This window comes from Bufo gargarizans, chromosome 10 (assembly GCF_014858855.1).
Source record: "Bufo gargarizans isolate SCDJY-AF-19 chromosome 10, ASM1485885v1, whole genome shotgun sequence".
Taxonomy (NCBI): domain Eukaryota; kingdom Metazoa; phylum Chordata; class Amphibia; order Anura; family Bufonidae; genus Bufo; species Bufo gargarizans.
The window spans coordinates 117,218,095-117,348,510 of NC_058089.1; the positions used below are offsets into that span (position 1 = coordinate 117,218,095).

The window sequence follows — 130,416 nt, forward strand, 5'->3', positions numbered from 1 at the left end:
GGAGAAGGAAGCTGTTCTCTCCACCCTGGCGCACAAGGCGAAGCTGACGGAGGAATTGTTTAACCAGGTTCCTGGCATTCGGTGCAACCCTCTGCAGGGCGCCATGTACGCCTTTCCCCAGATCGTCATCCCTCCCCGCGCTGTAGAAAAGGCTGAGGTTAGTGTGGCGCCATATACTGTGATGTATAATCCTCAGATCCAGGTAGATGAGTGGCTGCAGTAGGTTCTGTGATCCACAAATTGCAGGCTCTAAAGCGCAACCTGGTGGTTATAGCAAGGCATTGCACTGAAGGAAATCACATCTCCGTTTTTTATTTTTATTTTTGTCTACTGCAGACCCTGACTGGTAAAGTCACAGTATTGGGCTACATGCACACGAACGTTGTTTGTTTCCGTGTCTGTTCCGTTTTTGTTTTTTTTGCGGATAGGCTGTGGACCCATTCATTTCAATGGGTCCGCAAAAAATGCGGCCAGCACACGGTGTGCTGTCCGCAGCAGTATGTCCGTTCTGTAGCCCTGCAAAAAAAAAATAGAACATGTTCTATTCTTGTCCGTTTTAGGCATTGTTACAATGGATCCGCAAAAAAATAAAACGGATGGCATACGGATGTGCATGTAGCCTTAGCGACATGGCCAGAGTCACCCAGGGATTGTACTTAGGGGGTTAAATATAAAACGAAACTGCCTTGTATATGTCCGTAGGAGCTGCAGATGGCCCCGGATATGTTTTACTGCATGCGCTTGCTGGAGGAGACCGGGATCTGCGTTGTTCCTGGAAGCGGGTTCGGACAGAGAGAGGGGACTTATCACTTTAGGTAAGTGTTTTTTATTTTTGTTTTTTTTTCCTAATATATTGTGGGTATTCGCTCTGGTAGACCGGGTGTGCGGATGCAGTACAGAGGGAAATTACCAGTTCTTAAATCAAACTTCCGTGTTTTTTCACACATAAAACAAAACGTCACTTTGCAGTCTTGGTGTTAGTTCACACACAATGGAAAGTCCACATAGCAAAAATCACCTTCTTCTGCCTCCAGCAGTCCATAGCAGGCTTTTTAGGGGGCCTGTTTCCCTTACAGATGGGTCTCGGCCCTCCAGCACACACACACCTCCTGAGCTTCACTGTCAGACTGAGGTAATCCTCTCCACCTGGCAGTGCTGGGTGGTTTTAAGGCCTGGCAAAACCCAGCCTGGAACATGGGGAGTAGTTACCTACCCCGCACTTTGACTACTCCCAGTAAGAGCCATCCCAGATCAGTTGTACAGCCATAGGCCTCTTGCACACGACCGTATGGCTGACTGTAATGTTCTTCAGTGATATGAGCGAGAGGATGACTGTATCGGCCAGGTACGGCTAAAGGCTCACCGCGTGGAATGAGCGAAAGTCACCATCTCCCCGGCCGACTGATACCAGAGAGCAGTAGATTGTGTTCATTAGCCCTACAGTCGGATTCTCATCATCCCATAGTCACCCTGTCCCCGGCCGGCTGATACCAGAGAGCAGTAGATTGTATTGTCCACTCTGACATGAGCTCTGGAAAAGCTCTCAGCACATATGTCAAATGTGTCCATAGACCTCCATTGACCCTGCAGAGACCAAAAGAGATATGCAGTGCGCAGTGTGAATTGCCCCTGACGGGCGTCTCCTTTCTTTTCCAGAATGACCATTCTTCCGCCGGTGGAGAAGCTGAGACTCCTGTTGCAGAGCGTGAAGGATTTTCACGTTCGTTTCCTGGATGAATTCTCCTGAGCTTGACGCCGAATGTAAACCACCACATTCACCTTAACTGAACATGACGGCAGGGAAGGGGTTAAAGGGGTAGTCCAGCGAAATAAAAATGGCTTCCAGTGACCTCCTATTGCTGTAGAAAAGTAAACCAGCCTCCCCGATCCTCCGCTGCTGCGCTCCTCTTCCTGCTCCTGTCCCGATGCGGCAGGGAATGCTGCTCAGCCAATCCCCAGCTGAGGCAGGTCATCATGGCAGCCTGTGATTGGCTGAGCATTCACAACCATTCCCTGCCGCATCGGGGCTGCAGCGGAGGATCGGGGAGGCTGGTTTATTTTTCTACAGCAATAGGAGGTCACTGGAAGCCATTTTTATTTTGTCGGAATACCCCTTTAAATCGTGTTCAGGGGGCAGCCCAGGGTCACATGTCTCCTGAAAGCAAAAAGTGAACTAACCTGTGACCCCCGACCTCTGCTGCGTTACTGACTCTCACTGTCTGGTGCTCGCCTGCGCTGTTACAATGTGTCAGTGCAGCAGCAGCTCCTGGCTGTTTTTTTATATTTTTTTTTATACGATTTGTGTTAAATTATCTTACAAAATGTTCAGGGGCCATATTTTATATGGAAAAAAAAAATCATTTGACTGTTACAGGGTGAGAAAAAAGTCAAGAACTGCCCTCAAAAACATTTCACCCGCCATTTGCGCAGCCTGACCTGTGGCAGATTATCAAATATTCTGGATTATCGGATGGTTGTAACAAATTAGGACGGAAGATCTGAACACGACATGCGTTACGGTTTCCGCTGCTCGGTTTATACATCCCGCGTTATGCTGCATCCCACACCGGATTAACCCCTCGCTGAGTCGTTCACTGCACTTATATCATGAAAACAATGTTTTAAAGGGGTTCTCCGGGCATTTAATATTGATGACCTATCCTCGGGATAGATCATCCGCCACCCCCGCCGATCAGCTGCATGAAGGGGCGGTGCGCGCACATGCGGTCTCCATTCCTGCGCGCTGCTGCCTTGCCATAGACATAGCAGCAGGAAGGGAGACGGCCTATGCACACTGCGCACCGTCTCTTCATACAGCTGACCGGCGGGGTTATATTATTATATTTAATAGCAGAAAATGTTTTTTATTTTTTTGCATTTTTAACCTTTTAGTGTTTTTGTTTATATTTTTACAAAATCTCTATTGAACCCATGTGTAAATTTTTAGTCCCCGTGGCCTCGCTCACCCTGCTGTAGTTTTCGTCTGTGTGCTAGGCGCATTTTTTATTTTTTTGCGGATAGCACACTTACCCTTGGTCCGTTCTGCTAGTGATGGAACAGGGCCTGTCCTTGCTATTTTTCCCAGCATGCAGTTTAGGCCTCATGCACACGACAGTATTTTTTTCACGGTCCGCAAAACGGTGTTCCGTGTCCGTTTTTTCTTCCGTGATTTTTGGAGGATCACCAGACATGAAGGAAAGGTTTGGTGTCCGCCTGGCCGTGCGGAGCCAAACGGATCCGTCCTGACTTACAATGCAAGTCAATGGGGACGGATCCGTTTGACGTTGACACGATATGGTGCAATTGCAAACGGATCCGTACTTATTGACTTTCAATGTAAAGTCAGGAGTCCCTATCGTAGTTTTCTCCAATCCGATGGTATATTTCAACTTGAAGCGTCCCCATTACCATGGGAACGCATCTGTTAGAATATAGCATCGGATTTGAGTTACATCGTGAAAACTCAGATCCGACAGTATATTCTAACACAGAGGCGTTCCCATGGTGATGGGGACGCTTCAAGTTAGAATATACTAAGAACTGTGTACATGACTGCCCCCTGCTGTCACTTACCAGCGTCCTGGTTGCCATGGCTACCGATCGGAGCCCCAGCAATTAAACTGGGACTCCGAACTAAACTCTCCGCTGCCACCAATGATGGGGGGAGGCCGTACTGGCCACCAATGAATTTAATACAGGGGAGGGAGGTCTGGCGTATCATAGCCCCCTGGCAGCACCTGAACTCTTACAGGGGGCTATGATACGCACAATTAACCCCTCAGGTGCAGATCACAGCCCCCTGTAAGAGATCGGGTGCTGCCAGGCAGCAGGGGGCAGTCATGTACACAGTTCTTAGTATATTCTAACTTGAAGCGTCCCCATCACCATGGGAATGCCTCTGTGTTAGAATATACTGTCGGATCTGAGGTTTCACAATGTGAAAACTCAGCTCTGAAAAAGCTGTATGCAGACAGATCTGCGGATCCGTCTGTATGAAAGTAACCTACGGAAACGGATGACAATCTTGTGTGCCTCTGTGTTTTTTCACTGACCCATTGACTTGAATGGGTCCTTCAACCTTTGTCCGTCAAAATAATAGGACATGTCATTGACGGACTGGAAACACTGAGCACGGACGACAAACGGTGCGCACAACGGTCGTCTGCATGAGGCCTTAATAGGAGGCGTACCAATAGCAGCAGGTCTAGGGGCCTTCAGAAGAGCCCCTTCCACCCCCTCCCCTGGCTGCAATAGGAAGTGTTGCAGAATTCCCGATCGGAGGAGAGAGAGAGAGAGAGAGCGAGCCCCCTCCTTCTTCATAACCTTGCAGATACCAAGGTTGCCATTGACTGCAGCATCTGAGGGGTTAAACGGCTGGGATCAGCATTATCTGGGTTAAAGGATTTTAACTGTTTTGTGTAAAGATCTTCCCCATCGCCAACCTGCTGCTCGGTCTAATGCCAGAGAGCGGCGGCCAAGGGCGGGTACTTGTGACACGCTGCTCTCCCTGCCACCATCTTGGATGGGGGGGGGGGGGGGGGCAGATTTTCCTGACTTTTTACTCGCCCCTCCGGTGTATGTCGGATGTTTACATTGTAAGATTAACGATACCTCGGCCTTAATTGTCTGTTACATCATCTGAGAATAAACCACAGACGTGTCTTATAATGGAGTCCACAGAGCCACTTCTGCACCCTCCTGATGGGTGAGACTACCTACCTGCACTGCCATCGAGGTACGCCACCGTGGTCTGTGTTCACACGTACAGTAAAGCGTATATCTCATCTATATAATACCTACAGACGGCGTTCACTCAGCAAGATCGGAACATACACGGACCGCAAAACAAGGTGCGGTCGTGCTCAGCCCATTGCTGCTCTGTGTATCGCTGGCTCACTGCTGCCACCTAGCTGTATGATGTAGTATTACCTGCAGGCTGCTGTATAGCAAAGCTCCAGTCATCCAGCACGTGGACAGTTACTGGGTCGTAGTTCTGGTTCCTGCCTATATAGGAATGCAGCAGCCGTGCAGTAACATGGAATATGTACAGGACGCTGTATGGATGCCCCCAGGATGGAGGATACATGTGATGCAGATTGAAATTCTACATCATCACTGTATATTTGATCCCAGGTATCCACGTTGATGTTCTACGGCCATCTTTAAAGGGCCAGGCTACAGCGTGAAATCTGATTGGTTGCTATTAGCCACTCCCCCTGCATTTAGTGATCGTCACCTCCCAAGAGGATTCCTGCAGAAATATTACATGTGCTGGATGACATCGCTGTAGGCGAAACTGATGCATCGTGAACGGATCGCTCTCCATCCAGAATGCATTAGGATAAAACTGATCAGTTTTTTTCTGGTATTGAGCCCCTAGGACGGAACTCAATACCGGAAAAGAAAATCGCGAGTGTGAAAGTGCCCTAACCCATACACGTCGGTGGGGCCACGGACACTAATTTTTGCAGACCCGTGTGGCCATTCTTCAGGTCCATATTGCGGAGGAGGATCGCCCTTTCTATCGATGGGAGTTAGGAAAACACAGAATGCACGTGGCAGGTATCCGGATCTGTGGTTTGTGGACTGAACTACGGGCACGACATCAGTAGGTCCATCCCGTTGCCCCGCACCAAAAATAGTGCATGTCCTATTTATTTCTAGTTTGCGGACAAGGATAGGCATTATTACAATGTATCCGCAAAAAAATAAACGTTTTGTTTTGCGGACCGCAAAATGCATACGATTGTGTGCATGTAGCCTTATGTGCAGAAATAAACCTGCCGTGCGGATTTTGAAATCTGCAGTACGCCAGGTGCGTTTTTCTTGTGTGGATTTCACCCTTTTCAGATCTGCAGAAAAACGGCATAAAACACACCCAAAACGTCAATAAATAGTGCAGATTTATATACTTTTTTTGTGCAGTTTTGTTGCAGATTTTCTATACATAAGGGCTCATTCACACGACCGTATGGTCGCCGTGTTTGTGGTCTGCAATGCATGGGCATTGGCTGTGTGAATGCTGTATTGCGGTGCAGACCCATTGACTCGAATGGGTCCACGGTCGGCAAAGTACAGCAAAAGAGAAGACGTGTCCTGTATTTTGCGGTGAGGAAGAACGGACCTGAAATCCCACAGAAGCGCTTCCGATCCGAAAAAGATAAGACATGTCATATTTTTTTCTGTATTTTGCGAATCGCAGAGCCATTCAAGTCAATGGGTCTGCAGCACGGAGTTCAGCATTACGGGCATCACAGCCATACGGTCGTGTAAATGGGCCCTAAAACTGCAGCCGCCCGAACCCGTTTGTGTTGAAACTACTGGAATTTAATATAGCAAATCATTTTTTTTTTTTATGTAAAGAAAGGTCCTTAAAAAAACCACAGGGACGTCCTCCGTGCCAACCCAGACCTGGCAAGGGTCCTGGAAGACCAACCGGCGACCACCTTCACTGTACAAGATCTGCTGGTAATTGGCCTGTAACTTGGCGTGAGCGTAAACCACAAGGGCCCCGGCGACCGCACAGCCAGCAATCCCAGTACAAACCAGCCGACTGTCCGAGAATTCATCAGTGGTAAATCTACGGGGGTCATTACCCGGGCACAATGTGACTGCCCCCTGCACAACGTTGGCAAGATAGAATGGGAATTCCAGCGCAGGATCGGGGGGGGGGGGGGGGGGGGCGGTCAATGATGTCCTCAGTGGGGCAGCAATACCACAGTGCAGCACAATATACCGCCCCAGCAGAACCAGATACCACAGTGCAGCACAATATACTGCCCCAGCAGAGACAAATACCATAGTGCAGCACAATATACTGCCCCAGCAGAACCAGATACCACAGTGCGGCACAATATACTGTCCCAGCAGAACCAGATACCACAGTGCAGCACAATATACTGCCCCTGCAGAACCAGATACCACAGTGCAGCACAATATACTGCCCCAGCAGAACCAGATACCACAGTCCGGCACAATATACTGCCCCAGCAGAACCAGATACCACAGTCCGGCACAATATACTGTCCCAGCAGAACCAGATACCACAGTGCAGCACAATATACTGCCCCAGCAGAACCAAATACCACAGTGCAGCACAATATACTGCCCCAGCAGAACCAGATACCACAGTGCAGCACAATATACCACCCCAGCAGAACCAAATACCACAGTGCGGCACAAAATACTGTCTCAGCAAACAAATTATCTGCAAAATAAGGATGTGGTTTCTGTGCATCTCGCACTTTTCTCAGGACCCGTTGATTAATTCTTATTCTTGTCCACAAAATAAAACAAGAACGGGATATGTTCTATAATTTGCGACCCGGCCGCATGGATGAACTGAATGGGTCTGTGTCCAGGTGTGTGACTGCTCCCTATTCTGGGGCCACAATCAGCGCTGATGAATCTGCAGCATCAGTGAGGCTTTACATATAACCGGCAGGGCCCCCTTAATTAGGCTCCGCCCTTGGCTAGCTTGACCCCGCCCCTGTGTTAGCAGCCCCAGGTGTCACAGTGCAGCCTCACCCCCTCATTATATAAAGGGCAGCTCTCTGGCAGGTTGTGTAGTTGTCAGTGCGGTCTCTGGAATAATGCCCCCAATGAGAACCAGGAAAAGATTGGGCTCCAGGGCGGAGGGGAGCGCGGACTCCGGGCTGGGGATGGTGGATCCTCTGCAGGAGCAGAAGAACGAGAAGATCCGACTCTTCATGGACGACTTCATACAGCAGAGTGAGTGCCACCCAGAAATTACTCTTAAAGGGCCCCTCCGACCCTTAGTATGAGACAGCAACTCTCTGATGGTTGTAGTTTCATGGCTATTGGGAAGCTACAACTGATGAGAGTAGTAGTCTGGAGTACAGTAGTCCATATTTTATGACTGGCTACAGCTCTGCACCCCAACATTACAAGGGTTAATAGTTGTGTTAGGATAAAACATGCACTAATATCCTCACTGATTTCAAGATCTGTGCTTGCTGTCAGTGGATAGTACCATGCAAAGGTGCTAAATCTATACAGAATACTTCTCACAGCTGAGGGTTTCTGCCAGTCCCATCTCCTCTACTCTGAGCTGACTCTTTCCTGTCCTGATACTTTGCTACAATGTATCAGCCTGAAGTCAGAGGATGGTCTAGACTGAATACATTGTAACAAGCTCCCAGCAGCGAGAGGTAGGAAAAGTTTAGGCTACTTTCACACTAGCGTTGTTTGAATCAGGCGTTCAATTCCGTCTCCGGAACTGCCCGCCGGATCCGGAAGAACGTGTGAAACCGGATTACATTTGAATCCTGATCAGGATTTTAACAGGGTTTAACATGCAAAAGCTGGATCCGGTTTGACGGAACACACGGCGGCGTTAATGCAAGTCAATGGGAAAAAGGCCGGATCCGGCGTTCAGTCAAAGTGTTCAGGATTTTTGGCTGGAGGTAAAAATACAACATGCTACGGTTTTCTGAAAAGCCTGATCAGTCAAAAAGACTGAACTGATGCATCCTGAATGGGTTTCTCTCCATTCAGAATGCATGGGGATAAAACTGATCAGTTCTTTTCCGGATTTGAGCCCCTAGGACGGAACTCGGCGCTGGGAAATAAAAACGCTAGTGTGAAAGTAGCCTAAGGGCTCTTTCACACTTGCGTTCTTTTCTTCCGGCATGGAGTTCCGTCCTAGGGGCTCTATGCCGGAAGAATCCTGATCAGTTTTATCCTAATGCATTCTGAATGGAGTGAAATCCGTTCAGGATGTCTTCAGTTCCAGAACGGAACGTTTTTTGGCCGGAGAAAATACCGCAGCATGCTGCGCTTTTTGCTCCGGCCAAAAATCCTGAAGACTTGCCGCAAGGCCGGATCCGGAATTAATGCCCATTGAAAGTCATTGATCTGGATCCGGCCTTAAGCTAAATGTCGTTTCGGCGCATTGCTGGATCCGACATTTAGCATCCCGGCAGCCATGGTAACCATTCAGAAAAAGCTAAAGTCCTGTTTGCCATGGTAAAGTGTAGTGGGGAGCAGTATACTTACCGTCGGTGCGGCTCCCGGGGCGCTCCAGAGTGACGTCGGGGCGCGCCACGCGCATGGATGACGTGATCGCATGGGGCGTTCTGACGTCATTCTGGAGCGCCCCGGGAGCCGCACGGATGTTAAGTATACCGCTCCCCCGCTCCCCGCTCCTACTATGGCAACCAGGACTTTAATAGCGTCCTGGCTGCCATAGTAACACGGAACGCATTTTGAAGACGGATCCGTCTTCAAATGCTTTCAGTACACTTGTGTTTTTCCGGATCCGGCATGTAATTCCGGCAGATGGAGTACACGCCGGATCCGGACAACGCAAGTGTGAAAGAGGCCCTTACACTCCATTCAGAATGCATGGGGATAAAACTGATCAGTTCTCTTCTGAATTTGAGCCCCCTAGGACGGAACTCGGTGCTGGAAAAAAAAAACGCTAGTGTGAAAGTACCCTTACGCGTGTAATCGGTCAATCCTAAAAGCCAAGCATTGCAACCAGCTGCCTCATATCTAGTAGGACCCTTCCCCTCACCTTGTGCTGCCCAGCAAGGCGTGGCCTCCACAAAACCTGTGAGGAGTCCTGCGGTATCCGGTAAGCTGCTCAGTGCGGCCTCCATGGATCGGACTTGCATTCCAGCACACGGTGATCTGGGAATCTGGAGAGGCCATCACTTGGGTCTTTGTCATGTTCCTCATTTCTGGACCGTGTGTGCACGTTCCGCCCTATTGTGCTCCATGCGTGTCCTGTCTTTCTCTTATTCCTGATCCTTCCAGAGAAAGAACGTATGAAGGAGGTGAAGAAGGAGCTGGAGGTCCTCAGCATGCTCCCAGACCAGATCCTGGAAGTGGAGCTTCTGAAGATGCCAATGTCCTTAAGACAGATGAAGGTTGGAGAATATAACAGTGAGTAGACCCAATGTATAGGAGGACACTAGAACCCCCTGTGTATGGCATGTATGTGCACGGTGACTGCACCAGCAGAATAGTGAGTGCAGCTCTGGAGTATGATACCGGATAATTGGTGGTTATTGGCTTGAACATCATCTTTCTGCTTTTTAGAGCTGATGGAGTTGAACAAGACAGACTTGGCTCCTGTAGTGAAGGTGAGGGTCTCCTCTGTATCCCTGTTGGTTCCTGTGCGTTGCGCTCTGTTATTTGCAGTTTCCTCGGTTGCAGGTGGACAGTCTGGATGAGGAGCTGCGAGAGGCCAAACTTGTAAGAAAAACCAGCAGGAAAGGTAAGTGTTCGCCAGTTGCTGGACGACCTGTGTATTATGATGAAGGTTCACCAGGTGACTCTGCTCTCAGTGAAGATGACCACGTCTGTGGAATATCATGAAGCTGTCGGCTCTAAAGCGATGACCACGATGCAGAAGAACAGGACCGTCCAAAAGGTGGGCATAGGCGTGACTTCAAGACCTGGACCGGAGACCCTTTACGCGTGACGGCTGACATGCCAATATCTATACTTTCCCTTATAGATTCCAAAAAGTAAATCTCTTGTTTCAATAACTAATGTGGCTGGGAAGAAAACAACATCTCTTACCAGGTAACACCAGTTCACAGGTCAGCACTGACCCTCTGGGGGTCCTGGGCTGGAATCGGACAGACTAACACCATGCAGATGTCGTCCCAGTCAATCACTCCTTGCATTGGCCTTAGTGGGTGTGTGAGATATTGGGGAGGTTAGCTTGAGCCTTTTGAGCAGGCATCCTGAAACTGCGGCCCTCCAGCTGTTGTAAAACTACAACTACAACAATGCCCTGCTGTAGGCTGTTTGGGCATGCTGGGAGTTGTAGTTTTGTAACAGCTGGAGAGCTGCAGTTTGAGGATGCCTGCTTTTGAGCATAGATAAAACCTGAAGCTCCCAACTGCCTTCTATGATGGTGGTGCTGGTGCAACTGCTATATCTGCTCCCTCCATTGTTATGTCCCTCACACTGAGAGGTGTAAGTAAAGCACTTTCTATATATTGCTTCTATATAACGAATGGGAAGCCTTTAAAGTGGGCTGTGAGGCTTGTTTTTTGGCCCATCATTCTGGGCAGATTAAATCCTTGGTTTCCATGGACCTGACCATAACCATAGTGTTAAATTATGTTCTTCACCACTAGGGGGTGCTGGTTGCAGATTATTTCAGTAGCTATAATGGTGAGCTCCCTCTAGTGGTGGCTGCAGGTAGGAATCTGTCATGGACCTCTATGGAGCCTTTAAACACAAAGCAGATAAAATCCCAAAAAAGACAATCTGTCATAATTGTTTTGGCCGCTGGAGGGGAATATCTGCCCTCAGTACCACACACGGCTTATGGACCAGAAGTAAGCATCCATGTATCTTAGTCACATATGTAATATTAACCCATTCTACCATCCAGCCCCTTTGTGTGACGACTGCCTAGTGATGTATTTCCTTACACAGGTCGGTATCTGCCACTCCACTAAATAAAGCTCCCATGAAGATGACATTGGGTTCGTCCATCAGAACTGCATCCTCAGCCTCCAGGTACATGTGTTACTGCCCCCAGCAGTGTGGGTGCCCTCTGGTGGCCGCCCCTTGTAAAATGGATGGTATTCCCATCTTATGAAGGAATGATCTAGGGGTCGGACCTCGGCAGGGAGCTGCAGCTTATTACAGAAGGATATTCCTTTATTTCAATTTCATCCACCGTGACGGCTGCACATGAGATTGTTCCTATGGGAGTTGAAGAGTTTTTGTTCATTTCTTAGGCCCCTTTTCAATTCTGCATCGGTGCAATGCGTGAGGTGACCGCATTGCACCCGGACCCATTCACTTCAGTGGGGCTTTTCAGATGAGCAGTGATTTTTCACACATCACTTGTGCGTTGCGTGAAAATCGCAGCATGTTCTATATTCTACTTTTATTTTTTTATTTTTTTTCACTCAACGCAGGCCCCATAGAAATGAATCAGGATGCATGAAAATCGCAAGCAAGTGCAGATGCAAAGCTATTTTCATGCATGGTTGCTAAGGAGATGAGGGATGAGTTACCCGGGACCCCATTTACTTTTCCATTATAACATGGTTATAAGGGAAAATGCATTCTTTAATTAAAAGGTCCATTGTGGGGTTAAAAAAAGTAACTCTCCTCATCCACTTAAAGGGATTCTGTCACCAAGTTTTGGGCTATAGAGATGTGGGCTTGCACGGCTAGATCGCCGCTAGCATGTCCGCAATATACCTGTCCTATAGGGCTGTGTGCTTTTTTTTTTCTTTAAAAAAGTATTTTAGAGATATGTAAGCCCAGCACCGCCTATGTCCTCCGAATCGCCTCCTTTCATCACTGATGGATTGCCTTAATATTGCGATGTGTGAGCATGCGCAGTGCCAGTATAGTGTTCCTTCCCTGTGCTGGCATCGGCCTCAGGGAAAGAACTGCGCATGCGTGAGCTCGTGCATCACGAGGTTACGGCAATCTAACGGTGATGAAAGGAGGAGATTCGGAGGACATAGGCGGTGCTGGGCTCCTTCACAGGCGGGCATGGCTGGGCACCAGGAAGGTTCGTACAGCCCCTTAGGCACCTACAAGACTAATTTACAAATCTCTAAAATCCTTTTTTAAAGAAAATAAAAGCACACAGCCCTATAGGACCGGTATATTGCGGACATGCTAGCGGCGATCTAGCCGTGCAAGCCCGCATCTCTATAGCCCAAAACTTGGTGACAGAATACCTTAAATCGCGCAGCTGGGCTAGTCTGTCTTCTTGCAGGACCTGGCTGGAAAAGGACCTTCGGTGATGTCATTGCGCTCACCACGTGATGAGTGCAGTGACATCAGCGCAGGTCCTGCGGAATGAAGATAGAACCTTATCTTTCAGCAGGAGCTGTGCTGAAGTCACCGCTCATCACGTGGTGAGCGCAATGACATCACCGAAGGTCCTTTTTCCAGCCAGGTCCTGCAAGAAGAAAGACGACGAGCCTGGCTGCGCGATTAAGTGGATGAGGTGAGTTTTTTTTGTTTGTTTTTACAACCCACAATAAACCTTTTACTTAGCATTCTGAATTAAAGAATGCTATTTTCCCTTATAACCCGCACAGGCGCGCGCTTGTGATGTCAGAGTAAAAGCAGGCGATTCAGTCCACTTCTGTCTCCACTGATTCCTGCTCCTGGAGAAGCTACAATGTCTTCTCCTGAAGCCACATGGAAAATGCAGACCCTACCTTTGGCTGCTCCTGCTGTGAGTTCCCCTGTGGGGAAAAATCTTTTTTAAAATAAAAAATTCTGATATGATCTATCCTTTATGGAGGTTAAATCTGATTCAAAGTGAAATTAAATCCTCCATTACGCCAGTTCCTCCTGCCAAAAGAGGTTGTCGGTTCCATCCTCTGAGGCAGAGGACATGGATGAGGAGGCTTCCACCTCTAGGTATATTGAAGATAATGTATTGTCAGAGGGGGGAACTTGTGACAGACTAAAATAAATATTACTTTTCATCTGAGGATATGGAGGAGTTGCTAAGGGTTACCATGGGTATTGAAGATATCCAGAAACCCCGGTCAGTACAGGATGAGATGTTTGGGACTACGTGTGGAAAAACATTAAGGACATGATCCTTGACAAATGGACTGAACCAGAAAGAAGGTTGGGAGTCTCCAAGGAGTTTAAAAATAGGCTGTTATTTAACCAGGCTGAAATTAAAATCTTTGAGACCCCAAAGATTGACTTTCAGGTGGCAAAAGTAGAAAAAACTCCCCTGCCATTTGAGGATTTGTCACAGCTAAGGGATCCCATGGAGCAGGAGGCAGATGCCCCCTGAGAAAATGTTGAAGTCACCATGTTTGGGGTAAAAACAAACATAGCGGCTACCTCTGTGGCTAGAGCCATGTGTTAGCTCAACAAATCAGAGAACCATATAAAAAAAAGAAAACTCCTAGAGAGGAAGTCTTAAACCCCCCTTCGGTCTGCCACAGCACTTCTGACAGATTCTGCGGAGGTGCCAGCCAGAAGTGCTGCTAAAAATGTGGCTCTGTGAAATTCAGTAAGAAGAGCACTTTGGATGAAATCCTAGGGAGGTGATAGGACCTCCAAGGCAAAATTGTATTTTATTGCCTTTTCAGGAGAAAATGTGTTTGGGCCTGTACTAGATGCAATCTTAAAAAAGGCAACCGACAAAAAGGGTTCCCAGAGGAGAACGAGGGTAAACCTTTTCGTCACTTTAGTTTCCAGTCCAAATCCAATCAAAAAGGGGGCAAAGGTAGAGGATTTCTCCTTAATCCCCAGAACAAACAAAATGAAAAACAATGATGCCTTAGCCCCTCCAAAAAAATAATTCAAATCGCGTCCCACAGTCACAGCGTGTTATCCAAAATTTGGCAGGGGGTAGTGATAGAAGTACCTGAATCGGAAAGGGCTCCTATTCAAAATTATTCCTAGTCTAGAAACCAGACGGCTCTTCCTGGACTATTATAAACTTAAAAGGTCTTAACAAATCAATAACTTGCAGGAAATTCAAATGGAGCATTTCATCAATCATCCCCCTAATCACAAAAGGAGCCTATATGACATCCATTGACATAAAAGATGTTTACTACCATGTTCCCATCCATGCAAAATCGCAAATATCTCAGATTTGTGCTAAAAAGCTAAGTGGGCATAACCATTTAATTCATCGCTCTACCATTCGGTATATCATCAGCCCCAAGGGTCTTCACAAAGTGGATAGTAGAAATAATATCTCCCATCAGGCTAGAAGGGCTACTTATTATTTTTTTTTTTTTTAGACGATTTCCTTATAGTAGGAAACTCAAAACCCGAAACTACCAGACAAACTGAACATGTGCTACAAAAAGTCTGGGAACTTGGGCTGGTTGATGTAAAAAAACTTGCCTAATACAATCGTCAAAAAGGAAGTTCCTAGGGGGTAATGCTAGATTTCCCAGCAATCCTTCCTCCCACAGGAAAAAGAGGGGAGTCTTTCAGGGAGAAAAGAACTTCCAATCTCAAACGGTGCTCCCAGAGGATCCATGAGCATTCTGGGACTGGTGACCTCATGCATTACAGCAGTAGCATGGAGTTAAGCTCACACCAGAGTAAAACAATCCTGGATTTTAGGGAAATGGGACAAAAAGCAGCCCTCCATAGACAAAATGATAAGCATCCCTTACCATGTAAAGTTAGCTTTAAACTGGAAGGAAAGGGTGGATCTATCAAAGGGTGTAGCCTGGCTAACAGTGCCAGAAATACAGATCATGACAGATGCAAGCAGTTCCTGATGGGGAGCAAAAGTGGCCTCCCCAAGCTGGCAGTCAAAGTGGTCATACAAAGTAAGAAAGATCTTCAAACTACAGAGAACTACGAGTGGTCTGGGAAACCCTAAAAGTATCTCTAAGCCAGGTTACACAAAAAACATCTAAATATTTTCGGACAATACCACGACTGTCTCCTATTTGAAACATCAAGGAGGCACAAGATCTCCAAGCTTGAGACTGCTAGTGGAAGAACCTTTTTTTGGGGTAGAAAGGAACGTCCTTTCCATTACAGCAGTCAATCTCAAAGGAACAAAGAACATAAAGGCAGAAGAACTTTAGACCCAGGGGAGTGGTCATTAAACCAAGACATTTTTCAGAAGACTTCTGAAAAAATGGGGTATGCCACAAATGGACTTTTCTGTTCCTTAAATCCCAGAGAAAAGTCGTGGGCGGAAGACTTGGTAAAATGGACATGGGACCTAGCATAAGCATTTCCTCCATGGACTCTAATTCCTAGAGTCCTGCAGTAAATATTAATGGCTCCCTACTGGCCCAAGAGAAGCTGGTTTTCTAGCCTAAAGGAAATGGCTCTGGAGGAACCTTTTGTAAATACAATTGCAAGAGGACATTCTGTCACAAGGCCCAATTCCTCATCAGAATCCCAGCCTATTCAAGCTGTCAGCCTGGATCCTGAGAGCAAGATCTTAAAGCAAGGGGCTCTTTGACAAAGTTAATACATTGAAGGCTAGTAGGAAAAAGGTTACCTCGGCTATACATCTTAAAATCTGGGAAAGACACTGTAATTAGTTGGGGGAAGTTCCCCTGGATATGTCAACGCCCGGCGGTGGAATCAAAGATGATGCCTCAAGCCGCACGCCCATCCACGTCTCATAGAACCTTTACTTCTGACTAGAGGCTTGTGCTGGATGGAGAGCTTGTATCTGATCCAGACTCTGCTTCTTATCCAAAGAATGAAGAGGTCCTGAAAAACTGACCAATTCCTTTAAAGGGAAATATCCCTTTGTGGACACCGAATCTAATCTGTGGGACAAAACGCCCACATTTCAAAAAATACCTCTTTGCCATTCAAGGACAGGGGTCTCTTGCAAGATCCCATGGAAAAGTCAGTTTATTGACGGCCTGGGAAACAAATACTGCTTTGCTGCGTCCCAGTATTTTTACCTGCACAGCTAGATCTCTATCTGTCTGGCTAGATCAGTTAGAAGAGCACTTAGAAGCTGGTACCCTGAGGGAGGAAATCTTATCTTCCCTGCCTGAAATAAAAAAATAAAGCGGCACATATTTTTTAGCAGATGCCTATGCAGACCTAGTTAGATTTTCCGCCAGGTCAGCTGCTCTATCCAATGCGGCTCATAGACCATGTATGAAGCCAGATTGCTCTGAGGCTGGGTCAAAAAAGTCCTTTGCTTGATCCCCTGTGAAGTAGATGGAATAGATCTTCTCGAAAGGGCCTCGGATAAGAAAAAAGATTTCCCCTTAAAATGTTACTTTCATCAGACAATCCTTTTTAGAACGAGAAAAAAATCGAGGCTGGATCAGAAGAAAAGGGTCAAGGAGGTGGCAGCCTTCTGGGGGCAGAGGAAAAGGATTCCTATTCAATCCTGAACTCTTCCGGTCCCACACAATGATGCCATGTTGGGGCAAGATTAACTTTCTTCACCTCGGCCTGGGAAAAAATAGGAGCCTCCCCGTGGGTAGTATCTACCCTAAAAGAGGGCTTAACACTAGCGTTTTCATCCCCCTCCCCCAGATCGATTATCATTAAACAAGAAGCTACCTCTAAAATGAAAAACCATCTCTTGTCTAGAGTTAGAAATCTCTTCTCTTGTAAACAAGATGGCACTCATACCGGTAGATCAGTACGGCGAAGGTTTCTATTCTCTAATAGTACAAAAGCCAAATGGAAACTTCCGTTTAATAATACATTTCAAATCCCTTCCTCTTATCCTCCTGGGACGGAACAAATTCAGCCCTAAAAAAAGCCTTCTCACCCCAAATTCCACAAAAAGATCCTTGATGTGGTGGAGAGTAGAAAAGAACTTGCAGACGGGTGTCTGATGGCGGCAGGGAAAAACGATGGTCGTAACCACAGACGCAAGTAGGATGGGATGGCCATTCAGAAGGGAGAATAGTTTGGGGGGGGGGGGGGAGATGTTAGTCTCTTCCTCTAATCTAAGAGCTCACGGCCATCTACAAAGTCATCTCTTCACACTCCCTCATCTCCCAAAAAACACCATCAGACAACACCACAGCAGTTGCCTACCTGGACAAGCAGGGAAGGACCAGAAGCTGTTCCCTAGGGGCAGTGTCTCAGAACTTTTATTTTTTATTTTTTTTCTGGGCAGAAAGAAATCCAATTTCTTTACCCGCTGTTCATGTGAAAGGAGAGAACCATGTTTTAGCCGACTTCCTCAGCCGCCGGACTTTGAAGGAGGGAGAGTGGTCCCTGAATTCTCAAATATTCCAACAAAGCTGCAAAAAATGGGTGGTCCCAGATCTAGATCTATTTGCCACAAGGGACAACAGGCAGATCAAAAGATTTTGCTCTCCCAGCAGGACCAACCGTTATGGGTAGACGTACTATCCCAACCATGGCCGAAAGCTCTTTATGCTTTCACTCCTTCCAAGAACTCTCTAATGAGGGTAGAGGAGGAAGAAGCCCAGGTAATATTCATTGCTCTACTGTGGCCAAGGAGGTCTTGGTTCCCCCTGCTGCTCAGGCTGTCTGCAGGAGTATTCTGGACCTTCTCTACCATGGACCAGTATTTCATCCCAGGATAAATCTGCTCGGCCTGGCGGCTGAACGCCTCGCCTTGATGAAAAAAGGGTTGACGTGGCAATGTCTACAATGATGAGCCAAAGGCCCATAACATCAAAAATGGATTTAAGAACCTGGATTTGTTTTTTGTCCTTCTCAAATCTCCTTTCTCCAGACATTCCTCAAATTATTTTTAAGTGTCTTGCAGTCAGAATTGGATAAGGGTCTCCAGCCTGCAACGCTCAAGGTGCAGGTGTCGGCTTTAAGTGCCTTTCTAGATAAAAGACTGGCACTTAATCAGGTGTTTCTTAAATGGGGTGACGAGAAGTTTATCTACCTGCCGTTCCATCATTCCCCCTTGGGACCTGAGCTTGGTCCTCAGTCCTAACTGAACCTTCATTTTGTACCAGTTGAACTGATTTCTTTAAGGATGCTTGCCTACAAAACGGGTTTTTCTTGTAGCAATAACTTCTAGGAGAATTGGAGAAATCCAAGTGTTCTCTCAAGCCTCCGTATCTTATGGTCCTGGACGACCGCATAATTCTCAGACCTTGCTCTGCTTTTCTTCCCAAGGTGGCTTCCAGGTTTCATTGTGAACAGGAAGTTTTGTTACCTTCCTTCTGTCCATTTCCAACTACGGAAAAAGATAGGAAATTCCACAACCTGGATGTGATGAGTTGCATGTAATCCTACCTACATGCCACCAGTAACTTAAGGTAGTCAGACCATCTCTTCCTCCAATACCAGGGTCCAAATAAGGGACAGGCAGCCAGCAAATAGTCTATTGCAAGATGAATCCGGTGTTATTGCCTTTTGCTTTTTGTCTAAAAGAATCTTCATTCATCTTCTGGGATAAAAGCCCATTCTACCAGAGCAGTGTCATCCTCCTGGGCCGTGTCTACTTCAGTCTCGTTAGACCAGGGCAGCCATGTGGGCAAGCCCTATGACTTTCTCAATCATTATAAATTAGACAGTCTTAAGAACAAGGACTTTGTCTTTTGACCACAGAATCCTTTCTGCCGTGGTCCCTCCCTAATAGTCATTACTGTTAATCCTCCTGTAAGTGCTGTTGTGGAGGCGCCGGGGAAAGGGTTAATTACTCTTACTGGTAATTGGTTTTTCCAATAGTCTCCACAACGGCACGGGACTTCCCTCCTTTTTTTTTTGTCTCTTTGAAAACGATGTAATTTGTTAGTTAATACATATTGTTTCTTGTATCCCTTCCGTGTCCTCTTATTGACTGAATAGGTAAGGGGAGGAGGCCATTTTAAATCATGTGCTTCTGTGTTTCCTGTCCTGGGAGCAGGGACACCCTCCTGTGAGTGCCATTGGGGAGGCTATTGGAAAAACCAATTACCGGTAAGAGTAATTAACCCTTTTTTTTTTTCCATTTGACAGAACGGGGACAGCCCCTTCCACCCGCTCCTCGAGAAAACGCTGCGTCTCATCACTGAGCGATAACTTCCCGCTGCATGAAGGCCTTCCTTTCGTACATATACCCTTGGTGGATGGGCAGGTAATGGTGTGGTGTCCAGATATGGTGCCAGGGTCACCACCTCGAGCACTGCAGCTGTGATGAAACTACAACTCCCAGCATGCACACTTGTCTGGCTGTTCTTAGAACCTCAAAGGTTAATGGAGCATGCTGGGAGTTGTAGCTTCACAACAGCTGGAGTGCCTGTTGTAATGAGACCTATGCCACATCTCCTAAGTCAGGATTTATTTATTTATTTTCTTGCCTTTGGTTACAATGGAGGTTCTTTGGGGAAGGGGGGGGGGGGGGGTGCCGCCATTATCAAAGAGGATGTGACCCACCAGAATGCCCTCTTCCCCATAGCTGCTTGCTTTGCCCCGTTTATAGGCTGGCATCCTGGTTTTCTTTCTCTGCAGACCTTGTCCTCGGCGTATGATGACCTGGAGTCCCTGGATGTGGAGCTGCTCAGAGAAGACACCGTGCAGCACATACAGACCCTCGTGGTAAGCCGTCATGTGCGGTGACCTGGAATCCAGTCATGTGACCCCTTCCCCATCATAAGACTGGATTTCTAAGCTATCTGCTTGCTGTGAGTGAATGGAAACTTAGACACTTGTTTCTGTCTCTTCAGGGTCAGCTCACTAACCTGTATGCCAAAGCTTCAACGCAGCACCTTGCCGGTGGCCATGTGTGACCATCAGGAGGTCGCCCCCAGAGTCCTTATATTTATTGTCTTATTTATCTAAATGTTTGTTTTTTATAACTAATAAAAACCATGTGAACATCAGTCCTGAGCATTGCCCGCTGTGTACCCCATGTCCTGCCCCTGCTCCAGCCTCCTGGAGACCTGCACCATCTTGAGGCAAAAAGTAATGTGTAAGGCTCCCTTCAGATGTCCGTATGAATGGTCCAGATCCGTTACGCAATTATGCGGAATAGGTGCGGACCCGCTCATTTTCAAAGGGGCCAGAAAGCGTGCTGTCCGCATCCACACTTCCGGTCCGCGGCTCAGCAAAAAAATGGAACATTTTCTAGTTTTGTCTGCCATGGCAGACAAGAATAGGCATTTTCTATTGAAGTGGCGGCCATGTGCACATGGCCAATGTTTTGCAGATCTGCAAAACACTTACGGAAGTGTGAATGGACCGTAAGGGACGGCGGCGGCTCTGGGTATCAGTTTCTCTTCGGTATTTCTTCCATTTAATAACTACTGCAGCTGCTGCCAAACCGTTAGGTGAAGCATCAGCCTGATAATCGCTAACGAGCATTCATAGGGACGCTCGTTACCGATTTTTATCTGACATGTGAAAGTTCCGCGATCACCTGATGAACAGGCAAAATGCACAATTATCGGGTATTGTTCGTCGGCAACAGATTGTGCCGTCTAAACAGCCTCTGCTCCTGGCAAATTATCCTGTAAGGGGATGAGCGATGGCCTTAGTGATCACTGCTCCCCATACTGTGGAGGAGATCGCTGCATGTAAATGCCTCCTCCACTAACGAGCAGGCGCTTGTCAGGAAGGATCGCTTCTTTCTAATCTGCTTAATCTAGAAGTTTAAAGGGGCCATAGGAATGACTAGTTTTACCAACCCATGTCACCCCCCCCCCCCCCCCCCTAATGTAAATGGCACGGAGCTGGACCAGTGCCCCTGTACGGCCGCCTGACTCTAGAGCAGGACATGGTCCAGTAGATTACTGCCAGTCAGGCCGGATCTTGCTGCTTCGCACTTAAGTAGAGATTTATCCCTCACAGTAAGAACAAGTGTAATGACCCGGAGTACCGTTACCACTTATTTTGGCGCCTTGCTACCATTTCCATGTGCTAATTTATATTGCTTAATGTATTTCCTATAATGTGCAGATTTATTCCTGAAACGGTTATGTTCAAGTGTAATAACCTGGTCCACCAGCAGATGGCGGCAGCAACCTTGGCAGTATTAGCTTCCCTGGAGAGGAGCCGTTTGGTTCCTTCCAGGGAGAAGTTAGTAGTGAGTGTCTAGTTAAGTAATGGCGGATGGTGACGCCATCTACATTACCTAAGAAACTAAGGCCGTGAACAAGGTCTATATGTAGGACCGAAACGTTGGCCAGTGATTATTTATGTGGATGGATTAAAACAATAATTATGGAATCCTAAAATTTGTGCTGTGGTTTTCTATCAATACTGTTGCCCCCCCCCCCCCATACCACTGAGCACCACCTATCTCCTAGAGGAGTGCAGTTGTTCCGTGAAATTTCCCTACCCTCGTCACTTCCTGTTGCGACGCTGCCGCACCGGACATGAAGTTCCCAGCTTTGGAAGGAGGTGTGCCACGCTGCGCAGGTGGACAACGACTGGGTAGGGAAATTTCACACCTCTCAGCTGGACACTGCGCATGCGTCGGGAGCCTCAGCAGCGGTTAGAGTGTAGGGGAAAAATGACAGACCAGTGCACTACTCCTGACCGGATGCACCAGCAGACAGGGAGGTCTTATACCGAACATCCATCCGATCACCGCGCCTGCGCAATGTGGGGGTAGGGAGATCTAATGGCCATTTGTTCTGTTAAATCTCCCTACTGCGCATGCGCGGTGTCTGATCATCTGGAGCCAGCTGAGAGGTAAGGCGCAAGCTCATTAGGTGGCCCCTTCTCCACAAGTCTGGTGTGAAATTTCCCTACTCCGTCGGTTTATGCCACTGTAACATCTACAGAGACTGTAGGCTACTCTACACCGCTCTGGCACTCCTACCTCTGGGTACCAACATTACCATCTACAAAGGGAGCCTAGAGCTTCCGCTGCTTAACCGCAGCTGGCGTCACGTTTACTTGCTCTATAAGAGGGACATATTTCGTAGAAGCCTCCTAAGGGGCGAGGGATACCCCAGATGCGGCCGTGTGGGTGCGTTGCACGAGGGCAGCGTCTAAACAACATTGCAGCCTCACATCAATCCCTCAGTGTCCCACTCGTGATCGTGGGCACCACAAACTAGTTTGGTTGTGTTTTATTGTCATATTATGCCTCTATGCTGTACTTCATCTCGTATTCTCCCGTGTCACTATGTGATTTTATGTGTAAGATCCTTGACACAGGCCTAGTTAGGGTGCATTACACTCGTTTCTCCACTAGATGGGGCAGTGTTAGTGTGTGTATATATAGCATAGCTTAGGCCTAGTTGGGGTGCACTACACTCGTTTCTCCACTAGATGGGGCAGTGTTACAGTGTGTATATAGCTTAGCTCAGGCCCAGTTAGACAGTCTTTCCCTGAAGTCTAGTCAGTGAGCAGCCATGATGTAGCTGCTGCTGGAGGGACTGAGGCCTCCTGCCTCTCTGCTCGCTCCCTGTTGGCTCCACAGTCCAGGGTTAAAGCCTAGAGGTGAGAAATCTACTTCTGTAGCTCGCTCCTCCGGGGTGACCAGTGATAAGCTGCAAACAGCAAGTATTCAAGGGGACTAGTATATTTTATTCAAGTCAAAGGATAGCAAACGGCCATGCTGAAAGGCTTCCCAGGCACCTTTGCGATCAGGTGTAGGACACGGCTTCCGGCATCCACACCTCCAGTGTAAACCCTGAGGGCAGATGGGCCGACTGTCAGAAAAGCGCTGGAAATAGAGGGTCAAGGATTCTGAAAACCACCTCTAATTCAGGTTAGAATAAGGCGAGGGTTAATACCAGCCTAGTCTGAAGGCAGTAGCTTTCATATATATATGACAAGGAGCCTGTTCTTACAATATCCTCCCCCCGTATGCATGAGAGACTGTGTTTCATGTCTGGATGTACTGGAGACGGTTTTATACTGGGATGTAACCGTTACCAGTAGCACCGTTCAGTAGAAGTGCTAAGCTGGATTGCACCATCCTCGTCTCCAATGCCTCAGTTAACACTGCAGTAAATGGTCGTACCTCCATAAAAGGTACTGGCGTCACGACTACAAGGGGCCTTGCCACTGGCACATTAATACAGACCACCAAGGGCACCTCGAATCGCCATCTGGCCCGTGTCCCTTACACCAGAGTGTGCCCCAGAGAGTCCTGTGCCGTTCTCATCACTTATGCGAGCCTGCCCGGGGACGACAAACCGTGAGTAACCAGAACTGTACTTACCTCGGCCCACCTACTGCTCACACATAATACCCCTGCAAGGCCTTCACTACAACCAGGACACAGTCCAGTAAAATCCCCAAATCTGAGCAGTGGCAGCCATTGTTCTGTCACTACCACACCCATCATCAGAACAGGCCAGGGTCAGGAATATACCGCCCCAGCAGAACCAGATACCACAGTGCAGCACAATATACTGCCCCAGCAGAGCCAGATACCACAGTGCAGCACAATATACTGCCCCAGCAGAACCAGATACCACAGTGCAGCACAATATACTGCCCCAGCAGAGCCAGATACCACAGTGCAGCACAATATACTGCCCCAGCAGAGCCAGATACCACAGTGCAGCACAATATACTGCCCCAGCAGAGCCAGATACCACAGTGCAGCACAATATACCGCCCCAGCAGAGCCAGATACCACAGTGCAGCACAATATACCGCCCCAGCAGAACCAGATACCACAGTGCAGCACAATATACTGCCCCAGCAGAACCAGATACCACAGTGCAGCCCAATATACTGCCCCAGCAGAACCAGATACCACAGTGCAGCACAATATACTGCCCCAGCAGAACCAAATACCACAGTGCAGCACAATATACCGCCCCAGCAGAACCAGATACCACAGTGCAGCACAATATACTGCCCCAGCAGAGCCAGATACCACAGTGCAGCACAATATACTGCCCCAGCAGAGCCAGATACCACAGTGCAGCACAATATACTGCCCCAGCAGAGCCAGATACCACAGTGCAGCACAATATACTGCCCCAGCAGAGCCAGATACCACAGTGCAGCACAATATACTGCCCCAGCAGAACCAGATACCACAGTGCAGCACAATATACTGCCCCAGCAGAACCAGATACCACAGTGCAGCACAATATACTGCCCCAGCAGAACCAGATACCACAGTGCAGCACAATATACTGCCCCAGCAGAACCAGATACCACAGTGCAGCACAATATACTGCCCCAGCAGAACCAATACCACAGTGCAGCACAATATACTGCCCCAGCAGAACCAATACCACAGTGCAGCACAATATACTGCCCCAGCAGAACCAATACCACAGTGCAGCACAATATACTGCCCCAGCAGAACCAGATACCACAGTGCAGCACAATATACTGCCCCAGCAGAACCAGATACCACAGTGCAGCACAATATACTGCCCCAGCAGAACCAGATACCACAGTGCAGCACAATATACTGCCCCAGCAGAACCAGATACCACAGTGCAGCACAATATACTGCCCCAGCAGAACCAATACCACAGTGCAGCACAATATACTGCCCCAGCAGAACCAATACCACAGTGCAGCACAATATACTGCCCCAGCAGAACCAGATACCACAGTGCAGCACAATATACTGCCCCAGCAGAACCAGATACCACAGTGCAGCACAATATACTGCCCCAGCAGAACCAGATACCACAGTGCAGCACAATATACTGCCCCAGCAGAACCAGATACCACAGTGCAGCACAATATACTGCCCCAGCAGAACCAGATACCACAGTGCAGCACAATATACTGCCCCAGCAGAACCAGATACCACAGTGCAGCACAATATACTGCCCCAGCAGAACCAGATACCACAGTGCAGCACAATATACTGCCCCAGCAGAACCAGATACCACAGTGCAGCACAATATACTGCCCCAGCAGAACCAGATACCACAGTGCAGCACAATATACTGCCCCAGCAGAACCAGATACCACAGTGCAGCACAATATACTGCCCCAGCAGAACCAGATACCACAGTGCAGCACAATATACTGCCCCAGCAGAACCAGATACCACAGTGCAGCACAATATACTGCCCCAGCAGAACCAGATACCACAGTGCAGCACAATATACTGCCCCAGCAGAACCAGATACCACAGTGCAGCACAATATACTGCCCCAGCAGAACCAGATACCACAGTGCAGCACAATATACTGCCCCAGCAGAACCAGATACCACAGTGCAGCACAATATACTGCCCCAGCAGAACCAGATACCACAGTGCAGCACAATATACTGCCCCAGCAGAACCAGATACCACAGTGCAGCACAATATACTGCCCCAGCAGAACCAGATACCACAGTGCAGCACAATATACTGCCCCAGCAGAACCAGATACCACAGTGCAGCACAATATACTGCCCCAGCAGAACCAGAACCACAGTGCAGCACAATATACTGCCCCAGCAGAACCAAATACCACAGTGCAGCACAATATACTGCCCCAGCAGAACCAAATACCACAGTGCAGCACAATATACTGCCCCAGCAGAACCAGATACCACAGCGCAGCACAATATACTGCCCCAGCAGAACCAGATACCACAGCGCAACACAATATACTGCCCCAGCAGAACCAAATACCACAGTGCAGCACAATATACTGCCCCAGCAGAACCAAATACCACAGTGCAGCACAATATACTGCCCCATCAGAACCAGATCCCACAGTGCAGCACAATATACTGCCCCAGCAGAACCAGATACCACAGTGCAGCACAATATACTGCCCCAGCAGAACCAAATACCACAGTGCAGCACAATATACTGCCCCAGCAGAACCAGATACCATAGTGCAGCACAATATACTGCCCCAGCAGAGCCAATACCACAGTGCAGCACAATATACCGCCCCAGCAGAGCCAGATACCACAGCGCAGCACAATATACTGCCCCAGCAGAACCAGATACCACAGTGCAGCAGAAAATACTGCCGCAGCAGAACCAGATACCACAGTGCAGCACAATATACTGCCCCAGCAGAGCCAAATACCACAGTGCAGCACATATACTGCCCCAGCAGAGCCAAATACCACAGTGCAGCACAATATACTGCCCCAGCAGAGCCAAATACCACAGTGCAGCACAATATACTGCCGCAGCAGAACCAGATACCACAGTGCAGCACAATATACTGCCCCAGCAGAACCAGATACCACAGTGCAGCACAATATACTGCCCCAGCAGAACCAGATACCACAGTGCAGCACAATATACTGCCCCAGCAGAGCCAAATACCACAGTGCAGCACAATATACTGCCCCAGCAGAACTAGATACCACAGTGCAGCACAATATACCGCCCCAGCAGAGCCAGATACCACAGTGCAGCACAATATACTGCCCCAGCAGAGCCAAATACCACAGTGCAGCACAATATACTGCCCCAGCAGAACTAGATACCACAGTGCAGCACAATATACCGCCCCAGCAGAGCCAGATACCACAGTGCAGCACAATATACTGCCCCAGCAGAGCCAAATACCAAAGCGCAGCAGAAAATACAGTCCCAGCAAACAAATTAATGGATCTGTGTGCAATCCCAAAAAACTGATACGGTCGTGTGCACGAGGCCTTAGGGTGCATTCACGTGACCATATCCGTTTTACGGTCCGCTAACCTCAGATCCGCAAAATAAGGATGTGGTTTCTGTGCATCTCGCACTTTTCTCAGGGCCCGTTGATTAATTCTTATTCTTGTCCGCAAAATGAACAAGAGCGGGATATGTTCTATAATTTGCGACCCGGCCGCATGGATGAACTGAATGGGTCTGTGTCCAGGTGTGTGACTGCTCCCTATTCTGGGGCCACAATCAGCGCTGATGAATCTGCAGCATCAGTGAGGCTTTACATATAAGGCTAGGTCTACACGACGACATTTGTTGCGCGACAGATAGGGCACAACTACAACAACATTTGTTGCACCAATAACGCGCAACAATTTTTATAATGGCAGTCTATGGTGTCGCACTGCAACATGCTGTGACTGCGACGCGACTGGATTTTTCTGCAACTGTTGCGTCGCAGTCGCGGCATGTTGCAGTGCGACACCATAGACTGCCATTATAAAAATTGTCGCGCGACAAATGTCGTGTAGACCTAGCCTAACCGGCAGGTCCCCCTTAATTAGGCTCCGCCCTTGGCTAGCTTGACCCCGCCCCGTGTTAGCAGCCCCAGGTGTCACAGTGCAGCCTCACCCCCTCATTATATAAAGGGCAGCTCTCTGGCAGGTTGTGTAGTTGTCAGTGCTGTCTCTGGAATAATGCCCCCAAAGAGAACCATGGAAAGATTGGGGTCCAGGGCGGAGGGGAGCGCGGACTCCGGGCTGGGGATGGTGGATCCTCTGCAGGAGCAGAAGAACGAGAAGATCCGACTCTTCATGGACGACTTCATACAGCAGAGTGAGTGCCACCCAGAAATTACTCTTAAAGGGCCCCTCCGACCCTTAGTATGAGACCGCAACTCTCTGCATGCCCTGACTGTCCTGTGTTATGATGAGGGTTGTAGTTTTATGGCTATTGGGAAGCTATAACTGATGAGAGTACTAGTCTGGAGTACAGTAGTCCATATTTCATGACTGGCTACAGCTCTGCACCCCAACATTACAAGGGTTAATAGTTGTGTTAGGAGAAAACATGCACTAATATCCTTACTGATTTCAAGATCTGTGCTTGCTGTCAGTGGATAGTACCATGCAAAGGTGCTAAATCTATACAGAATACTTATCACAGCTGAGGGTTTGTGCCAGTCCCATCTCGTCTACTCTGAGCTGACTCTATCAGCAGCACCTTTCCTGTCCTGATACTTTGCTACAATGTATCAGCCTGAAGTCAGAGGATGGTCTAGACTGAATACATTGTAACGAGCTCCCAGCAGCGAGAAGTAGGAAAAGTTTACAAGTGTAATGGGTCAATCCTAAAAGCCAAGCATTGCAACCAGCTGCCTCATATCTAGTAGGACCCTTCCCCTCACCTTGTGCTGCCCGGCAAGGCGTGGACTCCACAAAACCTGTGAGGAGTCCTGCGGTATCCGGTAGCGGATCCGGTAAGCTGCTCAGTGCGGCCTCCATGGATCGGACTTGTATTCCAGCACACGGTGATCTGGGAATCTGGAGAGGCCATCACTTGGGTCTGTCATGTTCCTCATTTCTGGACAGTGTGTGCAGCGTGGCTGGGGTGTTACCCATTAAGGGGCATCGCTGCATGAAGTACGTGGTGTGTACAATGTTTAAGTAGGTGGTACTCCTCACATCCACATGATGCCAGGACCCAAGGTGTCCAAGAGCATCGCACTGCCCCCTCCAGCTTTTCTTCCTCCCATAATGCACCTGGTGCCATCAATTTCCCAGGTAAGTGATGAGGTGGCCTTATAATGATAGAACCCATGTTGGTCACCTCAGTGGTCAGTGGCGTTTATGTTCTGGCTGATCGGTGCACGTTCCGCCCTGTTGTGCTCCCTGCGTGTCCTGTCTTTCTCCCTTAATTTTTATTTTTTTTGTCTTATTCTTCCAGAGCGAGAACGTATGAAGGAGGTGAAGAAGGAGCTGGAGGTCCTCAGCATGCTCCCAGACCAGATCCTGGAAGTGGAGCTTCTGAAGATGCCAATGTCCTTAAGACAGATGAAGGTTGGGGAATATTACAGTGAGTAGACCACACAGTGACTGCACCAGCAGAATAGTGAGTGCAGCTCTGGAGTATAATACAGGATGTAACTCAGGATCAGTACAGGATAAGTAATGTATGTACACAGTGACTGCACCAGCAGAATAGTGAGTGCAGCTCTGGAGGATAATACAGGATGTAACTCGGGATCAGTACAGGATAAGTAATGTATGTACACAGTGACTGCACCAGCAGAATAGTGAGTGCAGCTCTGGAGGATAATACAGGATGTAACTCGGGATCAGTACAGGATAAGTAATGTATGTAAACAGTGACTCCACCAGCAGAATAGGGAGTGCAGCTCTGGAGTATGATACCGGATAATTGGTGGTTATTGGCTTGAACTTCATCTTTCTGCTTTTTAGAGCTGATGGAGTTTAACAAGACAGACTTGGCTCCTGTAGTGAAGGTGAGGATCTCCTCTGTATCCCTGCTGGTGTTGGTTCCTGTGCGTTGCGCTCTGTTATTTGCAGTTTCCTCGGTTGCAGGTGGACAGTCTGGATGAGGAGCTGCGAGAGGCTAAACTTGTAAGAAAAACCAGCAGGAAAGGTAAGTGTTCGCCAGTTGCTGGACGACCTGTGTATTATGATGAAGGTTCACCAGGTGACTCTGCTCTCAGTGAAGATGACCACGTCTGTGGAATATCATGAAGCTGTCGGCTCTAAAGCGATGACCACGACACAGGAGAACAGGTCTGTCCAAAAGGTGGGCATAGGCGTTACTTCAAGACCTGGACCGGAGACCCTTGACGTGTGACGGCTGACATGCCAATATCTATACTTTCCCTTATAGGATCCAAAAAGTAAATCTCTTGTTTCTCTAACGAATGATGCTGAAAAGAAAACGTCTTTAACCAGGTAACACCAGTTCACAGGTCAGAACTGACCCTCTGGGGGTCCTGGGCTAGAATCTGGTCCATCATTTTGGGCAGATTAAATCCTTGGTTTCCATGCACATGACCATAGTGTTAAATTATGTTCTTCACCACTAGGGGGTGCTGGTTGCAGGTTATTTTCAGTAGCTATAATGGTGAGCTCCCTCTAGTGGTGGCTGCAGGCAGGAATCTTTCATGGACCTCTATGGAGCCTTTAAACACAAAGCAGATAAAATCCAAAAAAAGACAATCTGTCATAATTGTTGTGGCCGCTGGAGGGGAATACTGCCCTCAGTACCACACACGGCTTATGGACCAGAAGTAAGCATCCATGTATCTTAGTCCCTTTGTGTGACGACTGCCTAGTGATGTATTTCCTTACACAGGTCGGTATCTGCCACTCCACTAAATAAAGCTCCCATGAAGATGACGTTGGCTTCGTCCTTCAGACCTGTATCCTCAGCCTCCAGGTACCTGTGTTACTGCCCCCAGCAGTGTGGGTGCCCTCTGGTGGCCGCCCCTTGTAAAATGGATGGTATTCCCATCTTAGGAAGGAATGATATAGGGGTCGGACCTCGGCAGTGTGCAGGGAGCTGCAGCTTATTACAGAGGGATATTCCTTTATTTTTTTTCCATTTGACAGAACTGCGACAGCCTATTCCGCCCGCTCCTCGAGAAACTGCGGCGTCTCTTCACTGGGTGACTTGCCGCTGCATGACGGCCTTCCTCTCGTACATATACCCTCGGTGGATGGGCAGGTAATGGTGTGGTACCCAGATTTAGTGCCAGGGTCACCACCTCAGCTGTGATGAAACTACAATGCCCAGCATGCGCACTTGAAGGTTAATAGAGCATGCTGGGAGTTATAGTTTCACAACAGCTGGAGTGCCTGTTGTAATGGGACCTATGCCACATGTCCTAGGATTTTACATAGAGTTGTGTGGTGTGTGTTTGTCCTTCATTGGTTACAATGAAGGTCCATGGGGGGCGTCCTGCACAGGTTCTTGCCACCATTATCTAAGGGGATGTGACCCACCAGAATGCCCTCTTCCCCATAGCTGCTTTGCCCCGTTTATAGGCTGGCATCCTGGTTTTCTTTCCCTGCAGACCTTATCCTCGGCGTATGATGACCTGGAGTCCCTGCATGTGGAGCTGCTCATACAAGACATTGTGCAGAACATACACGCCCTTGTGGTAAGCCGTCATGTGCGGTGAATGTGACCACCCCCCCCCCCCCTCTCCCGAAATGGATTTCTAAGCTATCTGCTTGCTGTGAGTGAATGGAAACTTAGACACTTGTTCCTGTCTCTTCAGGGTCAGCTTACTAACCTGTATGCCAAAGCTCCAACGCAGCTCCTTGCAGGTGGCCATGTGTGAATATCAGGAGGTCGCCCCCAGAGTCCTTATTTATTGTCTTATTTATGTGAATGTCTTTATAACTAATAAAAACCACGTGAACATCAGTCCTGAGCATTGACCGCTGTGTACCCCATGTCCTCCAGCCTCCTGGAGACCTTCACCATCTTGGGGGGGGTCCTTACACCCAGTACTCCACCTGCCGCACAGATGTGAGAGTCGCCTGATTCTGTGCTGACGTCAGAGCTAGAACTTCCCAGCGAGATCTAGATCTCCACGTAGGATCAGATGTACTGTGACCAGAATAAGGGAAGAGGCGCATGTTCTATGAGGTCAGGTGACTGCAGCTGTAGATGACATCACTGCTGCTGACCAGGAGACTGCAACCCTGCGTAATGTGCAGCTCCAATGTCTCTGGTGGCATCTGTCCATAACCAGGAGTCTGAGAACTTTTCAACGTTACACTAGTTTGCATTTTATTTATATTGTACAAAGGAGTGATGTAAGGTGCCAAATGGCATTTTTGACTTTTTTTTTGTGTTTATCGGACAGGATGGATCATGTGATCTATTTATAGAGCCGGTCGTTACAGAGACGGCAATACCAAATATGTCTATTTTTTTTTTCTTCTATTTTTAACATTTTTATTTTTTTAAACACTTTTTACACTTTACGTCCCCCATAACGTCATACAAGACCTCTGGGGGACATTTATCTTCACTTTATTTATTCACTATTGATTTCTCCTGTAACTGGGGCTGACATAGTAGCCCCAGTTACAGTGGAGATACACCACCACCCCCCCCCCCCTCCCCCCCTAGAGAGGCTGTACAGCAGAATACAGCGCTGTACAGCCTCAGTGCAGGGCTGATCGAGGTCTGTAGAAGACCCGACAACTCCTGCCCTCTCCTGGCCCTGGAGGTCACATGACCAGCGGGCCGGGACAGGTGGCGGGCCGGTGAGTGCTGTGTATACAGCGATCTAGAAGGCAGGGACAGTTCCCAGGTGTCCCTGCCTTCTCTGGGGTGGCCTGTTGTCACTGACAGCGGGCCCCCCGCTCGGCAGCTGCACGATTAGCGTGAAGCTGCCATCTCTGAGTGGACGTCCATTCAGAGCTAAACATTCACCCATAGGACGTTTATATCTTATGGGCGGATGTGAAGTGGTTAAAGGCACAAACACATAGGGGGAGATTTATCAAACTGTTGTTAAGTAGAACTGGCTTAGTTGCCCATAGCAACCAATCAGATCCCACTTTTAATTTTCCAATTGAGCTGTCAAAAATGAAAGGTGGGATCTGATTGGTTGCTATGGGCAACTAAGCCAGTTCTACTTTACACCAGTATGATAGATGACCCCCCTACCCCCCCCCCCCCCCCCATATCATAGTTTGCAACTTTTATATTTTCCCTTGTTTCTGAAAAGTGGCGTTAAAATCCCCCCCCTCTAATTATTCTGTTCATGGCTTAAATCCAATGGTGCAACTAGGAAGGACTAGGCCTTACAGCAAGTTTATGAATGGGGCCCCCCCTCAGTAACTCTGTATGATACATCATATTCCCCAGTGCTGCCTATTGCTATGTCTGTACAGCAGTTAGTCACTGATGACTGATATTATCTGAGGGGCTCTTGTCTCTATGGAAACACAGGTGGGTGGGGATGTCATGTGACTGCTCCTCTGTACATGCTTGCTGCAATGCATGCTGGGATTTTTACTTTCACTTTACAGCTGCTCCTCCCACACATCCGCTCTATCACTGTCCCTAGCGCCTGCAGACGTCTGTCCCTGCACTAAGTACGCTGTAAAATGGCAGAATCCAAGATGGCTGAGGCTATTTATAGGGCTGTGACATCACAGGGCTGGCTGCATGCATTATGGGTGATCCCCTTGCTCCACGTCCTCACACATTCAGCAGCCATTTTAAGAAATTCGGCTTCGGTGCAAGTCAAACATTTTTTCAGAAATTCGGATTGAATTCTACTTAGTCAGCTTCGATTCGCTCATCTCTAAATATGATAATTCGTCGGCAGCAGATCGTGCCGTCTAAACAGCCTCTGCTCCTGGCAAATAATGATACTGTATGGGGATGAGCGATGGCCTTAGTGATCACTGCTCCCCATACTGTGGAGGAGATTGCTGTATGTAAATGTCTCCTCCACTAACGAGCAGGCGCTTGTCAGGAAGGATTGCTTCTTTCTAATCTGCTTAATCTAGAAGTGTGAAGGGGCCATAGGAATGACTAGTCTTACCAACCCATGCCACCCCCCCCCCCCCCCCTCTCTACTGGGGGAAGCATGTGCCGCTTCCATAATGTAAATGGCCAAACTGGAGCGGAGCTGGACCTAGTGCCCCTGTACGGCCGCCTGGCTCTAGTGCAGGACATGGTCCAGTAGATTACTGCCACTCAGGCCGGATCTTGCTGCTTCGCACTTAAGTAGAGATTTATATAAAATGACTTTTCTCAGATAATGAAATTGTCCCTCACAGGAAGAACAAGGGCAGCGTCTAAACTCCACTCAGGGATTGATGTGAGGCCTGCACTACAACCAGGACACAGCCCAGCAAAACCCCCAAATCTGAGCAGTGTCAGCCAGTGTTCTGTCACTACCACACCCATCATCAGAACAGGCCAGGGTCAGCGCTGACTAGACACAGTCCGCTGCACGGAAACACCACTTTAAGCAATAAAATGCACCACAAAAATGTTTCATACAACTGTTTAAATCTGCACAAATTAGGGTGGGTTCACACTAGCGTTATGGCTTTCTGTTATAACGGAATCCTTTAGGGGCATTCCGTTTTGCTCCGTCCTAATAGAAGTCTATGGGAAAACATAACGGAACCGTCTGGGTCCTGTTATGCAAGATGGAAAACAGTCCTGTCGAGAGTAAAAGGTTTTTATTTCATTATTTTTTTTTACACTGTACACTATGCTGTAAAATTTACCAGTTATCTTCATTCTCCAGGTCAGTACGGTTCCAACGATACCACATTTCTATAAATTTTATTTAATATTTTTTTAACCTTTTAGGATTTTTTTTTTTTTTTTTAAATAACCATATTCTGACCCCTCTAACTTTATTGTAGTTATGGGTACGGGGCTGTGTGAGGGCTCATTTTTTGCGGGACGATCTGTTCTTTTCAGTGATATCATCAATTTGAAGTGTGTGCAACTTTTTGATCACTTTTTATTTTAAAAAAATATTGGGTAGTTGAAGTGACAAAAAAAATTGGCCGTTTTTATTTTTTTCCCCATAACACTATTTGCCTTTAATAATGGTTTATTTTAATAGTATGGGCATTTTTGCACACAGCGATGCCCATTAAGTTTATTTTTTTATTGTTTAAGTATTTTAAGGAAAGGGGGAGGGTGATTTTAACTTTTTTTTAAGTCACCTTGGGTGACAGTAACTGGCAATCATTAGATTGCCTATTGTGTTCATTGATGTCTATATAGACACCATTGAACACTTCATTTGCACTATACCAAATTTGCACTATACCAATACAATGCTGCCACCTAGTGGCCTGTATTAGTACAGTCATCTAATAGGCACCAAAGCCTGCTTGAGGCTTCAGCCTATTAGATCAATGTAACAGGTTCCCCGATCTCAGCCAGGGAACGCTGTTACTGGAGTGGAAGTGCGCAACTTCTACTGTGCAGACGCCGTGGTCACATTTGACCACTGCATCTGAAAGGGAAAAATGTATGGCTGATCGCATACATGTGTCGCGGGTCTCTGCTATTTAAAATAGCAGAAACCCGGTGGCTATGGCGCCCGCTGCAGGTGCGAGCGGGCGCCATGTTTGGGGACCAGACTTCCGCCGTACATGTACGGCGGAGGTACTTAAAGGGAACCTGTCACCGGGATTTTGGTTATAGAGCTATGGACATGGGTTGCTAGATGGCCACTAGTACATCCGCAATATCCAGTCCCCATAGCTCTGTGTGCTTTTATTGTTAAAAAAAAACTATTTGATAGATATGACACTTTTATGTTAATTTGCATATCTTACTTGTGTGACCAGAGAAGAGCCATATTTTCAGGCTCCGACTCATCTCAGATTAATTTGCCTATGTATCAAATCGTTTTTTATACACAATAAAAGCACACAGAACTATGGGGACTGGGTATTGCGGATGTGCTAGCGGCCATCTAGTAACCCATATACTCAAAATCAGGCATCCTCAAACTGCGGCCCTCCAGCTGTTGCAAAACTACAACTCCCAGCATGCCCGAACAGCCTACAGGCATCAGCCTACAGCAGGGCATTGTGGGAGTTGTAGTTTTACAACAGCTGGAGGGCCACAGTTTGAGGATGCCTGCTCAAAATCCAGGTGACAGGTTCCCTTTAAAGGGTTAAGTACATGCAAAGCCTATTCAGTTATAATATTAATGCATTATGTTGGAGATATTCCAATGGACATGTCCGGACGCACTCAGACTGATGTCAGCAGTAAGTGTATAAGGCAAGCTGGACAGATTTTGATAAAGTGATCTGTTATAGTGCTATCAGTTTTGAAACTTAAGATGAATAAACGCAAATGTGTTAACGCTCCAGACAATTTCTGCTACATATGTGGCAAATACGCTTCTGATCAGCGCATGAATCTGACAAAGCGAAGGCGTCTTGCAGCTCGGGATGCATTTGTGCTCGTAGTGCAGAACCTCCTTGGGAACAGACGAGCTGCAAACTCTGCAGAATTAGTAGACAACGTGCTTACAGCGTATGAACAACTTGGCTGCCGGATGTCATTGAAAGTGCTTTTCTTACATTCACAACTTTTTTCCCACCCAATTTAAGAGACGTAAGTGACGAACATGGAGAGCGGTTCCAGAAAGATATTTCTACAATGGAGAACAGGTATCAAGGCCGCTGGTATCCCAACATGATGGCGGACTACTGCTGGGAAAATATGACCGTTCACAAAAGCGGATGCCTGAAGCACTTTTAACAGTACTGGGCCTCGCTCAAGTAAGACTTTTAAACTGGAAAAACGAGACTTTTTGAAATTTTGTTATTCCATTACATTTTCATACACTGTTTATTATGCAAACTTTGATGTAGATCAGGTAATTTTGGGAGTAAAACTGTTCAAAATTATGTAATGCTTTCCAAGTGCTTAATTCATTTAGGCATACTTTCGTGACGTGTTACAACAATTCTGACTTCGGACTTGTAATCCGCACACTCGATTTAGTATAGGACAAATTGTTTTTGCCCAGCAGCAGACGAAAAGTTTTATTTATTTTTTGTTGCATGGAGTTTTCGGTCACCTGGCAATGGGGTATTAAAAATGCCATCCACACGTAAAGGGCAGACAGGAGGCCTCTGACAATTTACTAATATGCAGCAGATGCATTCTTTTACATGCGAGTAGCCGATAAACTGCAGATTCGCGTGCAACAGGTCTGCAGCGATGTGGACGACGACACCCGAATCTGCACATATCGTGACGCGCAGAGTGGTAAGATTTCTGCCGTGGAATTTCACTGCTCACAAGGCAGAGGATGAAACCTGCACGATTTGGTGTTTCGGCAGAGGGACCGGCCCTGTGGGAACATACCTCTAGAGGACGTTCACACGGCGGTTTATGCTGCCAGAATCCTGGAACAGATTCCATGCCAAAATTCCAGATGTGGCATCTGCCTTCAGCGCTGCAGTTTGTGCGGCCAGCTGTTTAAAGCCGTGCCGAGAAAGCACATGACCCTTGTCACTGCGCTGCACAGACCCCGCTCGGAGCTGCGGCGGATGTCTGCTCGCGGTTTAGCTCTATTCAATGGAGTTAAGCTGTGAAGGGGTCCACCGCATCCAAAGTGAACAACGGTGGCAGAAACTGCAGTGTGAACATACCCTTAGTGTCTACTGACACAGGATGGAAAAGTCCCAGCAAAAACCACGTGTGACACATTTGCGCAGGACTGAACAGCGTTACACTGAGGGGGGTGAAAACCTACAATAAAAATTAATTATTTTGAATTTAAAAAAAAAACACTCCACATGTCAATTTCCATGCAGAAAAAAAAAACTGCATGAACTACAACTCCCCACAGTTAGGGATACATGTTTGGCTGGTGACTGGCACATTCCTATGAATCCGCTTATCCAGGAAAAGATAATATTAGGTGATCACACAGCAGGGGTCCAAGTCCTGGCACCCCTGCCGATCAGCGATGCACAGCGCCGTACATAGTATAGTGGCTGTGACTGGTATTGCAGCTCTGCCCCATTGACTTGAATGTGGCCGAGCTACAACTAGGCCATGTGACCGATGTACAGCGATGTCAGGAAGAGGCTGCGGTGCTCAAGGCATCGTCTAACAGCTGATCAGCGGGGGTCTATGGTGTCTCCCCCCTATAGATCTGATACTGATTACCTCAAATATCTTTTCCTGTATAACACTTCAAGCCACAACACAAGGGATTCGGATATACAGACTTTCCCTTGCTCCCTATAGGATGCAGTGATCCTTCAGTCCCCCTTTTTTTTCTAGTTTTGAAAGGGTAGCAGGAGCTCCCCCCACCAGACATACTGCAGGGTCATTCATCTATCAGATGTCACACTGCCGCAGAGTACAGACCACGAAATTGTTTATTCTATACGTAGCAGGTCATGTAAGTGCAGCCAAATACACAGCTCCAGAACAAAAAAAATAAAAAAATTACACATTTACAGGTCTGAACGTAAAACAGGAAACGTAAAACTACACAGACTGATAACAACTCAAGCGGTCGGTACAAAGAGCAGCAGATTCAGGCCTCGTCCCTCGCTTCCTTTTCGGGGAGGATTTTATTGTTTCGCTATAGAACAGTCAAATCTGCAGGTAAAGCCTTGTGGTTAGTTTTACGTCTTAAATGAATCACTCGGAAAATACTATAGAACCAATTTAAAAAGGAACATGTAGAGCGACAGCTGTCCGTCAGAACGATTGATTGGGCGTTGCGCTGGATCGCGAAAAAAAAAAAAGGAACAAAGAAAACAGCCAAAAAAAAACAATTATTCGAAAGAAAATCCTTTTGTGCAATTGTGTGTAGAAATGGTTACTGGTGCGCACACTGCACGCCGGGGCCGTGGTGGCTGCTCTCGTCATCTGAACTGTCGTTGTACGCCTCGCGCCTCTGTCCTCCTGCGGAGCCACGGGTGTTCTCAAATTCTTGAAGGTCGACCTCCTCTGTTTCTCCGGTGATGTTGGCGCTTTCTGGTCTGGCTGGCAACAAATCTTCAAGTTCCTGTGGATAAAAAGATATTTCTATGACCTGCTATGTAAGGGGGACACCCATATATACTGGTATCCACTGCACCCCAACTGGAAGTCACTGGGGACCAAATATGGCAGATGTAACCATTAGGGGTGGGTAACAGAATATAATGCAATGCGTGCGCCCCCCCCCCCCCCCCATGTCCAAACAGCCCATGGCACAGGCTTCAGCAGGTTGGGAACCACAGAGTACTGCAAGTCTACGGTCCACTTTTACCTCACCTACAATCCTATTAAATTGGGTTGTGCCAAGCGAGAAACATTTCCCATCCACAGGATTAGAGTTAAAGGGGTTGTCCAATTTTTTTAAAATATTGGTGGCCTATCCTCAGGATAGGTCATCAATATCAGATCGGTGGGGGTCCGACACTTGGCACCCCTGATGATCAGCTGTTTGAAGAGAAGGCAGGGCTCGTACTGGCGCTGCCTTCTCTGCTCTGTTTACCAATTGCATGGTGAGCAGGTGTCATTACAAGTATGGCGCCCCCATTCACTTCTATGGGACAACTCTGTGGTACTCACTTGAACAGACGGAGCCATCCCATTGCAGTGAATGGGGACGCCATACTTGTAATTACATCTGATCACCACTGCAATTGCTGCGGAGAGCAGGTAAACAGAGCAGAGAAAAGGCAGCGCCGGTACGAGCACTTCTTTCTCCACAGCTGATCGGCAGGGGTGTCGGGAGTCGGACCCACGCTGATCTGATATTGATGACCTACCCTGAGGATGGGTCATCAATAGTAAAAAGTAGACAACCCCTATAAGTATCTGGTCAGCAAGGGTTTGACCACTGGGACAACCACCAATCTACATGCCCCCATATAAATGGAGCAGAGGGTTATGCAACACTCCACTCACTCTCTATGGGACTGCCATAAATAACTGAGCGCAGCACTCTCGTATCCTGGGGATGGGGGATAACTGTCTAACCTGGAACAACCCTTTAAAAGTGGTTACCGAGGAACACAAAAACAGGACCGATTTATTTCACAGCGCCACACCTGTTGATAGGTTTTGCAACTTCACTCCATGGAAGTAAATGGGACTGAGCTGCAATTCCACACAAACAGAAAGCAGCCATGTTTGTCTAAACTTAAACAACCCCTTTAAGTTCCAGTTACTTCATTACCTTCTGATGTGACTGTTGTAACAATTAAAACTGTTACTTTTTTAATTTAATGAGGTCCAATTCAATTGCATAGACCTAGTGGTAATAAAATTCTTGTTGGCTGCAGCCACCAGTAGGGGGAGCTCACTGCATACAGTTTACACAATGAACTCAATGGGGAGTAATTGATCATAGGGTGGCGTTTTATGCCGGTCTATGATAGCCCTTGTGTTGCCAGTCAGTGCGCCTAACCTGAAATCTATGCCAACCCTTACCTGCCATAGATTTCAGTCTTTTTCACCAGAAAAATGGTGTAAAGAAAAAATATGGCAGGGCCCTTGGCCCCACCAGCATCCTCATCATGCCCCCTTTTCAGTAAAGTGGCGGTGGAGAAACGTGTGACAAAGTGTGTCACAAATGGCATTAAAAAAAGTCACAAACTGCAAATTGATGCCTTCCGGCATGGGGAAGAATGATAACTCCCCCCTCCCATAATTCCACACTATGCAGTAGGTGCCCTCTAGTGGCGGCTACAGGCAGAAGGAATTTCCAGACCAGCAGATCTGGAGCTTTGTCCTCTACTTTGAACCTAAAAACTGGGATTAAAAGCTGGACCTTCACAGGTGTCTGGCACCATAGTAAGCAGGCATGCCGCGGCGATCATGTGGCTAGACTCACCGTGAGTTTTTCTGGGTTAATCCAATTGTTTTCTGGGAACTGGACATCAAACTTGATGAAGAGGTCGCCTTTTTCAAAGGGATTGCGGTACTGAGGCATGCCTTCACCCCGAACCACACGAACTGAGCCTGGTCAATGAAGAACACAGGAGTCAAACCCCAAGTCATGTAGAAAGAGTGGGAGTAACCGACCAGGAGGGGGTGCCCTTATTACCTGGCTCAATGACTTTTCCTGGGGGATATTTGACAACAATCTGCCGTCCGTCGAGGTGCTTGAACGCGAACTGGAAGCCACACAGAGCCTCAACCAGGCCGATCTTGTGTGTCATGTGCAGGTCGTTGCCGTCTCTCTGAAAAGACTGCAGACAACATACATGGTTAATTGTGACGGAGAGCTCAAGGAAATGAAAGATCATAGGCTGATAATGGCAGGAGCAGTGAAGAGTATTTCACGAGTTAACCATAAATGATCAAGGAGAAGCCCCACCCTCGCTCCTCCTGAATGTGGCTGAACCCCGTCTCTTACCTCGTTGTCTTTCTCCTGCAGGACCAGGACGATATCCCCCGGCTCCACCCCAGGGGCCTGATCTGCTTCTCCGGCAAATGTGATTCTCTGCCCGTGCTTCATGCCTTTATCCACATGAACCTCCAAAATTTTCACCTCTTTCATAACTTTTTTGCCTTCACATTTTTTGCAGCGGTCTTTTTCATTAATTACTTCCCCTAAGGACAAAAACACATAAGAAAAGTGCAATTCCCATGCCGACAGCTGCAAACAGCATGCAGAATCCACAGCAACTGCCCCTACGGGTCCATTAAACCCAATTCTGCTTACTGCTGTATGCACATTAGCTGGTAGGTGCCCGCTGGGCATCGCCTTGTCAGGCAGGTGGCCTTGGCTTTTCATCAGTGATCCATCCCATTTTATCCTGACTGGTTTACCATGGACGCAGCAAACAGTGGCGCAGGCGCAGTACACCAAGGCGGCCATTGCTCTCTGCAGAGACCGTCACTGCGCATGTGCAACCTCTGGAACGCACAGGATTTTAATGATACCAATGCTGATGTACGGGAACGTTAGACCAGTCACTCAGGTTGAAAGGGGACGGATTACAGAAGTCAGGACAAGGAAACACCCAGCGGACGCTTCTCTACACAGAACCTAATTTTTCTTACCTTCCCCATTGCAGTCAGAACAGACGGACTGCATCTGCTGTACCATGCCTGGAGCCAGCTGTCTGATCATTATACGCACACCCCGGCCTCTGCAAGCTGTGCACTTCTGAACCGCTCCACTCTTACCGCCTTGTCTGAGGGAATAAATGGCCGTATTAGAGTCTGCTAATGTATATTGCTTGATGTACGTTAGTCCTAGGATTATGGGTAATACACGAGTTAAAGGGCTCATCAAGTCTTATCCCCTATCCACAAAATCCAAGACAAGCGTCTGATCTCTGGAAAGTGCCATCAATCTTAAGAATGAGGGTCCCGAGTCCTGTAGAAACGGTGGTCACACGTGTGCACTCCATTCACATCTAGGAGACTGAGAGCTGTAGTCCGCTTGTCTTTGGCAGTTCCATATACTTTGGAACGGAAGTGACTCCATTCATAGGACCCTTGTTCTCATGATTGATGGGGGCCCCCAGTGGTGGCTCCCCCAGAAAATCAGACTTATCGCCCTATACAGACCCATTACTTCTCCCAGCTGGATGTTTGTTCCAATTGTCTCCATCTAAAGCATCCCGTTAGGCAGAGATGCTCAACCTGCGGCCCTCCAGCTGTTGCAAAACTATAACTCCCAGTATGCCCGGACAGCCTACAGCTATCAGCCTACAGCAGGGTATGATGGGTGTTGTAGTTCTACAACAGTTGGAGGGCCGCAGGTTGAGCATCCCTGCCGTAAGGGAATCATTGTGAAGTGACGTTATACACCTGCACCGGAGGGGAGAAAAGGTGGACTACTGATGGCTTTAGCTCACAGAGACCGGACACATTGCACCAAACCCTCAGCCTTGAGCAGTAATAAACCTCTCAGTGTAAACAAGAACGTTTCTATTGACTGACAGCAAGCAGAGACCTTGAAAACGGTAAAGAAATGAAACAAAGACTGACCCGCTGCAGGATCCACACAGCACATTCTTGCTGAGCTGAAGTTTGGTGGTCTTTCCGTTGTATAAATCTTCCAATGAGACTCTAAGGGGGAGAACACAGCGGTTATAATCGGGGGTCCCGCGTTGTCATCGTCTAGCGTACACACACGCAGCGAGACTCACTTTAGAGGGTGCATCATGTCTTCTCCTCTTCGTCTGCCGTTGCGACTTCGGCTCTGTCCACCCATGAACCCAAAGAGGCCACCGCCAAAAATGTGTGAAAATATGTCATCCATGCCGCTGCCTCCGCTTCCTTCCCGCAGGCCCTGCTCCCCATACCGGTCGTACAGCTCGCGCTTCTCTGGGTTGGATAGGACTTCGTAGGCAAAGCTGATCTCCTTGAACTGGAAATAAAAGAAGCTGCGTGAGGCCAAGATCTAAACCTTCCCCGAAACCCGTGCAAAAACACTCTGGAGAGATGATCGGGGGACATCTACCCTTCGAGGGGGAGTCCACTTGTTATACATCTGTAGCTAGCAGATGATGATGGATCTGGGAGACATGGGGCGTGGAGGTGAGCTGGTCTACTCTGGGGTCAAAGAGGTTTTATGTAATGGTTGTATAATGACCCGGAGGCTTAAACAGTGCTAGTCCCTCTCACACAGCTGCATGACTTAGGATACACGGTCAATGTTAGGCTGGCCATACACAGGACAGCCGATCGCTCACTGGACCAAGCTCTCCGTGCTGCAGCTAATGGCACTCTGTATAATTCATAAGACCGGGGACCCTCGCTGACCCACCTTGTCTCCGGCATTGGGGTTCTTGTCCGGGTGATACTCCTTCGCCAGCTTGCGATACGCCTGTTTCAAGAGGAAGACATAGGGATTATTACACAATATATAGATAACTAGAGGGGGCAGCCCCGGTGAGGTGCGGGGTCACCACCTGAATCTCATTTATCAGAATCTGGGGACGCCTCTCACATTTCTGCAGGTGACACGTGGACTACGTAGTGGCGGATCTGACCTTTTCCATGGCAATGAGCGAAATCTGTGACACGACTACGACCCCGCTCACTTCCATTATGTTTACAGGCTGCGTCAGGCTCATTGGCACATCGCCCACCTTATAGTGTGCCAGCGGCCTTAAGCTGGCCGTATACATTAGAGCGCTGACTGCAGCACCCACTGATTTTACTCGATCATCCAACGTGTGCGCTCGGCTCGGGAGCATCAAGAAAAATTGCAAAAAAGGACAAAAAAAATATATATAATAAATCATGGCATATCCTAGCAACATGCCAGCGCTCTGCCAGAGAGGAATAATCCCTTTAAAAAAGGGTCGTCTCATCTCAGACCTTGCTGGCATGTCACTAGGATACGCCACAGCTCCATTCACTGATAATTGACAGCTGGAATATCGGAACTCTCATAGCGTTGGAGAGAGAGACGCGCTTGCGCAGGGTGCTCTCCTTCACTTTGAGGGGCCCGTTCTGGAGGTAGGGTCCACAGCTATCCGACGTTGGTGGCACATTCTAGAGATACGCCAACATGGTCTGAGACGGGAACCCTTTTGCAGAAATAGAACAATTTGGCCACAATACGAAAACTGGTGCACAAAACTAAAGACGTGAAATACACCCTAAGGCAGGGGGGCTCAACACACGGCCCCCTGAGGAAATTAGCTGCGGCCCGTGACCAGTAGGGACACATCTCGCCTCGGGTGGTGACCGACCTGTCTCTGGCAGTTTATGACAGGCCACAGGAGCCCCTGGCTCCCATGCCTGCTGCAGTTCACTAGGCCTGAAGCCTATGCGGAAGTAGAAGGACGGAGAAGGTTGCGATGACGTGGTCACGAACATCTGTGTCCTGAGGCAGGTGTCTGATCACCTGGTCGTGGCTCCCGAGCTCTGGAACCGGAGGTCGCGGGGATGTCACTGCGAGCACCATTGCCGGGAAGCGGCAACTCAGAATCGCAGAGAGCGGACTACATGTCGGCACCACCAGCATAACTACTGGGGCCCCCTGCGTTATAGCTATGGGAGCACAGCAGAGTGGCTTTATAATTATTGGGGTTACTGCGGGGGGCATAATAAATACTTGGGCCACTCTAGGGGGCTTTATTACCACTGGGGGCTCTAAAGGGGTGTCTTGTAGAGGGGCTTATTTATACTGGTGGCTCTTTGGTCGCACTATTACTACTGGGCACAGTGGGAGCATTATTATTGTGAATGTTACGGAGAACTACTAATGGCGGGCGGGGGGGGGGCACTCTTGGGGCGCCTTATCGCTATAGGGGGGCACTGAGGGAGTCTATTACTATTGAGCAGTCTGGGAGCACTATTACTATGGGGGGGCGAAACTATCTGTATGGCTGCTATGGCACCATTATTTTTGCAGTACACTGTATATGGGCATTGTGGAGTGCAGCGGGCACAGTATTGGAAGTCGTCATGGCGGTCTGGTCTGGATGGAGAAGATGAGGAAAGAGGTCTACATCAGAGGAGACGTCCCTGGATTCCATATAGTATTTTAAATGAACGTGAAAAGTGTCAACTGTAAAAAAAAAAAAATGATATGTGCTGCCCGTATATATCTGGCTGAGTGCCGGACCCCTGCCCTAAGGTGCCCTGTTGGCAGTAGCAGCAGTTCCCTAGCAATGATGCCAAGCCGTAGTAGACAAGTGGCATCCCAGACAAAGCACTGGCACGCAGCGCTCGGTGATGTCATCCTGCGTGTTTGCTGTGTGACTCAGGAGGTAACGTGCAGGACACGTGACTGAGCACAAACATCACCACTAATTACAGGTGTCATAGATGGCGGACCATCCTGAATAACCGGGCGGGTCACCCCCCGGACAGACGCCTCTCTTCACCAAGCTTCTGGGGTTTCATTTCTCACCCTTTATAAAAGGACATGACCGTTTCTGCGCCAATGTCTTTTGGTGCCATCGTGCCAGGCTTAGCCAGCGGAGTAAACTCACTACTCCCATACGAGAGGCACAGAACAGAGAAGGAGCGCCACAGGCCCGAGCTCCGGGCACAATGTTACTCCAAAGACAGAGTATAATTAGGATACGACAGATGCAGCTAAATCCCTGCAGAGCCGTGGCCAGCGATGACATCATGGGTTTTCCTTCCTGCTGTGACATCACTGTTTCATTCCCAGGTAAAGGCAGGGAGATGGCGGCTCCTCCTCCAGTCTTGTTTACCTCCACGCTTCATACCAATGGAGGCCCTCAGAGAAGGGGCAATCGCCCGCCCTGGGTGCCCTCATCACACAGTAAGCAGGGAGTGCCCCCGACTCTACCCCGGCAGCAGCAGATGCTGGATTTCAACATGCCATATCCCCACAGAGAATACATGCATGCTCGGCTGTGTCCAGAGTGCATGTGCCCCCAACTCCTGATAAGAGCATCTCAAATCCATGGCGGATACACTACAAGGGAGGCGGAGTTACAGTCGATTCCACGCGGATTATGCCCCAGAACAAATGGAAAATCTGCCGGATCCTAAGAGAGGAAGATCCCCAGACCAGACAACATGCATTGGGGTGCCTTGTAGGGAGTGTGGTGGCAGTATAGATTAAGGGGTGACATTGGGAGGGCTGGGGGAGGTCACGCTGCGGGGTACTGGGGGAGGGGTCACATCGGGGTACTGGGGAAGGGGTCACGCTGCGGGGGTCACATCGGGGTACTGGGGGAGGGGTCACGCTGCGGGGGTCACATCGGGGTACTGGCGGTGACATTAGTGTGATGGGCCCAATGAGGTGCAGTGAGCAGTTGTTACCCCGGGGCAGGCCTGGTGAGGGGCACTTGGTGGTTATTACCCCCCCCAGGCAGGCCTGGTGAGGGGCACTTGGTGGTTATTACCCCCCCCCCCCCAGGCAGGCCTGGTGAGGGGCACTTGGTGGTTATTACCCCCCCCCCCCAGGCAGGCCTGGTGAGGGGCACTTGGTGGTTATTACCCCCCCCCCCCCAGGCAGGCCTGGTGAGGGGCACTTGGTGGTTATTACCCCCCCCCCCAGGCAGCCTGGTGAGGGGGGTACCCCAGGCAGGCCTGGTGAGGGGCACTTGGTGGTTATTACCCCCCCCCAGGCAGGCCTGGTGAGGGGCACTTGGTGGTTATTACCCCCCCCAGGCAGGCCTGGTGAGGGGCACTTGGTGGTTATTACCCCCCCCAGGCAGGCCTGGTGAGGGGCACTTGGTGGTTATTACCCCCCCCCAGGCAGGCCTGGTGAGGGGCACTTGGTGGTTATTACCCCCCCCCCCCAGGCAGGCCTGGTGAGGGGCACTTGGTGGTTATTACCCCCCCCCCCCAGGCAGGCCTGGTGAGGGGCACTTGGTGGTTATTACCCCCCCCCCCCCCCAGGCAGGCCTGGTGAGGGGCACTTGGTGGTTATTACCCCCCGGGCAGGCTGGTGAGGGGCACTTGGTGGTTATTACCCCCCGGGCAGGGCCTGGTGAGGGGCACTTGGTGGTTATTACCCCCGGGCAGGGCTGGTGAGGGGCACTTGGTGGTTATTACCCCCCGGGCAGGCCTGGTGAGGGGCACTTGGTGGTTAATTACCCCCCGGGCAGGCCTGGTGAGGGGCACTTGGTGGTTAATACCCCCCGGGCAGGCCTGGTGAGGGGCACTTGGTGGTTAATACCCCCCGGGCAGGCCTGGTGAGGGGCACTTGGTGGTTATTACCCCCCGGGCAGGCCTGGTGAGGGGCACTTGGTGGTTATTACCCCCCGGGCAGGGCCTGGTGAGGGGCACTTGGTGGTTATTACCCCCCGGGCAGGGCTGGTGAGGGGCACTTGGTGGTTATTACCCCCCGGGCAGGGCTGGTGAGGGGCACTTGGTGGTTATTACCCCCGGGCAGGGCTGGTGAGGGGCACTTGGTGGTTATTACCCCCCGGGCAGGGCTGGTGAGGGGCACTTGGTGGTTATTACCCCCCGGGCAGGCCTGGTGAGGGGCACTTGGTGGTTAATACCCCCCGGGCAGGGCTGGTGAGGGGCACTTGGTGGTTATTACCCCCCGGGCAGGCCTGGTGAGGGGCACTTGGTGGTTAATACCCCCCGGGCAGGCCAGGCTGAAGCAGCTGAGTAATAACATCACACAGAGGAGGAGCCGCGGCCTGTGGTGATCCGGGCCCTCAGTCCTCCCCTCAGCACAGCCCCGGCTGACCCCCCCCCCCTAGGCCCCGCACCTCCCCCTCTCTCCCGGGGCCGGTACGTAGGCCTCGTCCGCCGCCGTCCCCTCACTCACCTTCTTTAGTTCGTTCTCGCTGGCGCCGGGCTGGACCCCCAGCAGGTCGTAGAGCTTAGTGTCGACGGCGTTGGACATGGCCGGTACCTGGGGAAGCTGCTGCGGGGACAGGAGGAGAGAGACCCGGGCAGCGAGGACAGAAAGAGGCCGGAAACCAGAGAGCGACGTCACGACCCCACGTGATGAGATAACGTCACCAAGCGCCGCCCACCTCCCTGCTTACCGGAGGGTGACATCTGTGTGCGGGGAGCAGTGACCCCTGATGTAGAGACCCACAGACCCCCAAAACAGTGTCACCCACAGACCCCCCCATAACAGTGTCACCCACAGACCCCCCCATAACAGTGTCACCCACTGATCCCCCCCCATAACAGTGTCACCCACAGACCCCCCCATAACAGTGTCACCCACTGATCCCCCCCATAACAGTGTCACCCACAGACCCCCCCATAACAGTGTCACCCACTGATCCCCTCCATAACAGTGTCACCCACAGACCCCCCATAACAGTGTCAACCACTGATCCCCTCCATAACAGTGTCACCCACTGATCCCCTCCATAACAGTGTCACCCACAGACCCCCCCATAACAGTGTCACTCACAGAGCCCCCATAACAGTGACATCCACAGAGCCCCCATAACAGTGTCATCCATAGACCCCCCATAACAGTGTCATCTACAGACCTCCCCATAACAGTGTCACCCACTGATCCCCCCCATAACTGTGTCACCTACAGACCCCCATAACAGTGTCACCCACAGGCCTCCCCATAACAGTGTCACCCACTGATCCCCCCCATAACAGTGTCACCCACTGATCCCCCCCATAACAGTGTCACCTACAGACCCCCCCCATAACAGTGTCATTCACAGATCCCCCCATAACAGTGTCACCCACTGATCCCCCCCATAACAGTGTCACCCACAGACCTCCCCATAACAGTGTCACCCACTGATCCCCTCCATAACAGTGTCACTCACAGACCCCCCCATAACAGTGTCACCCACAGACCCCCCCATAACAGTGTCACTCACAGACCCCCCCATAACAGTGTCACTCACAGATCCCCCCATAACAGTGTCACTCACAGAGCCCCCATAACAGTGACATCCACAGAGCCCCCATAACAGTGACATCCACAGAGCCCCCATAACAGTGTCACCCACAGACCCCCCATAACAGTGTCATCTACAGACCTCCCCATAACAGTGTCACCCACAGACCCCCCCCATAACAGTGTCACCCACAGACCCCCCGATAACAGTGTCACTCACAGACCCCCCCATAACAGTGTCACCCACTGATCCCCTCCATAACAGTGTCACCCACAGACCCCCCCATAACAGTGTCACTCACAGAGCCCCCATAACAGTGTCACCCACAGACCCCCCCATAACAGTGTGTCACCCACTGATCCCCCCATAACAGTGTCACTCACAGACCCCCCCATAACAGTGTCACCCACTGATCCCCTCCATAACAGTGTCACCCACAGATCCCCCCATAACAGTGTGTCACCCACAGACCCCCCCCCATAACAGTGTCACCCACAGACCCCCCCATAACAGTGTCACCCACAGACCCCCTATAACAATGTGCTGTTGTCACTGTTCTAGGACCACTTTTGCTGTTTCTGACTCGGCTGTGGGGGCACTGTGCCGGGCAGCTGTTATAGGGCAATATGGCTGTCATTGTAATGGAGGCACCTATGCTGGTTATGGGGCACTGTCTTATGAATCATAACAGTGACAGCCACAGTGCCCCATAACATTTGCTGTCATGTGTTGTAGTACTACAACCCCCATTATATATCATAACTGATGATATATATAATAATGGGGGTTGTAGTACTGCATCACATGACACATGGCATACAATCAGGTCACGTGTCCCATTTGATATTTTCTTGGTAGAACCCGTTACACTGCACATCTCTGCAGAAATACTCGTTTCTATGGAAACAGGCTGACAAATGAAACCCGATGCTGAGCCACAGGGAGTAGCCATAACCGATCCACTAGATCCGGTTGTGACTAAATCCCATGACTCAGAGGGACCTGGTCCTCCCCAGTCATGGGAAATAGCCGGTGTTCTGTCAGAAAACCTTAACTCGTCAAATTCCCTTACCCCACGTGACTTCCCTGGGGTGTGCGCCTCCGCGCAAGCGCGGTACCAGGGCATGGGTAAGGTAAGGCTACAGTGAGCGTTGACTCATGGACACGCGACGCGCCCAACCGCGCGTGCGCTCTCAGGGGTAAGGAGATCTGAGGGTCTTTTGTCTTGTTAAATCTCCTTACCCCCACACTGCGCACGCGAGCCAGCAATGAATCTGAAGTGCGCTGTGTAGTGAGGGTAAGGAGATTTAACAAGGCAAAAGACCCTCAGATCTCCTTACCCCTGAGAGCGCACGCGCAGTTGGGTGCACGCACGGTGTCCGTGCACACGTCCATGAGTCAACGCTCACTGTAATTTTAACTTACCCATGCCCTGGTACTGCGCTTGCACGGAGGCGCCGTGACGTGGTACTGCGCTTGCACGGAGGCGCACACCCCCCGGAAGTCACGTGGGGTAAGGGACTCTGACGAGTTAAGGTTTTCTGATAGAACACCGACTCTACAGCAGCTGGTGAGGACCTGTTTGCCCCCTAGTGGTGAGGTCCTGCACAGAGACAGTATTTAGCCATGTCACAGTGAGTCCGCTATTTCCCATGACTCAGACGGACCTGGTCCTCACTAATCATGGAGAATGGCCGGCTCTATAGCAGACGTCTATTTCCCATAATCTGCAGGGACCATTTATTCCCCTATTGTCCTGGACCTGATCTATCATTTAGCTTCGCAGTGAATCAGCTAAATCCCATTCTCTCCACAAGAACCGTTCTGGTAAAGCTTCGGTGACGTTATTATTTGTTTCACTTTGTAGCATTGACTGAAGTAACACAGGTGAACGGTGGATAATAAAGTCTTTAGAGTTACTTTCTATTTCCCGGACTCCAGAAGGACCTTCTCCAACTATCATATACTGAGAAGGTGTCATGTAGGAGAGGTCCCTGTAAGTGATGGGATATAGCCAGCTCACACATAAATGACTATTTCCCGGAATCCAGAAGGACCTTCTCCATCTATTATATACTGAGAAGGTGTCATGTAGGAGAGGTCCTTCTGAGTGATGGGATATAGCCAGCTCACACATAAATGACTATTTCCCGGACTCCAGAAGGACCTTCTCTATCTATTATATACTGAGAAGGTGTCATGTAGGAGAGGTCCTTCTGAGTGATGGGATATAGCCAGCTCACACATAAATGACTATTTCCCGGACTCCAGAAGGACCTTCTCCATCTATTATATACTGAGGAGGTGTCATGTAGGAGAGGTCCCTCTGAGTGATGGGATATAGCCGGCTCACATATAAATGACTATTTCCTGGACTCCAGAAGGACCTTCTCCATCTATTATATACTGAGAAGGTGTCATGTAGGAGAGGTCCTTCTGAGTGATGGGATATAGCCAGCTCACACATAAATGACTATTTCCCGGACTCCAGAAGGACCTTCTCCATCTATTATATACTGAGGAGGTGTCATGTAGGAGAGGTCCCTCTGAGTGATGGGATATAGCCGGCTCACATATAAATGACTATTTCCTGGACTCCAGAAGGACCTTCTCCATCTATTATATACTGAGAAGGTGTCATGTAGGAGAGGTCCCTCTGAGTGATGGGATATAGCCGGCTCACATATAAATGACTATTTCCTGGACTCCAGAAGGACCTTCTCCATCTATCATATACTGAGAAGGTGTCATGTAGGAGAGGTCCCTCTGAGTGATGGGATATAGCCGGCTCACATATAAATGACTATTTCCTGGACTCCAGAAGGACCTTCTCCATCTATCATATACTGAGAAGGTGTCATGTAGGAGAGGTCCCTCTGAGTGATGGGATATAGCCGGCTCACATATAAATGACTATTTCCCGGACTCCAGAAGGACTTTCTCCATCTATTATATACTGAGAAGGTGTCACCTAGGAGAGGTCCCTCTGAGTGATGGGATATAGCCAGCTCACATATAAATGACTATTTCCCGGACTCCAGAAGGACCTTCTCTATCTATTATATACTGAGAAGGTGTCATGTAGGAGAGGTCCCTCTGAGTGATGGGATATAGCCGGCTCACATATAAATGACTATTTCTCGGACTCTAGAAGGACCTTCTCCATCTATTATAAACTGAGAAGGTGTCATCTAGGAGAGGTCCCTCTGAGTGATGGGATATAGCCGGCTCACATATAAATGACTATTTCCTGGACTCCAGAAGGACCTTCTCCATCTATTATATACTGAGAAGGTGTCATGTAGGAGAGGTCCCTCTGAGTGATGGGATATAGCCGGCTCACATATAAATGACTATTTCCCGGACTCCAGAAGGACCTTCTCCAACTATCATATACTGAGAAGGTGTCATGTAGGAGAGGTCCCTCTGAGTGATGGGATATAGCCGGCTCACATAGAAGTGACTATCCCCGGACTCCAGAAGGACCTTCTCCAACTATCATATACTGAGAAGGTGTCATGTAGGAGAGGTCCCTCTGAGTGATGGGATATAGCCAGCTCACATATAAATGACTATTTCCTGGACTCCAGAAGGACCTTCTCCATCTATTATATACTGAGAAGGTGTCATGTAGGAGAGGTCCCTCTGAGTGATGGGATATAGCTGGCTCACATATAAATGACTATTTCCCGGACTCCAGAAGGACCTTCTCCAACTATCATATACTGAGAAGGTGTCATGTAGGAGAGGTCCCTGTAAGTGATGGGATATAGCCAGCTCACATATAAATGACTATTTCCTGGACTCCAGAAGGACCTTCTCCATCTATTATATACTGAGAAGGTGTCATCTAGGAGAGGTCCCTCTGAGTGATGGGATATAGCCAGCTCACATATAAATGACTATTTCCCGGACTCCAGAAGGACCTTCTCCAACTATCATATACTGAGAAGGTGTCATGTAGGAGAGGTCCCTCTGAGTGATGGGATATAGCTGGCTCACATATAAATGACTATTTCCCGGACTCCAGAAGGACCTTCTCCAACTATCATATACCGAGAAGGTGTCATGTAGGAGAGGTCCCTGTAAGTGATGGGATATAGCCGGCTCACATAGAAGTGACTATTCCCGGACTCCAGAAGGACCTTTTCCTTTTTCATTGTTTTACTGGTGGTTAGACCCGGATTCCTCTGACCACCATGTATATTCACCGATCATACACTTTCTGAACTCGGCCTTTGTTTCTTCTAAAAACATATTTAAAAACAACCCGAGCTTCTGCAGGACATACCATTGAAATGTGGTCAACCTTGTGCATCATTAAAGATGTTTTCCGGTTTTCACAAGCGAGTATCCTTAGGAGTATTCTTAGACTAGACCCCATCTACGATGCTGTGGCTGTGTACTGCAATAGACTTCTATGGGATAGATAGACTGCTCTCCCGGAGAAGTCTATGGCAGTGACTCCATAGTACGCCGCACACTGGTATAAACTGGAAAACCCCTTTTAAATTTACTATTTTCCGGCGTCCAATACAAACGAATTAGGCAGAGTGGGTATCCTTCTAAAAATGGATTTGCAAAATTAACTCATCATCTATTCAAAGACAGATATATTTATGTAGTGTCGGCAGTCTGTGCCAGCCGGCGTACTACTTCTCCCAGCAGGCACACTTAGGCTCCATTCACACGTCCGCAATTTCGTTCCGCATTTTGCGGAACGGAATTGTGGACCCATTCATTTCTATGGGGCAGCACGATGTGCTGCCCAGACACGGGATTGCGGACCCGCACTTCCGGGTCCGCAATTCCGTTCCCGAAAAAAATAGAACATGTCCTATTCTTGTCCGCAATTGCCTGTATTCAGACGCTGCTCCTGCCTGACCCCTTGAGACTTGTTCTATGGACTCTATTCTGCCTGGTCAGCCGTCACCTGCTCCAGGTTAGGTGCTACAACCCGCAGTATGTGAGTTTAGGCAGTTCATTACAATTTACCTAGTTGTCGTACTAAATTTCCATTGAATACCATTTATGCCACATACGGTCATGCTCTTACCAGTCCCACATCTAAGGATACTTTCACACTAGCGTTATTCTTTTCCGGCACTGAGTTCCCTCCTAGGGGCTCAAATCCGGAAAATAACTGATCAGTTTTATCCTAATGCATTCTGAATGGAGAGTAAGGCTACTTTCACACTAGCGTTGTCTGAATCCGGCGCTCAATTCCAACACCGGAACTGCCCGCCGGATCCGGAAAAACCTGTGAATACGGATTACAATTGAATCCTGATCAGGATTTTGATCACAATGAAAAAATGCATTGGAAAATACGGATCCGCCATTTATGGACTTTATCACATTTTTTTTTCACATTTTTCGGGTTTAACATGCAAAAGCCGGATCCGGTTTGACTGAACACACCGCGCCGGCGTTAATGCAAGTCAATGGGAAAAAGACCGGATCCGGCGTTCAGTCAAAGTGTTCAGGATTTTGGTCCGGAGGTAAAAATACAACATGCTACGGTTTTCTGAAAAGCCTGATCAGTCAGAAAGACTGAACTGAAGACGTCCTGATGCATCCTGAACAGATCGCTCTCCATTCAGAATGCATGGGGATAAAACTGATCAGTTCTTTTCCGGATTTGAGCCCCGAGGACGGAACTCAGTGCCGGAAAAGAAAAACGCTAGTGTGAAAGTAGCCTAATCCCTTCAGAATTCCATTGTAAAAAAAAAAAAAAAAAAAGATACATTAAGCTACATGTTTTTTTTTTTGCTAGACTTTGCAGGATGGTATACTGCACTTTCCCATCCTGCAGAGTCCTGGAAAAAAAAAAAAAAAAAAAAAAAAAAAGTACTCCCCCCCCCCCATGGAACTCCATGGTGATGATGTCACAGTACGGCATCTGTTGTGTATGTTGATCGTATGACAAAAACCCAGCCTTACGTGCCCGATCCAGCACTTCCGTTATTTTCGTTGTCCTTCTCCATTAGATGAGCAGAACAATAGAAATAAATAGTGGCGAATGTGAACGGGGCCTAAGAGGTTGGGATTTATGCTGGGGTCTAGAGATGGGCAAAGTTCATATTTTGAAATTCGTTTGGTGGTAAAAGCAGAATTGCGTTATGGATTCCGTTACCACGGACCATAACGCAGTTCTCTGACTGAATGCCTTTAGAGGCATTCCGTCATAATAGAAGTCTATGGCTGCAAAACGGATGCAGGGGAGTCCTCTACTGACCGAGTCCTCTCCTGCATAGCGGAAACGGGACGCATCCGTTTTGCAGCCCATAGACTTTTATTATGACGGAATGCCTCTAAAGGCATTCAGTCAGAGAACTGCGTTATGGTCCGTGGTAACGGAATCCATAGCGCAATTCTGCTTTTACCACCAAACCAAGCGCAAACGAATTTCATAATATGAAATTCGCTCATCTCTACAGAGGACCATTACTGGTCTAAAGAACATCAAGCTATTATAGCAAAGTTATAAAGTCCAGTCCAATATGGCGGATCTTCCCTGTACTTTACTACTCCGCTATAATAGCCTGTCTGCATTCACTACATACTGCACCACATACATGCATGTGATGTGTACATGTGTGATGCATGTAGTGCAGTGTGTGATGTATGTAGTGCAGTGTGTGATGTATGTAGTGCAGTGTGTGATGTATACATGTGTGATGTATGTAGTGCAGTGTGTGATGTATGTAGTGCAGTGTGGGATGTATGTAGTGCAGTGTGTGATGTATGTAGTGCAGTGTGGGATGTATGTAGTGCAGTGTGTGATGTATGTAGTGCAGTGTGTGATGTATACATGTGTGATGTATGTAGTGCAGTGTGTGATGTATGTAGTGCAGTGTGGGATGTATGTAGTGCAGTGTGTGATGTATACATGTGTGATGTATGTAGTGCAGTGTGTGATGTATGTAGTGCAGTGTGGGATGTATGTAGTGCAGTGTGTGATGTATGTAGTGCAGTGTGGGATGTATGTAGTGCAGTGTGTGATGTATGTAGTGCAGTGTGTGATGTATGTAGTGCAGTGTGTGATGTATGTAGTGCAGTGTGTGATGTGTGTAGTGCAGTGTGTGATGTATGTAGTACAGTGTGGGATGTATGTAGTGCAGTGTGTGATGTATGTAGTGCAGTGTGTGATGTATACATGTGTGATGTATGTAGTGCAGTGTGTGATGTATGTAGTGCAGTGTGTGATGTATACATGTGTGATGTATGTAGTGCAGTGTGTGATGTATACATGTGTGATGTATGTAGTGCAGCGTGTGATGTATACATGTGTGATGTATGTAGTGCAGTGTGTGATGTATGTAGTGCAGCGTGTGATGTATACATGTGTGATGTATGTAGTGCAGTGTGTGATGTATGTAGTGCAGTGTGTGATGTATGTAGTGCAGTGTGTGATGTATGTAGTGCAGCGTGTGATGTATACATGTGTGATGTATGTAGTGCAGTGTGTGATGTATGTAGTGCAGTGTGTGATGTATACATGTGTGTTGTATGTAGTGCAGTGTGTGATGTATGTAGTGCAGTGTGGGATGTATGTAGTGCAGTGTGATGTATACATGATGGTCACACACTGCACTACATACATCACACATTACGTTACACGCTGCTGTCACCTTGTTCTGCGTCCATCTTCATGTCCGGGCCCAGTCTTTAGCTCCACCACCGCCAGTGTCCTTGTGCAGCGCGCTCGGCACTCCATATTCACCGGGAGCCGGCCCATCCTCCTTCCAGCGCCCGCCGGCTTCCCCTGATGCAGGACGTGTATCACTCCTGCGCCCGCCCAAAGTAACCAATAGCAAAGCTCGCTGTGCTGCCTGTGCCATTTATAGCGCACCCTACGCTGATGAAAAGCAGGGAAAAGTCTAAGGTGTATTGGTACGCTTTAGGCCTCATGCACACGACGCGGTCTACAAACTGCAGATCCGCCAAAAACGGAAGCCACCCGTGTGCCTTCAGCAATTTGTAGACATGCTGCAAGACGGACAAGAATAGGACATGCTATTTTTTTGGGCGGAACGGAGCAAAGGATGCGGACAGCACACAGAGTGCTGTCCGCATCTTTTGCGGCCCCATTGAAGTGAATGGGTCCGCAACCATAACTACGGCCGTGTGCATGAGGCCTTAGACTGTTTCCAGGGAGTAAAATGGGCTGAACAGGCATCGATGGCGCTTGCACAGGCGTTATTGCGACCTCTGGTTATTGTAAACTAAATCTAAAAGTCCCTATGTGCTATTTTTAAAAATAAATTATTTTCATTTTTTTAATAAATAAAAATACACAATAAAAAATAAATAAAACATTTAATTACATAGAATATATATAAGACGTAATAACATTTGGCAGCCCTCTGCGCAGACGCTCCATCCTTCGCAAAACAACCAAGTGCTTCTGAGTAAAAGATCCGAGTCCGTCCAGTAACCCTTCGTCACCCGAGTCCCATTAGCAGACATTGCATTCGGCCCGGTCTCAGATTGTAGACCATCATTGTGGATCAGGGACAAGTCAGAAAAGTGCATTTACACCATCAGATTATGTGACCAATTTCTGTCCAATTAGACCCGTAATTCCTGTGTGTAACAAAACATCTGGGGAAACCAGTAATTGGTCATAAAATCCGTTAGGCTGGTTTCTCACGGGCGTTGTGGGAACATGCGCGATTTTTCCCTGCGAGTGCAAAGCGTTTTAATGTGTTTTGCACGCGCGTGAGAAATGTTGGCATGTTTGGTACCCAGACCCGAACCCGGACTTCTTCACAGAAGTTCGGGTTTGGGTTCAGTATTCTGTAAATTTTATTATTTTATTTTATTAATACAGAATGCTTAGTAGAAGTCAATTGAGGGTTAAAAAAAAAAAAATCAACTCGCCTCCTCCAATTGATCGCATAGCTGCCGCTCTCCTGTTCTTTCTTCAGGACCTGTGGTGACGTCACTGAGCTCATCACATGGTCCATCACATGATCCATCGCCGTGGTGATGGACCATGTGATGAGCTCAGTGACGTCACCACAGGTCCTTTGACAGGTCCTGAATAAAGAACAGGAGACTGGCAGCTACGCGATCAATTGGAGGAGGTGAGTTGATTTATTTTTTAACCCCTTAATTGACCTTCTACTAAGCATTCTGCATTAAAGAATGCTATTATTTTCCCTTATAACCATATAAGGCTACTTTCACACTAGCGTTCGATCGGATCCGTTCTGAACGGATCCGATCATAATAATGCAGACGGAGGCTCCGTTCAGTACGAATCCGTCTGCATTATTTTAGCATATAACAGCTAAGTGTGAAAATAGCCTCGGACGGATCCGCCTGAAGATTGAGCCATATTGTGGCATCTTCAAACGGATCCGTCCCCATTGACTTACATTGTAAGTCTGGACGGATCCGCACGGCCAGGCGGACACCCGAACGCTGCAAGCAGCGTTCAGCTGTCCGCCTGTCCGTGCGGAGGCGAGCGGAGCGGAGGCTGAACGCCGCCAGACTGATGCAGTCTGAGCGGATCCGCTCCATTCAGACTGCATCAGGGCTGGACGGCTGCGTTCGGGTCCGCTCGTGAGCCCCTTCAAACGGAGCTCACGAGCGGACCGACGAACGCTAGTGTGAAAGTAGCCTTATAAGGGAAAATAATACAGTGAATAGACTTTCATCCTAGAAACCGTGCGTGAAAATCGCACCGCATCCGCACTTGCTTGCGATTTTCACACAGCCCCATTCACTTCTATGGGGCCTGCGTTGCGTGAAAAATGCACAATATAGAACATGCTGCGATTTTCACGCAACGCACAAGTGATGCATGAAAATCGCCGCTCATGTGCATAGCCCCATTGAAGTGAATGGGTCCGGATTCAGTGCGGGTGCAATGCGTTCACCTCACGCATTGCACCCGCGCTGAAATCTCGCCCGTGTGAAAGGGGCCTTAGGCCTCTTGCATAGGACCGTATGTATTTTGCGGTCTGTTTTTCACGTATCAGTTTTTTTTGTATTTGTAGTGTTTCCATTTCTGTTCCGTATTTCCGCAAAAAAACTCTGGTTTCCGTGTGCGATCCGTTTTTTTGCGGATCGCAAACGGAAACAGGAACTTATTAATCACCAAACACATGGGCATTTGTACAGTATAGATCCGCAAAATATGGATGATACGTATGCTATCCGTATTTTTTGCGGACCCATTGACTTGAATGGAGCGACGGAACCTTATTTGCAGACAATAGGACATGTTCTATCCATTAGCGGAACGGATATACGGAAATGGGATGCATACGGAGTACCTTCCGTTTTTTTGTGGACCCATTGAAATGAATGGTTCCCTGTACGGGCCGCAAAAAAAACTGAACGGACACGGAATGAAAATATGTTTGTGTGCAGGAGGCCTTAGTGTAAATGTACCCTTAGGGCCCTTTTACAGGTGACCATGCAGCGCGGGCCCTGAGAAGACAAGAGAACGGGGAGACCGCTGGATCGGGAGAGAAGCAGCGGAGCAGGAGAGGCAAGTTCATTTATTTATTTTTATGTCTGAAATGGGGGAGGGGGGGGGGGTCTGGAGCTCCAATATGGGGGGTCTGGAAGTCTAACGGTGGTCTGATATGGGGGATCTGAGGTCTAAAGGGGATCTGATATGGGGCTCTGGTATGGGGGTCTAATGGGAGTCTGATATAAAGGTCTGAAAGCCTGGTCTAAAGTCTAGTGGGGTCTGGTCTGACATCTGATATTGGGGTCTGTAAGTCTAATGGGGGCCTGGAGGTCTAATGGTCTGATATAGGGGTCTGGAGGTTTTGTCTGATCTAGGGATCTGGTCTAATACATGGGGGTTTTCTGATATGCAGGCCTAATGGGGGTCTCATGTAGGGTCTGATCTTAAAGGTAGGGGGGTATTTTTTGCACTGGCGCACTGTGTGTGGTACCAGTATTTTCAGGGGAACTGTTTCTGCAGTATAATATTAGGGAGCACAGCGGAAACATCATTAGAGGTGTCAGGACGGGGTGTCGAGAAGGTGGGAGGATGATGGAAAAGTAGGAAACCAAGATGTCTGTTTGTCAAACTCTGCAGAGAGAAGAGATGGATGAAAGAAGTCACCATGGTGGTCTGGGGTTGGGCGATATCAAAAATATTCCCACGATAACGACATTAAGAAATTTATCACCATAAATACCCATTTAGAAGAAAAAAACACTTGGGGCCACAAGGAGACGTTATACTGTGTGGGGGCAGCCACAAGGAGTCGTTATACTGTGTGGGGGCAGCCACAAGGAGACGTTATACTGTGAGGGGGCAGCCACAAGGAGACGTCATACTGTGTGGGGGCAGCCACAAGGAGTCGTTATACTGTATGGGGGCAGCCACAAGGAGACGTTATACTGTGTGGGGGCAGCCACAAGGAGACGTTATACTGTGAGGGGGCAGCCACAAGGAGACGTTATACTGTATGGGGCAGCCACAAGGAGACGTTATACTGTATGGGGACAGCCACAAGGAGTCGTTATAATGTATGCGGGCAGCCACAAGGAGACGTTATACTGTATGGGGGCCACAAGGAGACGTTACACTGTATGGGGCCACAAGGAGACGTTACACTGTGTGGGGGCAGCCACAAGGAGACATTATACTGTATGGGGGCAGCCACAAGGAGACGTTATACTGTATGGGGGCAGCCACAAGGAGACATTATACTGTATGGGGCAGCCACAAGGAGACATTATAATGTATGGGAGCAGCCACAAGGAGATGTTATACTGTGTGGGGGCAGCCACAAGGAGTCGTTATACTGTATGGGGGCCACAAGGAGACGTTACACTGTATGGGGGCCACAAGGAGACGTTATACAGTATGGGGGCAGCCACAAGGAGACGTTATACTGTATGGGGGGCAGCCACAAGGAGACATTATAATGTATGGGGGCAGCCACAAGGAGACGTTATACTGTATGGGGGCAGCCACAAGGAGACGTTATACTGTGTGGGGGCAGCCACAAGGAGTCGTTATAATGTATGGGGGCAGCCACAAGGAGACGTCATACTGTGTGGGGGCAGCCACAAGGAGACGTCATACTGTGTGGGGGCAGCCACAAGGAGAAATTATACTGTATGGGGCAGCCACAAGGAGACGTTATACTGTATGGGGGCAGCCACAAGGAGACGTTATACTGTATGGGGGCAGCCACAAGGAGACGTTATACTGTATGGGGGCAGCCACAAGGAGACACTATACTGTATGGGAGCAGCCACAAGGAGACACTATACTGTATGGGGGCAGCTACAAGGAGACGTTATACTGTATGAGGCAGCCACAAGGAGACGTTATACTGTATGGGGGCAGCCACAAGGAGACGTAATACTGTATGGGGGCAGCCACAAGGAGACGTTATACTGTATGGGGGCAGCCATAAGGAGACGCTATACTGTATGGGGACAGCCACAAGGAGACGTTATACTGTGTGGGGCAGCCACAAGGAAACGTTATACTGTGTGGGGACAGCCACAAGGAGACGTTATACTGTGTGGGGCAGCCACAAGGAAACGTTATACTGTGTGGGGACAGCCACAAGGAGACGTTATACTGTCTGGGGGCAGCCACAGGGAGACGTTATACTGTGTGGGGACAGCCACAAGGAGACGTTATACTGTATGGGGGCAGCCACAAGGAGACGTCATACTGTGTGGGGGCAGCCACAAGGAGACGTCATACTGTGTGGGGGCAGCCACAAGGAGAAATTATACTGTCTGGGGCAGCCACAAGGAGACGTTATACTGTATGGGGGCAGCCACAAGGAGACGTTATACTGTATGGGGGCAGCCACAAGGAGACGTTATACTGTATGGGGGCAGCCACAAGGAGACGTTATACTGTATGGGGGCAGCCACAAGGAGACACTATACTGTATGGGAGCAGCCACAAGGAGACACTATACTGTATGGGGGCAGCTACAAGGAGACGTTATACTGTATGAGGCAGCCACAAGGAGACGTTATACTGTATGGGGGCAGCCACAAGGAGACGTCATACTGTATGGGGGCAGCCACAAGGAGACGTTATACTGTATGGGGGCAGCCATAAGGAGACGCTATACTGTATGGGGACAGCCACAAGGAGACGTTATACTGTGTGGGGGCAGCCACAAGGAGACGTTATACTGTGAGGGGGCAGCCACAAGGAGACGTTATACTGTATGGGGCAGCCACAAGGAGACGTTATACTGTATGGGGACAGCCACAAGGAGTCGTTATAATGTATGAGGGCAGCCACAAGGAGACGTTATACTGTATGGGGGCCACAAGGAGACGTTACACTGTATGGGGCCACAAGGAGACGTTACACTGTGTGGGGGCAGCCACAAGGAGACATTATACTGTATGGGGGCAGCCACAAGGAGACGTTATACTGTATGGGGGCAGCCACAAGGAGACATTATACTGTATGGGGCAGCCACAAGGAGACATTATAATGTATGGGAGCAGCCACAAGGAGATGTTATACTGTGTGGGGGCAGCCACAAGGAGTCGTTATACTGTATGGGGGCCACAAGGAGACGTTACACTGTATGGGGGCCACAAGGAGACGTTATACAGTATGGGGGCAGCCACAAGGAGACGTTATACTGTATGGGGGGCAGCCACAAGGAGACATTATAATGTATGGGGGCAGCCACAAGGAGACGTTATACTGTATGGGGGCAGCCACAAGGAGACGTTATACTGTGTGGGGGCAGCCACAAGGAGTCGTTATAATGTATGGGGGCAGCCACAAGGAGACGTCATACTGTGTGGGGGCAGCCACAAGGAGACGTCAAACTGTGTGGGGGCAGCCACAAGGAGAAATTAAACTGTATGGGGCAGCCACAAGGAGACGTTATACTGTATGGGGGCAGCCACAAGGAGACGTTATACTGTTTGGGGGCAGCCACAAGGAGACGTTATACTGTATGGGGGCAGCCACAAGGAGACGTTATACTGTATGGGGGCAGCCACAAGGAGACACTATACTGTATGGGAGCAGCCACAAGGAGACACTATACTGTATGGGGGCAGCTACAAGGAGACGTTATACTGTATGAGGCAGCCACAAGGAGACGTTATACTGTATGGGGGCAGCCACAAGGAGACGTCATACTGTATGGGGGCAGCCACAAGGAGACGTTATACTGTATGGGGGCAGCCATAAGGAGACGCTATACTGTATGGGGACAGCCACAAGGAGACGTTATACTGTGTGGGGCAGCCACAAGGAAACGTTATACTGTGTGGGGACAGCCACAAGGAGACGTTATACTGTGTGGGGCAGCCACAAGGAAACGTTATACTGTGTGGGGACAGCCACAAGGAGACGTTATACTGTATGGGGGCAGCCACAGGGAGACGTTATACTGTGTGGGGACAGCCACAAGGAGACGTTATACTGTATGGGGGCAGCCACAAGGAGACGTTATACTGTATGGGGGCAGCCACAAGGAGACGTTACACTGTATGGGGGGCCACAAGGTGACGTTACACTGTATGGGGGGCCACAAGGTGACGTTATACTGTATGGGGTCAGCCATAAGGAGACGTTATTCTTAATACCGCAGTATATCACTCAACCCTATGGCGGTCTGAAAGGAGATGAGGAGGAAAGAACATCTACATCAGAGGAGACATCACTGGATGTAAGAGGTACAGGGCGCTGTATTACCCTGTATGAAAGAGGTATGAGGCGCTGTATTACCCTGTATGAAAGAGGTATGAGGCGCTGTATTACCCTGTATGAAAGAGGTATGTGGGTGACTTTTTTATTTTTACCTCAGGCAGCAGAAAGGCTAGGTGCTCCCCTGCCCACAAAGCACTGAGTGGGAAAGGCGGCGCCATTTCATTTTTCGCCTCAAGCAGCAGAAAAGCTAGAATCGGCCTCCACTGTGGCTTTGCGATCAGCAGCCTCGGATGGCGGCTGCGGTGACTGCAAATCCCACACCATAGTCACAGCAGTGTGTGAATCCAGCCCATGGGTGTGCGCACACGTTGCAGAAACGCTGCAGATTTTGCTGGTCTCTACGCAACGTGTGTTCACACCCTAAGGCCCCTTTCACACGGGCGAGTTTTCCGCACGGGTGCAATGCGTGAGTTGAACGCATTGCACCCGCACTGAATCCGGACCCATTCACTTCTATGGGGCTGTGCACACGAACGGTGATTTTCACGCATCACGTGTGCGTTGCATGAAAATCGCAGCATGTTCTAAATTTTAACGCAACGCGGTCCCCATAGAAGTGAATGGGGCTGCGTGAAAATCGCAAGCAGGTGCGGATGTGGTGCAATTTTCACGCATGGTTGCTAGGAGACGATCGGGATGGAGACCCAATCTTTATTTACCCTTATAACATGGTTGCAGTCTTCCAACCTGAGGCCTCTTGCAGACGAGCATATGCTGCCCGTGGGCAGGACGTATTTCACGGAGTGGCATCACTAGTATGACTGTGTGCGCTACCAGACACTAGTGCTCGTATGATGACGCTCATCGGCAAGATGACATCACACAGATCCCGAGCCAGAATATCCCCCTGTTCCCCAATGTACACAGGTAACCATCTGCATCCCCAGCTCTAACCACACCGCCATGTTGACCCCCCCCCCATAGGATCACTCTGAATGAGGACGAGTCCACTTTGCAGTCACGTGATTTCAGTATGTCACGTGCCTCCTTCCCATTCTTGGGATTAGCCTTTACCGATCCACTAGTAATGTCTGTTGTGTAGTTAGCGTGCTCTGTGAGCGGGTGACGTGACGTCAGCGGCGTGGTGACGTAAGGCGCAGACGGCAACGGGTGGGAGGAGGCCCGAGGAGCGGATTTCGGGGTGTAAGCATCATGGCGGACCCGGAGCTGGAAGCTATAAGGCAGCAGCGGCTGGCAGAGCTGCAGGGAAGACGTGGGGTGAGCTGAGACAGTGGAGGTTGTCAGTTGGGTGCAGCAAGGATTACGGCTTTTTATGCACCCCGAGCTTGTGCTCAAGTGTACCCCATACCTGCCCCCCACCAATCTGTCCTGCCTGTTCTCCCCCCAATCTCTATCCTCCCTGCCCGCCCCCAATCTCTATACTCCCGAACCCTGCCCCCCCCCCAATTTCTGTACTCCCGAACCCTGCCCCCCCCCAATTTCTGTCCTGCCCTTCCCCAATCTCTATCCTCCCTGTCCTGCCACCCCCCCCAATCTCTATTCTTCCCTGTCCTGCCACCCCCCCAATCTCTATCCTCCCTGTCCTGCCCCCCCAATCTCTATCCTCCCTGTCCTGCCCCCCCCCCCAATCTCTATCCTCCCTGTCCTGACCCCCCCCCCAATCTCTATCCTCCCTGTCCGCCCCCCCCCCATCTCTATCCTCCCTGTCCTGCCCCCCCCCAATCTCTATCCTCCCTGTCCTGCCCCCCCCCAATCTCTATCCTCCCTGTCCTGGCCCCCCCCCCCCAATCTCTATCCTCCCTGTCCTGCCCCCCCCGCCCCAATCTCTATCCTCCCTGTCCTGCCCCCCCGCCCCAATCTCTATCCTCCCTGTCCTGCCCCCCCCGCCCCAATCTCTATCCTCCCTGTCCTGCCCCCCCGCACCCAATCTCTATCCTCCCTGTCCTGCCCCCCCGCCCCAATCTCTATCCTCCCTGTCCTGCCCCCCCCCAATCTCTATCCTCCCTGTCCTGCCCCCCCCAATCTCTATCCTCCCTGTCCTGCCCCCCCCCATCTCTATCCTCCCTGTCCTGCCCCCCCCCATCTCTATCCTCCCTGTCCTGCCCCCCCCAATCTCTATCCTCCCTGTCCTGCCCCCCCCAATCTCTATCCTCCCTGTCCTGCCCCCCCCCAATCTCTATCCTCCCTGTCCTGCCCCCCCCCCAATCTCTAGCCTCCCTGTCCTGCCCCCCCCCCAATCTCTATCCTCCCTGTCCTGCCCCCCTCAATCCTCTATCCTCCCTGTCCTGCCCCCCCCCCAATCTCTATCCTCCCTGTCCTGCCCCCCCCCAATCTCTATCCCTCCCTGTCCTGCCCCCCCCAATCTCTATCCTCCCTGTCCTGCCCCCCCCCACCCCCAATCTCTATCCTCCCTGTCCTGCCCCCCCCCCCAATCTCTATCCTCCCTGTCCTGCCCCCCCACCCCCAATCTCTATCCTCCCTGTCCTGCCCCCCCACCCCCAATCTCTATCCTCCCTGTCCTGCCCCCCCACCCCAATCTCTATCCTCCCTGTCCTGCCCCCCACCCCCAATCTCTATCCTCCCTGTCCTGCCCCCCCACCCCCAATCTCTATCCTCCCTGTCCTGCCCCCCCACCCCCAATCTCTATCCTCCCTGTCCTGCCCCCCCACCCCCAATCTCTATCCTCCCTGTCCTGCCCCCCACACACACATCTGTATACTGATCTGTCTGACAAATGCATTAAAATACCCGATCCGTCTCTCTGGTGTCATCCGGAAAAACGGATCTGGTATTCATTTTTTTGGGCAGACTTAAAGATCTGCGCATGCGCGGACCGGAAGAACGGATCTGTCAATGCGGCAATTTTACATTTCAATGGAAATGTATGCCGGATCCAGCAAGTGTTCAGGATTTTTGGCCGGAGAGAAAAATGCAGCATGCTGCGGTATTTTCTCCTGCCAGAAAACGTAAGAGGGACTGAACGGATGCATCCTGAATGGATCGCTCTCCATTCAGAATGCATTAGGATAAAACTGATGAGTCCTTTTCCGGTATTGAGCTCCTGTGACGGAACTCAATGCTGGAAAACAAAACCGTTAGTGTGAAAGTCCCCTGAGTCTTGACGCTGTTTTGTTCTTTCTGCCTTCAGGATGCTGGGAATGAGCAGACACAGCAAGAAGCCAAACAAAGGTAATAGTATACGTGAGAACCTGCTACTACAACCCTCATCGGAAGTCAGGTGACCCTACTTTCAGGTGCAGGTTCTTTGACTGGGCATATGGCTAGGGATAATGGTCAGATGCAAAACCGTAATGTCCTGACACAACTCGAGCTACTCCACAGGATGGGGTTAATTGTCTGATTGGCGGGGGTCCCACCTGTGTGTAAATGGACTCAACAAAACTGTAATTGTGAACTGGCAGCCCTGAGCCATCTGGTATACAGTGCAGTAACGAGACCGTACCAGTAATTGACGTCCCTTTAAATTACAGGGAGGAGGAGATGAGGAATAGCATCTTGTCGCAGGTCCTGAGCCAGGCTGCCCGGGCGAGGCGTGAGTATCAATCGTCAATAATGTGGGTAGTGAGGGTGTGACCCCTGTGAGTGCTCTGGCAATAGGTAAAACACACCTCGGTCCTTTTGTCCTTCACCCATTACTGCCATGCTACTGACCAGATGCTGTGGAGGTCCCGGTGGTCAGGCTGGCGGCGTTCATATGGCAAATCCAATCCTGGATGGGGAAGCTCTTGGGCTATGCAAACTTCTGCAACTGTGCAGTGCTGCAGATATCCTCTTCCTGTTTTAGGGTTACAGCTACTATGCAGACCTATGCATCTCCATGGTAGGTAGCATGCTACGGACCCTTTGTAATCACATCCTGCAGACATGCCATCCCCTCCTTCCTGACTTGGCACAGTTGTGTTCATACCCTGTTAGGGGGCTCACTGGAATGAGCAGGGGGCTTTAAACAACCCCAGTTAAATAAAAAAAAATTCTAATTGTTTTCTTTCACACAGTGAATAACTTGGCGCTAGTGAAGCCTGAAAAAGCCAAAGCTGTGGAAAATTACCTTATACAGATGGCAAAATATGGGCAACTAGGTGGCAAGGTGAGTGCCCTCCTCCATGGTATTCCATAGAATGTTTCCTTATGAGGCAATTGTATGAAAAAAATGAAATAAAATCATGTTTCTAGTTGGTCTATCTTGGGGTCCCTACCAATCGATGGTACTACAACCCCCAAGCTACACAAATGCAGACTACATCTCTAGTGTAAAATCCATATGCAAGGACAAAGTCCAGGAGCCCCCGAATATATTGTCTTCACCTTTTTGCTGTTTAGGCGTCTTGCACACGACTGTGTGGCTGTTTCAGTATTTTGCGGAACGGAACAGCCGGCCCCCGATAGAACAGGATCATAGTGACTTAAAACAAAGTACAGAGGGCGCATCAGTCTTAGAGAGAGCTGAGCCTCTAGGTGTAACGGCAACGCCCCCGTTGCACCTAGAGGCTCATTTGCATAAATTAAAACATTGTTTTTCTCAGCAATGCGGCCACATATTAACATGGGACCAACACAGATGCCTTCAGCTGCTGAGCGCACATGTAACAGGTCAGCCAGTGTCATGGGTACAAAACTGCTGACAGATGCCCTTTACTTTAAACTGGCCATTCATGTGTATAATGTGGAGGACACACCTCAACAGCAGCTTGGTGATGGTTTCCAGGCTGTAACGGCGCAGAGTAAAATTGATGTTGTATGTTATAAGTGGTGGGGGTTGTTGTCTATGTGCATAGCTGACAGGTAACCCACCCCTATTGCTCTCCTCAGCTTTCTGAGCAAGGACTTATAGAGATTCTGGAGAAAGTGAGTCAGCAGACGGAAAAGAAGACAACTGTGAAGGTAGGAGGTCAATGCTGAACACCCACTGACTTTTGAGAGAATATATATGAGGAGAGGGGTTGTTAGTAGCTGCAGGCAACAGTGTAGCATGTAATATCACATGCAGTATAAAGCATGGTGGTTCTAAAATATCCTTTGTGCAGCTGACATTATAATATGATGATGAAATTACTACTTACAAAAATGAAGGGGGGGGGCCTTGGCTTGTTTGAATTATCCCTTGTCTGACATTTTGCACACTTTTCTAGTGTCAATAGGGGGGGCAGTAGTGTTATATTGACATTTAAAAAATACAGTCAAAAATTGCAAACTCCTTAGACATCCCACTTTTCTTCCTTGCTGATCTGTTGCCTGTGACGCTGTCCTTCAAAGCGTAAAAGTATTTAACACACAGTTTGGCGCACGCCTGTGCACTTCGTGTTCTGCCTAGTGCAGGGAATGTCAGGGAGATGCTCTGCATATAACACAGCGCACCAGTGAGGCCTCATGCACACAATCATATTCTTGGTCCGTGCCCAATTCGCAGTTGTGGATCGCATTCATTTCTTTGGGTCCGAAAAAAAAAAAAAAAAGGGCAGCAGAAGGAAGTCATCCATTTCTGTAATGGGACTCCGATCCATTTCTAAAATGCAGATTGCACATGGATGCTATCCATATTGTATGGACAGCAAAATGGATATGGTCTTGAGCAGGATCCCTTAAAGGGCCTGTCCAGGATTAAAAAATGTCTGCTTTCTAAAAACAACCCAAAAAAAAAAACAGCACCACCCCTGTCCACAGGTTGTGGGCAGTATTGCAGCTCTGCCCCTTTGAGTCCAATGGAGCCAAATGGCAATACCAGGCGCATCCCATTGACGGGGTTGGTGCTGTTTTTGGAAAAACATGGCTGCTTTCTTCCATACGCCTCACCAACAGTACTGGTATTTAAGTTGTTACTGTGGAGGCTAAATAGAAAATCCAGTTATTGGTAGGAGTAATTTTCAACTGCGCATTTATAGCATGATATTCCCCTCCCTTGGCAGACGACGTCCTCTGGTTACAGATCAGGGCAGGGGGCTATATTGGAAAGTTCTACCTAGACTCGGTAGCAGACGTGGGGAGTAGTTATAGGGTCCTCAAAATCAATGGTCTCCAAGGTTCGGGTCTTGAGCTGTTGCAGGACTACAACTCCGAGTATGCCCTGATGGCCACTGGTTGTCAGATCTTGCTGGGAGTTGTGGTTTTGCAGGTGACTGGACTTTTGCAGCCATTCTAAGCTCATGCAATGGTTTTCTTTTTTTTTCTTCCAGTTTAACAGAAGGAAGGTGATGGACTCGGATGAGGAAGACGACTGAGGTGAGGCCGGCCCGGTACAGACTCTGCACCCGGAGCACTTGCGTTACATTGAGAAGCACTGAACTAATCCGACTTCCCGAGGGAGACCCCGGTCAATGATGATTGTGGTTATGATTATTATATTTTTTTTTTATATTGAGCATCCATTTGCTGCGTTCATTTCCAGTTGCCATAGGGCCTGGGCACACCCCGCAGCACCCCCTGCAGTTACTAAAGTGGTACCCTCTTTTTAAATAGTAAATTATTTGGACTGTTTATTACGAGATGTTGCTCTGACAACTTTTTGTACCAGAGGGGTGGATGTGACAGCGATATCTGAGCATTGTTCTTAAGAAACATGCAAAATTAAAAACATTTTGTTTTTGTGCTGTATTAGTGGCTCTATTTGTGATGAGTATTGCCCTGATGGTTTGTGGGTTGGTAATATAAAGGGGACCTATCAGCAGACCAGTAGTGCAGTGATTCAGCGGGTGCTACGCCGATCATGGTAACTACTCCCCGTACTCCAGTTTGGGACTATGCACTGGATGCCACTTGTGTAAGCTCCTCCACCAAGCAGGTCGGGTGGTGCCATAAGGTGCAGGTAACAGTGACCTTCTTATAAAGGCTACAGAATTGCAGTAAGGTTAGTGTACCGCTAATCCTCCCCCACCCAAATTGTCTAAGGGTACTTTCACACTAGCGTTATTCTTTTCCGGCACTGAGTTCCGTCCTAGGGGCTCGATACCGGAAAAGAACTGATCAGTTTTATCCTAATGCATTCTGAATGGAGAGCAATCCGATCAGGATGTCTTCAGTTCAGTCTTTTTGACTTTTTAGGACGGAGATAATACCACAGCATGCTGCGGTTTTATCTCTAGTCCAAAATTCTGGATCCTGCATTTTTTCCCTATTGACACGCATTAATGACTGTTCCGGCATTGCGGTCTGCGCATGCTTGGACCGCAAAAAAAACTAGAATAAAATGCTGGATCCGTTTTTCCAGATGACACCGGAGAGACTGATCCATATGACAAATGCATTGAAATGCCGAATCAGGATCCTGATCCGTCTGACAAATGCCTTCAGTTTGCATGCATTTTGACGGATCCGGCGGGCAGTTACGGCGACCGAACTGCCTGCCGGAATCCTCTGCCGCAAGTGTGGAAGTAGCCTAATTCATTTTTTTTGTATCATGCCAATGCCCTGCAAGAAAAATGCCACTTTGTGATGGTACGTGTTTAATCAAGACCTATCTCTTCTTCACGGCTTCTATGCAAACTTGTGCATCACCATGGTAGCGGACAACATGCTTTGAAGAGTCTGACCATGCATGGTATGACTGCAGGATCAGATCATACAGGAATGGCTTGCCTTCTGTTACCATGGACTGCATTGGATGCTGTCATGTCCTTCCATCAGCCCCCTGTGTCTTAGTAACCTACTGAATGTTTGCTAGCATAGAGGAAGAATGACCGCAGGGTTGGACAATACAGGGGTTTTGTTTGTTGCCATGGAGACACATAGATCAACAGAGCTGTAGCCCCCAAATGATTAGAAACTTGCTAATAAGACCTACTGTAAAAGCTAACCTCATGCCAGATGCAATAGGTCAACTTAATGCACCTATTGCAGTTTTGCCAAATGTTTTTGGTGCAATCGCAGTAGATTAGTTTAAGCTTTTGGGTCAAGACTGTCTGATCTCTTTCCCTACCAGCATTAGTACATAATGGAGTGTAACCCCCACCATCCCCTCCCCACACACACAGCACCGACACATTTTGTAGAGTCCTTTATTGTGTTAAACCTTTAGTATTTGGCACAGGTGAAAGGCACATCAGAAAAACTCTGCGTTCATGAGTTACGTACAAAAATAGCCGCACACCATTACTTGTGAAAGATACCTTGGACTGGGACAGCAAAATGTTGAAAAACAACAGGGCTCGAGAAGGGCAGTACCGATCCTGTGCCCAGAGACGATGAATGGCAAATTAGTGGTTAATAAGTGAAACTCTCACAATTGCTCCTAACGTGAGCACTGGAGCTCGACGAATCGCCTGCAGGTAACTGTGCGGCAAGGATCCTCATGGCTATAAGCTACGTTCGTTTTTGAAAAAGGAACACTGCAGTTGCCTACAAGTTGCAGTATTGCCACAATGTTGGGGGTGCTGCCACAATGAGTAGATTTTTGCCACAGATTACATGACAAATCCGTGGCAAAGTCTGCATGTGTGACACGTATTTTCTCTGCACATTTCACCCTATGTGTGGCAGATTTAAGATCCGCTCACAGTCCCAGCCCAAGGACTGCAAACTTAAACTCCTTCAACACCCAAAATAGATGAAAACCACAACAACACGTCCTCCATGGCAGGGATCAGCAACCTCCAGCTGTTCAGAAACTACAACTCCCAGAATGCTTCTATGGGTGTTAGAAGATGCTGGGGGTTGTAGTTTCACAGCAGCTGGAAGGGTGCCGATCCCTGCTCTAGGCCATAGTGCCTGAACCTATACAAGATATGTGCCTATGACCCCATATGTTCAGGTCATGGGACCTGTGGTCAGAATACAGCCAGTAAAATGCACCCACATTACAGCAGTCTGAATGAGGTCTTAGTGTTGGGGTAAAAAGCCAAACCAAATAGTAGTACAAATGGTAAGTTGCGTAAAAAAAAAAGTTACCTGTGCTATACACCTAAGACAAGGGAAAAAGCAGTGGTTGTAACTTATCGGATACCTGTCACTATGACTGCTCTGTTAGCATTATGACACCCATGTGATTCCCCCAAAGGGTACAGCTATACTAGAAAGGTCACTGTAGATTTTCCTCAGCGAATCTGACCAAAGTCCACCGATGCCAAAAAAAAAAAAAGCCCCAAATCGGTTGGTTTTTGCAGCGGCATTGCTTTAGGCCTCTTTCACGTGAGCATTACTGATTGTGTCAGGATCTGTTCAGGAAAAAACTGATGCTTGTGCAGGCAACTTCAATCAGTTTTGCCTGCGATTGCATTCGGCGTTTGCATTTTATTTTTTTCCGCGTGGGTGCAATCAGACGAAGTAAAACCAATCCACATATCCTAGCGAACCATCAGTGAAAAACGCATTGTATGCTGTTGCAATCCGAATTTCACTGAAGGCCCATTCACTTCTATGGAACCAGAGCTGCGTGAAAAAACACAATATAGGACATGCTGAGATTTTTCCTGAACGCAGAAATGATGCGTGAAAAACACGCAGACCCATTAAAAATGAATGGGTCAGCAGCATTCGCTTTACACATCGCACCCTGATGGAAAACCTGCCCGTGTGAAAGAGGCCTTAGGAATCAAAGCAGGTCTTTGCATTGGAAAGGAGCTAATTGAAGCAGGATTGAAAACCTGTACGCAAATCAGTTTGCAGTATATTCCACTGGCAATGCTGCAGACTTTTCCCCAGGAGAGAGTCAGCTTCTTTTGCACCACGTGTGGTTGTATCTTAAAGGGGTTGTCATCCCCCCATTTTCACCAAGGCAGCCCCCCTGACTTGAGCATCGGAGCAGTTCATGCTCCGCTGCTCTCCTTTTCCCTGCGCTAAATCACTCAGGGCAAAGGACTTTTTGAAGCGTTCCGGTGACGTACCAGGGCTGTCCATGGGGCTGCCAGGAAACCCGGTGACATCACCGGCACTGATGGGCAGGCTTTAGTGCTGCCCAAGCCAGTAAAACAGCTAGGGCAGCGCTAAAGCCCGCCCATCAGAGCCGGTGACGTCACCAAACACACTGCAGGGTAGAAGCTTCCGCCCGGCCGTGTGTTATTGTAAACAAAAGAGCCCGTACCCTGCGCGATCCAGTGCAGGGCAAAAGAGAGCATTGAAGCATAAGATACTCCGATGCCAACATCAGGGGTGCTGCCTGGGTGAAAATAAGGGTATGAACCCGGACAACCCCTTTAAAGTGCTGAAAGGAAAGACCTTCCTGAAGTCCTATGGAGTTTCTGAGCCAATCGGCAGCTCTGAAAAGGATCATATGGTGCAGTCTGAACGGCTTCTGGGAAGTGCACGTCCTATGATTATTTTCAGAGATTCTGACTGGCTAAGAGGGATCATGTGAAGCTGCAGAACCAGGAAGAATTTTATTTTTGCACCCCTTCCTCTTGATTGGCTCCAAGTGGACAGAATGACACAGGTATAACTATTCGGGAAGGGATGGCCAACCTGCAGCTCCCCAGCTGTTGTAAAAAAAATACAATTCCCACCGGGCCCTGCTGTAGGCATGCTGGGAGTTGTAGTTTTGCAACAGCTGGAGAGCCAACAGTTGGCTACCCCTGTATTAGGGTATCACACCCAATGCCAACATTTAAATAATCATAGTGACTGGTCAGTAAGCAGTTGATGCCCGCAGTGATTTATATTTCCCTTCTTGTGCTTCCATTCTGTAATCGACTAATCGGTAAACAGTGTTTGGCTTAGTGACATTAATTGGATGAGTCCACAGACGACATTACATACACCGCAGGTTAGTTCTACATCAGAGGAGTCCTGATCGCTCAGACAGCTACGATCGCCCTACTAGTGATGGTTAAGGACTGACCGCACTGGGGTCCTCCTGTTCAGAACCATCACAGCAGCCCTGACTGACTGAGTCAACCAAAGACCAAGACGACTCTAGTGCCAACGTGCAAGCTACACAGCAGCATTCCGGGCCCCCGGAACAGTCCAAGTCATCCAGCTTTTGGGTAATCTCTGTGGTCTGAGGATTGGCTGGATCCTTCCGGGCGTTCATTTCTGACAGCTCCCGGTTAGAGGCTTCTTCCAGGTCCAGGTTGCAGGTTTCAGACAGCGGAGAGCTGACGTCTGTCCCGTTCACAGTGTCACTGATGTCACTTATGTTCTCGTCAGTGTCCGTTACACAGGCTACGTTAAGGCTGTGCCTTCTGACGGTATATTTAGCCTTTAGACTGGAGTCCAACTCATCTTTTCCACCTTCCGTGAATTCAGCAAAGCTCCGGACACCATGTGGTTTCGGGTTCCCATCCTCCAGTCTACTGATGGAGAGCTGCAAGCAAAGGAGCAGATTGTGAGGACTGAATCAGTTACATCTGATATCAGCAACAGCCCCCTATAACCTTAAAGGGCTGGTCTAGTTTGTGGCCCTTTAAGGGTTAGCTTCTGCAGGAGTGTAAAAAAAAAAAAAAGGAATGGCGGCATGCCCTCAGCCAGTATCAGTGTTTTGCGGACTGCAGTCGTGTATATGAGCCCTAAGGCTGGAATCGCTCATGCAGTTGTTTTTTTAGCAAAAGCCAGAAGCGGATCTGGCAGGAAGGATAAATCTAATTCCTTCCCTTATATCTCCCATTCCTTTTTAATCTATTCCTGGCTTTGGTTAAAGAAAAACTGTGCCAAAACAGCAAAATGTGATTCCAGCTGTAAGGGGGCATTAGGTGCACTGGGTGGGGGACCAGCTCACGCAATCTACTTTCACTCCAATACCCATCCTACAGAGAGAAAGAGGCCTAGTCTTTGGTGCCCCTCTGCTCTGGCTAGTAGCGGGGGTCCAGGGACCCTCCTTTCTATAAATTGCAATCAAAAGGTATATAGAACGTGGGTGTCTAGAGCAGAGAACCCTCCTGACACGTCCCCAGCACAGACCCTCATAGCTTAAAGGGCTTCTACCACCAGATTTGGTCCTATTTAGCTGACTGACACTAGCGATGTGCTAGTGTCAGCAGTCCATAACAGTGTTCTTACTTATCTGTCTGCTGCCGTTCACCTTAAAAACGTACTTTTCTAGATATGCTAATGAGCCCCTAGGTGCTATGTGGGCGTCATTAGCACCTAGAGGGCTCCGTCCACTAACCATTTCAGCCGCCCATCGCGTCCCTCCAGCACGCCCCGCTCCTGTTGATTGACGTGAAACTTCTCAGTATCTCGTACCAATTCCCGCGCCTGCGCCATGCGCTTCTGTATTCGGTGCAGGTGCAGGTGCAGTGAGTGAATGCTGGGAGAATACAGAAGCGCACGGTGCAGGCGCAGGAACTGGTACGAGATACTGAGAAGTTTCATGTCAATCAACAGGAGCAGGGCGTGCTGGAGGGACGCGATGGGCGGCTGAAATGGTTAGTGGACGGAGCCCTCTAGGTGCTAATAACGCCCACATAGCACCTAGGGGCTCATTAGCATATCTAGAAAAGTACGTTTTTAAGGTGAACGGCAGCAGACAGATGATAAGTAAGAACACTGTTATGGACTGCTGACACTAGCACATCGCTAGTGTCAGTCAGCTAAATAGGACCAAATCTGGTGGTAGAAGCCCTTTAAGGCCAGGAGCTGCAGTTTAGAGTTTTAGTAAGACACAGACCTGATGGATTAGATCCTCGTCAAAGTTGGGCATACTCTTATCTCTTCTAATTTTCTTCTCATTTATAGATCTGTGAGAAAAGGAAGAACGTGAGTAAACGTCAGGTCTAAAACTAAATAAACTTGACTATAAATCCAATAAGGAGAAGGCTGTGTGCTCCTGGTACTGTCCCTATGCATCGCTCGGGTGTTCTTACACACCCCATAGTGTGGGAACCCCTCTCCATTAAGTCCATAGGCATATGAAAACGATGAGTTCACAGGGTATACAAGTTATGAAGAAACAGCTGAAGAGAATTCCATCTTGTAGCCCGCTCTCACTACCTCCTGGGCCGAGGGGTTTGATATTATCTTTTCCCAGGCAAATGAAAAAATTCTTCAGTCCCCCCCCCCCCCCCCCCCCCACTCTGGCATCATTATTTATCACTGGATTTACTCCAAAAAGGAGAAACCCTTTCCCTTATTTGGGGTAACTCCAGTGGCCTGATCTGTAGGATCTCTCTTGGCCCTGAAAGGAACAAAGGGAACTTTCCTCTGATAAGGTCTATCCTCTGGAAATCCCTTTTTTTTTTATCTTTAGCCTTTTCCAGGATCTTGTCTAAGACTGGCCCGAACCTGAAAAAGGGATAGAACATAACCTCATTTTCAAAGTTTTGTCCCCAGACCAGGATTTCATCCAGAGGGCACGACGTGCCGCGTTAGAAAGACCTGCATCCTTAGCAGAAAATCTCATGGACTCCACGGAAGCATCCGCTAAAAAGGCCGTTTCTGATTTAAGGAGAAGATAGAGTTTATTATTTCCTTCCTGGGGGGGTCTTATTCCTCAAATAGGATTCTAACTCGTTCAGCCAAAAGGTACATAGATCTCGCTACTGAGGTCGCAGCGATGTTAGATTTGAGATTAAACATAGACGCCTCCCAAGATTTGCGTAATAAGCGATCAGCTTTCCTCTCCATGGGGTCTCAATTGTGATGCATCCTCGAAGGGCAACTAGTTTTTGTTATGGACGTTGGCCTCTTGTACATCTATCTTGGGGATCTCGTCAAATAGTTTAGACCAGGCATGTTCAAACTGCGGCCCTCCAGCTGTTGCAAAACTAGAACTCCCAGCATGCCTGGGAAGCTTGCAGCTATTAGGGCATGCTGGGAGTTGTAGTTTTGCAACAGCTGGAGGGCCGCAGTTTGGACATGCCTGGTTTAGACTCTGCCGAATTAAACAACAGGCGGTTCTTGTATTCTCTGGACACCCCTAGCCTCCTCTCAGGGTCTGACCATTCTTCTAAGATCACATCTCTAATGTTTTTCGTTAATTGGGAATACTCTGGCCATTTTTGTCTTTAGACCCCCCAAACATCTCCTCCTGAATGGAGTGAGGTTTTTGAACGTCCTCCACCCCCATGGTGGCTCTTACAGCTTTTAGGAGGTCCGACATATCATCAGTGGCAAAGTAGAATTTTTTTACTGCCCTCAGTGATCTCTCCTTTCAAAAGGGGCTCCTCCTCCCACTGCCTGGAAGAGGGAGCATAGTCACCCATGCATTCTGAATCAGAAGAGGAGGAATAATTTTTTGCCTTTTGGGAGGTAAGGGTCCCTGGTCAGACTCCGAACAGAGGGATAATGTAGCCTTGACCTCCTCCCGAATCATGGAACAGAACTCGTCCCTTAGAGAGACCCGTTACTCCCGGACAATGTTAGAGATACAATCCATGCAGATCTTTTATGGTAACCGTCCAGTCATTTTTTGAAACCGGAGATACAATGCGTTTTTTGTTTATTCTGTGCCTCTTTAATTACGTATGAGGCGAGAACAGACCAAAATTAGGAGGATGGGATATATATATATATATATATATATATATATATATATATAAATATATAAAAAAGTGTCTATATATATTGTAATAAAGTGGACTGTACGGGAAGGTGTGTATATCCCACTCAGCTGGGTGGGATAGCTAAAATCCGGGATGCAATAGGCTCAGCAGCATGTAGGTGGCTGAGACCAGGTTGTTTTCGGTATATTCTGGGCTGGATTTTAGTTGGATTGGCAGATAGGACTGGAAGTGGGATCTGCCAATCCACACCCTTCCAGGACGGGTGTTCCCTTGGTCCAGAGAGGATCGCAGGCGAGTTCTGCGATAATCAGGCTGGGATAAAGCACCTCCCAGGGTGTCAGTCTGGGGTAGTGTGTTATCCGGGACCAGAGACCTGCAGATGTTTGGAGTGATCTCAGACGGGTAGGCTAAGGGACCACGAGGCTAAGTGACAGTCTGTAATGGGGGGGGGGGGTGGTGCTTGTGTCGCATTGAAGCACAGTTTTAATATGAAAAATACGTGGTCTGAGAAGAAGTCTGTAAGCGTGACCCCGGAAAGAGCTAACCCTCACAATATACATCCTAGTGCAACACTCCACTGTGAGATATTGATCGGGGAGGGGGAAAAGACCCCTCTCCACAAGGGTGGCCCCGTAATAACCGGATGGTGATTAAACAAAACCCGCAGGATAATATGCAATCCCCGCAGGGAACTTACATGAGGCATCAAGCTCTCTGGGGGAGTGCGGCTCAGGACCCGACATCTTGTTCCAGACCACAGATCAGATCCGACATGTGGCTACGCTGCTATGCTCACTGGCATTTTCAAACCTGGATGCCACTGCCGCACACCGCCTGCCTCTTGCGTCACTTTCTGGCCACGCCGGAAGTGACGTACTTCAAGCGCGTCGGGGGCTCACTCCAGCTTCAACCCACCAAGGGCAAGGAGGAGGAAGCAACCCGGGAGCAGGCTCCGGATCAACCAGAGCGAGCCCTCCAGTCTCTCCCCTGCTCACCAGTGGTACTGGTAGGTGTTAATGCCAGTATTCCTGGTGGTCTAGAGTAGTGCAGGAGCTACTATACCCAGTAGTCTTGAACAGTGAGGTGGTTAATTCCAGTATCTCTGGTGCTCTCGAATGGTTAAGGGGTCAATGTCAATATTCCTGGTGGTCTAGGGCAGTGAAAGGGGTTAATGTAAAATATCTCTAGTGGTCTAAGAGAGTGAAAGGATTAATGCAAGAATCCCTGGTGGTCTAGGGCAGAGAAACAGTAAATCGGAGATGGTGGCAGTAGAAGGGTTAATACTACATACCTAGGGTTAGTAGCTGTTACTTACCTCTCCAGTTATTTTTCTCCCTGTAACGTCCTGTTTCCTTCCTGCACCATTAATACAGATAAGTGCAGTGAAAGGATAGAGAGGACTGTGCAGCTGTAACTAAAAGGCTGCACAGTTTTCTCTATGGTCGAGCAGAGCGATTTACAAACACTTTACCCGATTATTAAAGGGGTTGTCCGCTTTTCTCTATTGATGACTTCTCCACAGGATAGGTCATCAATATCAGATCGGTGGGAATGTCTGACTCCCGACACCCCTACTGATCAGCTTTTTGAAGAGAAAACAGCACTCGTACAAGCACTGCCTTCCCTTCTCTGTTTACCAGCTCGCTGCAGCGGGGAGCAGGTGTAATGACATGTGTGGTGTCCCCATTCACACCAATCTGAAGAGAGACAAGCCGTCCCATAGAATTGAATAGGGACGCCATACTTGTAATTATACCTGCTCACCACTCCGGTTGCGACGGCGAGCAGGTAAACAGAGAAGAGAAGGCAGCGCCGGTACGAGCGCTGCTTCCTCTTCAAACAGCTGATCTGATATTGATATCCTGAGGATAGGTCATCAATAGAAAAAAAGCAGACGACCCCTTTAAGGGATAAGCTCAGGTAGCCCCTGTGGGAGCGGTCTTTCCTTGCTGGGCAGCTTAGAGGAAATTGTGAATGTAAAGTGGATCTCCTGTGTGAGAGCCCCAAAGAGCTCCCCATATCTCAGCTTCTTGGGTTGGATCGTCACACAGTGATGAGAAAGTGAAAGGGCACAGTAAGAAATATAAAGAGCCGTCTGAAAGGGTCCTGACAATGGAGACCTACTTCAGATGTCCCCAAGATGGTCTAAGGGAACAATGTGGTGACCTAGAATTCCCCTCCTAAAAGGGTTGGACAATTCCTTTTCTTATATGCCACTTCCCCCATCAAACCAAACTGGGAAGTGGGGCTGAGAACCTGCTGATACATACAGGAAAAGCACAGATCATTTCCTAATGTACAGGGAGCCGTCGTGTCTGACCTCGGGGTCACATCTTCATCTTGTGTAATGACTTAATCCGGTCATTTCCCCCAAAATTGCAGTAAGTGCAAAAAAAACAAAAAAAAAAACAACCAAATCTGCTTTTCTTCTCATACAGGATAAGGCCATCTGCTGGGATCAGCGAGGGAATAAAAGCCACTTCTATCATTCCATCCCATTAATCCTGAGACTGCAGCAGATTAATATATATATATATATATATATATATTATATATATATATATATATATATACACAGACGTGGACAAAATTGTTGGTACCCTTTGGTCAATGAAAGAAAAAGTCACAATGGTCACAGAAATAACTTTAATCTGACAAAAGTAATAATAAATTAAAATTCTATAAATGTTAACCAATGAAAGTCAGACATTGTTTTTCAACCATGCTTCAACAGAATTATGTAAAAAAATAAACTCATGAAACAGGCATGGACAAAAATGATGGTACCCCTAGAAAACACAGAACATAATGTGACCAAAGGGACATGTTAATTCAAGGTGTGTCCACTAATTAGCATCACAGGTGTCTACAACCTTGTAATCAGCCATTGGGCCTATATATATGGCTCCAGGTAATCACTGTGTTGTTTGGTGATATGGTGTGTACCACACTCGACATGGACCAGAGGAAGCAAAGGAAAGAGCTGTCTCAAGAGATCAGAAAGAAAATTATAGACAAGCATGTTAAAGGTAAAGGCTATAAGACCATCTCCAAGCAACTAGATGTTCCTGTGAGTACAGTTGCACATATTATTCATAAGTTTAAGATCCATGGGACTGTAGCCAACCTCCCTGGACGTGGCCGCAGGAGGAAAATTGATGACAAATCTACGAGACGGATAATCCGAATGGTAACAAAAGAGCCTAGAAAGACTTCTAAAGAGATTCAAGGTGAACTTCATGCTCAAGGAACATCAGTGTCAGATCGCACCATCCGTCGTTGTTTGAGCCAAAGTGGACTACATGGGAGACGACCAAGGAGGACACCATTGTTGAAAACGAATCATAAAAAAGCAAGACTGGAATATGCCAAACTACATGTTGACAAGCCACAAAGCTTCTGGGAGAATGTCCTGTGGACAGATGAGACAAAAATCGAAGTTTTTGCCAAGGCACATCAGCTGTATGTTCACAGACGAAAAAATGAAGCATATCAAGAAAAGAACACTGTCCCTACTGTGAAACATGGAGGAGGCTCTGTTATGTTCTGGGGCTGCTTTGCTGCGTCTGGCACAGGGTGTCTTGAATCTGTGCAGGGTACAATGAAATCTCAAGACTATCAAGGAATTCTAGAGAGAAATGTACTAGCCAGTGTCAGAAAGCTTGGTCTCAGTCGCAGGTCATGGGTCTTGCAACAGGACAATGACCCAAAACACACCGCTAAAAACACCCAAGAATGGCTAAGAGGAAAAAATTGGACTATTCTAAAGTGGCCTTCTATGAGCCCTGACCTCAATCCTATTGAGCATCTTTGGAAGGAGCTGAAACATGCAGTCTGGAAAAGGCACCCTTCAAACCGGACACAACTGGAGCAGTTTGCTCATGAGGAGTGGGCCAAAATACCTGCTGAGAGGTGCAGATGTCTCATTGACAGTTACAGGAAGCGTTTGATTGCAGTGATTGCCTCAAAAGGTTGCGCAACAAAATATTAAGTTAGGGGTACCATCATTTTTGTCCATGCCTGTTTCATGAGTTTATTTTTTTACATAATTCTGTTGAAGCATGGTTGAAAAACAATGTCTGACTTTCATTGGTTAACATTTATAGAATTTTAATTTATTATTACTTTTGTCAGATTAAAGTTATTTCTGTGACCATTGTGACTTTTTCTTTCATTGACCAAAGGGTACCAACAATTTTGTCCACGTCTGTGTATATGTATATATATATATATATATATATATATATATATATATATATATATATATATATATATATATATATATATATATATATATATATATATAGATAGAAGGGTCATGTGATGAAACCGGGCAAGAGACTGAAAAAGAGAGACAGCACCGGCCCCAAAGTGACAGTTTACAGCACATTTTATTATACTCCAGAGCTGCAATCACAATTCTGCTGATTTCAAAGCGAAAATATCCCAGTTTCCCTTGCTTGTTACATGTCTACACAGTGTTTGCTCTAGTGATCTGGATTTCAAAACCAGCAGAATAGCGAGTGCAGCTCTGGAGTATAATACAGGACGTAACTCAGGATCAGTACAGGATAAGTAATGTATGTACACAGTGACTGCACCAGCAGAATAGTGAGCGCAGCTCTGGAGTATAATACAGGATGTAACTCAGGATCAGTACAGGATAAGTAATGTAATGTATGTACACAGTGACTGCACCAGCAGAATAGTGAGCGCAGCTCTGGAGTATAATACAGGATGTAACTCAGGATCAGTACAGGATAAGTAATGTATGTACACAGTGACTGCACCAGCAGAATAGTGAGTGCAGCTCTGGAGTATAATACAGGATGTAACTCAGGATCAGTACAGGATAAGTAATGTATGTACACAGTGACTGCACCAGCAGAATAGTGAGTGCAGCTCTGGAGTATAATACAGGATGTAACTCAGGATCAGTAATGTAATGTATGTACCCAGTGACTGCACCAGCAGAATAGTGAGTGCAGCTCTGGAGTATAATACAGGACGAAACTTAGGATCAGTACAGGATAAGTAATGTATGTACACATTGACTCTACCAGCAGAATAGTGAGTGCAGCTCTGGAGTATAATACAGGATGTAACTAAGGATCAGTACAGGATAAGTAATGTATATACATAGTGACCACCAGCAGAATAGTGAGTGCAGCTCTGGAGTATAATACAGGATGTAACTCAGGATCTGTACAGGATAAGTAATGTATGTACACAGTGACTGCACCAGCAGAATAGTGAGTGCAGCTCTGGAGCATAATACATGATCAGTACAGGATGTGTTGCTATATTAAACTTTTTATAACGGTACATTATTACATGCTTATATAACGTTATAACTTACTTAGATGGAGGGACATCAGCTTTTCTGGGAGTTACATGAGCTTCTGAGCTGGTTGGACTAGAGGTCGTTGCTGGAAGGAGGGGAGACAGTATTTCGGTAACAGGTTTTCGTCTCTTATTGCCATTAACACAGATAACGGGGGAATGATAAATAAGGATTGTGGTGGAGATTTATCAAACTGGTGTAAAGTAGAACTGGATTAGTTGCCCATAGCAACCAATCAGATTCCACCTTTTATTTTTGCAAAGGAGCTGTGAAAAATGAAAGGAGGAATCTGATGGTTGCTATGGGCAACTAATCCAGTTCTACTTTACACCAGTTTGATAAATCTCCCCCTATATATTATAAAAGGACTTTACGGACATATATTAAAGCGCATTATCCACCATCATCTCACATTTTTTCCGGATGTGGCCGGGATGCTCCTCGGACGCTGCTGCCCCGCTGTCCGTCACGTGGTTGGAGGCAGAGAGAAGAAGCTGTCGGATTCTGCTGTTCTGTGAACAACACATAACAGTCATCTCATGCCTGCAAGTCTGCAACACAACAGGTCAGCTACAGTCCTGCTGCTGCTGTGAGGTCGAATAGGGATTGTGTTACATAGGACGTCACATATCTAACTATGCAAGGGTCAAAAGAACATCACTATATTCTGTGGGTCAGTATAGTGGTGATAATGCCACATTCTGTATATTTTCAGTATTTTTCCTTTCCTCCTACAGCCTGTCAGCTCTGCAAATGCTTCCCCTCCAGAATGAAGGGAATGGCTGCTTTAGCTGCTCATATCTCTGGTTTAGTAGCAGCTAGAGATGTGGGCTTAGTTTGTATTGTTTGAAAGACGACATTCCAAAAGCATCATCTTCGCTATATGGGAAGATAGTATTGTTAGAAAATCGGGATGCAGTGAATGCAGCTGAAGGTAAAAGCAGGTTTTACCGCAATTATTCCAGACTAAATTTCTAACAGTGATATCTCCTGCTTATCCTGGGCGAATGCTGTCGTTTTGGTCTTGTATGAAAACCAGGAAATATTTCAAACAAGACCAGGCCCATGCCTCTAGCTGCTAACATTCAGGAGATATTAGTGGCTAAAGCAGCCCCCCCCTTCCACATCTGCCCGAGCCCAGTTCGGGCAGAAGAGTTATGCACTTTTCCTACAGCCAGAGCAGAACAGTTAGGTGGTTAAAGCACTCTCTGACCCCCCGACACATACTACCTTTGCAAAGTCCAGTGGGCAATACTGACGCTTGTTCCTCACGTCCACCCAGGCACCGTACAGTAACAGCAGCTTGACTAATCCTTCATGGTTCCTGCGGACGGCCTCATGCAGAGCGGTGTTCCCTTTTACATTGCTGAGATTGACAGATGCTCCTTGCTGGGAAAGGAATAGAAATAAACTGGTCATTGAGGAGTTATATAACTGGAGATTCCAGCAGATACCCAACATCTTCTACCTCCAGTAAGAGGGAAGTCATCTCCAGGTGGCCTGTGATGCAGGCGTAGATTAGCGGCGTGTTCCCGTTTATGTCCTTCTTGTTCTTCCCCGTGCTCAACTCCATCAGAATCTTTACCACCTGGAAAATACATTCTCTTATAATTCAGCGATCTGGGAGATTCTTAAAGTGAACATCAAGCTTTTTGTACCGCCAAGTCTCTGATCTCTAGGCAGAAGCCTCTTGGTCAGAGGTGAAGGAGTCTACGAAGTCAGAAGCAGATGTCACATGATCGCTCCTGGCTTGTCTTACCAACCCATCTTACCTAGAAAGCCTGCAACTTTCTCACCGCCCGTTCCAGTACCTTGACTGCATCTTATACAGGTCCTTCTCCAAAAATTTGCATATTGTGATAAAGTTCATTATTTTCTGTAATGTACTGATAAACATTAGACTTTCATATATTTTAGATTCATTACACACAACTGAAGTAGTTCAAGCCTTTTATTGTTTTAATATTGATGATTTTGGCATACAGCTCATGAAAACCCAAATTTCCTATCTCAAAAAATTAGCATATTTCATCCGACCAATAAAAGAAAAGTGTTTTTAATACAAAAAAAGTCAACCTTCAAATAATTATGTTCAGTTATGCACTCAATACTTGGTCGGGAATCCTTTTGCAGAAATGACTGCTTCAATGCGGCGTGGCATGGAGGCAATCAGCCTGTGGCACTGCTGAGGTGTTATGGAGGCCCAGGATGCTTCAATGCGGCGTGGCATGGAGGCAATCAGCCTGTGGCACTGCTGAGGTGTTATGGAGGCCCAGGATGCTTCAATGCGGCGTGGCATGGAGGCAATCAGCCTGTGGCACTGCTGAGGTGTTATGGAGGCCCAGGAGGCTTCGATAGCGGCCTTAAGCTCATCCAGAGTGTTGGGTCTTGCGTCTCTCAACTTTCTCTTCCCAATATCCCACAGATTCTCTATGGGGTTCAGGTCAGGAGAGTTGGCAGGCCAATTGAGCCCAGTAATACCATGGTCAGTAAACCATTTACCAGTGGTTTTGGCACTGTGAGCAGGTGCCAGGTCCTGCTGAAAAATGAAATCTCCATCTCCATAAAGCTTTTCAGCAGATGGAAGCATGAAGTGCTCCAAAATCTCCTGATAGCGGCTGCATTGACCCTGCCCTTGATAAAACACAGTGGACCAACACCAGCAGCTGACATGGCACCCCAGACCATCACTGACTGTGGGTACTTGACACTGGACTTCAGGCATTTTGGCATTTCCCTCTCCCCAGTCTTCCTCCAGACTCTGGCACCTTGATTTCCAAATGACATGCAACAGTCCAGTGCTGCTTCTCTGTAGCCCAGGTCAGGCGCTTCTGCCGCTGTTTCTGGGGAATGCGGCACCTGTAGCCCATTTCCTGCACACGCCTGTACACGGTGGCTCTGGATGTTTCTACTCCAGACTCAGTCCACTGCTTCCGCAGGTCCCCCAAGGTCTGGAATCGGTCCTTCTCCACAATCTTCCTCAGGGTCCGGTCACCTCTTCTCGTTGTGCAGCGTTTTCTGCCACACTTTTTCCTTCCCACAGACTTCCCACTGAGGGGCCTTGATGCAGCACTCTGGGAACAGCCTATTCCTTCAGACATTTCTTTCTGTGTCTTACCCTCTTGCTTGAGGGTGTCAATGATGGCCTTCTGGACAGCAGTCAGGTTGGCAGTCTTACCCATGATTGCGGTTTTGAGTAATGAACCAGGCTGGGAGTTTTTAAAAGCCTCAGGAATCTTTTGCAGGTGTTTAGAGTTAATTAGTTGATTCAGATGATTAGGTTAATAGCTCGTTTAGAGAACCTTTTCATGATATGCTAATTTTTTTAGATAGGAATTTTGGTTTTTTCATGAGCTGTAGCCAAAATCATCAATATTAAAACAATAAAAGGCTTGAACTACTTCAGTTGTGTGTAATGAATCTAAAATATATGAAAGTCTAATGTTTATCAGTACATTACAGAAAATAATGAACTTTATCACAATATGCTAATTTTTTTAGAAGGACCTGTAGATGCACTAAGGCTGGGTTCACACCTGAGCGTTTTACAGCGCGTTCCTACGCGCTGTAAAACGCTCAACAAGGAGAAACCAATGCTTCCCTATGGGAATGGTTCTCACCTGGGCGTTTTACAGCGCGTACGAACGCGCTGTAAAACGCCCGACGCTCAAAAAAGTACATGAGCGACTTTGGGCCGTTTTGACGCGCGTTTGTGGCCATAGGACACTGTAGTCAATCACACAAACGCGCGTTTACTATTACCAAAAACGCGCATAAAAATGCGCGACAAAAACGCGCGTTTGCGCAATGCTCAGGTGTGAACCCAGCCTAAAGTGATCAGGAGGCAGATGCACTTTTGTCAATATGGCCACTGCAACGGTCAGCCATACTCCTGTCACATGCACAGATAACCCATTGACATTAATGGACACCGTGTAATGCCTCACTTCCCCTGTAGTGATGCTACAGGTAAAATTAACATTTGCTAGATCACAGGAAACCAGTTTAAAAGTCTATGAAAATACAACCATTTGACGTGTTTCGGGGGTAGGCCAGTGTTGTAAGGGTATTTTACATACTTAAGTACTGATTGGTTCTGTCCCCTTAATAAATATTTCTATCACTTACCCTGTTTAAGCCTATTTATTCTCAAATCATTGAATTCACGTTAAAACAGCCACCTCTGAAATGCGTCATATGGTTGTCTTTTAATAAACATTTAAACTGGTTTCCTGATCTCCAGAGCGTTTTTTTTTTTTTTTAACTCATTTTACTCCAGCTGCCGAGGGACACTTGCTGGATCATCTTAGGGCAGTGCGCCAGGCATCCAGTGTTATCTGCCATGCTTGTCCCAGTGTTGTGCCTGTCCTTGCACAACCCCCCTTGGCGAGTGCCCGTCAGCGCCATGTATTTTGCCCCCTGCAGTACTTCACCACAGAGCACCTCTTTGTGCGTTTCTTTTCTAATTAGGCATTGTCCAAAGCGTAGAACCTACTTAGGCTCCAGCCAGCGCCCACCTTGAACATTCTTCCTGCGATTTAATTCCCAGGATTTAAACTCACCTCAAAATGTCCCTTGTGACAGGCCAGGTGCAGAGGAAGGGCCCGGTTCCCATTCTTTGCATCCACGTGGGCCCCGTGTTTCAAGAGCAGAGTCACAAGAACGGAGTGACCATTTAAGGCTGCGATATGTAGTGGTGTGAATCCATCCCGACTGGTCACATTGACCCCCAGACCATTACTGGGAATCCTGTTCAGCTTCTGAAACCCAAAATAATAATTAAAAAAAAATATATATATAAAAATCACCTTCATAGGCGAGTTATGAAGTGGGTGAGTGTTACAAGTAGAGGCCCCCTTTAGACAACCCTGGTAACAAGCTGGTCCTGTGGGGTACATTAATGGGAATGTAATGACTTACGTGCTGCCCACAGGAATCAATGACCTACTGCTTGCAGAAACTCTGCTCTTTTTTTACTGGGGGAGGGGGACATAAGTGGCGATTACCGCCATATGTAAAGTGGTTGTCCCTATAATGGACTGACCTTCTGAACAGGACCACATGTGCGGCACTGGCACAGAGGGTGACAAAACTCCTTCCCAACCAGCGAGTCTTCCAGTTCATCATCATAGTCATCCTCCACCCACTCCAAGAGGTAACGAACCTGCAGGGGCAGATAACAGACAAGGCGATACAGGCTGGGATTTTGAGAATGAGGGTCCTTCACCCCCTCCCCTCTACATAGTCATCTCCAGCAGTCCCACAGATATGAATGGATCGGCAGCGTGCATACTCGACCATCACTACATTCATATGAGGGGCACAGGACCCTCATTCTCGTGAGCGCGCAGGATCAGACCCTCACATATCAGAGACTTATCCCCTAGCCACAAGTTTACATTTTGGGACAACCCTTTTAAGACAAGTTTTCCAAGAAAATCTCCCACAGATGTCAGAGGGAGTAACACCCTTGGATGTCGTACCATTTCCAGGTCTCCATCAGAGATGGCTCGTAACAGCTTCTCCACCTGAGGAAGACAAAGAAATCATCTGATGCACAATTTACACGTCAACCCGCCACCGCCTTTCTACTGCACCACTGCAGGTAAGTGTACCCTATGGGTTCTGTAACGTGGGACATACACATTAGATCCAGCCTAGATCATTGGGGTCTGCCCAGGGACCTGATGGACAGCCCCCGCCGTCTGCAATGATCTGACTGCTTGGATTATTAATGTCCGACACTGTTGTTTCACACAAGATAAGCGGTGCCTGGGGCCTCTACTGAAATTACAAGCATAAGGGGAATGTAGTGGGATCGGAATGCTTTGTGCCGCCATATTGTGACGCACATAACTTGTGCCGCCATATTCTGATGCAATTACATTGTACAATTTTTGTATTCGCAGTGTTCGGCATGCAGGATAAATAACGGAATACTGTAATATTTCAGACATTTTTGGACACGATAATTATACTTTATTGTTTACATTTGTATATGATAGTATTTTTTTTTTTTACGTTTTATGATTTTTGGATTTTTTATTTTTTTTATTATCCCATGATTATTATGAAAAAGTGAAAATTATGTATGATCTAGTACAGGACAACTCTTGAGCAAAGCTAGAGCCAGCCCTGAACCTTACATGGATTCCCCCCCACCCCCCATGTGCTGCTCAATTGCTCTGCTATATTGATTTGAAGCCGGCAGCTCAAGGGGCATGTCCTTTCTGCTGCAGCTGGTGGCAGGTGAAAGATGTAACTGAGCATGTGCTTCCATCTCAGTGAACAGAACAGAGAAATTAGAAAAAGAACAAACAGCAGGTGGCGCTATACAGGTAGATTTCATTGAATAACTCAGTAGCTATAATTCATTTTAATTACATGCAATTACAAAAGTGCTGGTTTGAAAAATGTAGAATATTATTTGTGGGACAATCACTTCTACAATATACAATACTTCTTTATTGCAGTGTACGGTATCTGCAGCATCGTCCTTATATACTGTGTAATGGAAGTACCAAGATGGCAGGCATTGGGGGAGGCCTTCGCTTGGCCACTAACCCGCTCGGCACCACTATTGTCGGATAAAGGGAATTAGTCCTGGCTACTGTTTTCAATGGAAGTAGACATTTACATCTTTATACTTGCTTTTGACGTCATCTTGCCTGGTGGACGGTGACGAGAGGCTGGACTCGGACGAGTCTCGGCTGATGGTGTCCGCGGAGCGAGGAGGGGACTGGCTGAGGGCCTGCAACACGACCCACAATAAGACACAAGTGGAGACATGAATACGTGGGAAGGAAGCAGAGCTTGCATTCAGTGCGCTGCTGTGCAGCCGCTCCTTACCTCTGACCTCCTGCCGTCCCCCACACGTGCAGATTCCATGATGGACAGGATCTAGGTGCAAATACAAGGGCGATCAATTTGGACGCGGAGCGACTTCCACGTCACGTTAGGCCAGTGACAGGCAGACATCCAGCTAAAGGCCGTGACGACCAACATGGCCGCTTTAACAGCTCCTACAGGGTTTTAACCAAGCTTCCCCAGACTTCCAAATAGCAAATCTATCTAGTTGTACGATTATATATCCCTTCCCTATATCATTTAGTTCAAATCCACCGTTTTCTGCTTGCAGTCAGTGAATGGCAAAATTATTGCCTACCCTCTGAAGCTGGAAACCAGTACAGTACTAATACTTTACACAACTGAAGGTATGCTACAATGTGTCGAGCCTATACAATCCCCTGTGAGCTAAGCCCATCAGCAGAACTAGTCTCTCGTCTGTTACAATGTAGCAGTGCTGGTATAATGTATTAGCAAGTCTGGATACAGCAGTAACAAACCCTCAGATGTGAAAACCAGTAGGTTTTAAAGGGGTTGTGCAAGAATGGGCCATGTAAAGGGAAAATAACTCACCTGCTCCCCTCTTCCTTCTCCTCCAGGCCTGTGTTGCTCCGCTGGGCTCCCTGTCTGAAAACATCCATTTTGACATTGCCGCAGCCAATCAGTGGCCGCGAAGGTGACCATTTGGACGTTTACAGCGAAGGAAACCCAGCAGAGCATCGCAGTCCAAAGAGAGAAAAAGCATGGAGCCAGAGCCAGGAAGCAGATTCTGGCATAACCCCTTTAAGGCCCTCGGAGACTCCATAGTCTGGCACTGCCGGGACCCCTCACCTTAGAGTTCAAGGCGCACTGCAGTGGCGTCTCTTTCCTCTTGTTTGACACGTTGGGATCGGCTCCATTCTGTAGCAGCACCTCAATAATCCCCTGGTACCCCCAGCGGGCGGCGACGTGGAGCGCTGTGTCGCCCTTCTCATTACCACAATCCATTCTACAAGAGTTTACATCGTAATAGACTAAAGCCTTCACACACTGGAAGAACAGAGGTTACAGGTATCACACGCTGGTACCACGTACAGACACCCCCAGTAATACACCCCCCCCCCCCCCAATGCTATCACTTGTATCCGATCCTAAAGAAAGCTGGGTCACAATGGCTGCCTTCAGCTTCCACCGGGATCACCACCCAGCTTTCCTACACTCCCGAATGGCTAATGTACACCTAGTTATGCCAGGATACAGCCTTACTACACCATGAGGTACTGACGTTCAGGACTTGGGTAAGAGTTAATGGCAGGTCTACTAGTAATCACTCAGCTTTCCTGCACTCCAGAATACCTCCATACTGCAGTATTACTAGGCATATTTTCCTCTGAGGACTCTAGGAAAACTGAGTGACAAGCGATGAGGATACTAGCAGCCACCCAGCTTTCCCGAGCTCCGGAATGAATAATCTGCCCAGTTATTCCAGGACGCTTCCATATTGAGCTAACACTAGGCATAGGTGACATTCAGGAGTGACAGTAGTGATAAAGGCCGCACCAGTGGCCACCCAGCTTTCCCAGAAATGGGTACAACAGAGAAACAGCTATCGTGTTAACATCTCAGAAGCTTATGTTTTAGGGGATTTTATTTTAAGGGTTCAGGGGTCGTTAAAGTGTAAGCCCAATGGGTGCAAAGTGAACATAAAACTACAGAAATAGTATAACCTGCATTTGGGGAGTGATAGTAACATAAGAGTGCCACCTACAGGTCACAGGTATGTACTGCTGTAATCACAGCAAAATGGCTAACTATTCCCAGCAAGTGAGCGCTTGAAATGGGGTGGGCGACAGATATGGCGAGCACATCGCTTCATCTCCCCATAGGAATAGATTTACACCAGCAATATCTACGCTGCTCCGCCATGTTGTCCATCCTGCTCATACTTACATCCTCATGTCCATAGGTGCAGGCCAAGTGCAGCGGGGTGTTCCCATTATTATCCTGGATGTCTCTGCTCGCCTTATAATGTAACAAGAGCAGCTTAAAAAACAGGGAGAGGACACAGAAGAGATGTCAGGAAACAGGAGGACATTCAGACTTCGGCTAGATGACGCTGCGCTAAAACATTGCACCGAATGTCAGGTGTGGCAATCAGCGGAAATCTAGATCTGTCTGATCATTAGGTCCGAGTGGCTGCCCTACATTTATAATCTTAAAAAGGCGTTTTCTGAGCTATCCTGAGGAGCGGTCGTCAATATCTGATCAGTGGGGGGGGGGGGTCTGACTCCCGACACCCTGTGTTGGAAGGGGCCACAGCACTCAGCAGGCATTGCGACCCCTTTCTAGGCCAGCGAAGTCCCGTTAATCGGTCGTGTGGCCTTTCTGTAGCTCTGTACCGTTCAAATGAATGTGACTGATCTGCAATACCAAGAACAGCCACTATACAATGTGTGGGCGCTGTGCTGTAAATACTATGAAGAGACCGCAAACCTCATCCAGTGGCTGCAGCCCCTTCAAACAGCAGATCGGCGGAGGTGCCAGGAGTCGGAACCGCCACCGACAAGAACAGGTCGATATTTAACCCTCGGAAAAGCTCTTAAATGGTGCGCAGTCACATGTCACCATAAGGCCTCATGCACACGGCCGTCCTGTGCATTGGGGAGTGCAATTTGCGGCGGCCAGGACGGATTGAGACCCAATCAACTTGAATGGGTCAGTGATCCGTCCGCACCGTAAAAAACAGAACATGTTCTATTTTTATTGCGGTGCGGAGGCACGGACAGAAACACCACGGAAGCGCACAGCATTGCTGGCTTATAATGGAAGGTGGGTACCCCAGCAGCGCAGAGCATTTCAGGAGGTGGGCTGACCTTACTAGTGACTTGTCCATTCATGTGATGTTAGAAAGTACAGCAGCATGTGTGGAAGTGGGGGGCGAGGTAACAAAGGATCATCGTCCTCTAGCAGCACAGAGTACTTCAGAAAAAGACTGTGTACATCACTAAGGGGATGATCACACAACGGATTTTGAAAACGCGCGTAAAAAAATAAAAAAAATTCAGATCTGAGGTCTGTGCGGTTTTTGGCATATTTTTTTTCAGCTTCCCATTTATTCAAGTTCTGCCTCTAATTGAAATGAATAGGAGGCTTTTTAGTGTGGAAAACATGTGACAAACAGCCCCCCAAAAACGCAGTGTGAATGGACCCATAGGCCCCCTGCACACGATCAGGATTGCGTGCGGATTTGCGTGCAGAAAATCCGCACTGTAGGTCATGTACATTGTATTCTATGAGAATTTGAAATTCTCAATGCACACGATGCGGATTTTGACCTGCGGTGCGGATTTTAAAATCCGCGACATGTCAATTTTATTTTTCCTGACCGGATTTTCTTCATTCACTTAGTGAAATCTGCATGCGGAAAATCCGCACCGAATCCGCACGCAAATCCACACCAATTAATGCGGATTGACCGCACAGATTTGCCTGTGAACACCTGCGGATTTCAGTGTGGATTCTCCGCACATGAATCCTGAACGTGTGCATGTACCCATAGGCAGCAGTAAGGATGAGTTCACACGCAGCAGATCTGTGCACATGCTGCAGGTGCAAAACACTTCCATGAATTTCTGAGAGGCCTATTCCGATAAGGGTCTATTCACACATCCGTGTGCGTTTTGCGGATCCACAAAATGCGGACACCAGCAATTTTAATAGAAAATGCCTATTAGGACATGTTCTATTTTTTTTTCAGGATCAGAATTGCGCATCCGCATTTCCAGATCCGGGCAGCACGTCGTGCTGCCCCATAGAAATGGATGGGTCCGCAATTCCGTTCCGCAAAATGCGGAACGGAATTGCGGACATGTGAATGGAGCCTAAATGGAAGGGACTTTCGCAGAAATTTCTGAACAACTCTGCCGTGTGTGAATGTACGTTAACCCTTCAGCACAATTATTGTCAATGTGCACAGGACTGATGCAGAGCCAATCACCAACTTACCGCTATCTTCTGATGACCTTTCTGGCAGGCGAGGTGAAGAGGCGTCGAGCCGTGATAATCGGTGGCGTTCACCACTGCTCCTTTACAGATCAGGAGATCAATAAACTGAGACTGACCTAAAAAGATGAAAGAGGTGAATGTTTCTGCTACACATACATGGCATAGATTTCCACCATGTGAACGCCCCTTAGGTGGCAGCTCCATTCATCTTTATGGAACTGCTGGAAAGAAGGCGGGGGTAGTGCTTGGCTATCTCCATCGTCCCACAGAGATGAACGGAGCAGTAGTGGACAGGCACTGCATTCATATGGGGAGACAGGGGACTATTCTCTTGACCAGTGGGTGTCCCTGCAGTCCGGCCCCCACTGATCAGACTAGGGGTACAGTTTCAAAGTTAAAGGGGTAGTCCAGGCTTTAACCAACTGATTGCCTATCCTCAGGATAGGCAATCACTAGCCGATCAGCAGGAGTCTGACAACCTGCACCCCAGCAGTGTCCACTAAAAAGCTGTGTACTTCCGACAACAACGCTACACCAGAACAGCTGTGGTGGTGCAGGGTGCTGGACCTCTGCTGATCAGCTAGCGCTGGGCCATACCAATGCTTAATAAAAGCTGGACAACCCCTTTAAAACTTGGCAAATGTGTACAAATTATTATAGACTGGAGATTTTTCGCAGGTGTATAGGAGGAGGATGCAGAGGTCAAATAGCCCCTTCCCCCCCCCCCGTCCATAAAATATAAAAGGGTTAACCCTTTTCGTTATGCACCATTAGTCACAGATGGAGGGTCTCCCACTCAGGACCGCTGTCTATAAACCAGAGCAAAAGAGCTAGTGGACCCAATATCAGATGAAGTCCCTTGGGCCCACCAGAGGAAATTATTCTGAGGGCCCACCCAGGGAGCCCGTTTTATTAGGGGTCTATTACTGTCAGAGCTTGGGCCCATTGGAGGATCCTCTGGTGGGCCAGTCCAACCCATCAGCCACAGATCTGAATGGCTACCCTTTACTACTACAGAGGAAACGTAAGGCGGGCGACAGCCTCCATCAGAAAAGGGGGCGTCCTGATGAGACAATTAACAGGGCCTGACTTACCACAAATGGCGGCAATGTGCAGGGGGGTGTAACCGCGATCGTCTCGAGAAAGTGGAGTAACAATGGAAGTGTCATTTAACTTTCTAGGTAAAAAAAAAAAATATATATAAATAAATAGGACAGATATGCAACCATTAGGAGGAAATCATTTAGGAATAATCCTGGGATGAGCAGCTCGGGGTGTACAGGATAATGTATAATGCATTACAGGGCAGTAATGGAGAATATAAATCCACAAAGCATCATCACGCAGTCATTATGACTATGGACTGAGCTGCACACGGCGCTCCACCCTGCAATCTGCGAACCAAGACCAATACACAACTCCTGGAAATGATCAGATAATGCTAAAAAGGGGTATTCCAGGATTTTTATCGATGGCCCATCCTCAGGACAGGTAATCAATATCTGATTGGAGAAGGTACGACACCCCGCACCACCTGCCGATCAGCTGCATCAGTTCAACTCTGGAGCTGGAAATACACACCTCTGTCCATGGTGCAGTGAATGGAGCTGGTGACCATTCACATCAGTGGCAGCAGTAATCAGCTCCATACACTGAAACAGCTGATCGGCAGGGGTGCGGGGTGTCAACCAAATATCGATGGCCCATCTTGAAAACAGGCCAGCCATAACAAAATCCTGGACAAGCTCTTTAAAATTGTTGCTGAAGGAAATTTTCAGCAACTTTTAATATACTTTAGGATGTTACATAATTCCTCATCATTTGCAACATATCTGCTTGCCGTCAGTGAATCAGGACACTTGTGTACATCTACAGGCTGAAAAACTGTACAAGTCGTCTGAGCTATACTGTCATGTTACCTGGCAGTGGGGAAATTGCTAAACACTCTGACCACCAGGTGGCGCCGTGTATTGTAAGTAAATGCGCACCAGGTGGCGCCGTGTATTGTAAGTAAATGCGCACCAGGTGGCGCCGTGTATTGTAAGTAAATGCGCACCAGGTGGCGCCGTGCATTGTACGTAAATGTCAAATCTTCACCAGAGAGTTAGTTAACATCATGTAAGTGGCGGACATGCTTCATTCAGGACCCATACAATGAATAGGATATTTAATAGTCTTTACCCAGAAGCCATCTTATCACAGCTGTCGCAGGAGCAGAGTGGGTGACACATTTTTTGGACGACTTCCTCATCTGCGTCTCCCTGGTTCAGCATTTTCTCCACTTCTTCTTGATTCCAGAAGCAATGTGCTACATTGGAGAAAAATGTGAAATGGTAAATTAAAAGCAAGCAGAGGTAGGACAGGGAATAACATTTCCCTGCACTGGAGAGGACACGGCGCCTTCACCAGCGGGTGACCATGTAATGTATGAGAACCACCCTGCAGCGGCAGCTCCCTACTCCGACCTTTCATGTTTTTTTAATTAATTGAGATAAATACCTTTACTAGCGGGGGCGATGCTGCCACCCTGCCAGATTTTTTTTTAAATATCGCTCCTACGCCCCCCGCTGTGCCCCCCCCCCCCCCCTGCACTTTTCCCGCTCAGTATGCCATACTGAGCATCGGTACAGGGAGGAGGGGACGCCAGCGTTTCTCAAGGGAGTCTCATTCTCCCTGGCTGTGCCGCGATCCAATCACAGCGAAGAGCGTCACAGCCACGGAGAAAAAAAAATGCGAAAGTAAAGATATTTATCTCGATTAATAAAAAAAAAAAAAACATGAAATATCCTACTTAAAAAGGGATGAGGTCCCCATAGGCAAAATCATTTAACCCCTTGGTGCTGCAGCTATGGGCACAGATGACAGCAATTTTTTTCTGTTTTTGCATCACATTTTTTATTTTTTTTTTTGCTGACACGGCCATCTGAGGGCAGTTTTTTTGTTTTCTAGAGTCATATTTTAATGGCACCATATAATGTATTGAAAACTTTGATGTAAATGGTGTTATCTTGATTAGTTTTGTGTCGCCATATTCTGGGAGCGATAACTTTTTTTTTATTCTTCCGTTGCTGGAGATATATATATTTATATATTTATTTTTTTGGGGCAGAATGAGCTGCAGTTTGATTGATACCATAAAAAACTGGTTCCTGCATCTGGCAGCACTTAAGCTTTCAAACATGGCAGACCTGTTAGACCCCCCCAACCCCTTCTTCTGTCCAACTGACTAAATGCTGCAGTCACTGTTGTCTGTGACATCTAAGGGGCTAAATGTCCGGGATCAGAGGGTTATCTCCCATCCTGGCCATTGCAGCTGTAATACTGCAGATGGTGCGGCCTCAGCTTCTGAGCCCGCTCCATCCCTGTGACGTAAACGTGCATTGGATAGCCTACCTGACATCAATGCCACTCACCTGGAATAAGCAGTCTATGGGGGCAGAGGAGGTCCTAGACAGCAAGTTCATTCTCTGCCACAGCAGAGATTTATCACTCCCATCAGGATCCTGGAATACAAAATGCAATGATGAATTTGGAATACTTCAATATCAGAACGGTCAAAGCCAAGGTTGTGGGTGTCGAAGGCTCAGCGATTCGTGCAGGCAGTGAAGGCTAGCACCATCCAGTCCGATCCCATAGAAGAGATACTGCAGCCCAAACGACTGACCATTTCTGCTGGCTGTGGTAACAAGGTGTCAGGATACATCATAGCTGCAGAGCAGTCAGAGCGCCAACTGCCTGACCAGACTGCTGTTCACCACCACAAAGTGCCTACAGCGGACATGTGAGGGGCAGAACTGGACCACGGAGCAATGGGAGAAGACAGCCTGGTCTGATGAATCACATTACATCACGTGGACGGCCGGGTGCGTGTGCGCCTCTTACCTGGGAAAGAAATTACACAAAGCCTGATCTACGGAGGTTGCACTGAGCAACTTACAGGACTTAAAGGGGTTGTCTCATCTTGGACATTGGGGGCATATCGCCACCTCTGGGACCCGCACCTATCCCTAGAACAGAGCCCACAAGGTGCATGCGCGACCGCCCTCCATACATTCCTATGGGATTGCCAAAAATAGCCATTCCCGTCATCCCCATAGAAGCGAATAGAGCGGTGGTCGCGCTTACGCTTCCCATTCATTTCAATGGGATTCCGAAAATATTTTCAGCACTCCCATAGGAATGAATGGAAGGCGGCCGTACATGCTGTGTGCCCCATCTGTTACTTTGCAGGCTCCGTTCTAAGGACAGCGATATGCCCCCAATGTACAAGATTAGACAACCCCTTTAAAGGATCTACTGCTAAAGTTGGAGTGATTGTACCAGAGGACGCCTCAGAGGTCTTGTGGAATCCGTGCCTCAACAGGCACAAGGGGAACTACACAATATCAGGTAGCTGGTTTTAATGTTATAGATGATCGGTGTATAGCTGGATAATATAACATTACAACCCCCATCATCAGGTTCGGTTTTATGGAACGCTGCCCATTAATATTTCAGACACTGCCGTTTTCTCAGGACCATTCCTCGTGCGTCTCCTCACGTGCGCCCACTTAAAGGCAATCAATGTTATGCACTAGTATCCGGATGAAACATTCGGCTCTTTAAATATCCATTTTTGTACGAAGCTTTGCATTAAAAAGCTGCATCGTTGCCTTCATGAGTTGATTGAAAAGGAAGAGACTTCAGGCGAGTCGCCATGACCTACAAGACAGGCATGGGTGATGTCACCGTGGCCGGCTGCCAGCGGAGAGAGAAGTAATACGATAAGCGGTCGTCGTGCACCTCTGATGCCCCATATCTCTCAATGGACACGAGGACTGGACAGGAGAAATCCACCTTCCCCTCTCTTGCTTTTGGGTATTTTAAAGCTGTACGTTTCACTAGTTTATAATGTAATTGGTTTTCCGAGATATTTTTACTGATGACCCATCCTCTGGAGAGAGGCGCAGTGGCCTTCTCTCAGCTTTCCCTAGGCCAGAGACGTCAGGTTCATTGTTAACATGACCTAGGAGCCGCTCAGCCCCATTGAGGTGAATGGGGCTGAGCTGCAATACCAAACACAGCAGCTATACGATGTACGGCATTGTGCTTGGTGAGAGAAGGATGCGGTGCTACTGCGAGTGCCGATGCCTTCTAAACTAGCTGATCGGTGGGGGTCCCGGGTGTTGGACCCACACCGATCAGATACTGATGACCCCTGTTCCAGTGACTGGTAGGGCCCACGACCATGGTACGTTTGTCACCTTCCTGTGGATGGGTGGCAAGTGTCACTTGTGAGGAAACCCACAGTGTCCGTCCTACTCACAGCAGCTGCTTGGGACAGGTTCCCTTGCCGGATGTATTCAATGGCCGCCTCCACGGACGTCAGGCAGTACCCCAGCTCATCCTTGGCGGCGCTACAAAATCTGAAATTCTTGATGTAACTCAGGTTTGCCGTCCTTGTAAAACATAAAAAGGAGAAGACTTAGCTCCTGTAGAATTTACATGGGTACCATGAATTATTTTCACACCAAAAGTCCTGAAAGGCTGTCAATAGGAATATGTGTCTCCTTCCCCCTCTGGCAGCCAACAATTAGTCCCCTCTTAACTCCCAAGGAGTCTTCTCAGCTATACTGCCATGTTACTGCAGAAGCAGCTCCTTCCTGACAAATCCATGTAAACGAACCCCAAGTGGCACCATACTAGGAAAGTAAATTAATAACAGCTGCCAATATACAAGGTAGGTAAATGAACACCAGGAGGCATCACACTATGCAATAAAATAAACACCAGATGGCGCTATACTATGCAAGTAAATGAAGGCCAGGTGGCGCCATACTATGCAAGTAAATGAAGGCCAGGTGGCGCCATACTATGCAAGTAAATGAAGGCCAGGTGGAGCCATACTATGTAAGTAAATGAACGCCAGGAGATGCCATACTATGTAAGTAAATGAACGCCAGGAGATCCCATACTATGTAATTAAAAGGACACCAGGTGGCGACATACTATTTAGGTAAATGGACACCAGGTGGCCTCACACTAGTTAAGCAAATATGCTTTATTTATTTTTTTTAAGATCTATACAATAAAAGACACATTCAACGGTGGGAAATCCCTTTAGCTGGTTCTACATTTTTATGGGCTGTTCTTTCAAGTAAAAACCCTCAAAATATAAGTTGCTGATACCTACCAGTTTGGAATCTCAGTTTTTACAAGCAAGTAGAGCAGCACAGACAGAAGGTCATCGGCGCACATCGTCTCCATGTTCACTACACGAGATAAAAAAATAAATAAATAAAAAGTGCAAGAAATGGTGAAAGTCACTTCCCGACGCCACAAGAGATTAGTGCTTAATCGATGGGTTTAACCTGGGGGTGGCCAGGAAGGAACCTGATAAAATCCAATACAATTATTACGAGGATCTGTCGCCTGATTAAAGAAAAGTGACAGATCTCCTACTGAAATGAATGAGTCACATGACCAAGTCCGGTCATGTCACAGTGGCGGTCAGCTGTTAAAGTTGCATAAAGGGCGCTCAGTAATGTGAGGCACAGTCACAACAGCACCTCGTACCTCTCTGGCTGGGAGAATGCATGATGGTCTGCACCACTTTCTTCAGGCAGAGCAGCTTTTGCTGGGGGGACGTGCAGCGGTTCAGCTGACCCAAGACTCGCTTAGCACGAGGAATGTTAATACTGCAGGAGACACAAACATTCCCATTATTGCACCCGGGTCCATTAGCACCCCACTCACCAGTACAAGGCATCCAACGCACTGTAGAGATCTAACATGTAAAGGGCGTGGGCACTTTCTGCATTGCTCCAGTTTAGTTAAAGTTAAGGACCACTGGATCTGGATGGCGTTCCCCTCACATCACCTCATCTCCTCCTTACCTGAACTCGGTCTTCACGCCTATATCCTTCTGCTGCAGGTCTTGAAGGCTTCTCGTAATCTTGTTAAAGGCAGCATCCTGACAATTAAATCCAGACTAATAATTAGCAGGAGGCAGAGGAAGCCACGTTCTCCGAGGTCGGCATGGTCTCAGCTATCTGCAAGCAGGAAACACTGGAAAGACTTGAGGGGGCCAAAGCAGTAAACCAGGGCTCCAGCAGCTCCCGGCAGCCAGCCTCCCCCCCATTCAATCCTATGAATGGTAAATCCCTCTAAATTGGAAAATTCTGGTTGCCTGCAGCCCCCACATTTTTTTTCTGCTATTTTCCATAAGTCTGAATTCACACTGCATTTGCAGTATTCCTTTGACGCATGCGCAAGTCAAACAAATCCATATGTCACTATTCACCAGGCAGACGCCTTCCTAACCGATATATTTATAGAATAGCGTGAGAGGACTTTCAGACATGTACCTCCAAAGTACACTGCAGTGTGAACAGAGCCCTATAGGTCAGTAACGCTTCTGATCTGCGCTTTACAGAGATGCATTATGGGCAATTACTAACATTATCAGGAGCTCTCCCTTTATAGGCAATAAAGCTGCAAGGAAATGAGGCGGTCTGTATTCTGCTGACGGTACTTGATGTCATACACACCAGGGCTTCACAGCAAGGGCTCTCATTACTGTTTCTGCAGTTCGTCACTTACCTCACTCGCCTCGATGGTCCCCACTTGCTTGAAGATGAGATCGTAGATGCCGTGGTGAATGTACATCTGCACAGAAAGAGAGTGTGAGCGACGGGCAAAGACTTATTATCCATAGGCAACAGGGTCACCGATAATCCCGTTACCTCCACTGCTTGCTTCATCAGATTCATCTGAGTTTCTTGCTTGGCAATGGTTCTCTGAAACGAAAGAAAAAGCCTCAGAAATAACCAGCAATGTAAACGGACGAAGGCGACAGAGCGTCCTCTGATGGCCAAGAACGCACCTAACACATCCTGCCTTTAACTGCCTGCGTCAGGAAGCAGCGCGACAAGTCTTGCTACTTGGTTTTATATCACCGTTAAAAGGGCTCAAAGATGTGCACATTCACGCCGCCCTCTCCACTGTTTATTTCCATATTGATGACCCGTCCTGAAGATAGTTCATCAATATTAAATCGGTGGGGGTCAGACTCCAATCAGCCATCTGAACAGGCAGAGGCGCTCTTGTGAGTATCACACCCTCTTCCTAAGGGCTCTTGCACACGACTGTATGCCCTCCGAGACATACGGTCCGTGAGCGGCATTGATAGTGCGCACGGGAGTACACAGCATCATAGATTACAATGATGCTGTGCACGTCGGGCCGTCCCCGGGGCTATTGTCCTGCACTCATAAGATCAGCGCCGCTGCCTTCAAAAACTGCTGATCGGCGGGGGTCCGATTCCCACTGATGACTTATCCTGAGGAGAGGTCATCAGTAAAAAACATAAAATAAAAAAAATCTATGAAAACCCCTTTTAATATGACAGGAAGTAGGAACTCTTACCAAGTGTGAATCGCGTAGTAGATGCTGAAGACATTTTGTATACAGAGCGTTGACAGAATCCTAGGAAGGAGAGAAAAAAATAAAATTTAATGTATTAAATTTACGCCCTGAGCACCTTGCAGGCAGCTTCCCCCGCTGCTGGAGACCACTCAACCTAACCTGTGCAGTTCTGCTTCTTGTTTTATATTTTCCTCACCCGTCTCTAGATTTTGTGCCTGCTGTAGAAATTTGTAGACCCTCATATGATTTAGGCATGATGAGGGAACGGTCTACGGGCACCGTTAGATACCACTGCCAATGTATCTCGGGTAATCTCTAAATCTGGCAGTCGGGAGAGTGACTGAGCATTCATGTCCACCAGCACTCTGCTCATCTAGTGGACGTACACATTATTACACATTTCCAACACCAGGTGGTGCCATACTATAAGCAAGTGTTCTAACGCTTCCAGGGATCCTTTTTTTTATTTTTATGCAGACCTCATTAATATAGCACCTTGAAGGGATGCCAGGCCTAGAAGGGACATATCCCTCTTTGTCGTGGCTTGAAGCCACCGGCCTACGAACTGCAGCGCATCCCTCCATTGAAGACAGAGGCACCACAATTCCACCGTGTGAACAGGCTCTTATTGAGGACCCTGACGAGAGGATGGAAGGTGATCGCTCACTATGTAATGTCGTAGATTCTTCCTCTCGTGCACTTTGAACGCAGCTGCGGAAAGAGGTAACGCTTCTGTCAAATTTATCCACGTGTTTCCCTAGGAATTCCTTCACGTCGTCTATGTTCTTTAAAGTGCAGGCAGCGGACGGGACGGCAGCTTCTTCTAGAATACATGAGTGAGAGAGCATCCATTACAATAGACATGGGGGCTACAGAGAGAAACTGATCACAGGGGTCTTTGACCAACAGACTTGAGGTAACTACACCCGTATTTTACATTCACCCCAAATCTATATACTCCTCTACGTAATATACACCATATACGGCTGAAAAACCCATACATCCTTATTCCACACACACCCCTATAAACATACAACAGATATACCCACACAACCTCCAAGCCATAGATGCCCTTAGATCCACACCTCACCCACGCCACACACATCCCTATACCCATAGTCATGCAGAAGTCCCACTGTTATACCTGGATTCTCATCTTTTTCTAAGGGTTGGGAAATACACAGGATACTAAAACTTTCTTCTTTCTCATTGTAGAACGTCTCCTCGAACAGAACGGATACAGAGAGCGAATATCCGAAAACCGGCTCCAAGTTTAACCAGATTTCCCTGAATGAAAATCTCCTGAAAGAAGATGGAGATGGCTGAGTACATCGCTCGGCTCTCTGCCTCTCTCCCATAGACTTTGAGCGGTGCGGCAGTGTGTATGTGTGACCACTGCACCGCGATTCTGGGAAAACCCCCTTAAAATATCCCTACCTTTCCATTTTCTGTCAGAAACCCCCCTTCACTGGGTTTGAGAAGATAGGACTCCAGGAGACAGGTGGAGAATAAGCTGCTGGTGAAACTTCCTTTACACGGAACCAGAACCTTTAGGCACAGGGGGGGGGGGGAAAGAAGATATTTAATTAAACTGTCAGTTATATTACCTTAAGTAACGTTATAATGTTAGGGTCATCAGTCTATGATCAGTGGGGGTCCAACCTCTGACAACCTCACCCATCCTAAGAGGAGCTGAAGCACTTTGTCATTGAAGTAAATGGGGCTGACTATTGTATAAGGAGGGTACGGCAGAGGAAAAGAGCGCGGGTACGGCAGAGGAAAAGAGCGCGGGTACGGCAGAGGAAAAGAGCGCGGGTACGGCAGAGGAAAAGAGCGCGGGTACGGCAGAGGAAAAGAGCGCGGGTACGGCAGAGGAAAAGAGCGCGGGTACGGCAGAGGAAAAGAGCGCGGGTACGGCAGAGGAAAAGAGCGCGGGTACGGCAGAGGAAAAGAGCGCGGGTACGGCAGAGGAAAAGAGCGCGGGTACGGCAGAGGAAAAGAGCGCGGGTACGGCAGAGGAAAAGAGCGCGGGTACGGCAGAGGAAAAGAGCGCGGGTACGGCAGAGGAAAAGAGCGCGGGTACGGCAGAGGAAAAGAGCGCGGGTACGGCAGAGGAAAAGAGCGCGGGTACGGCAGAGGAAAAGAGCGCGGGTACGGCAGAGGAAAAGAGCGCGGGTACGGCAGAGGAAAAGAGCGCGGGTACGGCAGAGGAAAAGAGCGCGGGTACGGCAGAGGAAAAGAGCGCGGGTACGGCAGAGGAAAAGAGCGCGGGTACGGCAGAGGAAAAGAGCGCGGGTACGGCAGAGGAAAAGAGCGCGGGTACGGCAGAGGAAAAGAGCGCGGGTACGGCAGAGGAAAAGAGCGCGGGTACGGCAGAGGAAAAGAGCGCGGGTACGGCAGAGGAAAAGAGCGCGGGTACGGCAGAGGAAAAGAGCGCGGGTACGGCAGAGGAAAAGAGCGCGGGTACGGCAGAGGAAAAGAGCGCGGGTACGGCAGAGGAAAGAGCGCGGGTACGGCAGAGGAAAAGAGCGCGGGTACGGCGGGGGGTACAAGAGGAGAAGAGCGGGGGTACAAGAGGAGAAGAGCGCGGGTACAAGAGGAGAAGAGCGCGGGTACGGCGGGGGGTACAAGAGGAGAAGAGCGCAGGTACGGCGGGGGGTACAAGAGGAGAAGAGCGCAGGTACGGCGGGGGGTACAAGAGGAGAAGAGCGCGGGTACAGAGGGGGGTACAAGAGGAGAAGAGTGCAGGTACAAGAGGAAAAGGCAGAGGTGACGGTACAGAGGAGGAAGGTTGGATGTAGAAATTAAAGGGATTCTGTCAGCTAGTTTGAGCCTATAGAGCTGCGGACATGCGCAGTTAGATCGCCACTAGCACGTCCACAATATACATTCCCCATAGCTCTGAGTGCTTTTATTCAGTCAAAAAAATGATGTTTATATATATGCAAATTAGGCAAGTAAGGAGCCCAAGGGGCTGTTACCAACTTTTCAGGAGCTTAGCACCGCCCGCATCCTCCGAATCTCCTCCTGTGCAAGCGCCGTAATCTCGCACATGCCAGCTAGCGCATGCGCAGGTCATTCCCTGAGGCTGATGCCAGCACAGGGAAGGAACATGCCAGCACTCGCATGCGCCAGATTACAGCGCTTCAAATCTGACGTCGGGGGAGCAAGGAGGAGATTCGGAGGATGCGGGCGGTGCTGGGCTCCTTCACAGTGAGCGTGGCTGGGCCCCTGAAACGGTGGTAACAGCCCCTTCGGCTCCTTACTTGCCTCGTTTGCATATATAAAATCATTTTTTGACTGAATAAAAGCACCCAGAGCTATGGGGAATGTATATTGCGGACGTGCTAGCGGCGATCTAGCTGCGCATGTCCGCAGCTCTATAGGCTCAAACTTAGCTGACAGAATCCCTTTAAAGATTTTATTGAAGAGACGAGGCCTACAAGATGTGCTGCTCTATATTTGGAGACAAATCTGATTTACATGACAATCTTAATAAGGGCTTTAGGAAACAGATTTCTGGCTAATTCTTAGCATTTGGCGGCAGCGCAGCATGTCATTTCCTGCAGGGAGAAAACACAGATAATACGGCCCCCCGGCCGCCCTTATAATAATCATAAATGGTATAAAGACGCAGAACACTCAGATTTAGTCTCCTCGGAGCGTAATACGGCAGGCAATCCAGTCCTTTCATGCCCCTCAGCTCGCTGTCTATAGACGGCTACGTGGACATCTTCCTAGGACATGGGTCACATGACTCCTTCAGGACTCCGAATTATTGCCATCGTTCTAAACACATTTCACGCAGCTGAATTTTCTCAAATACAACCACGGGGGAGTCGGCGGCGGCAGGGCCCGGCACTTACACAAACACTAGGTATATTTCGCACCACAAATAATTAGACGGTGGATTCAGACATTATCTACAGTTATCAAGAGGGGATGAAGACGTCCCATATGATCCTCCTGAGGGGAGGTCATGATCGCACTCCTTAAGAACAGAGGAGCCTTCAGTCTTCATCTACATGCCTGACCGGTCACAGGATTAACCACAAGACCGAGCTGGCACTGCCCACCAAAGGATGCCGCAAGTCATTCTCTCACTGACTATGGGGGCATGTAATGGAAAGAGCAAACATCCCTGGGAAAGTCATTGAGATGCATTTATCATTTGTATCACAGTAAATCTCACAAAAAACTACAATTTTACACACATTTCTGAAATAAACAACTTACCAGTTACATCCTGCATTATACTCCAGAGCTGCATGCACTATACTGCTGGTGCAGTCACTGTGTACATACATTACTTATCCTGTACTGATCCTGAGTTACATCCTGTATTATACTCCAGAGCTGCACTCACTATTCTGCTGGTGCAGTCACTGTGCACATACATTACATTACTTATCCTGTACTGATCCTGAGTTACATCCTGTATTATACTCCAGAGCTGCACTCACTATTCTGCTGGTGCAGTCACTGTGTACATACATTACTTATCCTGTACTGATCCTGAGTTACATCCTGTATTATACTCCAGAGCTGCACTCACTATTCTGCTGGTGGAGTCACTGTGTACATACATTACTTATCCTGTACTGATCCTCAGTTACATCCTGTATTATACTCCAGAGCTGCACTCACTATTCTGCTGGTGGAGTCACTGTGTACATACATTACTTATTCTGTACTGATCCTGAGTTACATCCTGTATTATACTCCAGAGCTGCACTCACTATTCTGCTGGTGGAGTCACTGTGTACATACATTACTTATCCTGTACTGATCCTCAGTTACATCCTGTATTATACTCCAGAGCTGCACTCACTATTCTGCTGGTGCAGTCACTGTGTACATACATTACTTATCCTGTACTGATCCTGAGTTACATCCTGTATTATACTCCAGAGCTGCGCTCACTATTCTGCTGGTGGAGTCACTGTGTACATACATTACTTATCCTGTACTGATCCTGAGTTACATCCTGTATTATACTTCAGAGCTGCGCTCACTATTCTGCTGGTGGAGTCACTGTGTACATACATTACTTATCCTGTACTGCTCTCAGACCCCCCCTATTGCAATGGTTGAGGTTCTGTGTGAACATGTGGCTAAACTTCCAGTCTGAGCTATACCTCTTTAGATAACAAGCCTTAATTTCCCCTCCGCAGAACATTAATGTCTGTGAAACCCTAAATTCAGGTACATGTTTCATTGTCTAGGTGGCGCTTGGACCTAAACGAGGCAAGATAAAGAATACAGAGGGCGCCACCTAGAGGAAAAAGTGACCAGAAGTTTGACGGTAGCAGGAAGAAGACCTCTGATGATCCACAGAGAAGAGCACAAATGGCGTACAGAAGGTCAGCGCGCTGCTCCGGCACTCCCCGCTGCTACACTCTGCTGTATATTAACCCCTCCCGGCTCATTATTTCATTACGGTGCTTTTCCTTCCTGTGACTGAAAATGAAATATTATAACAGCCAGGAAATGATGCTCTCACGGCTCGCCCAGCTGTGCAGTTAAATGGAGCATGGAGGGGGGCAATCAATTAACTCAAAATTTAAAGGGCAACCATAACATAATTATATGGCAAGCAATTAATATTATTGAAGATGGATAAAAAGGAGTAGCAGGTGAAAAATGACAGGTCTGAATGGCAAAGATCAGGGGAAAATGTAGTCACTGCACTAGAAAAAAAATTCAGAAGACCATTCTACAATTTGCATGACAACGATGTGCTGCCAACACTGTAAAACAGCAATGAGATCACGTCCACAGCTGGAGAGACTCAATGGAGCGCTAATTTCACTCTGTGTGTTATTTGTGCAAGTATAGAATATAACTACAATAATACTGCTACTGTGTACTAGAATATAACTACTATAATGCTACCTCCTATGTACTAGAATATAACTACTATAATACTGCTCCTATGTACAAGAATATAACTACTATAATACTGCCTCCTATGTACAAGAATATAACTACTATAATACTGCTCCTATATACAAGAATATAACTGCTATAATACTGCTCCCTATGTACAAGAATATAACTGCTATAATACTGCCTCCTATGTACAAGTATATAACTACTATAATACTGCCTCCTATGTACAAGAATATAACTACTATAATACTGCCTCCTATGTACAAGAATATAACTACTATAATACTGCTCCCATGTACAAGAATATAACTACTATAATACTGCTCTATGTACAAGAATATAACTACTATAATACTGCTCCTATGTACAGGAATATAACTACTATAATACTGCTCCTATGTACAAGAATATAACTACTATAATACTGCTCCTATGTACAAGAATATAACTACTATAATACTGCTCCCATGTACAAGAATATAACTACTATAATACTGCTCCTATGTACAGGAATATAACTACTATAATACTGCCCCTGTATACAAGAATATAACTACTATAATACTGCTCCTATGTACAAGAATATAACTACTATAATACTTCCCCTATGTACTAGAATATGACTACTATAATACTGCCTCCTATGTACATGAATATAACTGCTATAATACTGCTTCTAGTAAGTGGCCAATACTGATACCCAGTAATACTCTGTGCCGCCCCAGTTGTACTCACAATGCCGTGGACCTCTGCAGCTTTGTTGATCAGGTCGGGCCTCTGTTTCTGGATAGTCAGGTAGAAATCGTTGTTCTGGATGTCCTCATCATATAAAGCCATAAGGACTGTCAGTTCTTGGAGCTGCCGGACAGCAGATAAGGGATCTCGGTCATGTCTGCTCCCCCATATCTTCTTAATTACACGGGGGTATAACGCTCCTGGGAAGACAGGGATAAAGAAGACCGTCAGGGATTTGTGCATAGTGCGGCAGGTGACCCCCTATATACCAGCATGAGGGGTCCTGACAGCTGTCGGCAGCGATCTGAATTATAAGAGATTATGCCGCTACCAAGAGGCGAATGAGATCTACTGATCCCTCAGCCCGGCCGCAGGGGATCGATTCTACTTACTAAAGGGCCTGCCGTGGCCGCCACCACCCAGGCCACGCCTCCCCACCAGGTGGCCAAAGGGCACTTTGCCCACACCAGGCCTACCACAGCCAGGGCTGCAAGTGGAAAAACGATGGGCGCTATGGTAAAACACACTGCCCCTATGTACCGCCAACAGGCAATCCACCCCCACCGTGCCCCTAAAGCCATACGATATAGCCAGGAATGCAAGTGGGCCCTATAACATATGGTAAAAAACGCCACCCCTACCATGCCCACACTGGGTTACGATGCCCCCCCACCATGCAATGTAAGCACTACATCTCCCACAATGCCCTTCAGCTTTGACCCAGCGCTACATAGAAACAGATCAATGCATGATATTCCGCCTTACAATGAATGATATAGGTGAACGCCCCGACTCCTCTGCCCCACATTCATGACTCTTTAATGGAGTGCTTGCTCTGCAGAACACCGCCTCATTACCCGCACCACCCCGAGTTTATTTGGCACCCCTCCCTCCTTGCACTGCTGGAACTTTGCCTGCACTTAAGACTAAACGACGGTTAGTGATTTACGTATTGGACTGATCATTGATTTTTCTTGTGTTTGCAAAGAGACTTCTGTAAAAGAAAAAAACACTGCGCAAGAAAGGTCTGCAACTTAAAGCTTAAAGGGGCACTCCTGCCCGGACAGGATCACTGTAAATTAGGGCACAGCTGCACCCACCTAGTCAACCCCTGAAGTGCCCCATCCACTCTTCCAGTGTATAATGGGATTCTGCTCTGCGCTGCTGAGTGGGCTCCTAGGGGGAGGAGCATACAGGGCAAGTTATTTTCCAGTGCTCTGATTGGTCTGTAAAATGTGAATTTAAGGCAAATTAAAGTTTAAGGACCTGGGGTCCCAGTTTATGAGATCCTCGGGGTCATTTCCTTCTCTGTACTTGTTAAATGTCTGCCTTATGGGGGAAACACATCAAGGTAATACAAGGGCAGGGCGGTTATCCCATATTATTGGTGGGGTGTACCAGTAGGCGTGCTCGGGGGGGGGGGGGGGGGGGGTCACATCTTGCTAGGATGTGCCACCTATGTCAGATAGGTGTGGGTCCCACCTATCTCCAATATGTGCCCATATCATGCATGCGGGGGCACCCTCACTTCACCACTATGGGAGCTCCAAAAATAGCCGAGTCCTGGCTTGGCCATTTCCGGCAGTCCCATAGCGGTGCGCTGTCCAGGGACTTCCAAAAAGAACTGAGCATGCTATTTTTGGAACTACCAAAGTGATAAATGGAGAGAATGCCGCGCATGTGCTCTCCTTCACGTTGGGCCCCCATTGTGAAAATAATAGCAAGTCCCAGAGGTGAGACCCGCACCTATCTGACATTCGTGGCATCTCCTAGAGATATCCTGAGATGGGAGTACCCCCTTTAACTCCCAGAGAAGTAAACAGAGAGAGGGAGCCACCTCTCCATTTAGGGGGTTCAGGGGGCCCCCGTATTGGTGGGACCTACATGTATCAGGTACTTATGTTACATGCTAAAAGGTCTTTGATGGGGATATCCCTTTCCCAACATCTGAGCTCCAAAATTGGGGGGCTTTTGCAAGCCCCGTCCCATTCTGCCCAGGTGCATACCCCAAAAATGCAAAATGTGCATCAACACCGCCCCTTCACAAGGTCCCGCTGGGAGACGGATGGCAGGCAGGTGCACACAGCCGTACGCCAGGCTAGACTGGCATCTGATGAAGGGAAATCTTCTGTAATGATGCAAAAATAAAACTGGGGGCGATTCCCTTCCGTTTGCGGCGGAGCAGATGGCCGGGGGGAGAAGGTTGTTTGGTTGATCGGCCTTTTGTTTTTGGGCGAAGAGATTACAGATGACAAATAACTAGCTGTAAGCCTCTTACCGCCGGCACGAGCGCAGCTGTCACAAAGAATGGGGACAAATTCTAGCCGCTGACGCCATGACCCCAATTAAAACCGGCCCATGATGCACCCTGATTATTTTTTTAGAAATTAACAGTCACTCAGTCTCTACGGTTGGGCAGCCGCAGGAAGCGAAGGGTTAACCGTCACAGTCATTTAGAGAGATGGAAGGAAGAAAAGCTTCTTCCGTTAACCTCCGGCGGCGGCCATCGCTCTCATCGCAGATTTTTATTTATTTATTTTTCATGTTTTAATTATAAGAACAAAAACACCTACACAAAATTTCAAAAATAATATATATATATTTTTTTTTTAATTTTTTTATTTATTATTTTTTTAACAACTGCGGGTACCCGACCCACCCGCAGCCCATGGAGAGAGAGCGGTGAAGGAACAAAAAATAAATAAATATTTATTCAATAATTTCGCTTTCTTCTCCCCTTTAAAAATTCTTAAACCATTGATTCCATATTTGATAAAAAAACAATCCTTTCTCCCCCAATTATCATAAACTATCCTTTCTATTTTTAACATGTTATCTCCTCGCATATTTAATAATTCCACTATTTTCTGGGGGGGGGGGGGAGCAATGAAGATTATTTAAAGTTTCAGTTAAAATACGCATTCTCCTCGGAGGTATTAAACCCATTTTCCAAACGATTCAGAGACTCATTGAAAAAGCGGACAGGAATGAACGGCTTCCAACATGCTGGGAGTTGTAGTTTTAACTTACAGCAGGGGGGCCGCACAAGATTTAAACCAGTCCTCGACCCCCACATGAACGGAGTGTTGGTCCAGCATGCACACTGCGGCACCATTCATGCCTATGGCTTCTCTTCTGCAGTCCCATAGAGATGACTGCTGCTCCTTTCATACTGGGGGCCACAGGACCAGCAGGAGATGACTGCTGCTCCTTTCATACTGGGGGCCACAGGAACCCCTCCTTCTAGTAATCAGTGGGGGTCCCTGGGGTCAGAAGCTGCACCAAAGGAGGACTAGGGGCCAAGACAGGATCTCATGGCAGTAGTCGACGACTACCGCTAGACACTGATGTACAGTCCGAGGAGACGCTCTGCGCCTCGGAGAGGAGACGCCCTGGCAGCGCGAGGAGGATGACCCATTAAAGGCTGCACTTTAGCTGCGCTCCCCTTGGCACAGCACAAACAAGGGATAAATTATTCACACCCTGAACTCCCAGAATCCCCTGCACCGCGGCAGAGCTGACCCATTTGACAAAAGGAATAAAAAATAAAAAAAAACAGAATATTTTACGCCTCAATAGAACGGTTCATAAAATCAAGGATGAGACTCTGCGATGACAAAGAGCCACCCCAGGGGGCATCGTATACCGCCGTCACTTCAAGCGCTTCATCATACAGAACTTCCTAATTCAGGAATAAAATGCCAGAATGGCAGTGTAGACTGACACATGGATAACAGGGAGCCTAGCAGTAGACAAACCATATGCCATGGAGGGCCTGTAAGAAGCTAAGTGAGGATAACTATGGGTACTGTAATGGCCGCCATGAGGGGGCGTCACCCAGAAGGATAGCCAGCAGTGCTGAAGACGGAGGGGCGGGTGTCGCTCTGATGTACTGCAGGGCACTACACAACACAAACTGTATGGTGCCACATGCAGCTACAGAGGCACAAAATAATGAGGTAGAGTCTGGTATGAATGACACACTGTACGGCACTATTTACATAGGCACCACATGTCCAACACTAACCGCATGGCACATTTTTATAAGAGCACTGTATGGCACTAATGAGACTCTACGTGGCTACAGTATGGCACAATAGTACACTATCATATGGGCACTGTATGGCCCTCTATTACATCATACATGGGCAGTGTGTGGCACTATATTACCCTATATATGGGCACTGTATGGCCCTCTATTACATCATACGTGGGCAGTGTGTGACAATATATTACCCTATCTATATGGGCACTGTATGGCCTTATATTACACTATACATGGGCAGCGTGTGGCACTCCGATAGAGATTATATATATATATATATATATATATATATATATATATATAGTCCAGGGGTGGATTGGCCATAGACCTTACAGGAAAATTTCCCGGTGGCCCGATGCCCAGGGGGCCGCCTGAGCCCTCCTCATGGCCGGCCAGTGTTCTGTGAAGGACTCTGTTGGGCGGTATAATGTGCCACAATACGGTATAGCTGGCCCTATCTTCCATCAATTTGGACCCAAAAACAAAACGGGGCCACATTTAGTATTTTTTCCAGGGCCACTTTAAGTTTCCAGTCCGCCCCTGTCTAAAGCCTCCTTCACACGTCCGCGTCTGTGCTCAAATCCGTGAGCAGGTGGTCAGTGATGCATCCGTGAAGGATCCGTGTGTCTGTTTTTTGCTGTCTGTGTTTCACTGACCCTGCGCAGCTGAGAAATAATTTTCAAAGCATCTCTTCTTAATGATCCGTGGTTTTCACAGACCCCATAGACTATCATGGACGTGATGGATCCGTGAATAGAGCGTGCAGCGGTGCTGACAACACTGACCCACGGACCGTGCTAAAACTGTCTGAATCCGTGTGCTGTCCGTGAAACACTGACGTGTGAAGAAATGTCGCTCCTGTGGCATCATGCACACAGCAGGTAGCGGATTACATGAAGACAGTGAGGGGCGGGAGGGGGGGGGGGGACGCGGGGGACTCACATGTGATCAGCTGGTGAGACAGGGAATTCCCTCTTGGCAAAGTCTTGGAATTGAGAAATCTCCAGCGTGAGCTGCCAACGAATCCGAGGACGACGTCTTCTGCCAGAACCACTAATAACGACAGCTCCGCCGCGTGCGAGGGACCACCACCCTGAACCCCAATCTCACATTCACAGGGAGCTGTGTGCTGGGGCCCTCAACGTTCATACAGGCACCGCAGCCCCTTCTCTGACCATTAGGCTTGGCAGCCATGTTTAATTTAAAGGGGAACTCCACCAGGGGGTAAAAAGTATTCTTTCAACTTTAACATGGACAGAAAAAGTTTAAAAAATAAAAATAAAACTGCAACACAAAAATGACAGGACAGTGGCTTCATGTGACCAGGTGTCCACATAGTCCTGACCTGGCACCCAGTGACTGAGAGTAGTCACCTCATGCCCTGTCATCAGGAGCTTCAGAGTCGTGGCCCCTTCCCAGACCCAGAGTGGGGCCCTGTGACCGTCCTTGCACCCTGTCACACAGGGGAGGGGGGTCCTTAAAGTGAACAGGTCCCAGGGAGAGTAGAAACCCCCCTCACCTACAGACGGAATGAAAGTTCCAGTACTCACTCAGCGGGGGAACATGCCGCTACCCACTCCTCCTCCGCAGCAGCAGCCGCTCTCCTTTACCCCACTTCTCTGGAGCACAGAGCAGAGCTTGACGATCAACACTGAAGGCAGCCAATCAACACTCGCCTCACTGTGACTGACGCGCCTTCTAGCTAATCCTAAGGAGACAGGGGCGGGACTTTCAAAGGTCGGCGCTCTAGTGGGCGACGAGGCGGAAACGTCACTGACACGCAAATGCCGGCGGCCATCTTTGATTCTGGAAAACTGAATCCTGCATGTTGACTGAAAAGAGATGAAAGTCAAGTATTTTCCTCAGCACCTCTATCATAGCACCAATTAGACGCAACATGCATTTAAAATGAAATACACAAATTGTACCTGGTAGTGCGTAAGTCTGTGCAACGCAAGTGGGGGGGGGGGGGGGGGGGGTTTGGGGGATTATTTTTAAAGGCAAATTGAGGAAAGTGAAATTTAAGGCATTTTTATGTGAAGAGTCCTATATTATCCATACACAAAGCCTACACAATGTCTTTAGCATTTAAAGTCAAACGTTGATTAAGCACCTCTTTGCCCTTAGCAAAGATGGTGGCTGCAGAGTAACATTGGGTCACATGTCACCCCTCCCTTCGATGTGTTGACCTCACGTGACTCCTGCAGGTGGTGGCTATTCCAGGCTTTGCAGAGCTAAGAGCAGGATGCATGGACAGCTCCCTGCTGAGTACCAGGAGGCTGCTGCCAGGGACTCTGGATTTTTATGGAGCTGGATACAGGAATGAAGACCTGAGGATGGAATACATCCGATGGATACTGGACATATTTGTAGACTCATACTAAATTAAAACTCCAGAGGAACCTATAGAGATTTGGTAATTTGATTTCTAGAGCCATGAAACTCTGAGAGACCTGAACTTTCATCTGGAGACCTTCATTTTCTTCTTCTGCATAACTTTAAAAAATGTATCTTCTCCAGAGTTTGACTTCCAGATAATGCATGGTTTGCACAGACTGCTGCATTCTTCCAGTGCCAAGAGATGCAAAACTTCTTGAGTTTTCCAAGGACATTCCTATAAGGATGTTCTTGGTGGAGTCCTGTCCCATTGGTATTCTTTGAGGATTCCACCATTCTCCTTATCGGTTGGGGTTGCAAGGTTCCTTAGAGGAGATGTTGAAGGAAGAGTGTAAGGCATTACTAGATGCCCTGAATAGGGTGACGGCATGCTACAGGCACCTGGTGCTCACCATAGGTGGCACTGCCGACTCCCAGAACCTTCGGGAGGAGTTGAAGAAGACTCGACAGAAAGCCCAGGAGTTAGCGGTGGCCAACAGGAACAAGTTGACCAGCACTCTCAAGGACAACAGTCTCAGCAAAGAAGACAAGGTTGAGTTTGAGAGGCTATGGGTCATATTCTCCACCTGTATGGACCTCCTCGAGACGGACATGAGAAGAGCCCTGGAGCTTGGTCAAGAGTTCCCATTAAATATACCCAAAAAGCACATCATACAGACTGGCATGAGCGGCGGTACCTCAGGGGTGGCAGCGAGGGCCATGAGCGTTCAGAACATGAAATACGACGGCGAGCACAACATAGATGTCATGGACCTCAAGGACCTGGAGAATGAGATCAAACAAGTCGACGAGATGATGCACGAGATGGAAATGAAAGTCGGCGTTCCTCAGTGGACTGTGGAAGCCAAGCAGAACCCAGGGGCAGAACTCAAGTGTGCCACCAGTGGAGGGGCATCGTCTCCTGGCACCATATCTGCAGAAGAGAACAAGGCTATTTGCGACCTGAGTAAACTTTTGGCTGGGGTGGTCTTCAGTGCCGTCCTTCTGATTGCTATCATACTGGCTGTTTGCGTGGTCAAACTTTCGTGAGCTCACATCTTCTCGCCCTGAAATAGATTTTTTTTTTTTCCTTGCACATGGCCAAACATTTGGTTTCTGCAGACCTGGCACCCAGCAGGAGGACCGGTCACGATGTAACATGACTGTATTTTGTGCATTGACCTATTCTGGAACCTGCTGCTGATGGACCCAACCTTTTAATCCAGATTTACCATCCCATCTGCCAAGCTCGCTGCTCTTCTGGAGGATCCCAGTTACCTTTCTCTGTAGCTTCTCCTTTCTGTGAAGATTAACCCTTTCCCTCCGTAACTTTCATGTTTTTACTTTAGGTCCTGCATGATTTGGGTTCAGAAGATTGCTTGATCGGTTCCCCCCCATGAAATGCCATCTTTTCTGTTTGCACTTGCACCGCTAGATCCTTAAATCCACAGTGTTAACCATTTCATTGCAAGGCGCATACTGACCCTGGCAGGCAGCTAAATGGTCTGCGCGCTGTAGAGAGCAAGCGCGTCTGCATGCCTGCTGTGTCTTTGTGCGTTGCCTTTCCAGGAGATTCCTTCTTCCCAGCCGTCGGCAGGATTTCCAGCTAGATGACTATATCTAACCTACGTACGAGGTGGAACCTTATCATAGCCTTGAGACTTGCAGTCTTCCTTATAACGCCAGCCTGGCACAGCTATACGCGGGGCTCGTTATATAAGAATGAGATCGCTTCCCAGAGACGCAAATGCTGGGTGATGGCAATCCTCAAGCAATACAATGGTAGAGGCATCACAAGCGACCTGGGAAATATTCCATAATTTACCGTCCTGGCGGGTAGTAGCAGTTTTATATCCTCACACCACCTAGATAGAACAGTAGTGTGATCGCAAAACTCCCCAAATTTTTTTTATTATTTACCGCTATGCCCCTTTAAATTTTAATGTTGCGACCTATGCCTGATGTGACCACATAGCACGCCATTATCGGCAGGTGATTTGGCGCCTGATGCTTTAGTGTTCAGAACTTCGTCGTTGGTTGTGACCGTATGTAACTCTAACGTAGGAGAGGGGATTTAGAAATGGGGCTCAATGGGCTGAGTGCAAGTAGATTTCTAAGTGAACCCCAAAGTATAATTTTGGATTCCTTGTCTGCAGTATGGTTAAAAGGGTTTTCCGAGACTTAAAGGGGTCCTCTCACTTCAGCAAATGGCATTTATCATGTAGAGAAAGTTTTTACAAGCCACTTACTAATGTATTGTGATTGTCCATATTGCCTCCTTTGCTGGCTTGATTCATTTTTCCATCCCATTATACACTGCTCGTTTCCATGGTTACGACCACCCTGCAATCCATCAGTGGTGGTCGTGCTTGCACACTAAAGGGAAAAAGCATCGGCCTTTCTGGTGACCGGGACCGTGGGAGCGCACATAGGCTGGTGCTTTTTCCTACCGAACCCGAGTTCTGGAAATGTGTTTTTTTACATTATAAATCAATTTCTGAAGTTACTATGAGAAGTCTCGCGAGACTTAGCGAAGTAATAACTTTGGCTCATTGGAGCCAATACATTCTAATACTATACGGAGAGCTCGCTCCGTACAGTATTGAAATGAAGTTTTAGGCAAATCGACTTCGGATGTTATATCCGAAGTCGATTCGCTCATCCCTACTCATCAGTATTAAATTCTCAGAAAACCCCTTTAACAGGGACTCTCTAGAAGTAGACAAACATGGCTGCATTCTTCCAAAATGAACGCCGCGCCTATCCATGGGTTGTGTCTGGTATTGCAGTTCAGCTCCATTGACGTGAATACGGCTGAGATGTAATACCGCAAAGAACCCGCCGACAGGTGTGGCGTTGTTTTTGGAAGAAAGCAGCCGTCTTTTTCTAATCCTGGAGCCTTTAGTCTAGTATTATTTCGGGTCCCCCTCATGATTCACAGGTTACGTTCAGCGGTACCAGTAGTAGATCACAAAACTATGGGTCAGATTGCCCTCCAAGGAAACTCCTGTGGGGGAGACAGCCCCCTAAAAGTTAGATGATGGCCGTTAGCAACCGCTAAGGCGCTCATGTTTCCCATGGTTGTGCCCACAGAGCACAGCACCTCTCTGCCCTATCCAATAATGGAGGTTCGGTGGAAGAAACTGTCTAACGTGTCTAGTGAGGACACCATTTTGATAATTCTCAGTATATCAGTAGGTTACAGCACTGGACTAGCTCAGTTATTTGGTCCATATATTCACGAACCCTTTAGAACCCGTTTTTCCCACCCTTGGTTTAATGGCAGCAGCCATTTTGTTTGTTGGAAAAGTGGACCAGTCTCATAGGACTATTGGGGTCATTTATCAAACTGGTGTAAAGTAGAACTGGCTTAGTTGCCCATAGCAACCAATCAGATTCCACCCTTTTTTTTTACAGCTCCTTTGGGAAATGAAAGGTGGAATCTGATTGGTTGCTATGGGCAACTAAGCCAGTTCTACTTTACACCATTTTGATAAATGACCTCATATGTCCTCGTCGCCCATAACAATCAGTCAAAGTTCACTTTCAGAGTTCATGGGAACGAGGCCTTACACAGGGCCCTGTTGGCGTCTGCCATGTTGTGCCTCTTTGTTATCACTGTTGCCAATGGGGCACATTTGTCAAAATGGTTTAAAAGGCAAAACTGCGTATCGCAACCAATCACAGTGCAGCTTCTATATTTCAAGAGCAGTCTACGCAATAAAAGCTGCTCTGTGATTGGTTGCTAAAGAGAACAAGGCAGTACACAGGGCCCTGCAGGCGTCTGCCATGTTGTGCCTCTTTGTTATGACTGGTACCTAAGGGGGAGGGGGGCATAGTTTGAAAAACTGTTGTTGCTCATAGCAACCACCAAATCATCATCACAACGTAGCTTTCATATTTCAAGAGCGCTATCAGAAAAGAGAGCTGCGCTGTGATTGGTTGCTATGGTCAACATAATAATCCAGAAGGCCTTGTGTATGGTGGGGCCCCGTAGATTAGAGTCTGTTTTGGGGTCCCATTGAAGGTCCGAAATTCGTCTTCCATTGTGTTTTATGTGACATAGTACCCAAACCCATTCAGTCACAGCCAGGGAAAATAATTATCTGTTCAAGATCTCTGCTTATTGTCGATGAATAGAAGCATTCATGTAATCAGTGTTTGTATCAATGCGCTTCCACCAGGGCATGCTCAGATGTAATGACTGTGCTGCGTTACAGCAAGCAGAGGTCTTGAAAAGAAATGAAACACAAAGTGCAATCGAAATATTCAGAAGGGCACCTGTCAGCAGGACCAACCCCATTAAAGCAGACGCATACTTGATTCTCCTCATTATAATTATTCCTGTCTTGGAAAAATAGTGACGGTTTTCCAGAGAAAAAAAAGACTTTCAATCTTTATGCAAATAAGCTCTTCAGTGCTGGCCCCACCCCCAGTGCACTGAAGCCCTCATTTGCATAACGAATAAAGGCCTTATTTTCTCAGGAACGCCGCCACCTATTTTCTCAAGACAGGCATTGTTTTAATTAGCAGGATCAACCCTGGTAGAAAGTATGCCTAGTTTAATGGCGTTGATCCTGCTGATGATTGCTTTTTAAAGGAATTGTCCATATGTCGTATTGGTGGAGTCACCACCGGTGGGTCCACCATTACTCTGCTTCCTTCTGAATGGTCCTGTCTTCCATTACCAGTCTCCTCTGTGCCATAACGCCATCAGACTAAGGCCTGATTCACACAGGATGTATCGTGGGGGGTGTTTCCCATACAGTACATGCACACTCGGCCGCTTCATGCTCAGGATTGATTCCCAGCTGTCGAACCCCCATAGATTGGCCTTTGGTGACACCTCCAAACAGTACTCCATAAATACGACCCACAATATTTGTAAAAAAGGTGTGAACCAGGCCTGAGGCTGACAACCAGGTCAATGCAAAATGTACAGGTTAATTGTAGTCGGAGACGGCGCGAATTACAGAGGTTTATATATACTGTATGTTCTGTATATCTCCTATAATATTCATAGCAATATAGGTGTATAATGTCTTGAGACTGAGCTGTAATGTCTTCTGTGCCATATAGACTCAGGTCTTAAAGGCTATGTTTATCTTCGGGGGAATTTTTTTTTTATGACTGCCTGATGGAACAGAGTGAAAATACAGAGCCTGCTACTAGAAAATCTCAAGGCTGTACAGAGAAAGGGGCTCAACATTTTTAATAAAGACCAATTGAAAAAAAGATTTTTAACTCAAAATGAATACAATGTAATAAAAAATAATAATAATTGCCCCAAAAGGTGTATACAGCCTTTGAAGGGGTTGTCCAGTTTAGTTATCCTATTTTAGGTAATAGAAGTTGGGTCTTCTGTCGGGAGAACGGGTACAAAGAGAGTCTCTTGCTCTGTCCTGCATTACCCATTGGTGTAAATCAGGAATGCCCAACCTGCGGCCCTCCAGTTGTTGCAAAACTACAACTCCCAGCATGCCCGGACAGCCTACAGCAGGGCCTGGAGGGAGTTGTAGTTTAACAACAGCTAGAGGGCCGCAGGTTGATCATCCCTGGTTTGAATGGACAGAGTGTAATGCTAAACTTCCCCTGTGGTGGCGCTGTATAAAAACTAAACATTTACTAACAGGTTGCCCCACAGATTACAGCCGATCGCCGGGGGTCTTAGTGAGGGGACACTTTGTGATCAGCTCAATGGTGTACGTTTTATACATAATCCTACTGTGTATAGGTCAGCTGGAGGGGCACAGATTTGTTTGCATACCCGGGGGTCCCCTGATCCCCATCCCACTTGGGTGCGGTGGCCAAAACTACGCAAATAGCCAGGGGGGCTTTGCTACACCATAAGGAGCTTTCAGAAACCATGTAGCACAGCCTTCCCATCTGCTTCCATAGTCCTGACCACTTGGTGTGGAATCCACGAGGTCGGGCGCCCCTTTAAAGAAGACATGCCACCATGATTATCTGAAGGTGTCATTCAATAAAAATTGAGGGGAGGGGGATACAATGTATACATGTCAAATCGCCCGTAGAAAATGCGTCATATGTAAATTAGTTTACAAGACCCCGCCCACTTTTGAAATGATTGACATTCTATGGTTTCATACGACACCAAAAAAGTATTACGGTAATAACCTGTCAAAGTGAATGGGGCTGAGCTGTAATACCGCACACATGAGCGGCACTGTTTTTTTTTTTTTTTTCTGACCCATCAATAGCCAATCAATAACTCGCATGGTACCGCCCTCTGTTGTCACACTGAAATAATTTGCATACGAACGTTCCCTTTAAAGACATGGGGCGGCTAAGAATGACCGCACCCAGTATTATAACCCCCCTCCTTTTGCATGCTGAGAGGACGCCCCCACATTGTCTTTTACCATGAGAGGTCACTTTAAGATTTCGACAGGCAGAAAAAAAAAAAAAGTTTAGCGATGAATAATTTATACCGCGCTGCTTAATTATTAAAACTCATATTCTTCTCCTCTATGTCATCTGTGGCGGCGGAGGATACGGCAATCCTGGCGTTCTCCATGTGTCTCCTATGGTTTCCTGCCGTGAGGGAGACTCCCGCCTGCTTCATGGGGTAACCTCATGGTTAGATCGATCAGTCCCATAGCGCATGTCCGTCCACCGCTCTGTCCACTTCTATGGGACTGATGGAGAACAGTCTATTGTCTGACATGAAGGAGAGACTCGAGATCTTCCATACTTGGGATCGCCAGGGGGTCCCTGTGGTCAGATACCCCCCACTATCCATTATTTATCACCTATATGGATAGGTGATAACTTTCATGCAATAACCCCTTTAATTAAGGGCGTTCCTCCTTTGGGAACTGCCACCAATTGTAAAATGTGGGTACAAAGAGCGTCTCTTCTCTCTGGAGGACCCAGCGTGTCCATGCGTCATACTAGCCTGTAATACCTCCGCTTACCTGTGGCGGTGCTGCAGGGAAATTGAGCACTTTTGTTCACTTTTTTTTTTTTTTTTAGACAAAAAATTGTCTAAATAAAACCCCCAATTTTTTTGAGGCCTGTCAATCATGTGGGATTTATATGCATTTTTTGTAGTACTACTCATTAGGTTTACGATATGGAATTGGCAATTGCTTATTGGCAGCTGCCTTAAAGGAGTTATCCGGGAATTTAATATGATTGAAATTCCCGGATAACCCCTTGAAGTAAACCAGTCTTAAAGGGATTGTACAGGATTGGAAAAAAAATAGCTGCTTTCTTTCAAAAACAGCACTAGCTGAGCTGTAAAACCCACACAACCCATTGACAGGCAGATAATCCGATACAACCCCTTGAAGTCATCTCGCCACCACCTTGCCCTCTCAATCTTTTCCATTCTGTCCACCTGTACTTCTAATAAGCCTAGATGGCAGATACAGTGATCCCTTCTCTCATTTGAAAGTCTGCCACCTACAGCTCATTTGGTGGTACTGCATGCCAAAGCACATTTATGTTGAAAAATTCAAATTTTTTTACCCCGACTAAAAATCATATTTTTTTTTGCAGATTCTCCTGTCACAGTTATAATTATCAGGTTTATTTTTAGCTAAAATTAAGAGGTTACATTTATAATCCCCAGACCCTCCTCTGATATTTTTATGTATTATTTATTAATTTATTATAATGTGGATTTTTGTGTATTTAGAGAGCACCGAGAACGTCTATGTAGATAGTTTTGTAGCATATTTATAAAAAAATATATATTTTAACCTTTGGATACGACACAGAGATGCTCTGCTCAGCTCCAATTTTACAGCGGAGCAGTGGAATCTGCACCACAACTCCCAGCCTGCAGCTGTCAGAGGATGCTGGGAGTTGTGGTTTTGCAATGACTGAGGAGCTCCAAGTTGATGTCCACCGTAGCTGAGCACAGCAGGAACTGTCCTGTCCAAGGTAAAGCAAACATCCGTGCCTGGTTTACGTTAATATTACTGGATTGATTGGAATGACCGTTGCCGCGGCGTTGATATATATGTAACGGACACGTATGATCACATGTATATGGTATTAGGCTGTCCACGTTCGGCACTTTAACTGCCTTATGTACTATGTGTCTGTTCTCCGTGGAATTCACCAATGTACTGTGCCTGACATTCACTGTGCAGGGTCCTGGTTTCGGACATTACGGGGAGTAGCGATTCCGTTAACGAGGACGGCTCTGCCTGTAATAATAAAGTTTAACGACACAGAGTCTTTCTACCGCCAGTGGAGTGCTTATTTGACAACCATTTACCACGCGGCCTGAGATCCTGGGAATCAGTGGGGGTCCCGTTGGTCGCTAGAAATGTGGGAGAGCCACTTTAAGACGTACACGAGCGTAGAGATTCATTGTAAGAATAATAGATCAGTCAACAGCAACATGCTGACTGTTTCCACGTGGGGACAGGATATTATCTACGGTTTGATGCAGACTAAGAGCATAAAAAAAAGAGCGCCACCCCTGTCCACAGGTTGCATGGGGTATTGCAGCACAACCCCATTTACTTTAAAGGGTATACTGGTAAGGACAAGTTATATCCTATCCGCTGGATAGAAGACAACTGTTAGATTGGTGGGGATCGGACCTCTGGGACCCCCATAATCAAGAAAATGGGGGTCCCCAAATCAGTGGAGCCAGTTATCTCTGTGGGACTGCTGGAGAAAGAGTACAGAGCATGGAGGGGACACAGGACCCCTCTCTAGTGATTGGCGAGGGGCCCACTGGTCAGGCCGCCACCAATTTAGAAGTTTTCCTGTATCAAGCGGATAGGGGATAACTTGTTGTAACCGGAATACCCCTTTATAGAGCTGAGCTGCAATACCAGACACAACCCATGGATAGCCGTGGCGCTCTTCTAGAAAGAAAGCAGCCATATTTTTGTCATTTTGACTGGTTTTCCCCAATAAAGGGGTGGTCCCACCTGGACATTTATAGCATATCGACAGGATATTCAGTAAATGTCCAATAGACGAATAGGCGCAGGTTTCTCCATTGCGTTGAATGGTGCGCGGCCGCGCATGCGCAGTGTATGCTCCGTTCACTTCCATTATTGAAATGAGAGTGGGCTCCAGAGGTGGGACACGCTCCTATTTTTGGTTTATCCTGTCCATATGCCGTAAATATTCCATATGGGACCACCCCTTTAATGGCTGCCCTTAAAGGGGTTGTCCTATGATAGAACTGTATCCTTCATTCACATTACAGGGGATACGATTCTTATTGGTGCGGGTCCAACCGCTGGGTTTTCCACCGATCACAAGTAAAACGCTCGGCTATCTCTTGGAGCGGCAGCGGGCATGCTTGATTGCAGCTTCATTCACTTGGGGGACTCGGGACCCTCGTTCTCAGCGGTTGGGCCCCCACCAATCAGATACTTATCCCCTTTGGGACAACCCCTTCAAGCTGGTGTCCTGTAAGAGCATGATTCCGTTCTCGGCAGCTGTAGATTCTATCTGGGGCGTGCGGATTACAGGACGGCGTGTCATTGGCACCAGGCTGGCAGCCGGAGTTATGTCACTGGTGCCTGGTGATGCCAAAGGAAGGTGACTCCATAGAAAAGCCGCCAAGGGCGATCTACGGTCCCTCAGCCCCAGGATATGGATTTTCACATTTCATGTTACTGCAGAAACTGGTAAGTGGCCCTGTCCAGTTCACAGTAAGGACTCGGTCACCCCTGCTTCATTGGCGTCCGTGGCTCCATTCAAGTCAATGGGTCCGCCAAAAAAAAACGGAACACATACGGAAATGCATCCGTATGTCTTCAGTTTCCGTTCCGTTTTTTGCGGAACCATCTATTTAAAATGTTATGCCCAGCCCAATTTTATCTATGTAATTACTGTATACTGTATATGGCATACGGAAAAACGGAACAGAAACGGAAACACAATGGAAACAAAAAACGGAACAACGGATCGGTGAAAAACGGACCGCAAAACACTGAAAAAGCCATATGGTGGTGTGCTATAGGCGTAAGGTTGTACTTCCATATTCATCTGGGTATATTGTAATTTTCACTACTACTCCCAATATTGGGGCGTTCCCCTCCATTCTCATACTAAGGCTAGGGTTGCACGACAACATGTGTCGCGCGACAATTTTTATAATGATAGTCTACGGTGTTGCGACGCGATAGTAGCAAAGAATTGTCGCGCGGCACATGTTGCGGTGTAGTTGTGCCCTATGTGTCACGCGACACATGACGTCGTGTAGCCCTGGCCTAAAGGTGGACAGAGAAGGCGATGCGCCAGGCGACGTCTGTCACCGAGGAGTAAAAAAACGGATCCGCTGCAGAAAACAATGAATTAATATTTGACTTGAGGGGGCCGGGAGGAGAATGGGCGTGAAGGGGTTAATGAGGGCTGAGCTGGTGATAAGACGGGCACATTACCGGTGATGAGCGGCGCCTGCTATCCGCTCGTCAGCGCCGTAACCTTCACAGATTGTCATTACATAAAGAGTAATGCGATTACACTAATGCTGCGCCACACTCCCCGGGGATTACACAGGAGGATTAGATACACAGCAGACTGTACCGCCAGAGGATTAGATACACGGCAGACTGTATCACACAGGAGGATTAGATACACAGCAGACTGTGCCACACAGGAGAGGATTAGATACACAGCAGACTGTATCACACAGGAGGATTAGATACACGGCAGACTGTACCACACAGAAGAGGATTAGATACACAGCAGACTGTACCACACAGGAGGATTAGATACACAGCAGACTGTACCACACAGAAGAGGATTAGATACACAGCAGACTATCACATAGGAGGATTAGATACACAGCAGACTGTATCACACAGGAGAGGATTAGATACACAGCAGACTGTATCACACAGGAGGATTAGATACACAGCAAACTGTATCACACAGGAGGATTAGATACACAGCAGACTGTATCACACAGGAGAGGATTAGATACACAGCAGACTGTACCACACTGGAGAGGATTAGATACACAGCAGACTGTACCACACAGGAGGATTAGATACACAGCAGACTGTACCACACAGGAGAGGATTGGATACACGGCAGACTGTACCACACAGGAGGATTAGATACACAGCAGACTATATCACACAGGAGGATTAGATACACAGCAGACTGTATCACACAGATGATTAGATACACAGCAGACTGTACCACACAGGAGAGGATTAGATACACAGCAGACTGTATCACCAGAGGATTAGATACACAGCAGACTGTACCACACAGGAGAGGATTAGATACACAGCAGACTGTACCACACAGGAGAGGATTAGATACACAGCAGACTGTATCGCCAGAGGATTAGATACACAGCAGACTGTACCACACAGGAGACGATTAGATACACAGCAGACTGTACCACACAGGAGAGGATTAGATACACAGCAGACTGTACCACACAGGAGAGGATTAGATACACAGCAGACGGTATCACACAGGAGGATTAGATACACAGCAGACTGTACCACACAGGAGGATTAGATACACAGCAGACTGTATCACACAGGAGGATTAGATACACAGCAGACTGTATCACACAGGAGGATTAGATACACAGCAGACTGTACCACACAGGAGAGGATTAGATACACCGCAGACTGTACCACACAGGAGGATTAGATACACAGCAGACTGTACCACACAGGAGGATTAGATACACAGCAGACTGTACCACACAGGAGGATTAGATACACAGCAGACTGTATCACACAGGAGGATTAGATACACAGCAGACTGTATCACACAGGAGGATTAGATACACAGCAGACTGTACCACACAGGAGGATTAGATACACAGCAGACTGTACCACACAGGAGGGTTAGATACACAGCAGACTGTACCACACAGGAGAGGATTAGATACACAGCAGACTGTATCACACAGGAGGATTAGATACACAGCAGACTGTATCACACAGGAGGATTAGATACACAGCAGACTGTATCACACAGGAGGATTAGATACACAGCAGACTGTGCCACGCAGGAGAGGATTAGATACACAGCAGACTGTACCACACAGGAGAGGATTAGATACACAGCAGACTGTATCACACAGGAGGATTAGATACACAGCAGACTGTATCACACAGGAGGATTAGATACACAGCAGACTGTATCACACAGGAGGATTAGATACACAGCAGACTGTGCCACGCAGGAGAGGGTTAGATACACAGCAGACTGTACCACACAGGAGAGGATTAGATACACAGCAGACTGTATCACACAGGAGGATTAGATACACAGCAGACTGTATCACACAGGAGGATTAGATACACAGCAGACTGTATCACACAGGAGGATTAGATACACAGCAGACTGTACCACACAGGAGAGGGTTAGATACACAGCAGACTGTACCACACAGGAGAGGATTAGATACACAGCAGACTGTATCACACAGGAGGATTAGATACACAGCAGACTGTATCACACAGGAGGATTAGATACACAGCAGACTGTATCACACAGGAGGATTAGATACACAGCAGACTGTGCCACGCAGGAGAGGATTAGATACACAGCAGACTGTACCACACAGGAGAGGATTAGATACACAGGAGGCTGTACCACACAGGAGAGGATTAGATACACAGCAGACTGTATCACCAGAGGATTAGATACACAGCAGACTGTACCACACAGGAGAGGATTAGATACACAGCAGACTGTACCACACAGGAGAGGATTAGATACACAGCAGACTGTACCACACAGGAGAGGATTAGATACACAGCAGACGGTATCACACAGGAGGATTAGATACACAGCAGACTGTACCACACAGGAGGATTAGATACACAGCAGACTGTATCACACAGGAGGATTAGATACACAGCAGACTGTATCACACAGGAGGATTAGATACACAGCAGACTGTACCACACAGGAGAGGATTAGATACACGGCAGACTGTACCACACAGGAGGATTAGATACACAGCAGACTGTACCACACAGGAGGATTAGATACACAGCAGACTGTACCACACAGGAGGATTAGATACACAGCAGACTGTATCACACAGGAGGATTAGATACACAGCAGACTGTATCACACAGGAGGATTAGATACACGGCAGACTGTACCACACAGGAGGATTAGATACACGGCAGACTGTACCACACAGGAGGATTAGATACACGGCAGACTGTACCACACAGGAGAGGGTTAGATACACAGCAGACTGTACCACACAGGAGAGGATTAGATACACAGCAGACTGTACCACACAGGAGGATTAGATACACGGCAGACTGTACCACACAGGAGGATTAGATACACAGCAGACTGTACCACACAGGAGAGGATTAGATACACAGCAGACTGTACCACACAGGAGGATTAGATACACGGCAGACTGTACCACACAGGAGAGGGTTAGATACACAGCAGACTGTACCACACAGGAGGATTAGATACACAGCAGACTGCACCACACAGGAGGATTAGATACACGGCAGACTGTACCACACAGGAGGATTAGATACACGACAGACTGTACAACACAGAAGGATTAGATACACGGCAGACTGTACTACACAGGAGGATTAGATACACGGCAGACTGTACCACACAGGAGAGGGTTAGATACACAGCAGACTGTACCACACAGGAGGATTAGATACACAGCAGACTGTACCACACAGGAGGATTAGATACACAGCAGACTGTACCACACAGGAGGATTAGATACACGGCAGACTGTACCACACAGGAGGATTAGATACACAGCAGACTGTACCACACAGGAGGATTAGATACACAGCAGACTGTACCACACAGGAGAGGATTAGATACACAGCAGACTGTATCACACAGGAGGATTAGATACACAGCAGACTGTATCACACAGGAGGATTAGATACATAGCAGACTGTATCACACAGGAGGATTAGATACACAGCAGACTGTATCACACAGGAGGATTAGATACACAGCAGACTGTGCCACGCAGGAGAGGATTAGATACACAGCAGACTGTACCACACAGGAGAGGATTAGATACACAGGAGGCTGTACCACACAGGAGAGGATTAGATACACAGCAGACTGTACCACACAGGAGAGGATTAGATACACAGCAGACTGTATCACACAGGAGGATTAGATACACAGCAGACTGTACCACACAGGAGAGGATTAGATACACAGCAGACTGTACCACACAGGAGGATTAGATACACAGCAGACTGTATCACACAGGAGAGGATTAGATACACAGCAGACTGCATCACACAGGAGGATTAGATACACAGCAGACTGTATCACACAGGAGGATTAGATACACGGCAGACTGTACCACACAGGGTTAGATACACAGCAGACTGTATCACACAGGAGAGGATTAGATACACGGCAGACTGTACCACACAGGAGAGGATTAGATACACAGCAGACTGTATCACACAGGAGTATTAGATACACAGCAGACTGTATAACACAGGAGTATTAGATACACAGCAGACTGTATAACACAGGAGGATTAGATACACAGCAGACTGTATAACACAGGAGGATTAGATACACAGCAGACTGTATCACACAGAAGTATTAGATACACGGCAGACTGTATAACACAGGAGGATTAGATACACAGCAGACTGTATAACACAGGAGGATTAGATACACGGCAGACTGTACCACACAGGGTTAGATACACAGCAGACTGTACCACACAGGAGGATTAGATACACAGCAGACTGTACCACACAGGAGGATTAGATACACAGCAGACTGTATCACACAGGAGAGGATTAGATACACAGCAGACTGCATCACACAGGAGGATTAGATACACAGCAGACTGTATCACACAGGAGGATTAGATACACGGCAGACTGTACCACACAGGGTTAGATACACAGCAGACTGTACCACACAGGAGGATTAGATACACAGTAGACTGTACCACACAGGAGGATTAGATACACGGCAGACTGTACCACACAGGGTTAGATACACGGCAGACTGTATCACACAGGAGTATTAGATACACAGCAGACTGTATAACACAGGAGGATTAGATACACAGCAGACTGTATAACACAGGAGGATT

The 130,416-nt window shown here is 47.8% G+C and overlaps 7 protein-coding genes across 7 annotated transcripts in view; 5 read left to right on the top strand and 2 right to left on the bottom strand.

Moving 5' to 3' along the window:
* GPT2 (glutamic--pyruvic transaminase 2) overlaps positions 1 to 1,823 on the top strand; it is a 7,464-nt gene extending 5,641 nt beyond the window's left edge. The window contains exons 9-11 of the mRNA XM_044270466.1: positions 2 to 157; positions 703 to 815; positions 1,657 to 1,823. Coding sequence (XP_044126401.1) covers positions 2 to 157; positions 703 to 815; positions 1,657 to 1,747 — 360 coding nt within the window. The 3' untranslated portion in view covers positions 1,748 to 1,823. The remainder of the gene's footprint in view (position 1; positions 158 to 702; positions 816 to 1,656) is intronic.
* Positions 1,824 to 7,592: 5,769 nt separating this feature from the next.
* Positions 7,593 to 20,156, top strand: LOC122920109 (borealin-2-like). Its single transcript, XM_044269318.1, has 10 exons — positions 7,593 to 7,731; positions 9,781 to 9,909; positions 10,066 to 10,109; positions 10,168 to 10,243; positions 10,314 to 10,399; positions 10,487 to 10,554; positions 11,422 to 11,505; positions 19,387 to 19,504; positions 19,879 to 19,965; positions 20,094 to 20,156. The coding sequence occupies exons 1-10, from the start codon at positions 7,593 to 7,595 to the stop codon at positions 20,154 to 20,156; spliced, it is 894 nt and encodes a 297-aa protein (XP_044125253.1).
* A 7,465-nt stretch (positions 20,157 to 27,621) lies between these two features.
* On the top strand, positions 27,622 to 31,253 carry LOC122920110 (borealin-2-like). The gene is made up of 9 exons (XM_044269319.1): positions 27,622 to 27,742; positions 28,853 to 28,981; positions 29,368 to 29,411; positions 29,491 to 29,551; positions 29,622 to 29,707; positions 29,795 to 29,859; positions 30,520 to 30,634; positions 30,984 to 31,070; positions 31,191 to 31,253. The coding sequence occupies exons 1-9, from the start codon at positions 27,622 to 27,624 to the stop codon at positions 31,251 to 31,253; spliced, it is 771 nt and encodes a 256-aa protein (XP_044125254.1).
* Positions 31,254 to 37,809: 6,556 nt separating this feature from the next.
* DNAJA2 (DnaJ heat shock protein family (Hsp40) member A2) lies at positions 37,810 to 47,798 on the bottom strand. Its single transcript, XM_044270084.1, has 9 exons — positions 47,628 to 47,798; positions 43,176 to 43,235; positions 42,556 to 42,776; positions 42,395 to 42,475; positions 41,459 to 41,592; positions 40,809 to 41,005; positions 40,497 to 40,641; positions 40,284 to 40,411; positions 37,810 to 38,465 (listed from the first exon to the last, which is right to left on the bottom strand). The coding sequence occupies exons 1-9, from the start codon at positions 47,703 to 47,705 to the stop codon at positions 38,277 to 38,279; spliced, it is 1,233 nt and encodes a 410-aa protein (XP_044126019.1). The 5' UTR covers positions 47,706 to 47,798; the 3' UTR covers positions 37,810 to 38,276.
* Positions 47,799 to 64,445: 16,647 nt separating this feature from the next.
* PDCD5 (programmed cell death 5) lies at positions 64,446 to 69,952 on the top strand. The gene is made up of 6 exons (XM_044270258.1): positions 64,446 to 64,600; positions 66,492 to 66,532; positions 66,835 to 66,896; positions 67,360 to 67,451; positions 68,174 to 68,245; positions 69,535 to 69,952. Exons 1-6 carry the CDS (start codon positions 64,535 to 64,537, stop codon positions 69,577 to 69,579), a joined length of 378 nt encoding a protein of 125 aa, XP_044126193.1. The 5' UTR covers positions 64,446 to 64,534; the 3' UTR covers positions 69,580 to 69,952.
* A 1,394-nt stretch (positions 69,953 to 71,346) lies between these two features.
* Positions 71,347 to 114,640, bottom strand: ANKRD27 (ankyrin repeat domain 27). The gene is given in 32 exon segments (XM_044269712.1): positions 71,347 to 74,591; positions 75,894 to 75,963; positions 83,087 to 83,156; positions 83,484 to 83,583; positions 84,302 to 84,460; positions 84,540 to 84,659; positions 87,634 to 87,831; positions 88,116 to 88,235; positions 88,555 to 88,599; positions 89,709 to 89,822; positions 89,921 to 89,971; positions 90,749 to 90,946; positions 91,847 to 91,939; positions 93,902 to 94,017; positions 94,996 to 95,078; positions 96,083 to 96,197; positions 96,200 to 96,209; positions 97,315 to 97,404; positions 99,207 to 99,339; positions 100,074 to 100,152; positions 100,457 to 100,578; positions 100,777 to 100,853; positions 101,483 to 101,548; positions 101,626 to 101,679; positions 102,308 to 102,367; positions 102,975 to 103,019; positions 103,021 to 103,130; positions 103,452 to 103,554; positions 103,556 to 103,609; positions 103,745 to 103,855; positions 108,935 to 109,134; positions 114,530 to 114,640. Coding segments are annotated over 31 exon segments (3,345 nt in total). The 5' UTR covers positions 109,037 to 109,134; positions 114,530 to 114,640; the 3' UTR covers positions 71,347 to 74,114.
* A 685-nt stretch (positions 114,641 to 115,325) lies between these two features.
* LOC122921106 (regulator of G protein signaling 9 binding protein) lies at positions 115,326 to 116,437 on the top strand. Its single transcript, XM_044271058.1, has one exon. It carries the CDS (start codon positions 115,692 to 115,694, stop codon positions 116,403 to 116,405), a length of 714 nt encoding a protein of 237 aa, XP_044126993.1. The 5' UTR covers positions 115,326 to 115,691; the 3' UTR covers positions 116,406 to 116,437.
* The last annotated feature ends 13,979 nt before the right edge of the window (positions 116,438 to 130,416 follow it).

Bases quoted from the DNA above. Each gene is read 5' to 3' on its own strand.
- DNAJA2 (XM_044270084.1), bottom strand. From the start codon at position 47,705: ATGTCCAACGCCGTCGACACTAAGCTCTACGACCTGCTGGGGGTCCAG. The intron at 42,476-42,555 runs GTGAGTCTCGCT...TCTCCCCCTTAG, and splicing joins GACATGATGCACCCTCTAAA to AGTCTCATTGGAAGATTTAT. The intron at 41,006-41,458 runs GTAAGAAAAATT...TTTTGTCCTTAG, and splicing joins TTCTGACTGCAATGGGGAAG to GGGAAGTAATTAATGAAAAA.
- LOC122921106 (XM_044271058.1), top strand. From the start codon at position 115,692: ATGTTGAAGGAAGAGTGTAAGGCATTACTAGATGCCCTGAATAGGGTG.
- LOC122920110 (XM_044269319.1), top strand. From the start codon at position 27,622: ATGGAAAGATTGGGGTCCAGGGCGGAGGGGAGCGCGGACTCCGGGCTG. The intron at 27,743-28,852 runs GTGAGTGCCACC...TTATTCTTCCAG, and splicing joins GGACGACTTCATACAGCAGA to AGCGAGAACGTATGAAGGAG. The intron at 29,412-29,490 runs GTGAGGATCTCC...CCTCGGTTGCAG, and splicing joins ACTTGGCTCCTGTAGTGAAG to GTGGACAGTCTGGATGAGGA.
- PDCD5 (XM_044270258.1), top strand. From the start codon at position 64,535: ATGGCGGACCCGGAGCTGGAAGCTATAAGGCAGCAGCGGCTGGCAGAG. The intron at 66,897-67,359 runs GTGAGTATCAAT...TCTTTCACACAG, and splicing joins CCAGGCTGCCCGGGCGAGGC to TGAATAACTTGGCGCTAGTG. The intron at 68,246-69,534 runs GTAGGAGGTCAA...TTTTTCTTCCAG, and splicing joins AAAAGAAGACAACTGTGAAG to TTTAACAGAAGGAAGGTGAT.
- LOC122920109 (XM_044269318.1), top strand. From the start codon at position 7,593: ATGCCCCCAATGAGAACCAGGAAAAGATTGGGCTCCAGGGCGGAGGGG. The intron at 10,110-10,167 runs GTGAGGGTCTCC...TGTTATTTGCAG, and splicing joins ACTTGGCTCCTGTAGTGAAG to TTTCCTCGGTTGCAGGTGGA. The intron at 10,555-11,421 runs GTAACACCAGTT...TTCCTTACACAG, and splicing joins AAAACAACATCTCTTACCAG to GTCGGTATCTGCCACTCCAC.